At 37.3% G+C, this 142477-nt stretch overlaps 13 protein-coding genes, 3 long non-coding RNA genes and 1 pseudogene across 32 annotated transcripts; 4 read left to right on the top strand and 13 right to left on the bottom strand.

Moving 5' to 3' along the window:
• The first annotated feature begins 29295 nt into the window (after window positions 1-29295).
• On the top strand, window positions 29296-30419 carry LOC117234179 (protein lin-52 homolog). Of its 5 annotated transcripts, XM_033495159.1 has the most exons (6): window positions 29296-29437; window positions 29595-29653; window positions 29728-29805; window positions 29887-29985; window positions 30063-30222; window positions 30310-30399. In XM_033495159.1, the coding sequence occupies exons 2-5, from the start codon at window positions 29614-29616 to the stop codon at window positions 30194-30196; spliced, it is 351 nt and encodes a 116-aa protein (XP_033351050.1). In that variant the 5' UTR covers window positions 29296-29437; window positions 29595-29613; the 3' UTR covers window positions 30197-30222; window positions 30310-30399. The 5 variants fall into 5 exon arrangements, with proteins under 5 accessions (XP_033351050.1, XP_033351047.1, XP_033351049.1 ...); XM_033495156.1 differs by having other exon boundaries at window positions 29355-29437; window positions 29600-29653; window positions 29728-29985; XM_033495158.1 differs by having other exon boundaries at window positions 29433-29653; window positions 30063-30233; window positions 30310-30419.
• LOC117234175 (venom protease-like) lies at window positions 29628-31998 on the bottom strand. Its single transcript, XM_033495151.1, has 7 exons — window positions 31690-31998; window positions 31387-31595; window positions 31194-31299; window positions 30975-31135; window positions 30782-30880; window positions 30533-30705; window positions 29628-30399 (listed from the first exon to the last, which is right to left on the bottom strand). The coding sequence occupies exons 1-7, from the start codon at window positions 31959-31961 to the stop codon at window positions 30295-30297; spliced, it is 1125 nt and encodes a 374-aa protein (XP_033351042.1). The 5' UTR covers window positions 31962-31998; the 3' UTR covers window positions 29628-30294.
• A 166-nt stretch (window positions 31999-32164) lies between these two features.
• On the bottom strand, window positions 32165-34945 carry LOC117234174 (PI-PLC X domain-containing protein 1-like). Of its 4 annotated transcripts, none has more exons than XM_033495149.1 (7): window positions 34837-34945; window positions 34371-34470; window positions 34058-34306; window positions 33672-33874; window positions 33378-33585; window positions 32945-33209; window positions 32165-32845 (listed from the first exon to the last, which is right to left on the bottom strand). In XM_033495149.1, the coding sequence occupies exons 2-7, from the start codon at window positions 34465-34467 to the stop codon at window positions 32599-32601; spliced, it is 1269 nt and encodes a 422-aa protein (XP_033351040.1). In that variant the 5' UTR covers window positions 34468-34470; window positions 34837-34945; the 3' UTR covers window positions 32165-32598. The 4 variants fall into 4 exon arrangements, with proteins under 4 accessions (XP_033351040.1, XP_033351039.1, XP_033351041.1 ...); XM_033495148.1 differs by lacking the exon at window positions 34837-34945 and adding an exon at window positions 34612-34701 and having other exon boundaries at window positions 34371-34516; XM_033495150.1 differs by having other exon boundaries at window positions 32180-32845; window positions 34371-34516; window positions 34837-34944.
• A 1296-nt stretch (window positions 34946-36241) lies between these two features.
• Window positions 36242-114007, top strand: LOC117234181. Its single transcript, XR_004493484.1, has 2 exons — window positions 36242-36647; window positions 113731-114007. It is a non-coding gene; the product is annotated as an uncharacterized LOC117234181 (long non-coding RNA).
• Window positions 47500-80568, bottom strand: LOC117234172 (insulin-like peptide receptor). 9 transcript variants are annotated; one of them, XM_033495136.1, is made up of 10 exons: window positions 80341-80568; window positions 77082-77210; window positions 59222-60315; window positions 57988-58420; window positions 56672-56822; window positions 55709-55723; window positions 54709-54886; window positions 53545-53713; window positions 53429-53458; window positions 47500-52873 (listed from the first exon to the last, which is right to left on the bottom strand). In XM_033495136.1, exons 3-10 carry the CDS (start codon window positions 59488-59490, stop codon window positions 49826-49828), a joined length of 4293 nt encoding a protein of 1430 aa, XP_033351027.1. In that variant the 5' UTR covers window positions 59491-60315; window positions 77082-77210; window positions 80341-80568; the 3' UTR covers window positions 47500-49825. The 9 variants fall into 9 exon arrangements, with proteins under 9 accessions (XP_033351027.1, XP_033351031.1, XP_033351028.1 ...); XM_033495140.1 differs by having other exon boundaries at window positions 77086-77210; XM_033495137.1 differs by lacking the exon at window positions 80341-80568 and adding an exon at window positions 77845-79045.
• On the bottom strand, window positions 80672-86157 carry LOC117234173 (2-hydroxyacylsphingosine 1-beta-galactosyltransferase). Its single transcript, XM_033495146.1, has 7 exons — window positions 85936-86157; window positions 84530-84796; window positions 83992-84190; window positions 83729-83905; window positions 82884-83201; window positions 82240-82468; window positions 80672-82159 (listed from the first exon to the last, which is right to left on the bottom strand). Exons 1-7 carry the CDS (start codon window positions 86107-86109, stop codon window positions 82021-82023), a joined length of 1503 nt encoding a protein of 500 aa, XP_033351037.1. The 5' UTR covers window positions 86110-86157; the 3' UTR covers window positions 80672-82020.
• Window positions 83845-84550, top strand: LOC117234182. Its single transcript, XR_004493485.1, has 3 exons — window positions 83845-83983; window positions 84057-84247; window positions 84435-84550. It is a non-coding gene; the product is annotated as an uncharacterized LOC117234182 (long non-coding RNA).
• LOC117234176 (green-sensitive opsin-like) lies at window positions 98385-108485 on the bottom strand. 2 transcript variants are annotated; one of them, XM_033495153.1, is made up of 7 exons: window positions 108051-108485; window positions 107618-107804; window positions 105748-105842; window positions 103135-103245; window positions 101184-101443; window positions 100048-100163; window positions 98385-99273 (listed from the first exon to the last, which is right to left on the bottom strand). In XM_033495153.1, exons 2-7 carry the CDS (start codon window positions 107756-107758, stop codon window positions 99067-99069), a joined length of 930 nt encoding a protein of 309 aa, XP_033351044.1. In that variant the 5' UTR covers window positions 107759-107804; window positions 108051-108485; the 3' UTR covers window positions 98385-99066. The 2 variants fall into 2 exon arrangements, with proteins under 2 accessions (XP_033351044.1, XP_033351043.1); XM_033495152.1 differs by lacking the exon at window positions 108051-108485 and having other exon boundaries at window positions 107618-107821.
• Window positions 108823-110720, bottom strand: LOC117234178 (proteasome subunit alpha type-3). Its single transcript, XM_033495154.1, has 4 exons — window positions 110570-110720; window positions 110398-110480; window positions 109827-110218; window positions 108823-109225 (listed from the first exon to the last, which is right to left on the bottom strand). Exons 1-4 carry the CDS (start codon window positions 110588-110590, stop codon window positions 108957-108959), a joined length of 765 nt encoding a protein of 254 aa, XP_033351045.1. The 5' UTR covers window positions 110591-110720; the 3' UTR covers window positions 108823-108956.
• On the bottom strand, window positions 111550-112998 carry LOC117234180. Its single transcript, XM_033495161.1, has 4 exons — window positions 112756-112998; window positions 112236-112347; window positions 111993-112182; window positions 111550-111709 (listed from the first exon to the last, which is right to left on the bottom strand). The coding sequence occupies exons 1-4, from the start codon at window positions 112930-112932 to the stop codon at window positions 111565-111567; spliced, it is 624 nt and encodes a 207-aa protein (XP_033351052.1). The 5' UTR covers window positions 112933-112998; the 3' UTR covers window positions 111550-111564.
• A 79-nt stretch (window positions 114008-114086) lies between the features above and the next one.
• On the bottom strand, window positions 114087-120687 carry LOC117234211. Its single transcript, XM_033495198.1, has 9 exons — window positions 120359-120687; window positions 119208-119709; window positions 118065-118144; window positions 116345-116617; window positions 115673-116123; window positions 115346-115445; window positions 115125-115247; window positions 114898-115056; window positions 114087-114321 (listed from the first exon to the last, which is right to left on the bottom strand). Exons 1-9 carry the CDS (start codon window positions 120627-120629, stop codon window positions 114265-114267), a joined length of 2016 nt encoding a protein of 671 aa, XP_033351089.1. The 5' UTR covers window positions 120630-120687; the 3' UTR covers window positions 114087-114264.
• Window positions 120688-125475: 4788 nt separating this feature from the next.
• On the bottom strand, window positions 125476-127727 carry LOC117234082 (odorant receptor 13a-like). The gene is made up of 6 exons (XM_033494950.1): window positions 127412-127727; window positions 126496-126976; window positions 126170-126269; window positions 125965-126087; window positions 125703-125858; window positions 125476-125607 (listed from the first exon to the last, which is right to left on the bottom strand). The coding sequence occupies exons 1-6, from the start codon at window positions 127680-127682 to the stop codon at window positions 125554-125556; spliced, it is 1185 nt and encodes a 394-aa protein (XP_033350841.1). The 5' UTR covers window positions 127683-127727; the 3' UTR covers window positions 125476-125553.
• A 928-nt stretch (window positions 127728-128655) lies between these two features.
• On the bottom strand, window positions 128656-136076 carry LOC117234210 (odorant receptor 4-like). The gene is made up of 11 exons (XM_033495197.1): window positions 135699-136076; window positions 135008-135458; window positions 134683-134782; window positions 134458-134580; window positions 134224-134382; window positions 131019-131139; window positions 130091-130577; window positions 129623-129722; window positions 129430-129552; window positions 128807-128962; window positions 128656-128720 (listed from the first exon to the last, which is right to left on the bottom strand). The coding sequence occupies exons 1-11, from the start codon at window positions 135913-135915 to the stop codon at window positions 128661-128663; spliced, it is 2097 nt and encodes a 698-aa protein (XP_033351088.1). The 5' UTR covers window positions 135916-136076; the 3' UTR covers window positions 128656-128660.
• Window positions 131182-132729, top strand: LOC117234083. The gene is made up of 3 exons (XR_004493471.1): window positions 131182-131292; window positions 131523-131685; window positions 132549-132729. It is a non-coding gene; the product is annotated as an uncharacterized LOC117234083 (long non-coding RNA).
• Window positions 134175-134566, bottom strand: LOC117234081 (odorant receptor coreceptor-like). Its single transcript, XM_033494948.1, has 2 exons — window positions 134458-134566; window positions 134175-134382 (listed from the first exon to the last, which is right to left on the bottom strand). Exons 1-2 carry the CDS (start codon window positions 134560-134562, stop codon window positions 134203-134205), a joined length of 285 nt encoding a protein of 94 aa, XP_033350839.1. The 5' UTR covers window positions 134563-134566; the 3' UTR covers window positions 134175-134202.
• Window positions 136077-137660: 1584 nt separating the features above from the next.
• Window positions 137661-139329, bottom strand: LOC117234209 (odorant receptor 22c-like). Its single transcript, XM_033495196.1, has 6 exons — window positions 139185-139329; window positions 138515-138965; window positions 138184-138334; window positions 137999-138121; window positions 137763-137921; window positions 137661-137690 (listed from the first exon to the last, which is right to left on the bottom strand). The coding sequence occupies exons 1-6, from the start codon at window positions 139327-139329 to the stop codon at window positions 137661-137663; spliced, it is 1059 nt and encodes a 352-aa protein (XP_033351087.1).
• A 1657-nt stretch (window positions 139330-140986) lies between these two features.
• LOC117234080 lies at window positions 140987-142264 on the bottom strand (annotated as a pseudogene).
• Between the last annotated feature and the right edge of the window lie 213 nt (window positions 142265-142477).

Raw genomic sequence — 142477 nt, 5'->3', positions numbered from 1 at the left:
AGCAGTTACGCTGAAACGAGGACCATTCGTTTCAAGAAATTATCGACAAGTAATTGATATTTGTTTCATTTTTACGAAAGTTGATTTCGCACAACCATTGCTTGTTTGATCAGAGAACGTTCTTCCAAATTTTTTTATTAAAACGATGCATATTTTACGAGACTCTCGTTCAAAGAAAATTCTAGAAAAATAAAACGATTGGTTTAACAACCGTTTTAATCAACATCTTGCACGTTTAGATGATATTCCTCTACTGAAGACAAAGTTTGAAACACACCTATAAAGAATTCGATCGAACAGCCATTTCATATCCGGTGGTAAGTTTGAAACTTGTACGAAAATCACTTTCGTTTCCCCAGGACAAACTTGCACACAAAATTCGACAAATACTCACGGCAGCCACGGGGATCTTAATAATTCGCCAAACAAACTAAAGAAACCACTCGGTTAACAATACCTTGACAAACAATTCTCGCGCGAATCCACTCATTGAGACGTTCAAACACGAGATCGATCGGCAGCTAATCCCGATAGCGGCAGTTCGACGACGGAATTTTTACGTTCTATTCTCGGTGGCACGGGGCGTCGCGACGCGACGCGCCGCGTCGTTTGCCAAGCACACACCGCGATTTCATTCACTCGCCGCTCCTTTTCTCGTTCGTGCGTGTGTCTTCTTACGTGTGGCGCTTACGCCAGCAAAAAGAAAGGGGTGAAAAAGGGAGAAAGAGAGAGAGAGAGAGAGAGAGAGATGAGAAATGGGAAAGGAAGGAGAAATAGTAAGATCGTCTCGCAAGTGAGAAAGGGAGAGAAAGGAAAAGAGGCAGCACGTATGTGTAAGTGCGCTATCTTCGCCTGTGTGTGCACGATGTCAATATTATACGACAAACACACTTAAATAGGCTTAAAATACTAACATCCAGCTCGTTCCACGCCGCTCTATGAACTCCGTGCACACGGTGCGCAAGTGTGTTTAGCCATATCGTTACGTCGCGCGCGGAGATTCGAATTGTGCTGTTCCTCGCGGCTACTCGCAGGTACCTACCGAATGATTATTTTAGTTTTCCTTTCTTTCCTGTTCTCCTTTTCAACTATGGTCGATCTGTAGGAGGTTTTATTTTGTAAGATGTTGGTCGTACGAGCTGACGAGAATTGGACTGTTGTGTGTACCAACGCAATTCGTATAACTTTAAACTTGACTGGTTAGTTGATTTATCAAGTTCATTAAGCAATTAATAGCGTATTACGTAACGATTTATCGCATCAGTTCTCGCGAATTAAACGCTAATTACATGTTTTGGCACCGAGTTGAATGAAAGTAATATTCGGAAGATAGGGTTGATCGGTTATGCTTGAAAGTGGCTCACACGTTACCGGAGAGTCGGAAATGTTCCATAGAATTATAACTAACGTTTAAAAATACTATGTATAATTCATATTTGTAAAGTAAATGAATTTGTGTATATAAGGTAAATAAATTTGGCAAACGATTAGGTAAACAATCATAATCACGTATAGATTGGTACATATTTATTCACAAGTCACTGAATATTTGCTAATTACCAACAAATTGACAATTACCATTTGCAGTTTAGATTTAATTTATATATACCGTACAAGGTAAACGATTACTAGATGTTAGCCTTGTTTCATAATTATATACGGTTTTGTCTTTATTCGAAATCTTCGACGGTTTATTTAAATCCTCCGCTTATCCCTAAATCACACGCCAATTCTAACAGTCAATATCATCAAATAACTAACAGCACGAGAAATCTTAATCACAATATTTGGCGATCAATTTCCGTCTCTTCTATTTGATAACGAAATCAACGGCTAAACATTTGCGTTCAAATAAAGAAAAGGAATAAAATATCGCACGAACGATGCGTCAGATATACCTTTATAACGCTTGCTAAATAAAAAATATATCGTGCATTTGTAAAGAAGCGATTGATGACGTACCAAATATCCGTAGAATCGCCACTTCCGCTGCAAATTTTAAACGAAAAAATCCTTAATCAAAGGCAAAGGACGAGGAAGATCTCTCGAGGGAGGAGCAGCCGTACTGTTACGAACGGTAGCCTAAAAGGCTGTCAGCGACACCAGTAATCTGCTGGTAATCGTGACAAATTACGGACGAGGTTATGGTCCTTGCCTTTTGCCACGCTTCCGAATGGGGAACTAAGCGCCAGGTGGGGCGTGCCCACCCCATACTGCGAGTCGAACAATTACATAACACGATAGAACATACCACCGCCTCGACGATGTTCCTACGGTCGACACGAGAGTCCCATAATCGATTACGATAAATTATATTCTAAGACGTAACGTATTTTCTTTTTTACCTTCGGTAGAAGGTGGAAGCTTTGATGCGTACATTTTTATCTGTGTTTCGTTAAATCGCATTTTCACTGATAATTTTGTGGGACTCGGCTCATATATTTGGTTATATTTGGTTCAATAATTTTTAAATTAAGCGTCTTTTCAACGACAATAAACCATTTTTTACTGTTCGACTATTGGATGAACGAAACAGAAAATTGAGAAATTTAATTTAATTCCGGAGACCGTTTTGTTCTACGTTCAAGACGAAATCGTTGGAAATAAAGAATTTTTGAAAAATAAATATTACGTGAGTTTCGCGTAATTTCAACTTTACGTAGATACGTTTCCCGTAAATATTCAGAGATCGTTTGTATTTTATTTTGGAGTTGATAAGAAATCGATGTAAATATTTAATATATATATATATATATATGTGATCCTGTTAAATAAATGTTAAAATAGACTTAACGCGGATAATCTTGAATGTTTTAACGTGAAAAGGTAAGCAAATAGAAGATGATCAATTCCAGAAATGACAATATTGAATCTATCGAAACATCTTACATGCACGTGAAAATGTGTAACTTCTTATTTGCGAAAGTTTGTACATAAAAGAGCGTTGTTTAATCCTCGCTCATACGTAACGTTCAATTTTCGAGCAAACGTACTCGACGAATTAACAAACTGAACCAACACTTTCAACGTGTCACGAGTGGCATTAAAAATAGAGACTGTCGAACATGAGCGACATTCGTGAACCATTAATCACGCAACATACACACATATGTAAATTCGACGATGGGACACAGTTCAAACATTAAAACGTTGATTTGAATTTCAATCTACTTTTCAACCCTCTATTTCGTCGACTCGGATCTTCAAATAATTTCGCAAACTTTACGCATATACGTAACTACTTTCCGAATTAAAAAAAAAAAACAACAGTAAGTTTCTCCAAATCCACCAAATAAAATTTTAACTCGGCGTAAAAAAAGAAAAATGATTCAAATATCCAACGTAGAGTAATCTGTTACGATATCTAGTAAACAAAACTAAATTTCTATTTGGATTTTAATCCTTAAATCCTGTTCATAAAGATATAATAGAAGTACATAAACGTTCGCAACCTAGTAATGCCGAAAGGCAAACGAACTTATTAGACAACCGTATGGAAAATAGGTAACGATTACACATTGTTAAAGAGGGTAAAACACTATAGCGGTGTTACCCTCGTTCGGTTTGACGTTTCAGAAAGCAGTTATACGCGGAGATGAGAGTGATGGTTAGAAACTACCGTGTCACTCCGATGTTTAGGTAAGATATTTGGCCTCGCAAATATTTGGAGATTGTCTACAGCCTCTAACCACTGCGCACCACTCCATCGACTCTTCCATTTAATTAATGACGTATACCAACGTTCGAGGTGTTGATGCACCTTAACGGAATCGTCGCTTCAAGATTATCGTTTGCATTCTTGCCGGCGTACACACTCGCGAATACACGTACAAGCAGAGACCAATGCGCACACAAACGTACATCACGGTTTTATTAACATTACGAGATTATTTCGTTTCGTGTAAACGACCGATTGCACGTCGGATTTGCATTGTAACGTCGAACGGCAAACCGACTTTCATGATAGTTAACGAGCATGTAAATAGTAACGAAGCCTCGTGAAAGATGTAACGCGTGTATCAGGAAACATCGTAATCTTTGTGTGCTCGATAGAAAGCTTGTTGCGTATTTAGAGAATCGTATTGCGGGACTAGTGACCTCCTCGAGCGAAACAATTCAGAAGGGAATTGTGTAATTGGCAAAATTGTTAACCTTTCTCGAAGTCAATTTTGTTAACGATAGAAACATTTTCGCTAGTGTTCTGGTACAAAAAAAAAAGAAGATATAATGCATGAAAACATGGGCCAATTTAACGAAAAGAAACGCGTTTGTATATCGTTCGGTTAGTTAACAAATTGTTACAATGTTACGCGTATTCAACATCCAGCATAAAAGGCTTAATTGGAGAAATTACATTTACTTGCAAATTATAAAAAAATAAATATTACGAGAAAGTATTAGCGTAATATTTGCCTAGAGATTGGTCTAATCGGAAGAATAGAAAATTTTTTACTCTGCCTTTCTTTTTCTTTAAACGTTCCTAACGCTCTGTTTGCAAAGCATGAAGGGTTTTCATTGTGGACAATGTAGAGAGGATGCGTAAAAGCTTTTTATGGCGTTTCGTGTGAACGAAGCATGGTCATAAACCACAATCCCTCCCTAATATTACGGCTGGGTGGTCGCTGTCCTTAGAAGAAACCGCAAGTCCTTTTCAATAATGTGGTCGACCATTAACCGGTTGTTAAGGCTATTTAGTTTGCCCTTATGCGCGCTCGTTGTATGGTCGCACGCAGAAAATTATCATGCGTTGCCACAAGGGATTACCGATTTGTCGATAATCCGCTTCTAAAACTCGAATACTCGAATACATTGACAAATAAAAATTGAATTCCAAAGAATTTTAGTTTTGGAATTAAAGTTTGATGTAAAAAATGAAAAGTTTGAATTTAACGTTCAAACGCTTGAGATTCGAATCTTTGAAAAATTTGAAAAATACTCGACGAAGTGTAATGAATTTCGTTAGGAACAGTAATTCGTAACCATTTGTACGATATTTTGTAAACAATAAAATTTATTTCTCTAAAGATATCAATTCGCGTTTCAATGAGAAAAGAAAGAATCGTACATTGAATTTCGGGCAAAATTACAGATTAACGCGAATTCGAAATAGAGCTGCAACCACGAGAGTAAATATTTCAAGACGCGTAAGCAGTACAATCCGAAAATTAAATTGCATATTACTGAAATAATTAAACCGGCTGTTTATATTACACTTTAGCGCATCAAAAATTCGAAAACGTAGCGCGCAATGAAATATATTTAAATAAAAATTATACATCCGGCCGTGCGTGCGTATCGCGTTGAATCGCGGACGTCCGTTCCGATATCAATTTAACGGAATATTAAATGAGTTTTAATGTTTTCATTGGTAACTTTGTTCAGTTTTTCAACTCGTTACGCGGAAAATTATTTTTATTCGGCTCTGGCTTATTATTAATAACTCCATAATTTAATCATCATTCCCATTTGATTGAAAGTTTTCTCATAACAACACAATACAGATAACCGTATAAATAAATTTCAATTACCAGTTTTTGCCTCGTTAAATTATCAACAATTTCAATCTAAACTAACTCCTTTCCCAAAATTATTATACAAAATTTTAGCCACCGAATCTCCTTCAAAATTATAAATTAGCCTATCATTTCCATGTCGTTACATTGAATATTCTACAACCCCATCGATATTTAACTAACGTAACTCTTTAATTTTGTTGAGATTGATTGATAGAATAACGAGAGGATGAATTTGTAATAGGAAAATATATTGAAATAAATAAAGGTATAAATATAGGTATAGGTATAGTGTATAGTGTATGTTGATCCAGATCCTCATTCTTATAGTGTTACAATACAGTAGAAGAAGCTATGATAGGGAGCACGTTCGTAAATTTATGACAAAGGTTATTACCAGAAAGTTAACCGTGTAGCTCTAGCTGAAGGCTACAAGAAACAGCAATAGAAATCTATTTTTGTTTATAGGTCTTTTGTTTATAGATCTCATAACCCAAAACATAATTTATATTCAAGGGTACAATAATATGGACATTTCGGTATTTCAAATCTTTTGTTTCCTTAAATTCTATTCTCTTCGTAACAGCGGTTTCCAGGTCATGGATATACAAAAGTAAAGATGTAGAGTTTTTCTTGAAGTAATTACTTCAACAAATTTAACCAACAAAAATTTCTCAAATTTAATTAAAAGCTTCTTTAAACCTTAGAAGAAAAAACTGCACAAATTAATTCCTATAATCACCCTTTGCCTCGCTAAACTTTTCGACATAATTTCCATCCCTAACCCCAAACAAAACCGTCTTCCTAAAATACCTAATCACTCTAAGAATGAGATACAGAGCAGATCTGCTCCAAAATTCCCATTTTCCAATTTCCACCACTTAGAATGTTGCGACAGTCTCGTCGATATCCCATCTCCTAGCCTTGATCGCGAACGAATCAACTTTCCTTTCGCTCAACACCTACCATCAGCCTGTCCAACGAATAACCAAACGATCACGAATCGAAACGCTTTTTATCTCGATGAAAATGGTTCCTGGCTCATAGGAAACGAGCAGAGCCGTGGCAAACAGGGTAGAGCAAACGCGACACTTTGATCAGGCTGGCTGTAAGCGGAAGTGGCGCGTGCACTACAGGTCACGCGCTTCCGCGGCTCACCCGGTATATCTGGCTGGTTATAATGTATGGCCTAGTCAGGTTCGGCGTGGTCCAGTAGGGGGTTCGGTTGACAAATCATTAACTATGCATCGAGCCGGCCTGCAAATACTCGTTACTAGTGCTTCTCCGTACTAGCCCACCCTACGGCCTCGATCCACCGCTACCAACCCCCTGACTCGGCCACCCCCTTTGTCACCCACGCGCCCACGGCCCGTGCCTACTCTCTGCGCGTCCATCCACCCCTCTTCCTTGCCAACCCTCCTCGCGAACCGACAAACGCGGCACCATCAACGTACCTTCTGTCAATAGCCCGACCTAGCCATACCTAAATACATCGGTAATCATTATGCAGCGTTACAACATCGGCTGGATCCAGTTCCATGGCCCGCCCGACTCTTTCTCATCCGGCAGTTCACTCTTTCTTTCTTTTTTGGTGTTAGCAAGGTTCTTTTGGAAAAAGAATCTTGATGCTCTGGTATCGGGACACGTTCGTCGAATGGATTATACGGGTTAAATACATCGAAGATGCACTGTACTTAGGCTATTGGATTTGTAGCAAAGAAATGAAGAGATGGGACGAAGATGAAGAAATGAAGTCAAGATGGAAGATGTATGAGGAAGTATCGTAATGTGAGATGAATAGCAGGATTTTAAAATTTTCCATCAAACGTCCCCGAGAAGATATCTACAACATTGTAATGAAGAAGACTTAAGTATCTAACGCTAATACCAGAGAAGAGAGAGAGAGAGAGTTCGATTAAATTTAATCGATGCCTGCTTTCACTGCCAGTGAAGGTCTTTGTCCACTTATCTTCGTCCCCGGCTGTATGTCTCCGTTAACTTATAATTCCACGACTAGCGAAGCTTCTGATTAACCGACGACTCGACTGTCGAATTAATACAATGCAGCCAAAAGATGAAGGCGTTCGAAGCAACCCAAACAGCGGTCCAGGCTGAAAAATGAACGATCCAGAGGAAAATGGTCTTAGGCAAAAGAGAGAATAGGGGATGTCGTATAGCCGATGAGGTTTCAGTAGCGTGTACATGAGAATTTGTTGTCCGTCATGAGGACGCGAGCGAGTGCACGGATCGCTGTTGAAGAAGAGCCGCAACGAGGAGAAGGGAAGTTGCAGAGGAGGCAAAGCCTGAAGAAGGATGACCGGGTTAGGAGAGGGAAGGGCAGAAAGGGCAGGACACGGAGGGGATAGGAGGACGAGCAGACGGAGGTTAGGGTCGGTACCAGCATGCCGGGCGAGAGGCTAGAAGGGACGAGGGCGAGCCGCCTCGGAGGGTGAGCGAATTCGCAGCATTAAACATGGTGGACTCGCGCATTGGTTGCGCAGTAGCTGGGCGTTACGGGCCGCACCATCGACCAGCGGATTGTACGCGCTACTGTATACCAACCATCCTGCGGCATGTTCTCTTCTCCCTCTCCCTCTTCCCCTCTGCCGTCCACTGTCTCTTTCTTTCGTTCTCTTTCGCTTTCTCTTTTTCTCGAGTTTCATCTCTCCCGAGGGGTAGAATCCGCGGTTCTGGGTCTCGTTCCTGTTGTTCCTTACGATGCTTTCCAGTCGTACTTGCCGGAGTATTTTTGTTTTTAGCGTGGACGTATGGTAGCCGGGAAGAGCCGGTTGAAAATGCCTTTTGGTAAACCAGTTGTACTCATGGAGAACGAAGTACTGGATATTTTCGTGGAACTACTAAGGAGATAGTTTAGAGTAGCAGATGTATGTACTCGTATCTGGGTAGTGTGGTTTGACGAAGGATACCGGTGAAGTGTGGTCGATGGCTCGGACTTGTTGACGATTATTGAAGAGCGTGAACATAAGCGTGAACGAATATATTCGGCATGTGATCTTCGTGACGAATTTCTGTGAGGCTCGAAACTCGAGATCTTTGCTTGCGATGATAATTGAATCGTTACGTAAAACGAAGGTTTCTGAATTTTGTGCAAACGGCATAATAGACGAACGAAGGAAAGTTTCAATATTAGGGGATCAGAAGCTTTACAGAAGGACTCGTCGCGACACAATTTTCCATCCGAACAGAATATCAAATCAAACAACAGCGGATCGACTTCCATAGCTACGACCACAACGTACAAAGGGATCCAAGCTCTAGAAGTAAAATCCAAAATTTACAATAAGATTTTTGAACGGTAGAAGGGAAAAGCCAGCTCGAGGGACTCAAAAGAAGCTCGACGTTCCGGACGCGAAACGCGGGGGTGGAAGAAGCGGACTGCGTTAGAAGGGTAGATGCGCGCGAGTATAATAAAGGGTAAACACACCCCACGGCGGCACGGTAGGTCCTTTGCGATTTCGTGAGATTTTCAGTTAATTTTCTGGTTCCTCTTATGGACCACTCCATCAAGCATCCCCCTTCCCCCGAAGCTTTTCTGGGCTATCTCTCGTCCACCATTCGGATCCTCGGCCCCGGAGCCCTTCCCTTTTCGTAAGAGTTTTCAACCCTTCCAACGAGGCGGCCTGGTATAATATTCAATTACATAGCTGCAAGTAAAGTCAAACAAACCCACGGGCCTGCAAATCTCTCTCTTTCTCCCTTTCTCTCACCCCGTCGCTCCCTCTGCTCCCGCGTCTTTCCGTCTTCGTCTATCGCGCGGGACTCTGGCCTCTTCCGGGGTTGGTCGAGACTCTCCGGGGCTCCAACAGGGTGTATACACCCGCCACCCAACCATCCACTCCCCCCTTGCCCACCTCTCTCTTCGTGTATATACGTTGCGTTACTCCACGTTACTTTACCGTTCCCGCTCACTGTAGTTTGCAGAGACGCCTGGCCATGGTAACGAAGAGAGTGCAAATTCTTGTTTGGAAAAGACGACGACGCCACGACGAGGAGGACTACAGCGCCCGTTATTCACCCTCGTGGCATCAAGCCGTTCCGAGAAAGAGAATACCGCGCCGGGACAGTGAAAGCGCGTGTGCGCGTTTTATGAATTTAAGTCGACCTTAACTGCCCCGTGACGCCGAAACCACCGTTTGCGTACATCGCGACGGAGGTTGGGTCGCGTCTGGCTGAGACTCTTGAAGTTTGCAGAAAGATCGAGCGATGATCCGACCGTTTTTGAAAAAGGAAGCTGAACTTTTGCGTTGAATACTATGGAGTAGCGAGAAAGGTTTTTTTATGAAGCGAGGATTGCGACAGAAGTTTGACGATATCTAGAATTTGGAGGACAGGGGACTCGATCGTGTTTGTTGTTCTTCTGGAGTGACCAGATTGATCCTCAAGGAAGATTTTCTGAAATTTACGAAGTGACATGTTTGAAGATTAGCCTGCACCGTACCGAAAGCGATATTCGAGTATCAGTTTCTTCAAAGATACGGTCAGGTTTCACGAAGAATCTGGTACTTTCGAAATTGTACATCTTGTATTGATCATGCTATCATTCGGCGCCTATGAAGCGACTTCGCTGGCGCCATCTGTAGAGATTTTCCGGAGTGAGGGAACCTGAAGAGCCCTAATAATCGCTCAACATTTGGATTTTCCATTTTCAGACATCCATTCGAAACGCCAACTCAAAATTATCAATTCAAACACCTTCATCACGAACATACCAAACTGTCTACATAATTAATATTTAGCACCCTATCCTAACCCTTGTGCAATCTACCCACTAATAGCTTCAAACATACCAAATTACCCTTCAACGACACCTTTTCCAAAACGTTAGAGAATCATTAGGTAGCATCGTTGCACAACTTCGTTAACAAAATTACTATCATAAACACGGACACTTGGGCTGGAATTATGACTTGATGGGTCGACCTCGTTAAAATATCGGCGTAGGACAATATTACGAGGGGCCGGACGCGCAGTTTACGAGAATTATCGACGATGATGAGCGGGCAATGAGAGCAAGTCGGCCGGAAACGCGGCATAATGGGTCACGTTTGCCCGCTGGCTGAACCAACCCCTACGATTCACGCTCGCGACTACCCCTTGACGTACAACTGACGAGTCGAGCGAATTAAATATGAATAAGCGGTGCCTCCGTGCGACCAAACGATTCTCATGCCTCGCCTATTTGGTACGACGAATTACGCTGCACTTACGGGCTCGGGGGATGCGATCAAACGGGGGTTGAACGGAATACATGGAAACAACGGACGTGGCCAGTTTTGGAAACAAACTTGTTCTTGGATTTTTAGTTTTAAGGAAAGTTTGAAGCTTGTTGGTCGATCGTGAGAACGACGAGGAGTGAAAAATGTTGGATTTTTTAAAATTTTTTAAAATGTCATTGCGATGCCACATCTAGATATATCTTCGTTAACGTTACATCGAAGAGCTATGCGCTCTATGAAAATCCATGAAAGTAAAATTTAATTTGAGAAGCATGCTTCTATTAACGAGCTTAAATCTGTTATTAGACGATAGTCTTGGTTTTTCTGTGTTACTAGAAACTTCACCTAAACAAAGTGTTTTTCGAATAATTAAAACGAAAGTAAAAGACTAATGCTCAGTGAAGTCGATTATTGCGAAATATTATTTACCACTCAATCTCCCCCTAATTTATTTTATTGTAAAGGCGCTTTCACTGTAAAAATGATTTTGCTTACAAACCATCCCCAACACCTTTCAAGTGTTTCTATTCTCAACATAAAGTCCATCCCCTCGAATTCCCCGCAATTAAACCGATAAACCACTGAAACCTTCACCCTCGACCAAATCGAATCAGCGTTAATAAAGAATCAACCATCTTATCACCCTTCTGCCATCTATTACTGCAATATTCAATTACACCTTAAAAATAACGGCGAATTACGGCGGAATGGTCGATTAGCCGGTCGAAGGGGATGCGAATCGCCACGATGGCAGGACAACGAGATCCGGCAGGATAAAAGTTGCGCACCTTCTCCTTCCGTTTTCTTCCTTCAGTTTCCACTTGCTGCGAGGAACTTCGGCACGGAACGCCAGCCTTGGCCACGCTTAATTCTAGCTAATTAATAAACTTTTACCATCTTCGTGTTTGTAACCACCCTCTCTGCCCCTTGGAACCCTCTCTCAGCCAGCGTTCGAATTCATCTTCTAACCGGTTCGTCTCAAAGGGTGGCTTTACTGTTCGTTCACTCGCGGCTCTTTCCACCCCTTTCTCCTTCCATCCTCCGTTTCTCTGTCCTCCTCTGTCTCGCCCTTCTCGAGAGAGAGAGAGAGAGAGAGAGAGAGAGAAAGAGAGAGTTTAACCAGCTTCAAAGACAGCGTACAATCATCCGCCTTCCGCTAGACGAAGTTCAAAGACCGGATCTTCCGTCGTTTCCTCCTTCTCCTTCCGCTTCTCGTTCCTTATTCTCTGGCTCTTTCTTTCTTCCTCGCAGAGCTGGTTTTTTCCCCCTCGATCCGGAGTATCGCAGAATTTTCCAGGGTTTTTCAAGAGCCTCTGTTTTCTACGTTCGTCCATCCGAGAAGCGACGGGAAGGGGTTCGGAAGAGGAGTGGGGTTGTGTCGAGCCACACGGCGGAGAAATTACGAGGCAAGCCGGGAATTTAAAGTTAATTGGAGCGTCTTTGGGATCCCCGTGCGCGCGCTGCCCGTCCGGTCGTCACGATTAATTAAGCTTGAAATTAAATTCGTCAAAAAGTAATTCCGCCTCGTGGCGATACGTGAAATTAGTATCCCCCTCCTTTCCGTTTCTACTTTGTACTTTTTCCTTTAAACGATTCGGCGATTGGCACGATTTATCGTTGGATTGATCGTACTGGTGAAAGTTATACAATAGCGAGTTGTAATTAGCACGATACGTTTTTATGACTCGAAAGAGATGTACTGATATTTTTAATATAAGAAACCCAGCGGTGGGCTGACTTAAGTCACCGTGCTCCTAGCCATAAGTGTGATATGTATGTAGCAACATTTAATCGAAAATTCTTGTCCTATTTTATTATTATTATTTTTTTTCTCCTTTTTGATGGAAGAAGGTACTTGAAGGAAATTGAAAGTCTTAAGGACATCGAAATAGCTTTAGATATCGCTCGATGACAACGGGGAGCTCTCTTGAGCGCTAATGTTGACAGAAAAATATTTGCCGGTACACAGGATATCGTAGAAATAGCGATTCTCTTCGAGTAAATAGAAATCCGGGCACAATGGGCTATAAGATGGTTGCAGTTGAAACAAAAAATCCTCCACGATATCTCGATCAGGATGAAGTAACGTTAATCCGTTCCATTATATGTATACGATAGGAGAAATTATCCTGTTTCAGTGTACTAGTGCGCATCTGCCTTTTAATTCCTGTTGCAGAAATTGTTCAATTCCATTATAACGATTATATGAAAACTAAATACTTAGTTGCGCAATTGATATATCCTCAAATACGTTCACGCGTGCATAAAACAGCGTAAAATACTAGAACGACAATAATAACAAATAATAACAAACTTTTAATCAGCATCTAGGTATATTACGTATAAATAAGTTTCATTGTTCTTTAAGAAGTGGATGGAATTATTGAAATTGAAGGATATGAACGAGCATCTTTGGCTCCAACACCATCACCACCATGTTGCTCGGTACCGGGTGCAATTAACGAGACACGGTGTATTACCCAGCCCCGTAAAACCTTTATTGGAACATAATTTCGGCGTGCACACAAAGGCGACAGTTATTGGAGGGCGATACGCACGAGCGTTTCGACAGAGGATCTCGAGGATCTCCGTGATCCTCTCTTCTTTCCGGCCTGTTCTATTGCCAGGCAAACATCGCCGGTCGTCGCCTCGTCGCTAATAAACCCGACTTTCAGAGACGTGATTTACACACTGACGCGCTCACCACGAATAACGCGCCTTTATGGCGCGGCCCTAGTCGAGTTTCGGGAAACCATGGCAGCCTACGTGGATCTGACGACGAATTGATAACTCGCACGTACTCTTTGTTGCCTCATCCTTAGGAATTGTCGGCAAACATCGAATCTTATTTAAATAAATGCAAGGAAATTAGTTAATTACGATTAGTTAATTAAATTACGAAATTTAATCAGATCTAAAGATTATATCTGCTTCGGTTCATTTGATTCATTTTGTATTGCTATATCGAGAGATCAATGGTTTATACGTGTTGTTCTAAATCTAAGAACAACTACCGCTTTTGCTTATTGCTCGAATTTATCGAACGAAGTGGAGGCTACGAACACGTCGTCCATTTCGTGGGAAGGTGGAAGGATTCCATCGCGAACCTCACGCACAATCGAATAAACAGTACATTTATGGGCTGTAATTATCGGCCAGGGACATGTTTGCACGTTCGAAGAAAATTTGATGCAAATAGCGTACGGTAGAACGTAAGGTGTCGTGTAATTACGCGTCTTCCGCACGCGGCTACCTTCGATAAACGTTGGCCACTCGTTTGACCCTCTCGTTTTGTAGTGCGTCGCCACGTGACCGGAAGCAGCACGACGCGAGGAACACGAAGATCGCCCGACAACGTGTAACGACCGTTGTCCACGAATAATTAATGAACGCGTTAAAGACAAATAGGATGCGTGCAGAAATCTACCAAAAGTAATTTTCGAAAAGTAAAAGGTTTTGCTTTTGGAAATTATGAATTTTGAATACCGGAATTCGATGAAATCGAATCGTCGAAATGGAATCGTTCTATAATATCGTAAAGACAATTTTTATATAATCGATTTTATTTTTATCGTGCACAAAGATACCACCATAGATCGTGAGAAGGCGCATTCCTATCTCTACTAGTATTGGGTTGTCTGAAAAGTTTCTTTCGTTTTATGAGATCCTCGAATTACGTACAATCCATTTTGTTCTGTCGAGATAAACACCGCGACATTTCACAGACTTGGTTTCACGTTTATACAGGGTGGTTGGTAACTGGTGGTACAAGCGGAAAGGGGGTGATTCTACGCGAAAAAGGAAGTCGAAAATATAGAATAAAAATCTTTCGTTTTAGGCTTTGTTTTCGAGAAAATCGACTTTGAATTTTCGCTCGGTACGCGTGCACTTTGTCGCGTCTCGTTATAACGGATCTCACTGTCGAGATCGTTGTCTCGATGGAAAAATTAAAGAAAAATGAAAAAACATTTTTGTTCTGTATTTTCGACTTCTCTTTTCGCGTAGAATCACCCCCTTTCCGCTTGTACCACCAGTTACCAACCACCCTGTATAAAGATGCATTGTTGTGAAAAACACGTTTGCGAAAGAGAGACACATTCTGGAAAACCTAATGCAACATATAGACATCTAGCATAATAATTGACTTCTCTATCGAAGCTAAAAGACAACGAAGGAAAACCTAATCACTCAAGAAAGACTATTTGCCAACTATCCTAACATACAAGTACGTATTTCCATGCAATTCATTTGCAACAAATTTTTCAGGGAACGTGCCGAGGAAACGTCGAAGGCAGTCCGAAATTTCCCATGTATTATTCAATGTAATATCCGAGAATCGCGATAATTAGCCAGAACACTTGGACGTGAGCGGGCAAGCGATCGAGCAAGGATGTTTAAATTAAAAAAGAGAGGGGAAAGAGAGAAAGAAAGGAAATAAAAGAGGGAGCGGGCGAAAAGTAGAGAGGCACTCTGCTGGTGTCGCTTTAAATCGACACACAGATACCCTGTATCTCCTCTGTTCTCTTTCCTACATATATCTAACGAACAACTAGGTATATTTGCCAGGCATAAACGGAATGGCGCGGGGTACCATGGGGTTGCGGCCAGATATCTATGCTACGCGACTACCCTGTAATAATAGGCACTCGCTCAAATATTTCCCGGTTAAATATTTGATCTCGTTTTTATACCATTTATTAAAAGCCACAAGTGAAACGCGCGCACACGCGCCTTAACCGAAATCCGCCGCGCGCCGATACCGTTCTGTTCCGACGGCCATCGTCGTTTTATCGCGCGCCGAAACACGGCTTCCCGGCCAAAGGTGGATGATTATTGGAATTTAGATTGGACAAGAAAGTAAGCTCGCCGGAGGGTGATGGTTGGTCGGTATGCTTGGTAGTCGACAGGGGAAGTTCGAGGGAGTTGTTGGAGGAAAGTGGCTGGTGAGAATTGGATGTTCGGAAATAAGCATCGTGTTCCAGCTTTTACGAATACTCAACAATCGCTTTAATTTCTTTCCGACGATTGTTACACTTTGTTCATTAGAATTTCAATATTCGTGTTAAAATTGGAAATTTTCTGCAACTTTCCAATTTGCAGTTTTAGCAGTAAACGGTGATTTATCTGTGTTACGACTGTTACAAGAAACGAAGAATCTCAAAAAGGGCAATGTGTGTACTTGCAGAAAGAAAAACTGCAGGATATGAAAGAACCGATATCACATTAAGAACGAAAGAATTTCTTCTAATGGAGAAACAGAGCGTTGTAGGTAATATGTTAATAAATTTCTCGTCTCGTTATCGATCTATCAGATACCAGCGTTTGTAATATTAAGAAATTAGTAATTTCGTTTCGCCTACGGGATTCCATTTATTGACTCGCAATCGATTTTATAATCTATATAACCCCCACTTCAGTGTAATACACAGTCTCATTTTTTTTTCTTATTCCCAAGATTGCATTACTCTCCCATTACCCGATGTTGACTCAATTTCGTTTCTACGTCTCCCCTGTCAATATTATTCCTCGGCTACCGGCCCAATAAAATTTCGCCTAACTTCTGCAAATCTACCTTTATGCGGTGCTCTTCAAATACATTAAGTGGCGCGCCGATCGGCCGCTTGCTGCCCTTAAAGAACCCCAATAAACATTGTCGTATAGAACCTGTACGATTCGAATAACAAAATTGCCGATTACAAAAACGAGAAGGAAAAATTAATCGCAACTACTGCTTCACTGCGTTTCTATTGCCAAAAGATTGGCAAGGTCGTCCGAAACGATCGAATCGATAAACGATCATTGATATTACGAATCTTTCGATTCGCATCGAGATAGTTCCGCGATTAAAAAACAAAAGTGATAGGAGGACGAAAATAAAAGAACTGAAACTATCGTCTTTCGAGAAAGTAAGTATCGTTCCAGTAACATCGTTTGTTTCGTCAACCATTTTAAAACGTATAAAAGACGCAATTAACCGCCAAACAGGTTTTCGCTAGAGAAGAATATTAAAGAAAAATGAAAAAAGAGATAAAACTCGTCTCTTTGAGAATGCGCTATTCTAGTAGCATTAGCTATTTCGTTTCCTTATTCCAAAAATTTGAAAAGTTTGTCAATGAACTTTCAGAAAGCTTGGCAATTAAAACAGAAAAGGGATAAACAAAATAAAAAAGGAAAGAAAACCTTCCTCTTTGAAAAATGTACTCTCCTAGTACCATCACCTATGTCGAAAACCCTATCAATTTACCCTACCAACCGATTCCCACCCCTGAACTAAAGCTCCGCCAAAGTTCCCTCCACGAGGGAACGAGACGAAAAAAAGGGAAAAGTGGATAAAAAACGGACGAAAACCAAAGCGCTTTTGAAAGCACGCGAATTCGACTGTCCACTACACGATACACGTATATTCATAGCTACAAGAGGATGCACGAACCGAACGAAACCTCTGACCAACCCCCTCGCCGCGTCCCGCCATCGGTTTGCGCTTTTTTCAAAGCGGCACCGCGAGCGATTCCTCGATAAGTGACCTCGCCGTATTACCTAGATTACCATCGACGTTGAACCACCCCCGCGAGCATCAGAATGGTCAGAGTCGGTCAATATATTCGAGGAGCGAGCGGAGGGTGGCTCGCCAAGGGGCTGTACACGAGAACGATCGCGGAGAAAGCGAGACAGGGCGAACAGGAAACGGCGTAGGAGGCAAAAGGTGGAGGAAAATCGACGAAGAGGCGGCAGCGGAGGAGGAGGAGGAGGCGGCGATGGAATACGGTGGAAAGAGAGAAAGAGATGGTCGTACGATCGAGGGGGAGTGGCGCAAACATTTGCCTGCCGCCCGGTAAATTAAAAGCACACAGAGAGGAGAGAATAGAAACGGGAGGAGAGTGAATAAGTGAATGAACGAACGAGCGAGGGATCGTAGGTGGCCATCGTTTCCTCCACCGTGTTTCCTCCATCCCCTTGCCACCCCCTTTTGCATCGCTCTCGAGCAACCGAATCTCGGCCGCGATCCGCTTTGCCTCTGTGTACCCACGATCCGCAACAAACTCGAAATGCGCCGGAAAAATTGTTCGATTAGGCTCCGTTCGCTTAACAGCCGGCTGAAAGCGGCCTTTAAGCAAGCATCGCACGGTTACAGGGTGATTTCGCGAACGACGATGTGGAGGGAGGGATATTCGTTCGATTATATCGATTCCTGGAATGTTTTCATATTTTTCTGAAGGATAGGAGGCACGTTGAGGATTGTAGTGCGGATTTGATGAAGCGTTTGTGGGAGGATTGAGATTTAAGATATTTCGAAGGTTTCAGAGTTTGGAAGGGATGGAGAAATTTGTCCGTATGTTTTATAGTTCAGACGCAAGGTATAATTTTATCTGCAGTTCGAACAATTTTGGATACTTGAAAATTTGAAAACGATCGAATATTGTATTCGATCGTAATATTGCGCGTAGAGCAAAGTTTCTTGCGAAAGTTACATCTGTCCAGAAAGGAACATTGGAAAATTCTGGGATTTATAATCGGGTGGAGCGTGTAAGGGGAAATGTAATTAATTTTGTTGCACAGCAAGGTTTCTTGCAGAATTTCTGCTTATCTTTAGTTCGTAGTTCCTAATTAATTTGGTCGTTGATAAAGTGTAACGTCGAATGATATCGACTGTAAAGCCGTACTACATGAAGAAGTTTTGAAGGCGGTATTGATTTTTAAGTTGCCAATTTTGTTCGTCTTTGGTGCGTTAAAATTACATAACGTGCTGGACAGGAAAAATTACAGCGAAGGGAGCCAGGAAGCGAGCTTTTTAATTTATTAGCCCCTTGCACGTAAACGCGGTTACATTTTCGGTGGCTTGTCCAAATTAATCTACAACATTGGCCTGTCTTTCGTTGAACAAAGAGCGTAGAACACCAACTCCCTGTTAACTCGGTAACTGCTGTGCTTCTACATACACTTATGAAATATTTTTGAATAAACTGCCGGATACACGTAACCGGAAAATTTGTAATTGCAAATTCTGCACGAGTTTCTTGCAACCGAATTCGAGAACTTCGAATTTAAGTTGGAAATAAAATTGAACCTCTCGCGTGACCCATGATCGCCAAGTTAAATCAATTTCCACAAGTTCCTAACATTTCCAACTGGTCAGGAGATCGACTCATGTTAGAAAGTTTTAACATTTCTTTGCTGATAAAACTGAAATAAATTTTTGATTCGACCTGAAAACAGAATGTACGATAGAATCAATTCTTCGATAGATGCGATTAGTCCTTTGATTTGATTTAACGTCCGACTAAGATCTTTACATTATTATTATCTTATTAATTTATTATTAACTCTAGATCTATCGTGGATATTTTTGTTCAAGTCCGCGCACAAATTTTTTACTTTCTACGTTCTAGTCACATTTGCCGCTGTTTAATAAAGCGAATAAGGTTCCCCTGGATATGCAATCGGATAATGGAAAGAGATGAACACAGAGTAAAGGCGCAGCTTAAAGTTCTCCACAGAAGCCTTCATCCTTCGCCTTCGATACTCGTAGGCGAAAGAAAATGTTACATGTACCCTGCAGGATAGGTCTTCGTGGTTGCGTACCTCCTTTGAAGCCTTTCCTGAAACACCGTATAATCGGCCGAAAACTCGCGTTCCACCGATGATAAAGCCGAGGCTCGCGTGAAAATCAAGTTCTCGGTTCTTATCGCGTGTCATTGCCTTTCCTCTCTATTCCGCTTTGTCTCTCAATCGGCCTCTTTTATGATTCGTTTGGCTCCGTTCGCGACGTCCCATCTCTCTCCTCTGCTCCCTTCGTCCCCAACTCTCCAGTCCAGCCATCAAACGTTCGCTTGGATATGCATGTCGTTTGCGGCGAAGGGATGGAACGGGATGGTAGTGCGAGCCTCTCTGTGTTGACAGGTAAATATTTGTCGCGGCATACACCACCACCGTCAACCACCGTCGACCACCGTCAACCGCCACCACCACCATCTCCGCGTTCGCATCCTCCGTGCCTGCACCCCTTCTCGTTCACGTTCTTTTCTCTTCCGTTTTCTCATTCTCGCGTCAAAACGGCCTATGAACCTGTCTGTCCTTGAACAGATAGCCTAGACGAACGGTTCGTAGGAGCTGCCGGGTTCTTCGATGATTTCGAAGATGGAAGAAGTTGCGATTTGAGAAGTTGACGAACGAGGATTCGTTCGAATTCCGTTACTCTTTCGGATCAGACGTCTACGTTCGGATAGGGTTCTTCGGGATTTTATAAATTTGTCAAAATGCAAGTATCTGCCGAGAATTACGGTATTAAGAATCTTTTTTCCTGAAGCCAATCGAGAAACGAAATTTATCAAAAAAAAAAAAAAAAAAAAAATAAAAAGAACGTGAAGAAAGAGGAGGTTTCGCCGATTAAAAAGGACGTTGAACGAATAGAGAGAAACTTAAAAAGTTTGCTTTGCCAGAGCGTAATACCAAGCTCGTGTTGGAAAATGAAGAACAGGACGTGTGAGACACGCGTTAACGTACGTACAAGTTACACGTACATATATAGGAGACATTAATATGCATTTAACGATCGCAAAAGGTATCTTTAACCGGAAATTCTGAACTATTCTTAGCCAATCATAAACACTGTCGAATATTCAGTGTTTAAGCTAACAATCAGCGAACTGTTGACAAATATTTTCCTTAAACTATTGCTCCTAGAATATAAACCAACAAAGCTGGCGCGTTGCACCGCTGTTGACGAGCCATTCGACAACACGTCCACATCAAACAACGTTGTTCCTTAGTCATCTTTGTACTGGCAGCCCTAATCCGTTAGGAAACTTTGCTGCGTTCATTCAAGGGAACATTATTAGGTAATGGCAATTTAAACGAATTTCTTTTCTTATTTATTTAGCCTTTCTGCGAATATAGAACGATAAATCGATACTTTCGTTAACTTGGCGAATGTGCCAAGTGCGATATTAATAAATTTACCGATATTCGTCTTTAAAATACTTCGATATAAATGCAAGAACAAATAAAGACTAGATAGAGAAGAAGAAGTGCTATCGAAAAGAGTGCTTACGAAAAGAGACATAGATCATCTAATGCAACGAATAGAATAAAAAAATAATAAAATAGATCAAACTATGAAAAAAGATGGACTCTTTTTAAGCCAAAAGTAACTAATTATCTCTTATTCTTGACAGATCGCGCAGTTCACTCAATTTTTTAACTCATTTTTTAATACACCAATTTGCTTGAATTTTGTACGTTTCGTCCATAACGCTAGAAAGTTGTCGCTTATTTCAACACGATAATATTTCAACATGCATATACATACATTGGACAGTTTACAACAACCTTGTTAAAAAATATGTATAATATATCTTTTATACATACTGAATTTATAAAAATGGATGGCTAAAATAATCCATAAAATAAACTGAAAGCAATCTATGCACATATATTTATATTAAATATATGTATTAAATAATTAAGCGACTTATGATGCATTTAGTATTTTACCCTTTTACCGTAGTACAATAAAAATATAAAAAATTTCGCAAATATTTTCACCTTTTATTTATTCGTAAAATTTAATACTTCGATAGATTCCAAACATCAGCAGTCAGAAATAACCCCCGGGTTGCAATCAACATGTCAATCAACCATCAATGTCATAAAACATTCACCATAAAAGTCCACAGTAGGCGCAATACTGTACGTAGGAAGGTCACGGGTGAAGAACACGATAAGACACATTTCTCGTGTTTTACAGAAAAACAATTTTAAAATTCAACATATCCTCGGCCACTTCTGCGTCAACAAATACTTTTCATTTGATTTTCGGATTAAACGAAATGGGATATGCTTTTGGGATATACTTTTGTCGCCTCCTTGAGACAACGCAAACACAAGCGTCTTTCTTCGTCTGTCGTACATTAACTTTGGCAAATCGAAGTTAGGATATCGGGCAAACTAATGTTTCTTCGATATAAATAGGCCAATATTTTGTTGCATGGAACGTCCAGCTGAATCCACTAACGGTACAGAAAATATATTAGATTGTCCGAAAAGTTTCTTTCCTTTCATAAGGTGATAATAGATGAACAACGATTTTTGTTTTATATTATTTTATCGAATTATATATGATCCATCTCCTTCTATTTCTATTATCACGTTCGTGCATAATTCAATAAACTATTACAAAACAAAAAAACATCGTGCGTCTATTATTTTTTTATAAAACGAAAGAGACTTTTCGGACAACCTAGAACGATACTATTTAAAAAGCTCAAGATCGTGTTAACAGAAGCAGAAGAATATAAGGCATTAGAAAATAAAATTGCATCAATTCGAATAATCCCTTGAAATTATCGACACAGTACTTATCGACTGACTCTGTATATTTTCATATTACGTTCATTTTGCGCAATTTAATGTTTTTAAATTTCCCATAAATACGAAAAAATCTCTCGTCTATTTGCCATTTATCTTCGAAACGCTCGCATCTCTCAGTTTATCGTTATATTCCCTTTTCCAGCTATTTCACGGTAAAGTACCATTTTTCAACCATCGAATGACAGAAAAGTCAGCTGATCGATAAAAATAGACTCGTCGTAACTGTGTCACGCGACCCTCGTACAATTCGTACGTCATGACATTTCTATCGCGAAACAGCTCCAAGATCGAAGGGTTAATTAAAGAAGGCTCGTTGGAACCGCAAAGATCGGTCAACAGCCGTCATACTTGGACAAGGGGGTTGGGTACACGGGGTCCGGGACGAACGACAACCGTGAACCGTAGGCAAAAAGGAATCAGAGCGAGTGAAACGGAACGCAATCGAGTCTTTGTTGCGCTTTTACCTGGAAGCCGACTAGGCCCGCCACTGTCTGCCCGTGTTTGTCCCGCGCAAACTTTGTTTTTACAAATAGAACCACATGTTCCTCCGTTCACCCTCTACCCATTCTCTTTCGCCCCCTCCTTCACCCTTTCACTCAGCCCTCAGCTTTCCGTGTGTCTCTTTCTTTCTTTCTTTCTTCCCTCCCCCCTGCCTCCTCCTCCTCTTCCCTCTTTCCTCTGCTCGTTCCAGTCATTCTCTGTCTCTCGCGTTCGTTCTCTCTTGCATCCCCGTCTTCGCGCCGCCGCCCCTCTTGCGCACACACGCGACAGGTGGTAAAGTATAACAAAAAGGCAAGTTCATTCAAACGGTTTGCGTTGGATTCGCTTTGCACCTCGGAATTTCTTTGGAAAGCCGCACACCCCCGTCAAATATTAGCCCGCGACTGACTTTTGTGACTCATGGATTCGTGTTGATAGACCAACTCGAGCACGCTCTTTCCACTGATCTTTTCGAGGCTGTTTCAGTTGCCAGGGGATGATCGGCTGCAGCTGGATCAAACAGCGATTGTTTCGGCGGCGAAAGGGTCAGATTTGGGTAATTTAGCGGTTTCAGTGGCGCGGTGTTTCGTAGAGGTTCGCCTCTACGATCGAGCTCAGTGGTTTTCGTGTGTTGCGTGCGTGCGCGAGGTTTCGTCCAACGGCATTTTTACGACTTTCCTTTATTTGTCGACTTTTCCATTCCACCGTAATATCGTTGTTATCGATGGACCGATTTTTCAGATTTTTTCGAGTACGAAAAAGTCGAGTACATCTGAGATACGAAAAATACGTATTTTCAATTCTTCCAGCTTCTCAAAGTACGCGAATAACCGTCTTTAATAATCGACGCTGTATCGGTTCCGTTTAATAATCCATTTCTAATGGAATGAAACGAGCACAAGGCAATTGTGCATTATTTCGTCTAATTCTTTGATCTTTTCCGCCAACTCTTTTAAACCTTTCTACCAAGAAAAATTTCGAGACGCAGAAGATCGAGCTCGTGTCCCCGGCCACACGACGAGCATCGACTAGAAGACGGTAAATTAATATTTATGAGCGACGTACGCGCGTTTCTGCGTACAACTTGTTCAATGAGTGCCAATTGTCAACGGTGTTCACTTAAATTGCTCATCGAATATTCATGTCAAAGTTGCTGTTGGAATGCGACTCTGGATGACACCTAAATACGAAAAAAAAAAGAAAAAAAAAAGAAAAAATGCAGAGAAATATAAAAATCCTTGCACAGTGACGCTATTTATGAAATCAATACTCTGACACATATCGAACAGAAAATTTGTCAAATATATCGAGAAAGGGAATTCATTTCGATGATTCGAACGCTCTTTTCACGACCCCGTAAAAATTCTATCCTATCCAACAATTATTTTTACCTTTAAAATACTCAGTTTTTTCTACTTGAAATAAAATCCAGTTTCACACTGGCCACTCAACGTTACCAAATTATTACCTTTGTTTCTATTTACTTTTGATCCTCGGTGAATTCGAACGAAATCTAACGTTACGTTTTATATCGGTGCAACACTACCGAATTATTATCGTTGCCTTTAAAATACTTAGCAATTTGAAGCGAAATCCAAAGAGCATAAAAGTTCCACCACAAACATGTAATTCTATTCTATACATTCGATTATTTCTATCAAAGTGTTCGACGCTGACCACTTTCCACGGAGAAAATCGATCGAAATTGTGAAGGAACGACGCAATTCCAAGAACAGCAGCTTCTTCTTTCTCGTCTTTTTATTTTCTTTCATTCGAGACAGAGAGGTTAGTGAATTCGGCCGGGCCACGAGAGTTCCTGTACCATGTGTAGAGAAGGTAGAAGATGTATACTAATTGAAGGGCCGGTTAGAAGCAAGACAGTAGCGAGTCTCTCGATTAACACCTCTTGCGGACCACACACAGCCTCAGTTTAAAGAATTTTCAGTCCTATTTTTATTTATCGACACACGCTCGAATCTGCATGTCGCGTAATAACGACGTGACTTTCAACAGCATCGTTGTTCTTTATTATTCTCACTACCAAGATTCCAACACCGATGAGACTATCCGGACGCCAGTAGCAGAAAATAATTACAAAATTATATAATTGGCGAGAGAAAAATATTTTCATACAGATAGATCCTTCTAATCTGTCGACGAAAAACAAAATTTGAAGAATTTCCAGTCCTATTTTTATTATCGACACACTCTCGAATCTGCATGCCGCGTAATAACGACGTGACTTTCAACAGCATCGTTGTTCTTCATTATTGTCACTACCAAGATTCTAACACTGATGAGACTATCCGGACGCCAGTAGCAGAAAATAATTACAAAATTATATAATTGGCGAGAGAAAAATATTTTCATACAGATAGATACTCGTAATTTGTTGACGAAAAACAAAATTTCAAGATTGTATTAGGTTGTCCGAGAAGTGTCTTTCTTTTACAGACCCGTCTTTTGAAACCTAATCTGTCGAACGTTGTGATCTTTGTTTCGATAGAACAAAATGGATCGTACGTGATTCGATAAAATAATATAAAACGAAAAATATAGTGCATCCATTATTTCCTTATAAAACGAAAGAAACTTTTCGGGTGACCTAATAGAAATTTGTATCTAGTGGTACTACGAAGGATAGAATTACAGAATTCGACGCTAATTTCAACGAAGCTTGACCATAAGTCATCGAAGAATTAAAATTGGCGAATGAGGGATAACAGGCGGACTTAAAGAACGAGAAGAATTTTGAAAATATGTTTCAGACAGAGCCTACCGTGGTAAGAGTGCAGAAATGCTTAGCGAAAACATCAACAGCAAAAGGAGTATAGCAGGAGGGGGTGAAAGGAGGGAGGAGAAAAAAAGCGACTACTTTCGGAAGTTCATGAAAGTTCGTTTACACAACTCTTTCCCGTACTGTGATGCATTATGCTCTCGAGACGGACTGACCTGAAATCTTCGGCCTCTACTGCTCTTCACGAAGGAACAGCATCACGACTCGTCATTCCGCTGCGCTTTCTACGGATTTATCTGATATACTATGTGTCCCGGGCGTATAAAATAAACGCCCAACTACCAAATGAACTCTTTTTAGCTGAGAATTCTTTCGTTCGATTTAAATGTAAAAATACCAAGGTTCCAGTTGCTTCGTTCCTAGCCGCTTCGATTATCTTGTTTAGGTCGACGCTTGAAATGCCTGTTGATTCTTGTCAGTATTTATTGCAAGAATTCTTACAACAAAATTTCTACTTTGTAGACTTTGGTCTCAACTTTTGCAAATCTTATCCAATAACGAACATTAACATCGCTTATATGTTATTTTTGAAATTTCATAACTCTTTGTAGCGTAAGATGAATTCACAATGATCTTCATCCTTTTCGATTGAAACTAAAACTTCCATTTCGCTATGTAAATCTCTGAGTATCCAGAAATATAAACCAACGGACTAATTTGATCGATTTTGAAAGGAAGTCTAAAGAAGAAAAGCTTCGGACACTGCTACTTGGAAATTGCAGAATTACCAGAAATTCCAAGCGGCCAGAATCATCGTCAAATTCACTGCACTTGACTAATTCGATAGCTTGGAATCTAAAGAACGAAAACTTCAAATATATTGATAAGAAAACTTCAATTGCCATTTCCTTGCAAATGAATTTAAATTGCAATAAATTCCAATGTTACGTAAAACGAGCCTTCGATCAAGACAGATAAGAAGACTAAAGAAAAGTGCAATTTTCTGCGAATCTCGATCGGTCAAAATCATCATTCATCAAACTCATTATATTCAACTGTATGTTTAGGTATTCCAAAGCAAAAGAGACTCGTAACCCGGCATTCGGAAACCGAATCGTCACTGGATCCATCGAGCATGCACGATGCATATTATTCGACTGCTAGAAAAAGCTGGTTCTCATACCTGGTGTCATATTCTACCCGGTATGCTGTCCAAGCGACTACTCGTTCCGATGGAGTACTTGGTCCGCGCGCGACTCCTAAGGGTACTCGAGGCCGCGTCGAGAGAGACCTCTCTACATGGGTGGTCCATTCTCCTTACGCATGCATTATATAAGTTCAGTAAAGTTCACACTAAGGATACACGGGGCCCCTGTGTCCAGCAGCCATCCAACGGAATTCGATAATTATATCCTAAACCGTTCTCTCACGCGTCCCTTCCTAAGGTGAAGAACTTCTTAGGAAGTCTACGAACGCTAGCTGCACCTAGGCGACCTCTTCTTTTTCAAATCTTCTTTGATATTTAAAATTTGGACACGAGAAAGAGAGAGAGAGAGAGAGGGAGGTAACATTGATAACATTTCTACGTGTGATGTAATACGATATTCAATAATTGATATTCGTTCCGTGATTCGGCATTTTTGTAAAGGTTATAAATTTCAGTTTGCTGGTATTCGAGCATAGGAGTTGATAATAAAGTTGGAATCGAAATTAAGCGAATATTTTGAGCTGCGCGTTTTATGTGTAAGGGGCTGAGAGCCCTAAACATCTAAACACACTAACAACAACGTACAACAACACTAGCTTCAACCCTAATTCAACGTTAACCTAAAACACCTATAACAGCATTTAGGATTTCTATACTGCAAATTATTTTTATACAAATTATTCTTTAAAACCATAGAGAAGTACGTCAGATCCAAAAGAATGGAAGAAGTGCGATGCTGCAGCAATAACCAATGATCAATACTCTCAAAGAATTGCGTCGTCAAGAATGATGCATAATTCAATTTTCGAATATGCAAATAGCAAAGTGTAAGGGACATAAGGAATTTATCTGAAGGGCGGACAAAAGGGCAACGAGGTCGATTCATCATACAGTGTCCTACGGTGTTTCCGAACTCGTGATATAACTTACGAGATGTGGAATGCCGAGAGGTAGAGAAACGTGGCCTGTATTCTGTAGATAAGAACGGACCCTATATCTCGGTTACGTCGTCGTCTCCACCCTTCCGCATCATCAGATTCCTTCCGGTCCCAATTACGTTTCATATGGTTGCGTGGTCACGAGAGGATTATCGTCCCTTCTCAAGTAACAAGAGTATGTACCAAGAAAGATGGAATATATGTACTCTGGTACAGATCTTGAACCATTTCTGATGGAAATTTATAGTATTGATAACTTTTTTTGGATAAATTCGAGTATCTGAACTAAATAGCAGATATGGTTTTGGGTCTTATAATTTATAGCATTTGAAATACAGCGATTTCTAATAGTATTTAAATACATATCATAGAGGATTTTTTGTATATTATGTATATGTGAAACATTTTGAAATGCTATTATGGATATTATAGTTGTAAGTGTCTGAAATAACTTTCTTGTTTAAAAAGACTTTTCTATGAAGAAGTATAATTAGATGATTTGATGGAATTTGAATAGAAATTTATAATTATTAAGTCACCGATCGATAAGAATTATCTATAACACTTGTTGTTAATATAACCGTTTTCGTTGCATCTTTCTTTCGTATCATTAATTATTGTAACAATAAGTTTTATACATAAATATAAATATTTTATCGTTTCGAAACGTACGACGTACTGGATGTGATCTCTCGCGGCAAGATTAGGTACCTGTCTAGCAATCGACTTTCCTGTCGATAATAAATCCTTAAATTAAATTATCTTTTTATACATTTCACAAAAAAAAAAACATAACAATCGTTCTACTTTCAATTGATATTAATTGAAAGGGAAGTTTTAATTTTTCGTATGTTTGAAATTTATTTCGATACGTTAAAATGGCGAAATTATACAATTTCAGAACAACGAAACCTATTTCATCATTTATGTAACGATAACAACTTATAAAACAAATATTATAACAAAATAATAAAAAATATATCGAAAGAACGTCTTACTTACATTTTACAGCATCCGGCTTCGAAGTTATTCTTGACTATCACAATTTTTCACAGAGAATTTGCACTATGCACTTTTCACAAAACTACCGTTCGTACTTTCGAGAATCGAAATAGATAATTCGTTACGTACATTCGATATATCGCATTCTCGCATATGAACAAAAATATACTTTCGATATAATCGCTTATAGATGTAAAAGTGCACAGGTAGATTAAAAAAAATAGTGAGAAGGATATTATGTCACTTGCTGCGAAAACTACTTTTGCATTATGTTGTGCAACGACAGCATGGATGGTAGGTTATGTACATTATCAACAAGAAGCTGAGAGGTAATTCAAAGTATTCTTATATTGTTAGGTTATGCGTAAGCAACGTATTCTATATACAAAATTACCATCGTGTAACATGGACTCATCGTTAAACATTAACAACAAATATACTATACAATACAAAATACAAATATTTTTATTTCCTTTTTACATGTGTTGTGACGATAGATAGAGCAAAAATATGTTTCTTCAAATGTCTTTTTTAAGTCAATATTTCAAGCCATAGTTCAAATAAAAAGTTACCGAACTATTTAAAGTTAATAACGTCGATCATTCTGTTCAATCTTTATGTTATAAAGAGTTTCAACTAATTATTTTTTTTTTCTGAATTAAAAGTACAACTTAAATATATTTAATCCATGTACCATAAATGTAAATTAATTTGATTAGAGCGTTCGATCCATGTTACACGATAAAGTTGTATTTCGCGGCACGTTAGCCTTTGAAATAATATTTTATAATGTGTATTTCCATAACTTTTACAGAAGACAGCTTCGACTAGGTGTAGAACGTGATATTGAACGTCAAGAACGCAACAAATTAAGGAAAACGCAACAAGAAACGCAATCGGTGGAGCCACTATTAAAAGCGGCAAAACAGGGTCCAATTCTTCAAGCTACATAACGTGTAAATATTGTATAATATATTGTACATGTTGTATTTATTTCATAATAATTGTAACGAAAACTGTCTAATTTTCATATTTTTTGTATTAAGTACATTTCTACGTCTTTGTAAATATTTGCTTTTTCACTTTCATTTCGGATATTAAATTTGAACGAAGGTTAGGTAACACGGATCCAATGAACATAATGACTACAGAAGATCCAACGGACCAATCAGGTATATATATTTAACATACCCTTAAATAAAGTAACAATAAATTTCTTAGATATTCACATATTTTTCATTTATAGATCTAATTTGTGTAGAAGAAAGTCTTATGAGTTTAGAGAAACTAGATAGAGCATCGCCTGACCTATGGCCTGAGCAAAGTAAGTATATTCTATACAATTTTATAGCCTACTCTGGACAAGAATTACGATATATCATATATATATTAACAATTAATGAAGTTCCAGGTGTAAATGAATTCGTAGCGCAAAATTCACCTCAAACAGAACCGTCATCTTGGGCTGCTGGTCTCACACCTGATGATATAAATCAATTACATCGTAAGTTTACATCCAGAAACACAATTTCATACAGAATATCTTTTATTATGCTGAAAATATGATGATTTTTATTTTAGAACTCGGAAATTTATCAATGGGTGGTTTAATATCTGAAGTGAAAAAGTTACACGATATGGCGTATCAATTGGGATTGGAAGAGGCGAAGGAGATGACCCGTGGAAAATATTTAAACATTTTCAAGCACAAATAACAGAATTTTGTCCAAAGAAATCATATGTAAGAAAGTGGTAATACATGTTTTATTAAAATATACAATATTAAATAAGCTACTAACCTCTTAATGTACAATCAACAATTTTCTAGAATCCATCTTGTGTATTTCTGTATATTCACAAAGACTGAGGGGAAGTTGTTGGTCATGCTGCAGTCGGAACCGTACGATAAAATGCCTAACTAAAAATGATATATATATATATATATATATATATATATATATATATATATATAACTGTAGTTTTATAAATGTATTTCATTGTAAATAATCAAATGTAAAATTTCGTGAAACGTTAAATATATAAAGTTTTACCAAGAAATACGTATCGCCGTATTTAAATAAAAGGGGACTTCCATTGTATCCTGAACATGGCTCTTCATCCCCTATCGTGCACAATTCGACTGTTGATCCTTGGTTGTAATAATTCATGCATTCTTCAGTCGATACAATCCTCATTTTCAGCAATTGTTGCTTACAAGTGTTCACTTCGATAAAATTTCAATATTTTTAACTTCCTTACAAATACACTCTGTTTCATTGAGTTGTACGTAATCTTTTTACCTTTCTGGCTTGCCAGCTTACCCCATCCGACAAGAATAGGATTCATTCCTACATTTACATATCCATCTCTTGGTAAAAGACACACAGGTTGTGCCGTTACTAATTATTTAGTATTGAAACAAAGGTAAAAATCTTACTTACATTGATCGATATATTTTTCATATAAAAAATCGAAGAATCTTTTAATAATTACCAGTATATTGTATTGATTCTTTTAAACGTAACATCGCTATATTATTCGCAAAAGTATCAGATCGATAGTTGGGATGTTTTATCACGTACGATATATTAATTTTCTGTGTATTGCAATCAGGATCAGTATCAGTATTAAACTCACCAACAAGCACAGAATCCCTATTAAAACATCGAAAAATCTGTTCGAAGTTTTACCTTAAAAGATGAGAGTACTCACAATTGATAAATACTAGACTTTGCAAGTGCGCAACTGGCAGTAGTTAATATCGTGCGCTGATTCAAAATTACACCGTTACAAGGATACTTTATTTGCCCTGTGTTACCTATGACAAAATTGTGAAACATCAATTACCTATTATTAATTAATAAATGTACCGTTTGTATAAATAAATATCTCATTTCTGGCTTACTTTTAAATCCAATTCTTGCAACAAAAGGGTACATTCCCATAGAGTTAACATCACCATGAACGAAGCTCCTGCCACATTCTGGAATTAGATTCGATCTCGTAAAAGATGTACCATCCTTTTGGGTAAAAAATGAGTTCACCATATTGCTATCCACGTCGCAGCACACTTTTGGTTTTATGTTCTCGTAACCACAAATCGCTTGTCGAAATCTACGTTAATTTTTAAAATAAAAGCTTAAATCATGTCTCTTATCGATTTCGTTTATATTCCAATTTCTTATAAAGCAGCATTACACCGATTTACCTATGAATCGGCAGTAGATTGTGATTCATTAAATTCAGAATAGCGGGACAATGCTCGACAAATGTACACTTTTTATCGTTCGGACAATTAATCAAATTAATCGAATACGTTTCGCTGAAAACGTGCTGTGTCTGATCGGTAACGCTTAATGTACAGATAGAATAAAGAAGAACAATAAAAACTGACGAAAGGAACATCTTTTCTTTGATCAACCGGCGCCGTTTGAAACATATTTCAGACTGTCTTGTTTGGCAGATCCTATTTCGTAACATGCAATGCGACACAGATTTTATTACGTTCAAAGTATTATTCGTTCTTCCGGCGGAAGTCTCATTGTCATGCAGAAAACGGTGCACAAATGCTTGTGCAGAAAGTTTCTAAAGCGATGCTGTTAAACACACACACGCACACGCCTGCACACATCACCATTTTTAACATTATATAACTCGGAAAATACGATTTCTATTAGAAAATATTCTATCTGAAAACCTTATTCGAAAGTATATTTTATTACTCGGATAACATTTACAAATATGTTTATATCCTGGATGAGTATTGCTTAATTGGAATGAATTTAATATGTTCGCTACCAGCACGTACACGTGCGACGCTTAAAATTAATTTACATTTAATTACAAGTTGCCAGATAAATGAAATTCGTATAACCGACGTGCCCGATTAAAACAAAAATAAATCTCAAAGTTATTATTTATAAGAAAAATATCATTAAATATTGTAGAAAAACGCGGGAAATAAAATACGATCGGTGATGGACATTTTGTACTCCAATCCGCTATGATAGCGAACGTATTAAAGAAAAATTTTCTATGATCCTGCATAGTACGTTCCAAACAGTAACGTATTGTACGAGCTAGGATTAACGATGAATTAGACTTATACAAAGAATGGCTAATACCTACAATGTAAATGACGATTTTCATTAGACTCAATGGCAATTTCGACAATATCTGTGCTTCTTAAAAAATCCACTGCTACGATATTGGCCGAGTATTGCCAAACGGTGCTATACCAATTAGTTACATTTAAATTAACTTTGTGCGCCATATCTCGTAGACTTGTCAATCCATTGAAAAGAATATACGTAAGATCCGCGGTCATCTCTGCCATAGCCGATCGAGGTCTTGTTGCGCTATTCCTGCAACCAAATTGTTACCAAGTTTATTTTCTGTCAATATCGTTTGTAATATGTAAAATAGATCCATCGCATTTTAGTTTTATTTTCTAAGTAGTTTACCTATCACTGGTCTCAATTTTATCCAAATATCGGAACAATTGCTCGGTGCTTTGAACGTTTCCCCACTGGTGCAACACATAAGGCCACATGCTAGAGTGACTGTTCACGATTCTCATGTTTTCATAACCGATTATCAATCGTTTTCCAGAAGACCAGATCTCGTTCAACGTGGTACCCCATCCATAATTATTGGGCAAATAATAATCCCGAAATTCATCTTCCAGATACGTGGCCAATGCGTGGTGATCTGATATGTTATTGAAACCTGTGAATTTACCAGAAACAGGCGATTAGAATGAAAAATAAAATTATTCTTCGTCACGATGGATCGATGATTTAAAGTACTATAAATGGGAAATTCATGGACAGTTAAATGCAACTAGACTAAATAAGATTATCGTTTATAAAAATAGATTAAAATTAAACGCATTACCAACAGGAAATTCACGGATATCTATTATCACGATTTCTTCGGTATTGTCGAGGAACTTTTTCACTTGGTCTATGACAGTTTTTAACGAGACTGATCGATAAAATGGTCCATGATTGGTCCACCAAATCTCGTTGGTCTCGTGATAACGTCCCACTCTGATGTCTAAGTACCGTACACCGTGTATTAATTGCCCGAGGATATCTAAATCCTACGAATTTGTTACTTTATTCTGCTGACAATCACGTCGAAGATATTGCAAATTTCAATTCTCTATCTGCCGTATTACATTTATACCTGAGTCACAGCAAAGTCTGAAACGATGCTTGCTCTGTCGTCGTTCTCATTGTACGACGCGGAATCGTGAGTTCCAGGCAGAAATATCTGTTTCATTTTTAAAGGGCCCAGAATATCTTTCCTTTCTTTCATCCATGTCGGCTGAGTTCCCAGACACTTTGTATCTTTTATTTCTTTATCTGTCCACCATCTTACACTGTACCCTGAAAAAAAAAAATACCGCCAGAATTAGAGCGAGACCTTTTTCCAAGTACAAAATAATTCAGGTTAATTTATAATTATAGAAAAATATGAGAAATCAATTACAGACGAATGATAGAAATTTCTGATTAAATGGCGATCCGTTTGCGAGATTAGATTGATTAAAAAATTCTATGACCACTAACTTGTACACCTTTTCACGAAAGAAAGGTTCGAACTAGGTATGAATTCAGCTAGTACTCCGGTTTTCTCGACACCACTGAGACTATTCGGAACAACGGTGTAAATTTCACGTTGATCTCCCGAAGAGCTTTCCTCGAATAGCGAGATTTTGTCTCCGGGCTCGATATTAACGTTATTCCAGTAAATCTCTATCTCTCGAATCTTTGATCTCGAAATTATCGGCGAAACGAGTAAACCAATCCGGGATTGCCCTAAGTGATCGGAACGGTTAAGCTTTAAAGAACAGTTTCGAAGTTATAAAAGAAATATACTTACAATTTTCCCCGGATGAATTGCAAATTCTGGCAAACGATGTCTCGTTAATTATCACCGATAAGAGAACGAATAATATTCTTGTCGTATACTGCGCCATTACCTTTTTGTAATTGTAGAAAGTTGATACTACAGTGATAGCCGTAGTTCTTTGTTTCGTTTAAAAATAATTATTGAAAATTGATCGAACATGTATAAATCTTAGGAAATATTGTTGAGAAATTATTTAAAACTGTTTACTTACGACTGGATTGCAGATTTCTATGCATTTAAAAGATGCATAAAAGTGCAAAGATGCATAAAATGGACGTAATATATACAAAACTACGTTAGTATTCAGAATAGAATATATTCGTTATAATATTTAGTAAGTGAAAAATATGCTTCAGAAATATGAATTTCCACACATATCCATAATCTATTGATGATAAAAAGTGACTGTTAGTAATCTGTTTGGTGCGATACGTACCTAGAAAAATTCGATTTTAAAACTAAATTAGTAGAACGAGCGTTGCACGTGACACAAACCGTGGTCGACAGATACGAACTGATTTCTGACGAGTACGCGTCATTTAAATCTGATCAGATATTGTTGGGCCCTTTCGTTATACGAAAATTATAATTGCGACTGATTAGAAATGTAAAACTAAGCATGCGGTTTTATCTAATCTAAACGCGAAACATTCATTGACTCTTTACGTAAAATGCCAAAGTTTACGACAAAACGTTAGAATCTTACTGTGCCTTTCTACGTTTCTCTCCTAGTGTAATAAAGTCTATTTAATTTAGAGATCGTTTGAGCGAATTACCATTCGGTTAACCAGGTACGCGATAATTGGAAGTAGAATAAAGAAGAAATAGACGGACGAGCTGGAAAGGAGAGAAAAAGATGAAGAACGCGTGGTACTATGATCTTTAAACGATGCAACGTGATTTTGCAACGAATCCTTCGTTCTTTTTCAATGAATGTGTCGACTACGTCTACCGATATTTTCGATTGCATTGTCTGTATAAGAAAATTAATTAAATCTATATTGAAATAACAATGTAACTTTGTATCGTATGTTTCTTAGATATGTTATGAACTCTCTCACCTACCAGTTTAAGACCCGCTGCTTGTACAAAGACGTCAATCTTACCTTTCGTAATAATATTTTGCTCGTAGTGTTGTTTCCTAAGAGGTAATTACGTCGAGCGTAACTGCATGAGAAACGACCTTCGCTTTTAGGTCACTAAAGCGTTGTTTTAGCCCGATTCAGACGCGAGAACAATTTTAGTTGCCATTTGCTTTAGAGAATTGTTCTAAAAGGTTCTTAATATCCTGATATTAGCCTTGAAAATGTGTGAATCATAGCGTTAAATATAATATTCTCTGGTATGGAAAACGAGAAGACACAGATATTATAATCTTTCTTTATTATTCGATCGATATTGATATTCTACGAGTTTTATTATCGAAGGAAGCCGATTGAAATGTTAAACTCGTTGTAATATTTCAATATGTATGGCTATGATGAGGATAATACCTGTGATAACACAGGTGGATTAAATAATTCGGTGGTAATATTTATCTATCGTCGTTCATTTGAGTTCTCGTGTATGACCAGTTTGTATCAACCGTCGATAAATCTGCGCAAGTCGATAATATCACGGATAGAATATTTACACTGACTAATTTTAACTGGATTCTTTATTAATCTTTGTAATGTAATTCAAGCTTTATAATTATTAAAAATAATTTAATACAATACTATATTAAATTTTTTAATAATTAAGTTGATTTTTTTTTTTTAATGATATGCAATTGACTTCGTTGGAAACAATTTGAACTGCCTTCGAACGATTATCGTTGCAAACGCGGTTCGCGATCGAAGCTTGTGGTGGTGTCTTCGTCGATTCCAATTTCCAATATACCTTTTAAATTTACGTTAAATATTTCAATCGTTCCATAAATTTTGCTAGTGTTCTTCCCTTGATGCATTTGTGGTTGCATCTTGCATTAAACTCTAAAAGTAACGTGATATATTTCTACGATTCTACGAGATATCAATGCTTGTCAAATCGCGGACGAAGTCTAGTCAACGATCAAGTAAAAACGAACATTTCGCGAAAAAATTTTATGGTAACGAATACATTAAAAATATTTTTCTATTTATACCAATTATCGATAATTTCGAGGACAAAAGTACGTTGCATTTATACGTAATTTGGGTGTAACACAAGTTTATGACGTCAAGTACAGACTTCAAATTATTTACGATCAAGGTTATTCGTCAAATGGTAAGTGACTGTTTTGAAATTTCCGACATTTAAAGACAATAAAGTTGAGTAAATGGAAGAGTACTTATATGAAGTTATGAAATAGCGATAAGAATCTATTTGAATGAAATACATTAAGATATTTAATCGATTTTAATGGTTATCCTCCATGTTTGCTTGTCGAACATAGGCGGGAAATTTGAAGATCCTATTTGCCTGAATGCCACTTGTAACTTTACTTCTCATTAAATTTAGCCGTTAACGTATGACATGTAATGACACGATATATCCAAAGTTAAACAAATAAAGTAAAACTAATGATAGTTTTTATTTGAAATTATCCGTTTAACTATTAAATAATTACTTATTTGAAATTATATTCAAAATAAATTTGTACGACTTAAAACTGATATTTACCCTATTTGCTTTCCACTGTTAACTTTTCACTCTGTCTACTTAAATTTTGTACTTTTTAACATACAAAATATTTCAGAAATAGGAAACATAAGGGTGGGATTGTGAATAACGCGTAAGTTCAATTTAAGGACTTTACTCATCCTCCTTTATTACAAAACTGAGAAAAAAGAAAACTTTGCGAGAGTAACAAACTTTTGGCTTATGTGACTAGTTATAATACTCAGCGGCAATACTAAAATTAGTGCAATATAAGTATGTACATTTGTGTGATTAGGTGTGGCGGGTCCGGCAAGGGGTATTAACAGGAGATATCGAAGAAATCGAACGAGTTTCACGTTGAAACTCGAAACGAAAGTACGCAAATAAGTTAGTAAAGGGCAGATTACCGATAAAATTAGAAATTTCACGATCTTGTATGTATGTGATGCATTTTAGGGAATATCATACGAAACGTTCGGATTTCTTATACATTTCTTTTTCATTTTAAAACAATTTTATATTAGATTCTCGTATCTTGGCCACAAGAACAATAATAACCGTCTTTCGAACACATATAGCAACAAACGATATAGTGTTTGATTTTTCTGTACCAAATTAGATTCTCAGCCGATACAACTCGTGAAAAGAAGGACTTATTTTTTAAATACACATCGAGTGTCGCAAGTAATCGTGGTGCAGTGTTCTCATTAATCGTATCATAATTATTTCAGAACAATTTTATCTTCGATGTCTCTGGTTTTTTCTTCACACCACCGCCAATTTTTCCCCCGGATAGAACCTTTTTTTCTTACACAATCGTTAAAACTCGTATCTTACACAGTGTAAAAACATGTTCTTTTTACGCGTGCGCGTGCATCATCGTTTTCGCCGTAAGAAAGTTGACAACGACGTTCGCCGACTCTTTCTTTCCGCGTCGTAAAATATTCGCGCGTTACTTCTTTCACCTCACAGGCAATCAGACTTATTTCTTTCATTCATCTCAATGCTCGCACGTTCGCTACTTTTTCTTCTTTAACAGGATAAAACGACAACTTAACTTATTTCGGATTACAGGGGTACGGTTTTTCATCGTTATCGAATATTGCTAGCCCATAATTATTATTATTATTATTATTCGTTATTTCTTTCCTACAACGTTCCTCGTATCCAGTAAACTCATCGTTCAAATGATCTACGCGCGAGACAATAGTTTTGCTTGATTGATTATCGACAATGTGATTGTTACAATTTCCCTCGAAGAAAAAAAGTCAATTTCTAGTAAAATATGAAAGAGATTCTTATCGGTATGCACGGTTTATCATTTGAATTTTACGTCGAACATCTTTCTAAAACGTTATAAATCCCATCTTCTATTAAAACGAGAGGAAGATCGAAATATACGTAAAAGTTTGAGCGTCGCGACACGAGATATTTTTTTTTTTATAAATTCGGTACAATGATATTATCAAAATTAGAATAATAATTCCAATGTTATTCCCATGTATCGGAATGTGATCAGTTTCTATAATATCCATTCATCGATAATAATTAGTCGATTTGGGCGAGTTCGCAACACAGATAGCGGCGTAAAACCGTGTATAAATACTAAACTAATTCGCTATTCAATAATCTCTGTCTTGGAAGACACGGTATGGCAGGATTTTTTTGATTAGGAATAACGTTTCTTATGGAAAGGTCTGGATTTTGGTTTCTCCTCGCGTTCTCCGGCTCATCTCTTCGATATTATCCTCAGAATTTCAATGAAATCTTCGCCCATTATCCGTCAGTTCTATATAACTTTTCCTCTATCGATCGTTCGATTCTATTTTATTTTTTTCATTTGAGAAAATTGCAACACAGTTAGGCGATATCTCATGTCGTAAATATACATTTCCAACAATTCTGACGGATAATGGGTTACGCTGGAATCGCGAAACCTTTCGAAAAACCGAGGGGGAACGTTTGGGAGGATTCACCCATACGGGATAAATAATAAATTATGATTATCTATTAATTAAGGATCAAGCGCCCTCGGGGAAAGCTTTTATCGTTCACGAATAATGTTCAAATGTCATTCGACAAATTTCTGACTCAATTTCGTATAACGTGATTTTTTAAATAAATAAAATTCATTAAAACAATTTCTTTTAAATTAGATTAAAAAAAAAAAAAAAAAAAGATCGGAAACATTAGACTTATCGATTTAGTTACATTTCTCACTGTGTTCTATACAATGTGAAAATGTACGAAGCACAAAGTTACCAATGATTTAAAATCTTCCGAATGGATTTCATGAACAATATATTTATTTATATATATGAATATTCTTTTTTTAAATGCAGTTTAACACGGGCGATCTAGTCAATGTCTCGGATGACTATTGACGACAAATTGGCGGCTGACGTTGTGGCGGATATGTGACAATTCTTACGAATTAACGAAAGTGCTACGAAGTTGAAAACGGGTTGTTCAATTCGTGAGATTCTTCTGCCTGAACACGGCACACGCCTCGACGCGCACTTTCAAACCAAAAGAAAAACAAATTCCTCTTTTTCGCAGAAGACAGAAACATCCCTTGCATTCCATACGAAACTATTTTTGCAACCATCGTTGCTTTCTATTGCTTCGAGAAATGTGTGAACGAAAAATCACGCGCGATAAAATCGCAAGTAGCATGCTGCATCATAGCGATATTTTACTTTTCACGATGTCGCTCTTATTCCCTATTTAACGAGTAATAAACTCGATGATCCACTGAGCGAGCAAAATAATTCGTTGCTAGAGGAATAGCTTCTTAACTTCTATGTTTAACGATCATAAATAAAAAAGAAAACGAATATCGAATAATTAATTAGAAAAAAAAAAAAACGAACACCTGTGCTCCGATTGTACACGATCCTTAAAAGGAAAAAAAGAAGAAAAAGACGAAGAAAAGGAAATTGTGTATATAGGTATTCGTTAGATCGTTATATCTATAACGTTTTATAGTTTTTATCGTATAACGATACGATATAGTATAGTTCGGTGAATCGTTATACGCGTATACATGCTGCTTATTATCGATATTATATACTTAAGGTAACAAGGTCTGTATAAAATATAGGACTATGCACCTCGAGTTCTTTTTTCCCCTTTTTCTTTTCTGTATATCGAGAAAATTGAAGTTTCCTGTTGCTTTTGGTTACGTGTGGTAGATGAGTAGAAGAATCTTAAATATCCGAGCAGTCTGCATAAAAATACGCCGGAAATCGATCGGAAATTAACGTTAACATTTTCCTTCGATCGATTATTTCCATAAGGATAATTGAGGGATTCGATGACGGAAAAACGTGAATTTTATCAAAAAGAAATATAAACTAATGAAAAAAAGAAGTTTCAGATCGGTCTAATCAAATTGTTTATATTCAAACTATTATACGATATTTATCGGTGTAAATTTTCTTATTTATTTGTAACGTATTGGTGTTTAAACGTTTACGAAAAACGGTACATAGATAGTATAGTTTCCATAGTACCGTACATAATACTTTTCTTTTCACAGCCTCTCAATTATCCTTTTCTCTTTCTGATTTCCGAGTTCAAGCTGTATTATAATAAGTTTAGTCTTGCAGGCTATTCGCGATCCAGGAATCTTGGATTTCGAATCTTATCTCGTTAAACTTCTCTAAGTTAATTTTTACGTTGTACCTTTTTTTATTGCTCCTAGTACCTTGAGACGATAGAAATTATTTTCTATGGTTTCTTGCTTGTATATTTATATAGTTTGATCGTGCTTAGGCAGTATTCGTTTTACGTAATTTTTTTTATTAGGAATCTATTTATACGAAGATGTTTGAAAAAGAACCTAACGAAACCTGAAGAAGGCGTTGGAACGAATCTTAAAAAAAAAAATTACTTTTACGGTTAAACATAAATCGAACGTCGATCGATTGAACAATCTTGGTGATTTTACGCGTCAAACAAAACCATACGTACAATCGTTTATCTTACATTTAACATTTCAACGGATATCAAGAAAATGAGAAATTGATCAAAGCTTTTGGATTCGATCCAAACTCGCGATAGTAATAACTAACGATTATGCTCGCTCTTAATCTCGAAGAAACCAAAGAACGTTCAACGATTTATAATCTATAGATAATGTTATTCGACACTCGGAACTGAAACATAATTTCCTCTTCCGATTCCCAGATCACGCTTTTTTTTTTTCAGAAGAAGTAGCGCTTCAATTTTAGAAAAAAAAACACATCGAAAATGAAGACCGCCGGAACTATGTACAGGCGGTTGCAAAGGTTCTTACGATACTCGTAATTACCGCGAATATTTCTCTATCGAAGGCCAGTCGTTCGAACGAAGGAATATTTGAGGCGCGATATACCTATACAATTTAAAAACTAAATCTTCGGTGTCAGTCCATTGAAATTCTACTAGACGCGGCGCGCATTTTTTCTTGTGCGTACATTCGCGCACCCTATACATACTATATGAACGCTTACAACTAGTACCGTAACTAGAACTATCACAAATTCCGAAGTGGCCTGTCGTTTAATCAGTTTCGTTCGATGAACAACGGCCAAGCGCCACGTTCAGAGAAAAAGGAAAACGACCCTATAAAACCAAGTAGCAAAAAGAAAAATACTGAATCAACAAGACCGTATACGTTGCTATAGAGCGTGGAAAAGAAAAATAAGGATCCAAGACGTTAATGTTATCAATGAAATTATTTCAACGAAATATTTTACTCACCGAGAAGAATAGAACACGTCTGATCGGTATAATACTCAAAGAAGGAAAGAAACGATCTGAGAATACGAGTATATGGAACAAAGAGTACGTAAGAGGAAACAACATGGTATCGTAATTACAGATTATCGTTAATATCAGAAAAAATGATAGAAAAGCAAGGAACTTTCTTTTCTCTTTGCCAAGTAATATCTCCAAGTATAATTTCTTTCTCTAACTTCGATGCAACATTCGCGCGATCGATGAGCGAGTTAACGTTACTGTTCGTAAATATCCAATGATCGGATTTGATGGATTTATAGTACACGTATGAGTATTTTGTCAAAGTATACAATTGCCTATAAAAAAATAAACATTTCTTGCAAAGGAACAAGTCGTATCGAAGATAATTTAGCAAATTATTCATCCGAATGAATAATACGAGTGAGAAAAATCTTGGAGCTTTTCTCCTAAACACCCTGTACATTCAGGAAGCAGTGCAGTCGGTGAGATTTAAACGAAAGTCATCAGAGCAACCAGCACGACTCACGCCCGATGTTGCTTCGCCTCTTTTACGACTAATTTATCGATTTAAAGCGTCGAACGACGCCTTCTGAACCTGGTTCACCGTGGGACACTTCACGGAAATTCATCCTCACGCTAATTAACCGTCTATGATTACTCAGTATAGGCAACTAAGGTGCTGCGCACACGCTTCGTAGCGTGTGTGTGTCTACGTTTCAGTGCTGCTCGCTAAATTAGGATATTTGCCTGCGAAACGAATTAAGAGATTTCTTTTACTTGACTGATCGTTCGTCGACAGACTCGACAAGCTAGGCTTGTGCTCACCCTGTTCATAGTTACTAAATCTAGATCCAGAAAATCTATTTATGTACACGAGAACCGATACAGATGCGTATCGCAAACGTAATGCGCGATTGGACCACATTCTAACATTCTAACATTCTAACATTCGATAAATTAACGCGAGAAAACACGACATATCGGGATTGGCAACTAAGTGATTGCGGATTTTGTCATTAGATGGTATTGACAAAACCCGCAATCGCTTAGTTGCCAATCCAATATGTACATCGAAAGTTGTATAGGTCGTGTGAAAGCGATCAGTGGCACTAGGCCGCACTGTGAACCTCTATCTATCATCTTTTTTTCTTCTTTTTTTTATTTAGTCTTATTACCTTTCGCTACTTTACTTCGCACCTGATTGTTTTTGCAGTATATTTCAAAGAATGTGATCTAATATCTGATAGATAGAAAGTGGCGTGTGTACTAGATCGAAACGAAAAGGACTCGGATTAACTTATCGAGAGGTGCCAGACGATTTACGCTATTTAAATCTAACATTTCCTTAACGACGGAAAGAACGTGCCAAGAATTTGGCTAATGTGTTTTTCGTCGACGTTTGAAAGAATGAAATTTGAAGAAATTGAAGGAGGATTGTTAGATATAAATGGCATTATTAATTAATTAATTAATTACTCGTTCGTGTTCCAATAAAAATACCGTACGATTAATCGATAGAAGAATATCATAGAAATACTTTTCGTATCTTTGAATCGCATAGCAAACATTTGCGAAGTATTTATTATTATAATATAGTTTAATTTACCTTCGTTAAAGTCGCGTCCATGTAATTTTTATAAATCGTTCCACTGCCTAGAGTTTAATAGATCAAGATCGTAGATCCTTCGTTTAATGATTCAACAATTCAGTAATAGTGCTGTTAACGACTCATTAAGGAAGTTAGTTCTAGTTACGGCACTGATCACCTGCATCAACGAAAAACTCTTCCCCTCGCGCGTTTCCTGATGGAAACACGTGCTTCCACGTATCGGGAAATGCACGCGAAACGATTTCCTGCCTTCAGGCACTAGGCGGCAATAATAAATACTTTAATAAAATCGATCACCCACATAGAACGTAGTTCACTGCTCTTTTTTTTTTTTTTCTTTTTTAGTCTTTTATGCGTTGGCCCGGCATTCGATTTTCGATATTCCCTTTCCCTTTTAATTAATTTTTTAATTTTAGTTCATATACACCCTAAGGGTTCTATATTTTTCTCTTATTCATTTATTTACTTACTTTCCACAAACGTTGATTCGATACAAGTTTTTCTCTCTCTCTCTCTCTCTTCCTCTTCTAGTTATTCGAAATGTTTATTCTCTTTTATTTACACGATTTTTAAATTTCTACTTATTGCAACGTGTAAAAAATAGTCGTTTATTATTCAAACACGAGGCTCACGATAAATACACACGATTAATGCCCATTAGAATATTTTGATTTTCGAGAATATTATTATACAGTTTCCAGTCTCTCTTTCTCATTAGCATATTTTAGTGGCAAAATTTTAATTTCGTTTTTACACATTTTTTTTCTTTTTACTTCTTTAGTTTCTTCTTCGTCGCTTTTAATATCATTATACACATTGTCGATATCATGGAACACAATGAAAAAGAGAGAAAGAGAGAAAAAGACCCTTCCTGAAGAATTCAGTGGAATTAGTACGTTAACGATTAACGTTTCAAACGTAGCATCGAAAAATATGCAGTCAAATATGAGAGAAAATGGATTCGAGGATCAACAACGAGGAACAAAATATTGTTTCTACAATTTCGATCGCATTGGTCTCTTTTTTTTTTTTTTTTATCAACGTAGACAACGTTCGACAAGCTCAGAATATTCCAATTTATTTTAGAATCTTTAAATTGAAATCTTTCTGCCTTACTAGTTCTTAAAAAAACGTGAAAATTCATAGTAAATAAAAGATAAAGATCCCCCGGAGATATGAAAAAACATTTTTTTTATAATATGAAAAATATTTTTCAATATCGCATGCGATCGAAACTTCAAAATCAATTTTTTCGTTACACGTCGTCGTTCGTTCAAATTCCATTTCATTTGACTAAATATTTTAGGACACCCTAGTATATACAATGCCGCGAATTTAAACATTTATCCTCTATTATTTATTGGTCTATGATTCGTCTAATTATCGAAATTTCAAGGAATATCGAGCCAACATCGTTCCTACATCGTTCTATCCGGATACGAATCGTTATGTTAACATTATTATCACTATTTGTTACACAATAATATATACAACGTGTGCGATGGTGAACATCTCAGGACTCGATTTCAAGGATTCTTCTGTACGCGTTATTTACTGAATATTGCCTTATTAAATAAATTTGTTCATTAACAAACCCATCTTAATCCTGCTTCGCTCTCTAACTCATTCTTTCATCCAATTATATTTTTCTAATTGTCCATTATAGTTGTCGGCGGTTTTAATAACATTCGATGGTTAATCTCATCAAAGATTGGTGCAAGGAAGATTTAGTTTAATTTAAACAACTGAATCAATTCGCAACTAATTAATTCAAATGTTTCCAAATTAGAACGGTTTTCAGTAAATAACAGCGTATCGATAGAACCGTATGCACATAGGTCGAGAAAATAAAGACGGAATAGTTTAGAAATGGTTGCAACAACGGGGCAAACTCATTGTGATCGGCCATTAGGGTACATAACGTGTTCGCGATGCTTCCTAACTAATCGTAAGTAAGATTGCTTGTTTCCATTCGACTATTCTCTATTCCTTCAAGAGATTATTCACACGGTTGCACGGTTTAATCTTAAAACGAAGAAAGTTCTATGCTTTTAGAATCTCGTATATCTGTGTTGGCGAAGATATTAAACCGCGGAGATCGAATATCTCGACGATAAAACACGACTATCTCATATCGTTATTATTCCTTTAGTAACGTTTTATCCTACGTAATACCTGCCTGACTGCTAATCGTAGGGTAGTTTATGGTAAAATTAATTTACCACGCACTTTCGTTTGTCAAATATTTTCCCCGTTTAAAACCGTTTCGTCGGTTTAAAAGTCTATCTATCCTTTTTGAAGGCTACGGCGAGTGAAATTTCACTGTAGCCCGCTTTATCTTAATATCATCGTGCTGCAATACATAATACTACTGAACTAACTGCTGCGAACTATTCGTCTAACGTTGAACGATAATAATACGTTTAGTCCAGTTTGTTTGACTTGGTGAACTTTTTAGTTAAAGAAAGATGTGCTGCGGTGAACGAACGTCCGTGTATGACAACCGTTAAGGGTTAAAATAGAAAATGAAAAAGAACGAGAAGGTACATGGTATTCGCGCAGGTCAGACTTCCGACTATGTGCATCCTTATTCTCCGTTTTTCAAATCGCTATCGTTAATGTTAAAGCTAGCACGGATAAATTACGGTAAATATTTGACGAAATCGAACGACATACCGCTGAAATATTGCTAAATTAAAGGAACTTCTATGCGTGCGCTAGCAAACGATTAGAATTAGTAATAACGGGACACGAGCTACGCTCGCGAATCGAATATAAAATAAAAATAAGTTAAATATTTACATATATGTATAAACATAGAAATTATAATAATAATAATAATAGTAATAATAGTAATAATAACATATGATATATTTATAATATATATACTCTTTTATCTGCGTGTGAAGTTGATCCAGGTAAACGAAAGGTTGCAATGCATGATACGGTACGTACAAGGTGTTCAATTTTTATCGATTCACATAAATGTTTAAAAAATTATTCGCGCCACCGTAATACACTTTTATGATAAATATACGAGAGAATTTCAACGAATATCGTTATATAGTGAAAATATTCAAGAAATGAAAACTTACGATTTCTTTCGTTTGCTTTAAGCGTTATGCAATGCTGATAAAATCGTGATTACTCCGTGTTACCATTCTTAATCGATGCAACGATGTAAGTGTACATTAATACTGTGTGCGAGAACGTGTACGCTTTGTCAGAGATTTTGCATCGATCACCTATGTCTCGCGAGCGTCTACGACTTCTACAGAAAAGCAGAAAAGGAAATCAAATGACGTTCGAAAAAAAAAAAAAAAAAAAAAAAAAATACGTACGAAGTTACTACCACTTTGGCGTACTAAACAAATTTAATACTACTACAGACCATTCGAAACGATCAAACTCGACAAGAAAGAACACCCAGTACATAACCATATCATAAATTCTCTTTCACGAAATGGACTCGAATTTTAATACCTCGGGCCGACTCAATTCATGTCTCCATTCGATATAATGAAAGAGCGAGAAATCGGAAACGGAGACTGTTATCGTTCAATAACCGGAAAGAACATAATCTTTCTGGTGGACGACTTTTCGCAACGTCCGTCGATAAAAGCCTCTCTGGAACTTCTGTCTGTACCTGCGCCAATGTATTCGTGCGCCATGATACGCGTACACCTTTCTGTCCCCTTTTTCTTTCATTCCCCTTGCGAGTGTGTATGTCGATCGGTCAAAGAGTGAATATATATATATATATATATATACTGCAGCCGAAAAAATACTTATCCGAACGTGTGCCTATTATGTGTACATATATATTCATATATATATATATATATGATATATATATATATATATATGATATATATATATATATATGATATATATATATATATGATATATATATATATATATGTATGTATGTATATATATATATATATATATATATATATATCATTACAATAAAATAGAGATATACTCTTTTTTTGTCTCTTAGATTTCCTTGGCATTTACCGAAGCCGCTATACACGCTTACAACGCTTAACTATTCTTTATACGTTTAATTATATTCAGTACTTATTGCAAGAAGATTGTTGGCATGCTTATTGCAAGTGTTTTCTTTTTTTTTTTTTCTTTCTTTTCTTTTTTACCTAGAACAACGTATACGTTGCACGATGGAAACGCGGCTTAGCGCGCATGTGCCCCCGGAAGTATAACCATTATCTTCCTCCGCGAATAAAATATGTGTACACGCGCACACGGGCACGACTCGCGTAAACTATATACGTATGTCTGAACAAGGAACTCTGGTATGCATATGTGTACTATGTACGTGCGGAGGGGGATCAGTGTGTCTGTCTATGGATTCTCGAGCGCTCGACGATCGCCTAAATTACCCCCCTCCCTTCCCTTCCCTTCCCCCTCCCCTTTATTCAATCTCTATCTCTATCTCCTCTCTCTTTCTGTCGGCTTCCGGTCGACTCTGTCCTATGAACACAGTCTGGGATCGATTCGTGGACGAAATGGGGTGGCGGTGCATCGCCGTGCAGCTGCTTCTTTGCCTCTCTTTTCGATCGTTCTTTCATGATGGAACGAATCGCAGAATGAATCGGAAGTTTCTGGAAGGGAATAGGATTTAGAAAAAGATCACAGAATGGACGTAAAACTGGATATAGGGAAATGGCTCGAGCATTTTCATCAATTGACTTTATAGATCGAATAAAGGGAAAATGTAAGAGTTTCTTAAATTTTGGAAGCATTCTGTTGTCAGATTGCGAGTATAGAATTTAGCAAGTGATTAATCAATGTATACATCCGCCTAAATTTTATAAGATTTTAGTGAAAGTAAATTCGTTTGTTTAATAGAAGAGATCAGTAGCACGAGTTCGAATGGTATGTTGTTTCAAACTTTTGCAATTTCTTCAACGATTCTACTGTCAGAAAGAAAGTAAATCAATGGATTCGATATATCGCGGTGATGTAATATCTAATCAAATTATTTTACCGTTTGGCTGCACCGCCAGATTTTCTTGGTGATCCAGAGATCGTTTCGCGAATAGCATTTTTAGTCCACCGTTTTTTTTTTTTTTCATTTTTTTTTTTCGGAAAACCTGACTGACGTCGTTCGTATAAAAATGGAAACGAACTCTGCTTAATTTTGGAACCTTAGAGTATTGCAACAGTGTGAAAAAGAGGGAGTTTTTTTTTTTTTAATTCATGGTATTGCTAAGTCTTCCTCTCTTGATAGAACGTTGATATAGATATGTATAAGCATCCATAAATCTTGACACATCGAGTCCCACTTGGCAAATGGAGCACGACAACGCGATTCGATGAGCTTTGAACTTTCGATCGGTCGTCGCGTCGTTTTGAAACGGTCGACGAAGAAAGTACCTACGACGCGAATGTGTCTTCTTCCACTTTCTTCTTCGCAAAAACTGCGCGTGAATACAGTGAATTCATTGTTACTCAGCATTTCCAGTCGTTTATGCATCGAAGCATACAATCAAATTACTGTTATCTGTAGAAAAATGTTTTCCTTCGGAGTCTCTTGAGTCTCTGTTATTTCCGTCTATTTTTCTGGATCTAATAACTAACAGTCAGTAATGTTCCCTTTATAAAAATGTACACAATCAAAAATTTGATCTTGGACGAGCACCAAACTTGGCAAGTTTAGACAGGGCAGTTTCGAACAATGAGTTGATGAAAATGCAACGAGTATCAAACAACAAAGAATTCATTGTACCTGGGCTTACGAACTCTACGCAACTTCGTACCTAGCACATATAATTAGTCAGTTCTTTGAGCGGCAGGAGACTGCAAGTTAACAAAAAAAAAAAAAAAAAAAACGCGTGTCCCTAAAACATTATCTACTAATCTAGAGAGAAAAAGTAGAAGAGAAACAGAAAGAAATATCCATGTGAAAGGACGAAACGAAATATAATCCTTTCAAGGAATGAACAAAGTTCGTAGGCTTGCATGGCCGAGGAGCTAAGAGCTTTTGGTTACGCTTTCTAAGAAAAACAAAAGAAATCAAAGAAAAACATCGCGTCTGATTGGACTCTGTCTTCAAACGCTTTTGGTTAAGTTAAACATTATACATACTATTAGCGCTCGGTTAGAGCGAAGAACGTATGCACGAAAAGCTGTGAAGATATTCTTAGTCGCTCGTTGCCATTAAGGTCCTAATTGGAAATCAACGAGCACCGACAGACGAATCTTTTCAAGTGTCGTCCTGAACTTGTCAGGCTGGCAAGAGACAGAAAAAAAATCCTTGCCTATTCCCGTCTGCCGAACTCGTTGGGCCCTCGTTTACGTTTCATTGCCCTGAGTATCCTTTGTACATCGTACCTAAACGAGTTTGTGACTTGCCGGGGACTTGTCCCGGACGAATACACTTACGCCATTGAAAAATTCGCTATTATAGACTGACCGTAGAACTTCATCGATCGAGGGGTACGTCCTCCATGTTGGCTACATTACCGAAATGCTGGAAGCCATTCTTAAAAATACGTCCCCTGCTGGTGCCGGCTTTCGTCTGATCCAACAGCGTCACGTTGTCCTCGAACTCCTTTACCCACCTGGCCGTCTCGTTGCCCCAATGAAATCTGATAGGAGCTGCGTGATGATAGGGCTTCTTCATACCCGAGTTTCGGCTCTCCACACCTTCCATCGAGTGGTAGAACGATTTCTCGTAGAAATCTTGGCCAAGAAACGGCTCCAGCTCTGACACGATCTCCATGAACGTGGGACGGTCGTTTGGTCGCCACTTGAAACACTTCTCCATGATCTTCTGGATATTTTCGGGACAATTACGTGGAATATTTAGAGTCCCTTTGTGCAACACATGGCTGAGCACTTCCTCGTTAGAGAAACCTTGGTAAGGAATCTCTGCGAGAGTTAAAATCTCATAAAGAACCACACCGAACGACCAGACGTCAGAATCTGACGTAAACACACCGTCTGACAGATTCTCCGGTGCCATCCATCTGATCGGAAGAAGGCCTTTCCTACCGATTTTGTAGTAGTCCGTTTCATAAACGTCTCTGGCCATGCCAAAGTCACCGATTTTGCACACCAAGTTCTTCGACACCATGCAATTCCGCGCAGCTAAGTCTCGATGAACGTACTTCTTCGATTCCAAATAAGCCATGCCATCGGCTATCTCAGCCGCCATCCTCATAATTCTGCAGGCATCCGGCACGAGATGGGTGTCGCGAATCCGACGCAGATAGGTCTTCAGATCTCCATTCTCCATTAGTTCCATGATAACGAACGGGGGGTTCTCGATGGATACCACGCCGATGAGCTTAATTATGTGAAAAGTCGAGAAGTTCTTCATTACCGAGGCTTCGTTCAGGAACTCGTTCTTCTCCCTCTGACTAGCCGTCTTCGAAATCGTTTTGATGGCCACTGGCGTAGTTTTGTCGTACACTCCTCTATACACCATACCAAAATTGCCCAAACCAAGTTCCTCCAAGATCTCCACGCTTTCCCTGGGTACCTCCCACTCGTCGATCACGTACTTTGTTTCTATGTAATCAGGGTTTACGCTGGCGATCAGTCTTTCCTGTTTCTTCCTCTTCTGATGATGCCTCAAAACGACAAGTAAAATGACGAATACCATAGACAGAACACCAAACGTGAACAACGCTATTAACGTGATGGGTGTGGTGTTGCTCAGACCTATGGAAAAATACACCACGTTCGAGAAGTTACCATCACCGGCCAACGACGTGGACTTCATCCGTAAACTGTATTTTCCAGGACTCAGGTTCTTGATCAAGTAACTGTTGATGGTATCTTTTCGTCCAGTTCGTGGGATGCACTCGGTGCTCTTCTTCGCGTCTTTCACGTCCAAATTGGTGTATTCGATGGTGTATGAAACGGTGAGGGCGTTAGGATCTTTCACCAGGTCCCAAAAAACCTCAACGATGGTGTTGTTAGTCACCTGCACCTTCACGTTCTTCACGTCATCCGCACGATTCCGCTTCCTCGTTCGGGTGTTCGTGTACTGAATCGATGAGCACATATTCGACTCGTTGACTTTGACGCCGCACGCGGCTATACTGATGATGTAGCGCGAGTAATGGCGCAGATTCTTGATCACGAACGAATTGTTTCGACCGCTAACGTTGTACGTGACCGCGTGCTTGTCTAACACGTTCCCCGTGGACTTGAATGCATCGAATCTACTGGATTCTTCCGGTCGAGGGGTGGACAGATTGTTCGCCAGCTCGTAGAACTGATTGTCCACAGTGTTGTAGGAGTTGTACACGCAGTAGTCCTTCCAGCCGGGCGATATGTAACTGATAGTCGTGTTCTCGTGGCAGAAAATCTCGAACTTCTTCGACGTGACGATATTCCTGTTCGTGCTCTTCGAGCAACACGAAACCCGATTTACCACTGGCGTCTTCACGGTTACGTCCGGCACCACTTCCTCAGATTCCAGTTCACTGTCTAGCGTATCGTTACAGTAATCCCTGGACGAGATTAGATTCTCGTCTTCGTAGATCATGACGCTAGAGACCATGTAGTATCCTATTGGCCCATTAGGGAACAGTGGCGGTTCCCACTTGACTAGAATCTCAGTCTCGCTCAAGGCAGTGGATACTGCGTTCATCGGAGGTGATGGAATGGTGCTCTTCGTCCTGAAGAAGATGATTCTCGACTGACCCACTGGTCCCACGAACTTGGTGGTCCTGGCGTTGAACGTCTTTACGTATACCGCGTACATAGTGTAGGGCTTCAGATTGCTGATATGCTTCGAAACCGTTGTGTTCCATTTAGGAATATCTACGTCGACTATCTGCCAGGTGTTGTTCCACCCGCAAGCGTTCATCTCGTACGTGATGTTCTGATTTTCCGTCTCAATATAATTCAACAGGTAACTGAGCAACTGCTGCCCTTCCGGTGGCTTGTAACTATCCCACATCAAATCCGCGTAATCGGGTCCCAGATTTTTAACCGTGATATTTATATTCACTATATCGCAAGCCACTTTCTCGCCATTCGATTGCGGCTGTATTTCCAGGTCGGTGTAGTTCGTGATGTTCACCATTTGACTGAACTGTATGATTTTGGACAAGCAGAGCTTTGGATTGTAATGGAAGAAGAGTCGGCCATTTTCGATTCTGATTTCTTGCCCTGGTGGGAACAGGCTGGACAGATTGGGATTGTCCAAGACGGATAGACTGGCGTTGTTAATGTCCAGTTTCTCACCCTTGATAACCTTGAGCTTTTTGAAGAAATTCAACGAGGTAATGGGGAACGAATGAGTGATCTTGACGTACTCGGTAATTTCTTCGACTCGACCGAATGCGTCGCTTAGTTCGTTCATTATGTTCGGATTTCCATTTCGAATTTGGAACTCCAGCGCGCCTTTCACTACGGTTATACCACGGAAGCTCTGGGCGTCGGAGATGTGGCGGATCAGAGCGCCGTGGCCGACCTTCCGGCAGCTGTTCACGCAAGCGCGACACGTGGTCATCTGTAATTAGAACCAAGTGTTATGAATGGTATGTGTTGCCAGAAATACATCGATACCATTTGTAGAAGACACTTGCTATAGGAATCTAACTGATTTCTTATTTTAATTACTATTAACTTAAGTTAACAACGATCTACGAGCTGACCGAAACTCACAAAGACCTATTGACATTTCCTTTGTAAATTAAAATCTGCCTCTATTTCCGCACTGTAGCTGTTCAGAGAACGATTGACTTACAATAAATAAAAAAAAAAAAAAAAAAAAAAAAAGACACACTCGAACAATCTCATAAGCCACATCTTCGATCAGACGGTAGAACGTTATCACACCGTAGTTTGTTGGTATCTCTATCATCTTTGGCCAGCCCACAATTGTCAATTACCATCACCCTTGATCTCTTCAAGTAGAACAAGAGATCTCATCGTTTTATAATTCTATCGGCGATTTAGTATTTTAACACCCGCGCGCGTTCCACAATAACGAACGTTCTCTCTTCTCATCGTGCGTTGAATTAAATATGAAGCGAATGTTCAACGCGACCGGTCTATACCTTACCTTCCCGTTTTCCTTCCTTGATCTCGCAATCTGATCGCAATGTTGGTACACAATAATTAATCGTATGGTGGGATCGAAGTAAAGGACGAGAACACAAAGGAGAATATTTTACGTACATTGTTCTCGTCGAGTGCATCCTCGTAACCATCAGGGCAATGAGTCACGCAGGATCCATTGAATGGTCTCCAAGCCTGACCATCTTCCAGGACATAATATACTCGTCTTAGACGATTCATTCGTACACACTCATCCTTCGTGACGCAGCGTCTCGAGAGATAGGAGTATCTGTGGAACAGATCGTGTCGCGTTTATCCGGCTGCTATAGCTTGCTGGAAACAGTTAGCAGCTCAAGGTCACTCCGATACAATCCCCCCACTATACGTGTTCATAACGTTCATGAAAGAATAGAAAGCATGACCGGCGACTTCCGCTCTCCTTTCCAAAGGAAGGACGCTTCAGAGTTTCAAGAGAAACTTTTTCCATAACTATGGAAATACGCAGCACCTTTGCAGTGGAAAAGACTTTTTCCAGCTATTCCAACACCTATCCATAAGTGTTACGTTGTTCCTGCACGATATCCGATAACTCATACAAATTGTCGGAGAAATAATTCAATCAGCTGGAATTTTGTGCATTCTGTAAATTAGTTTCACAGGAATTTTGCGAGATTTACTATCGATCAGAGAAAAGTAAGATATACGCGAGGATGTAATCAGCAGAACCCCTCGAAGTTCGAAAGGGCAAATCATACAAGGTATCGCTAAATAATAAATATAAGACTTTTGCGAGAAATCGACGATTAAAAAGAAGTGAAAATAAAGAAGATTTAAGAAAAGACAAAAAAACGAGAGTAACTTTCAGATATAGTTATTTTAAATAGTTGATTAACATTACACAAGAGAGGTCGTAGTAATATATTTATAAAAATAAAATAAATGATATTACCGGTTACCGAACGAAGAATTTATCTTCTGAAAATCAATTGAATTAATTTTGGAAAGAATTTCTGTATAAATAAAAAAATCAATACAGCTTCCGCAGCATTATTTAAATCGCTCGGCCAATTTTCCACGAATATTTAACGTTACATTTACGAATAAAATTAACGGATACACAATTACGGATTACAAGAGAACAAATTTATGCTATGCGAAATGAACGATAAAAATATTTTTAAAAGAACGAATTTATGCTATGTGAAATTAACGATAAAAATATTTTTAAACAGATAGTATATAAAGGAAGGAGGAAGAAAAGTAAGCTTGCAGAATATAACTCACAGATCACTAGGGCAGGTTTCCACGCATTTCCCCTCGTGCCGATAATGCTTGCATACGTAACATTCGCTTTCCGTTGGACCGTGACACTCGCCCAGACACTGATCGTGACAATCCAGCCTCTCTGTTCTCTGACAATGCTGCGAAGTCCAGCAGTAACCCCCGGGACAGTGGGAACATCCTGTAGCGGTGAAAAGTCGATTAAAACTATGGCTGCGTGGTAATTTTGCTCGTACCTGAACTAATGTATCTTTAACATGCGAGCACGACGTTGGGAGGATCGTATACTGGTAATGTCGCCTTGTAGAAGCTCTTAAACATACTTGAAGTCTCGTCACGAGTTCAATTGCTACAGTACGTGCGTTAGGTACATACACGATTCTCCCTTGGGCAAATGTATTGCTTCAATTTGTGACGATTAAAGAAAAAGCATTCACAACAATCGTACGATCGTGATTTCTTAAATATTTTCTATAAAAACTAAATCGTGTAAACTGCTTTGTTCATTTTCTAAGTAATTCTTCTTTTCGTTTTGTTTTTCTCGTTTTAAAGTAAATCATTCGTCAAATAGATCGAACCAAATTATTGGAGAATAAAAACTGAATTTGTTTATATTCCGAAGTAACATAGCGAAGTTTATATTTAGTTCTTTCTATGTTCTTACAGAAACCATAATTTTATAAACATTCCAAACGTAATCTTAACCAAAAAAAAAAAAAAATTTCCACAAAATTTTTCCGCCTGTTTTTCATATTTTTAAGTAATCCAATTGAAAACTTTTAACTTACGGTTCAAATCCACAAGAAAAACATTTCGTCAAAGCCCTCGCACATATCTAATTACACGTAAGACTTTTTCGTATCTATGTAGTGGATTTTCCACACTTTTTCTTTACACATACGCATCTAAAATAATGGTCAATGACTTAGTACTACTCCTCCCTATTCTTATACCTCTCATGCTTATATACTATGTTATATGTAGATTGGATTTAATATTCTACCAAACCGTTCTTCGCCTGCAACAGAAATGAAAAAAAAAAGAAAGAACGAACAGCCAATTAGTGCAAAAGCAGTGGAATTTTATACTTTAACGAGTTATATACACGGTTATAGAGTATTTTGAATCTGGGCGTAATCCTACGAAGACTTTAATTCAAAGAAAATCTTTTAATTATGAAACCGACCAAACAAAGAAAAGGAAGTTCATTAAGATCACAAAGAATAGAAAGAATAAAAATGAGAGATCGGTAGATTGCCTTTCCAAAGCAAAAAGCACACCAAGCACAAAAAGCAAAGATCTCTGTGTCAGCATTAATCGCTTAATCACATGCATAAAAAAAGCATACAGATTTGTAATTTCAATAAAATCGTATTAAAGAAAAAAAAAAAGAACAAAATTTGATCGTAACAGTATGCTTTATATACGATATGTTGTAAATCAACGAGCTTAAAAATAAGAACATCGGCGTTCAATCTTGCGATTCTTTAAATAATATCTCGTTCTGGCAGTCGAAATCAAGGCTCACGATGAAACCGATATTATAGAAAATAATCAACATTTTGACTTATCGAATGAAAATTAGTCGATTCTGCAAAAATAATTCCACATCTTCGTAATCGGTTGGCAACTAAATGATTGCGGATTTTGTCATTAGGTGGTATTGGCAAAATCCGCAATCACTTAATTGCCAATCCAATAATTAGATACACTACCGCATTGTAATTACGTACCGATTATACGGATATTTTGTTAAAAAAAAAAAGTCAATGTATTAAACAAAAATTAAATATATTAGAACATTCTTCCATTTTTCCGAAATAAAACAAAACGCGAACGCGAATTATTTTTATCATAAGCCCTTTAATTATTAACACAGCATGTTCGTAACATGATATTCTACTCAAAGAGATTTTCATCAATTGAAAGGATAATAATATTAATCGACTAATAAGTCGATAACTACCAGGGCAAGAGGCTTCCTCCCCATTGTCCTTGATAACATTCTCCCCAGCAGAAACGATGAGGTCCCAGTCGAGGGTGGTGTAACACAACGCCGGATTCTTCTCGATCCGAACGCTGCCCCGTGAGATCTCGGTAAGTTTCTTCAAACCGATCTGCAAGAAAGAATTCCGCCACAAGGCGTCGATTTAGCCCCGATAAAGCTAACTGCTAGCCAGAGGTCGAACGACTGGTTAATTCGATTGACTAATTAACGTCACTTGACCCGCCGAGTCAACTAGCTACGTCCAGAAAGCAAATTGGAGAGAAGCCTCTCTGTCAGGAACGTGGGAAATGATCCGAGCACGTCCATCTACTCGTGTTTTTCGTATTGATCCTCTAACCGGTTCCACTATAACATAATTACTAATTTTCTTCGCTGATTATGATACACTACCGATATGTATTGCTTTGAAGTACATAATAAGTAAAAAAAAAATAATAATAATTTACGTTTGTAAAGTGGTTTGTATTTGCAAACTGGTTCGCATTTCAAATTCTTTACTTTACTCGATTGACAAGACATATCTTGGTCTATTTAATGGAAATTTTCTTTCTGTAAAGAACGGGCAGTGGTTCGTAACGCCGAGGTGATTAGAAATAAATTGCAGAATAAAGAAAATAAGTTAGCACATGATTAAGTTGCCAAGGTTTTAAGGATACACTGCCATAGTGTCTGCAAAAAAAAAAATGTCATTTCAAGAGAAGAAACAATCTTTAAAACAAAACTTTAAAATAATTAAACTATTATACGATTCTCGAGGCTAAAGTTATTTTACATTTACATATATTCATATTATAAATACATAGTGAAGTTGATTCCATCTCTAACATAGATACATAGTTTATGTTGAAATGAAACTAAAATTTAAACTAGCAGGCTAAAATTAAATTCAACTAAATACTAATCGAATATCTTTTTTAATTATATATCTGTTGCTTTCGAACAAGAACACCGATCGAATAAAAAACAGAGAATACAGAACGAACTGCGGAAAAATGATATTTCTCTGTGCAAATATTTGCCAGCGGTGTGAATATTGATTTATTTTCAGAAACAACACGCGAATTATTAGCACCATCTCTTTTTTCCAGAGTCAACCAACTTTCTCTCCCTCTCTCTCTCTTTCTCTCTTTCGTTCTCTCTTTCACCAATACGGCTGGACAATATTTGCTTCGCAAACAGAGCTATTATTCGATCGTCGCTCGTTTACTTTTTCACACCGCGGAAGTAAAAACTTCGCAGCGCAGAATTATAAATCGTACCTACGTAATGCTTACCTCCTGTAGATTCTGCATCTCGTACACCATGAACGCGTAATCAGTCAGCAAGATGTTGCCTCTGATCACCTCGAGATTTGGGAACAGATTGCTGAGAGTCTTCAATCCATTCACGCGATAGAGAAGCAGGTAGCCAGTGATCTCCCGAAGTTTGGGAAAAGTGATCGGTTGAAAGTCCGTCTCGGAGTTATTCTCGATGAGGACGATCTGCAGAAAGCCCTCTATCACGCGACAATCCTTCATAATGCCGAAACCAGACGCGCTGTTCCGTATATCGATGCTCTGGCAAATTCCATCGCCAATCGTCACGTTTTTGTTTGTGACCCTTCGTCGACCCTTCTCGTGAACCACGTCGATTGGTTTTGCGTTCGATTTAGGGAGGTTCGGTAGTTGGCCCGGTTGCTGGGTCAATTTTGCGTTGGCTTCCGTCGACCTGTCGTCATTAGGCAACGAATTTAGCCGAGATCGCTGGAGAGTATCGTAAAATGTACGGCGAGGTGCGATTTGTTCGAATCAGGATTGAAGGTTCTGTGTTTGGGTTAGTCGAAGAAGGTCCAAGTTCTCTTTTCCTTCCATGTACGTGCAATACTTTAAATTTTGTTTCTTTATATATGGGAAGAAATTCTTCTTCTTAGGAAATTGTATTGCTGCTTTGGACAAATAACGATACGTCTTAGAGAATAGTAATTTTTTAAAAAGACAAGGGGGATTAATTTGAATCAATTATGCTTGATTAGGTGTTTTAAAACACTGCGTTTTCAGATAGGCGATAGAAGAAATTAATTACGGTATAAATTACAGACATAGATTAGACGCAACAGACACAGATTAATGTTAACGTAAATTACAGACAAATAGGATTGGGATTTGGGATACGGGAGATTATTCAGCGCAAAAAAGTGCGCAGAAAACGTGCAAAAAGTTTTGTTCTGGGATTCTTCGTTGGCACGCAAATCGGCTCTGAAATTATGGTACCTACGCCTCCTGCACGCAGCTCTCCATACATTTCAATTCCGATTTCTCCGCAAACGAGCAACCCTACGAGAAAGCTCTTTTCACGTTTTCTTCTCAATTTTTTGCAAAGAATTATTATTACGCTTTACATAACTCAGGTATCCAAAAACAATTCCCTTCAACCAAAGGTGGGTTAAGGACCCACTAGTAATGGCGTGATCGATTAACAACGAAAAATCCTTGATCAAACAAGCAATCAGCTCTTTTCAAGAGTATATACCTGGAAGCATCGATGGCCCTGTTGCTTCTGTAGGAAACGATCCGCTCGTAAAACGGATCGTCAGAATCGTCCAGGTTCCTCTCGCGACGTCCGTGCCTAGGGATAGCCTTCTCGGTGTTTGTATATGCGTAATTCGCTTCGTATCTGCTCCTGATCTCGTCGTTGTCATCGTCGAGGCGTGTCCTGTACTGAACACTATTTGGTTGGCAGCAGGACAGCAGCGTTGTGGTGGAAAGGAGCACGACCACCAGTAACCACCTCATCTTCATCTTCCTGTCTCAGGCAAGACTGTACTATCGAGAAGACGATCGTCAAATCTTCCCAAATTACCCCACCCTTTAACGTGTTTCGCCTCCCCACCTCTACCAGATCGATCGATCGTCGAACAAAGGCCCTCTCTGTGTGTCAAGCGATTCTAAACAGTTTGATCTCAGCCGATGGACCTCGAACAAGATCGAACAACAGACAACACGGTTTCGCTTCTCCTCTTCCAGATCCAAGGAACTCGAACGATCGTTTGCCTCGAGCAGAATCGCTAGTTGCTCTCTCGTTAGACCTTTTTTCCACCTCTGCTCGTTCTCGGACGAATCGTTAGGATCGCGCGAAACTTGCAAATATCATTCTACCAAGAATCGTGACTCAGGCTTCCAGCTATGCAATATATTATAGTTCCGTGACGATTTCGACTTTCTACCTTGTGCAAATGATTAACAAGCACGATGAACTGCGGTCACAGCTGGTTTAATGACTGCTCAACGACCTGGTTTGCGGATCTTCCGGCTTCATGCTCCGTTCCTGGCCGATAGTAAATCGCGATCCTCGATCCACGGTTTTATAGATCGATCTTAGGGCTCTTCTTGCAAGTTCCGATTAGAAAAGCGAATTTTTGAGAAAAAAGATCGACTCGATGCAGACAGCTAGGACTCGGATATAGTCGATCGAATGGTTTAGTTTCTTCTTGTTCTTTTCCCTTTGTTGTTTTCGAAGCCTTTCTCCAGAACCAGTGTGCAAATCCTGGACAAAGCGATGCTCAAAGAAGCTTCTTATTGAAGATGAAGAATTTTCCGCCCCTCATAGCTGTACCAGTGCGACGCCTGCAAGCAATCGAACGGCACAATTGTGACTAGTCGGATTCATGTCCGATTCAGGCAATTCCTGATGATTATTCCTAAACGTTGTTTAGCGGATTGTCGCAGTAGTCGTCGGCAGAAACTAACGAGACTAACCGACCACATAACCCTTTAAGAAGTTTCACACAACTTTTACCCGTAGCACTGTGACGTGTTTACGCATCGTTAGAAAGGTTTCTCTAGATTCAGAATTTGGGGTTTCTTACATTTCCTTATTATCGTATGGCCCGGTTTTGCATTTTAATATTCGTATCATAAAGTTTACTAGAACTTTGAAAAAACTTAAAAATTGAACCTCTCAAATTTCTCCAAGTTAATCGTTATTCTTACTAAAATAAGTGTCAAACATTTGCCTGGACCAAAGACCGCATAATGTGGCAAAGACGTTGATAAACGTTTTAGGATTTCGCTAAATTTTGTATAAGCTTAAAACGTGAACAAGTTGGTTCGCTTACGGGGCATTAAATTGTATTATAGAACGCGGTACCTGCAGTAACAGTCATGGAGCGCGATGATTAAAATCGCACGAGAAAATCGCGTGTCATCGGCAAATTTGCGAACGCCAAGATCGTACACATTTGGCGCTTTGGTTACGGAAATGTAAATCATTAAATTTGGAAATAATTAAGGAGAGTAGATAAAATGACCGGTGATCATGACGCGTCTCACACCGGTGCACTTAATCTAACAAAGTTGCAGAAAAAGGTGGCGAACACCTGGACAAGGCACAGCTGTTTTAATAAACAGCTTTCACGGGTTACCGGCGAAAAAAGGAACGGAAAGGGAAGAAAGAGAAAAAGAAAGAGAAAAATGACTTGCATATTCATGACGCTGCTTATAACCGTGCGAATGCCGTTTTGTCACGCGAGTTGTAGGATTCACGAAATTTTAACTCGATAAGCGGTGAAAGCATCTCGTAATCTTCGCCGTCCACTTTCTGTTCTTTCGTACTTTTTAGCCACAACCTCCACCCTCGATAAGACGCCCGAAAGATCTCACGATCCGCGCACGCTGTTATATCCATAAACGTATCGCATAACGTTCTTTATAAAGTTACGCGCATAAATCACGGACGGTGTTCGACTTAACAGCAGAGCTGCCCTGCAAAAATTGCAACCACATGGGTGTACCGATTCACTCACAAGCTGAGTGACTCACGAGCTAACAGACACATTGATGAAGGAACTTTTGAACTTGACTTCCGAACGAAATGGAAGAAAAATATGTAAAAAAGAACAAAAAAAAAAAAGGATAAAAAGAAAGGAGTAAAAAAATAAAGAATTTCGTGAAACCAGACTAGTTTCGTCGGGGTTTCGTGGAATTCTCAGCTCACCGGTGAAGAAAAGATAAAAAACATAAGATTGGAATGGCCAAACGCGTTTTTACTCGCGGGATCGCTAACCTCCAGAGAACTCTCTGTATCATCAGAAATTGTGCGGAAAGAAATCGCTTCGCGCAATATATCGAACGTAATGTTACAGATGTGGACTTTGACACCTTCCTACTCGCATAAATTTACCGACAACTTCAAAGCTGTTGTAAGCGGCGCTTTTTGGTGAAAAGATTTCAAGTTGCTCAAGATTACGTAAAAGGCCGACTTGCGCGTGATAATAACGTGGTAGCTAACTGGATGATGAATACCGAACATTAACTTTTTGCCTGCACTTAGCATTTTTGTTACTCCAGTATCTTGTATGCAAATATTTCCAAAGGAGGAGATTTTTTCCTATATGCAACATAGTTCGTGTGGTTTGCGCAGTAATTGCACGGTTCATTTTTATTTACGTGACGAGTATAATTATGCTCCACTGTCAGGTCTGGGAACAAGTTTTCTGCGGTGAAACCAAGGATCCGCTTCTATATTCATCAGATATCCACTCCTTTCCAGCTCAGAAATTGGAATTTATATCTTGTCAAGTTTGTACGAGGAATGGTCGACACGTTGATGCCTCATTTTGAAGTTTCCATTTCTCCTTTTACTTTTCTTTTTTTTTTTTTTCTATTTTTTTATTTTTACACTCTTCCTTTTGTGGACAGATGAAGATGAGAGGTTGGTTATCGCGAAGAGAAATTGATCGTTTTAATATGGTTATTAGGAATATTCAGGTTGCTTCGAATGGTAATTAGCCTGGTACTTTGACGTAACTAACGATGAGTATCCAAGTTGTTGTAATTTAACGAACAAATTGGAATATGGGTGAAATCTTGTTTGATAAGGTTCAGAAATTTGTAAAGTGTCATTTCACTGAATTAAGCTAGACTTAATGGACAGTAGAATTATTGGATAATCTGCTATCGAGTCACGCTGATTAGATTATTCTGTTTCCTATCATTTCCTAGAAACAAGCAGAGAAAATTACAAGAGGTTTCATAAAGAGGAGAATTCAAAGACATCTCCCTTTCGTCATTGCGGGTAATCGTAAGAAAAATTCTTGAAATGTCATTGAATGAAAATTTGAGAAACAAAAGAAAAAAGAAATCAAACGATCTCGTAATTATCGTATTATCTCGTAATTAACGTATTCGTTGGAAAACAGAAGCCCGTTTTTGTTAAATAAGAAACGTTGGAGAAGTCGTTTCTTTTATGCAATATTCTTTCCAACAAGATTTGAAAACAACGCGATGGCATTTGCTTCACAACAATTTTAAATGCCATTCATGCAGATAAAAAAAAGTAACAAACAGGAAAGAAAATAGCTTGATAGTAGCTTCGACCGGCAAATTTCATGGTAGCGTAATTACACGGAGGAAAAGGAAGTCTCAAAGGAAGTAGTACAGTAACTGAAAATTTACTACAGATAAAACGACGATAAAAATACTTGAACCCGATCGCAAGAAGAAACAGAGTTCGTTATCGAATTATTCTCATGGTACTTAATTTATCCACTTCATTCTCTTTGTTGAAACCCAATAATTCATCGTATCGGGGAACTTCGATAAACTCGAGACGATTAATTGAGAGGATTGGCTGATATTCATTTTGAAACAAATTGCGATAATTGCAAGTGTTAATTATATATATATATATATAACTATATATATTGCTGACTATATCGACCGACTTTTCAACTCTGGAGTTGTGTTAAATTTGTTTGACCTCGTTTATGCAAATATCTAAGCAAAACATTTATTCGCTTAGGAAAATTTTACAAATACGTAGGAACACGTAATATGCAAATACATAACTATTCGGTAAAGTAATTATAAATTATAAATTATACTAAGAAAAATTATAGATTGTTAACTCTTGTTCCAGATATTAGGGAGGTTTTGTTTCAACCGCTAAAATATTCCACGATTATTATCCTTGTTTGGATATCGTTTTCTGGAAAATATCTCTAATCCTTTGTTTTTTTAACGACTTTCTAATTCTCTTAAAAATGTGTCGCTTGTCACAAAGTGGAAAACGCGATATTCAAATTATTTCTCTTTTCGACGAGCCTAGATAAAACAGCAAAAATACGGTGATTTTACGAAAGTAAAAACGAAACTAAAGTGAACGACCTTATCAAACGGTAATGGAAACATTCAGGTGGCTTTTAGTTCGACTAAAAATGTTCATCTTCGAGTAAATCGTATACATATTGGTTTCTCTCGTGAATACAACGTAATTTAGTATGCAATTTAGGTTGCACCTCTTTAACTTCCTCCTTGGCTCCTTCTTCTTCCTTTTCATATTAAGAAGTAATGCCGAAGTAAACAGATTTGTTTTGATCTTGCTAAGAGTACTTGACATTTTCGAGTATTTGATTTGCCCTGATATCAAGCCATTCCAAATTTCCGAGATAATACACGCACTTGAAAAACAGTTCATAAGAAATTCCACCAAGTGAATGGTCCATACGTTTCTCGTGCTCGTAATTAAATCTTACGAAAAACTCGGGTGGTCATGAAGGAGCCCGAAATCGTACGAACTGGCATCATTCCGCCCATTCATAAGTTGACGCGGCCCTGATAACGAGCTGATAAACAGCGGATTGGCTCGTGTCTGAGCCCTCGTTTCTTATCAGCCACTCTGCCAAGGAATTCGTGACGATACGTGATCTAGACGACATGAATAATTCGTAACGCAGAGAAGTACGTCGGTCGAATTTCGTTAGAGAAATATGTCCACTCAAAATAGATCCCTTTAAAATCTATTATAAACAATAAGAGATAGATCTTTGAAACAGGGATACACGATCGACGTAAAACGACGTAAAATTCACGTTGTTTCGTCAGCTTTCAACAGGGAATGGCGAAATAAGTTTTACTATAAAGTACATAGAGAAAAACCAGGCTACATGTATTTCAGTTTGTATGAACTTTACAGAGCATTTGCATAGCATAGTATCGAGAGTGTTGGATAATCTATTTACGAACGACCCTCAAATTATTTCGAGCAACTCGCGTATATCAGAAATAAATCATAGTATCTATTCTGTTCACATTTGAACCGATCCAAAACAAACAGGCTGAAACCATTTTGAATCATCGACAAGATGTGATAAAAGAAGAATGATCACACGTTTAAAATTAAGCCCAAGATATACCACAGTAGAGGAAAGCATATTCTCTTTTCTTCTTTTTCTAACTGTACAATGTCCTAACTGTTCTAAGTCCAAACGTTAACTGTTTGCGAGTATAGCTGACTGAATACCAGTGGTAAAGTTTGAAAGCGATCTGAGAATACATTTACGAGTCACGATGGACGACCAACTGCTCAAATAATTTTCTGATTTTCCCAAAGTATACGTTTCTGCAATAAATATTTTCCATCTTCTATACGAATTTCCGGATTTCAGTTTCAAACTTTGCCAACGTGATCGCGCCAATTGTATCATATCGTCGTGTATCATAAAAAATCTTTCGCGTGACACGCGCAGTATATTTACAAAAACCGTCCGTAAGTGTTGGAATAAATGGAAGTGGCGGTGAACGCGTTAATGTAATATTCGCCATCAAGAATTGGGAAAAACAAATTTACAGCGACGAATTCGCGTAAAACTTGGCCGACGAATTTCAAGTTCGCGAGAAATGCTACAAACTCGAAAGGAATTCGACTGTGTATACGGTCGCGCGTCCTCGAAATGACAAGATTCGACTTTCATCGACGTTCGACGACAAGTTGCAAAATTAATTAACGCATCGAGGTAGCTTGGCACGCTCGCGTTTGGTTCTTAGCACGAAAAGTATGCCAGCCGCAGCCCAGGGCCGGCATAGTTGCGCGGCTATGTTATTTCGCCATAGCGACAGACGCACGTGCACGAATTTTCAGTCGAACGACTCATCGCGCTATTTATTAGCAACTTTTACACCTCTCGATCTAAGGAACTTGCATCTTTCATATACTCGTCACGCGTTAAAGTCGTGCTACTTACGACGAAATTTCGGCAGTGAAGTTTCGCTTGTTGCGATCTTTTCTTCATACGAGTGTAATAGATATCGTGAAACATCGTACACAGTCCAATACAGATTTCAACAGTTCAAACTTGGTCTCTTATGACCTTCGCCCGACACGAATCTTGATGTTCTATTGTGTTAGATCGACCAAGAAATTTTATCGTCAGCTTTTCTGTGTATATTTACGAGTAGATCGTGTACGTTCAGACGTTCGTACAATTTCATATTTTTATTTACAAACGCAACTGAAGTAGGATCCGAGTAAAAATTTGTTTCATCTAGTAAACACGATAAGAAGTATGTGCTTCGCTCTGGATATTTAAATTTCTCGTATACAGGGTGGTTGGTAATTGGTGGTACAAGCGGAAAGGGGGTGATTCTACGCGAAAAAAGAAGTCGAAAATATAGAATAAAAATTTTTCGTTCGAGGCTTTGTTTTCGAGAAAATCGGCTTTGAATTTTCGCTCGGTACGCGCGCACTTTATCGCGTCTCGTTATAACGGAGCTCACTGTAGATCGTTGTCTCGATGGAAAAATTAAAAAAAAAAAAAAATTGTTATTCTATATTTTCGACTTCTTTTTTCGCGTAGAATCACCCTCTTTCCGTTTGTACCACCAGTATAACCAACCACCCTGTATAAGCAATAAATACATAAACGTACGCTATCTATTTATTTCTGTGCTTAGTATATGACAGTCCATAATATGTACTTTGCTGAACAAATTATTTGTTGAAAATTCGATCGATCGATCGTTCCACGACGAAACGCACCAGAAATCTGGCATTTTGTTGAAGTTAAAAAAAAAAAAAAAATATACGATAAAAGTAGTTCTCTCAGCCTTTTTTAAATATAAATTGGCAATTTCTTCGGGTCTTTATAAATTTCCCCGATAGGAAAAATATTCGACGCTGAGAATCAAGTCGTAGAGTAGTGGTTGGAAGGATATTTTAATAAGAACAATGAGAAATTTAACGAAAAGGACGCTATATCGAAGACTAATTAGTAGAAATTCCAGTGCGAATAATTGGTTCCCATCCTTTCGAAGAACAAAAACGACAGAACCTTTCGACGTACCTGATAGAATTTTAAATTCTTTCGTTCTATGTACCAATCGTGATGTACGACCGACTAGATACGATCGAGTGAGAATTAGTTAAAGGTTGATGTGATCGTGAACCTTCGATGATGTTAACGATGTTTCGTTCGCGATCTCACGTTTTCCTCGTGGTTGCTACTCGATAGGATATCCGAGATTCAGAAACGAATCACGTAATTCCAAGGATATACACATACATATTAATTTCTTCCTGCAGACCATGAACGAAGATTAAACGATTAAACTCGAACCCTCTGTGTGCTTAATTTTCCAGATTTTAACTAATAACTAACAACGTTTCGGTGTACTTAGTTTGAAATATTGTTCGTGGTACGGTTAATTAATTTGAAATGCTACGGTATACCTTGGTACAAATTCCCTACAAATGGTTCGTAGTTTGGTAAAAAATGTCCCAAGTTCTTGTTTGCAGGGTGCAGTCTCGCGTGTGAAATTATAACATAAACGGTCTTGTGCCATTTCTTTTCGCATTTGACCATCGTTTAGCTTTCCATTGCACTTTGGTTTTCGTTTGGTTAAGACTTGTATATAGTCTCCAAGAGCGTTCGACTTTTGTTTAATTGGAATTTTTATTTAATTTCCAAGCCATCGAAAATTCGCCAAACCCTTGGATTTTAACTTTACCAGCGCACGATCGAGTCACGCGAAAAACAAATTCGTCCGCTAATGTTATATTCCGACATTAAAACGAAAATATAAAACCAAAATTTCTTTCTAAGTGAAAGAAAATTAAATTGATCAGTTTAGCTTCCTAGTAACTCGATTTTAACTTCGTCGAAACCTGTGTCACTCGTATTAGCCACAATTTCACTCAATTATGTAGGAAGGAAAAGAAGACCAAAGCAAATTTACCCCAAGACAGCTCATCTCGCGAATCCCATGAGTCACGATAAACCCTTCTATCACGAACAATTTTATCAACCCTGAAACGAAAGAAAAAGAAGGAAAAGCGGAGAAAAATACTCCCTTTAGAGGCGACTTGTTCCGTAGCACGTAACGAACACTAGCCTCGCTATAACGCACATTGTTTTCACTCGCAACCCATTTCCGGTCTCTCTGTTCGCCTCATGCTGACGCAACAAACGATAACAGAGAACAAGAAACAGAAAAAAAAAAAAAAAGAAATATAGATACGTTACCGCCTACAAATATGTAAAATACTCTTGAAACGAACCTGTTTATCATTATTTTATTTATTATAAAACATGTTCCTCTCTCGAGTGATACAGCTGTACATACAACTGATTTCAACTTAGATCTATTTATAAACAAATGAACAGCAAAGGCACGTTCTTCTATCACAACTTTCAGAATATATCAAAAATATCAATCTTTTGGTCTAATTATACACCAAATGTCTAAATATGAATGGTAGCTGCAGATGCGCGTGTTTACGAGCTGATGCTTTTTTTATCATCTTTACGCAAAACCGACCACTTTTCATTGTCTTGAATGAACGTGAGCGAGCGAGACCCGACGAAATAATAAGAAAGACAGAAACGAAGCGGTAGAGCAAAATCGTTTGAAAGAACGTCAACAAGCTGACTCACGAACGAGGCGTTATGTTAACCGGACCATAATTAGATGGACATGACGTTGTAACCTCGTGCCGAAATTTTCCAGCTCGAGAATTCGTCCGGAACATTCTGCAAGCTTATTTTGCTGTTAAGTCGCGGTCCTCGTTCTCGTTACACGCTAATTAATTTCATTTATAAATTACGCGTGATTACGTATAAATGGACATTTGGAAGTACTTGCAATTCTTTTGAAAGAATTTCGAATTGTTCTGTAAGAGATATAAGTATGGTGATATTAGATATAACTCGATGCTGCAACGACAGGAAAATATAATGACGCAATAGCGCCACGGAATTGATTTACATTCCCGAGGAATGATATCTTAACCAGTTAGCTGTTTTTGACGAGTATATTCGTCATGAAGAGATGGCAATATTTCGCGTTACGACGTTCCCTGTCGGCAATAAAATTAAAAAATAAAACAGTCGTTTCATTATAATTTAATTCTGTGTAATAACAGCCACGTATACTCTGTATTTGACGAGTATATTCGTCGCAGTTTACTTTTTCCGACAAGTTTTAGGCACACGCTTTTCAAAGAGGTCGCAACAGCTAACTGTTTGAATATTTGAATTTTATTATCGAGCCAAAATAAAGACCGACGTAACAAAATATTCTTAACGTTGACATATTCTTTATTTTTAATCGAAACAAACCGGAACAAAGTATAATTAACATTTTCGTTGCATTATCAGAAATTCGTTAACTAAAATTGAAATTTCAACTAAATGAAAAATATTCGAAATAAATCCACATCGGTGATCGACAAATTATATCTGCAAATTATTATATTTTATATTTCCTCCGATAATAATATCATAACGATAACGATGACAAACACGATAATAATCATTCGGATCGGTAAATCACAAAAGCCGTACATACCAAGCCTGAAATATTCGCCAATTAATCGAATGGACAAGATACGGATTGATTAAGCAACGATGTTGACCGTATCATCGCGAACGAGCGTAATATCGATACAATTAAAATTCTCCAATGAAATTGCGAAGAACGTTCGACTGTTGATAATTAACGTGCAAATGGTGTTTTACGAGCAGAAAACGAAAAAAGAGAGAAATAACCCTTGGTGTAACAGGCAACGAAATCAGCGATGCAAAATGCTCGACTGGTAAAGATACAATTAGATTAGTCGTAATTACAGCTTGTAACAAGACGATACGCACGGTATTTTACAACCGCAAGACTGTGTGAAATTACGTATTTGTACATTAAGGATGGACTGCGAGGCTCGTTAACGTCTTAATGATAACGATCATGAAAACCATACGTATGCTTGCTAATACCTTATTACGTTATTAGTCCTCGAGTATCGGTGTTCAAATTATTGCGAAATACTTTATGCCGTTTTTTAAACTCGCACTTTAACTTCCTCGGTGGTTTCATTTGGACTTATTATAAAACTATCATTTCTACGGACTGTCTGTTGACAGTAATTAAACGACGATACGTATTGATATCGAAAAACATCGGTCGAGTCGAGCACCATTAATATTTTTCAACGCATTAATATATCAACATCAGAGTCGCCAACATTTACACGCCAGTATCAACTTTCCGACACTACTCCTACGCGGTATCTTCTTTTTCCATTTCCTCTAACGTGTTTTCTCGAAAGCAAAAATAAATCACGGGAGGTCATCTCGATTATCAATTTCATGGAAAGAAAAATCACAAGCAACCAATAATAATGCCTACGAGAATTATTCGCGGGAAGGAAATTCTTTCGAGTTTATCCCGAAACGAGGGCACGGTCGGTTTAGCGAGATGCGAAACCAAGACGAGTGCAACCGAGAGATAATAGCGAATTATTTCTAGAAACGCAAATTATATTCACGCGCGTAAACAACGTTCACCGTTGCGGCAAACGAGACGATGACGATAGAGAAATCTCATTTACGTGATTACGGGTCGGATCATCGGGCAAACGAGATTATACGAAGGCAAACGGGAATGACAGGACGAGAAATTGCATCACTGCGTCGTTAGTTTGGTCCTTCGAGCCATGTGACTTATTCCTCGTTTCCTGCAAGGTTCCATGCGAAGGGCGCACGAAAATTAAGGAGGAACGACGCAGAAAACGGGCGATATTCGGTCTTCGAGTAACACGCGACGATCGATCAACTAAAATGGCGCACGTTTGACCCCCTCCAATCGTGGCAGCTTCGTTTAATATACTGTTCGAAATGACGCTAGCGTATCACGTGACTTGGGAGAATGATTCAAACGTCAGTTTTAATACAGCGACGTGCTTTCGCCGCAAGGTAATATACAGGATATGACAGTACGTAAAATGGTAAATTATGAAAAAGAGGGAGGGACGTTTACGATCGATTTTCATGCTCGCTCGTAAAAGTCAAACACTTCTCTATGGATCTTTTACATTCCACCGTAATCCCGAGTCTACGCATCGGCGCGGAGCTTCTGATGATAAATGTTTCCTGGCTTATACGTAGACACAAGTTCGTTCATCGGGAACAGCGTAAAAAGACCATAGCGTCTGATCGCGACGAAAAAAACACGCGGAAGAAGAGACGCATCGACGGGGAAATGCTTTCATCGAAGTTAGTCGACCATTAAATTACTATTCTCGTGCTTAACATCTGTCGCCACCAATTTGATCGACTTTCACCGCTTCTATCTGCGCCAATTTTCGATATTCAAATAATACCAGATTCTACGGTCTATGAACATCTACGAAAACAAAACGAAACAAAATTGCGACACGCCGAGGAACAACGAAAAACAAGATTAACCTTGCCGAGCTTCTGAAAAATCATATTTTCTTCCTAGTCAAGATACGACGCGATAGGAATTCTATCCGTTTACTGGGTCGACAACTGATCGTGGATTTTGTCATTACCATCTAATGACAAAATCCTCAATCGCTTGGTTGTCAACCAAGCAGGTCGGAAGAAGAGCGACAGAATAAAATAAAACCAAATAAGAATCTTCTTCCTATTGTTTAAGTATAGAATGAAAATTCTCACAATAGAAATTTCCACCAAAGCGGAGAAGCTCGCTAGAAAGATAGTAGAAACGAGGAAATTTTTACATCGAGGAAATCAAAGACAGATAAAAAGGCAGTTAAACGCTTAGTTGGAGAATGTGTATGCTTCCGAACACTGCTAAATCATCTCATGAAGATCTAAAAGTTCTATACGATATTTCCTAAATTTGTCTCATCTTCCTTCCGAATCTGTATCAATTTTCCACCGAGTCCCTCGAGTTTCCCTTCGCATCGACGATGTCTGAAGCCAGATAGACGAGCAACAGGCGATATTCAAAAGTGTACAGACACATTTCTGTAGAAAAGATTTCGAGTAAGGCCCGATGTAGATAAACGATGTCATGTAGTCGCGGCTTTGTACGTACAAGTGAAGCTGTGAGACTTGGCAGCTTTAGCACGTAACATATAATGTACGAAATACGTATCGGATTGCAACAGTAGATCGTACAATACGAGTCGAGACGTAGCAAAATCGCGTAATATTTGTTTACAGCGACGACTAAACCGAGGACTTTTATGCAAATGCATATGTATTTTAGTTATGCAAATAATTTCAAATGTTAGTTACTATCTCGGTAGATTAGACAAAGAGAATAGTACAAACATAAATTTTTATTTCGTCGCATTCTCCGGTTATTTTCTTAACAAAGTGCTACAAATTGCCAGATTGGCGCAACTATTTCAAGATAACGCAACAAAGCGTTGGAATCTCCTCTTAGTGTGCAATGGTAAGCGCGTGTTAATTTCTATTTCTGTGATTTGAGAATTCCATCGTTCATTCTCTCCGCAACAGCTTCACTTGCGAATGTTCTTCTTTTTCGATTCCATTACAACCACCGATATATTTCACGACGTACCGTATGCGCATTCTGCGATTAGAAATACACACAAATCCGACGAATCGCACATTGAAGACAGGTCGCGTGCATCGAGTAACGGCGATTAATACGAAATCGGAACGGGGTGCAGCATCGCATCTCTCGTCTGCGCTGCATCGGTTCTAATCCGCACGATGTATCTACATAACCGGACTATCGATTTGAATGATCATCAGGATCAGACTCCGTACAATAAGGGGCCAGTTAACCGCTCGTGTATCAGGGGTTAATGGCCTCCGGAAATTGCTATTATTCGCCATAGAATCAAACCGTTGCAACGCAAAATTATACCGTTGGACATTTATACTTAGCCTTGCGGTTTATTTTCGGTTCAATTTGTATCCTCCTAACTTTAAAAAATATATCACGAGTTTCCGTTATCGGCGAAAGATGGAAATATAAAAAGTCGAGGATCGCAACGAGTTTAAATTAACGAAAAGATCTACTTTGCATATTTTATTTCATGGGATCGCGTGATTCGATAGACGATCTATTTTCAGTGGGTTGCGGAATCGATCGAAGGCGTGGAAACAAGAACATATAAACACCGTGAGAAAACGCTTCCAGGAAGCTTCGGCAACGACCCACGCATTGCTTTTGCGTCGTCCCAAATTACGTGTGTCAAGAGATCACGGCCTCTTTTGACCTCTCCCATCCTTTTCGGTTTATACTACTTGCTCACCGACAGACGAACGCTTCGAGGACATTTCCAGCCGTTTACGAGGAAATAGATGCCTCTTTGGCTTATATGGCCACGTGTGTCCTTTTCGGCCGATTGGACGTAGTCACGATATACAGGCTGATTCATTGGAATTTTGGGATCTATGGTGTACGGATAAGCGTGAAGCTCGATTACGCAGAATTTAAATAATATTCCAAAATCGTACGATATATTCCATAAACGATCATCGAATTTCGGTTTGACAGCAAAGGCTAACACGTATAATTGGTCATAATTCATTACGTTCCTCTTGTGACTCTTACAAACAGCTTTTACAATCAAATTATTTTCGACGCGTTTTCACGTCGATCATGTAACGATAAATATTTTCCACGTTGTCGCTCTGTATATCGATATTATAAAAATTTGTTTAAACTTCAAATGAAAATTTTATATAAAAAGGATCCATCCATGCGACTGTGTAAAAATTAAACGATAATCTGGAGAAGACGTACGCTTGCTAACGCTAACAGATATAAAACATGTTAAAATTGATGATACTGTGATACCATAAATTTGAAGAAAAAAAAAGTCCATAAGAACAAAGTTGCAAAGAAGTTCCATCACTCAAAATCTTCCAGTGACCTTAATTTCTCCACCTGTATCAATTCGTCACGAAATTCCAAACTGCTCTCCCGATTACTTCTGACCTACGTACAGTTATTTGTCCTTAATTCGGTGTATATTGGGAGACACAGGAGAAGCTGACATATCGTCTTAATGATTTCATCGATTTCAGTCGTTGTTACACGACAAATAGATACGCGCGTTTTGTGCGACAAGAATTACTTGTTACATTGAAACTGAGTTCCCTGCGGCGAGCATACGAAGCGCGATACCGCGCTAATTGATCTATATTTTCGTCGTCCTTGACCGTCACATTTTCCTTTTCCATGGAAACCTCGATCTCCTTAAACGGCTGTATTACAGCCACGACCTTCACGCGAGGAAATTTCCACTTTTCGTAACAACCAGCGAATGGATATTTCCACTTCGTAACTTTCATTTTCGTGCCGGTCAGTTCGTTGCTAGTAGTGGTCGCTGTGATAGCGCAAATACCGCGCGTATTACACGCCGGGATGAAAATCGCGAAAACGTGGAAGCACGGCTATTTAACTTTCGATTGTATCGGACGTTCAGTTTTCTGTCAAAACGCAAGTTCTAGCCAACCTTAACCCATCGAGGCTGGAACTTACGTTGACGCAGCATTTCATTTCATTCTCTCTTGATCGATTCACGTTATTCAATTCTGTTGAATTCGTTCGATTTATGCGATGCTGAAAAACAGTCGCAAGAATTCGCCGAATATTACTTTCGTTACTACTTACTCGAAGCGTTAAATACAAAAATGCATATCATTACGATGAACTAGCTCTTTCCTTTTCCAAATAAATAAGACAAGTAAATAAAGTTTCAACCAGATGCTGCGTTATCTACGCCTAAGTTGTATAATAGTACTCGATAAACGTAGTAACGTAATAGAAACATCGAGAGAAAATAGAATGCTTATTCTACGATTTTCATTCATGAAAGAAAAAAAAATCGATTAAGATTAATGGAAACCGAAGAAATTGCATCACGGTGGTCGCGATAACACGTTATCGCTGCAAGGTATACGTCATGTGTGTCACAACCGTTGCGTCAAACTCGTTGAATCGGTTCGCGTTACGTAGGTAAATGCTTGGTGCGCGTCTCATTAAAAATTAGCCGTACACGTTCATTGTCTTTGCTCGTAGTCCGATCGTTTCGTCGACCGAGTCGTTTTATATTAAAACCGTTGGAAAAGCGTCCCTCCCCAAACGCACCGGACCGCGATACCAGGGAGATGATCTCGACCTTATTAAACGGCGCAGACCTTTTTTAAACTATAAATCGTCGGCGTTTCCGTTCTACGATCCCGACGGTGATTTCTCGCGATCGTTATCGTGTTTAGTAACGTTCTCGACGTACATGTGTCCGCGTTTCTTTTCCATCGGTAGCGACACGTTGTCGTTATTTTTAGAACAGAAGCTGATTACGGAAGAGTCGAGATAATGGGGATGATCGGTCGTAACGATGCGAGCTGTCGTTTCGTGTTCATAGTCGAGAATACAATAACTTTCGTCGTTTCGTTAACTGGTCACGTATTTTATCCTGTCGGTTATCGAGGATGGTGTACCTTTAATAAAATCTTCTTATCTCTCTTTTCCATCGAGCGTAAATGAAATACGGCTATCTGATACGTTTCTTTACTCTGCATACGTAAAAGTGGTTACACGCTAGCTAGATGGTTATTTCTATGGGAAAATTTATGCGAGAGAAAATTTAACCGAACGAGAGACGTGACAATAATTTTCCTCAGATCAACCACCCTTCCGTCGCCTAGCTTACGTAACCATTTTGTTATATCTGATGGTCAATATTTCTCTCGTTTCCCGGTCTCCGTCACAGCTCCCTGCATTCGCGTGACGACGGACCAGCCATGTTTATTTCACACCCGAACGAAATTCTGACAGTCGGGTAAGGATGGATAGAACGATCTACGATAAAAATTTTGTTTACGAGGGAACACGCTCTTTCTCTCTCTCTCTCTCTCTCTCTCTCTCTGTCTCTCTGTTGAAGGTTATAATTTCAAGATAATCACAATAACACAAAACATGGTTGCGTCACGGCTTTTTCTCGTCGAGTTACGATCCTCTTTAAATCGTGTCTTCATTCTGATACGCGGTTACGTGACTTTCGATTCTTTACGTATGCGATACAACCTACTATAAATAATTTAACGTGATTTAAGCTCGCGCACGTAAATTGACAGTTTTTTCTTATTATAGCAATCGGTTAAATTAAACGGCCACTAAACGTAATTTATCGCAGAATCGTTAAATTTAACGTTTCCGTGCGTTCTGTATCTTTCGTTTAAAATTTAACGATCATCGATATCAGTATGCACGCTCGTCCGCAATAACTTCGTTGCATAATCGATCAATTAATTGAATTTTGTTTACTAGCGCCGCAAAAACCGTTTCGTTGGCTAGCCAATTAATTGTTCGCAGCATGTTTACGCGTAATTAGCATTTTCCACGATTTACGAACGAACGTACTTCGAAACCGACTCGAAACGACCATTGCAGTTCCTCGCTCGAGCGCGTTTTTATTTACTTCCGTTTAATCGCTTCCGATTAATCGAATGTCGTGCAACGTGTTTTCTACGCGCACGTGGTGCAGAAGACAGCGTGTGCGCGCGCGAGCTTCTTCCACGCGTGCAAAAAACACGTCGGCACGGAGAAGCAGAGAAAAAAAAAAAAACATTGTTCACGCGATACCCTGAGCGCGGAACAAGTGTCGCAAAGTCGAAGTTGAACGCTGTTTCGCGAGCACGTGACAGATATGTATATCTCGTGCTGAGCCAAACAATGGTTCACGAGTTGAAAAAAAAAAGGACATCCAGAATGGTTTTCAATTTTAACCCAAGTTCTATCGTAACGAAACGGCTAATTATTAAGTCTTTTCACAGCGGCACGGCTTTGGCACAGTATACATACGACTGCTTATGTCGTATACTGATTTTTTACAAGATATTCAAATTTTACCAATATATGTAACCACGATCAGAATTCTAACGAAATGTGAAATCACGAAACTTCAAGAAGTTTTACACAGCACGCGTAATATTAATAAATGTACGAGTAATCGAAACAGTTTCGTGACTCACTGTAGACTGTACTTATATAGTAATCAATATTTCCAGTAAATGCATTTATCCCCTAATATTGACACTATCTTCGTAGCAAACAAACTATTCTAATCCTCATGCTTAATCGCCACACCATTATCGAAGCACCTTTTATCGAAAAAATCATGCGTCTAGACGCCGGCGAACAAATAACATTCTCTTCGACATACTTTGGCCGACACGCAATTCGAACGGCTATGGGACACGATCGCTTGTTGCGCGTTATTATCGCAGAAACCGTTCAAATTGTCGGCTAAGGAACGTGCCGAAACTTTTTACGCGCCAATACTTACGCGTGTCATAGATACATACATACATTCCTGGCCGCGAAGTGGATCCGTGTCGTTCGTCCTCGATGATGACACGTCGATAACACAATCACTACCGAAGCACCACTGCCGTGTGTCCCACATTACTCGGCATGCCGATAGTCCGAAATCACTGCGTAAATAACGAAAATAGATATGAAGTAAAAAGGCCAAGTAGAACGATTTTTGCACGTACATAGACGTGTAGATGTACGCATGCAGTTGCTCACGGCGGTCTGTTTACACGCTTCAAGTTTCCAGTGTATGTGTACGTATGATATTATCAATAGAAACCAAAAGGCAACACTATCAGTTATACATCAGTGCAAAGTGAAAAGGTAAATTTGCTCGGCATATTAAGGTGTTTGGAGGAAGACTTAGGAGAGACTTTTAGAACGAAATTTTATCAGAAATTACGAAACGTTTAACGTTTTGATTTGATCAGTTCTACGAAGGTTCTTAGCGACGTCTATGTGGAGGACTTCTACGTACGTGTATTATATATATTATATGGACATTTGCATGTATGAATTTTTTTATATGCGTGTCAAACTTGTTTCGACTTCGAGGAGAACTTTTGGTGTTTCGAGAAAATCTTTCGCGTAAAAGTGAAACAGATCACGCGTGCCAACAACGACAAGAGATAAGATGTTTTATTTCGTATAGGAAACTTAAGACTAAGGACTAAGACAAAACTTTTTCCATCAGAGACTTTTCCCTTTGATTCTCTGTGACGTTTAACGAGAACAGAAGACGGTTAAGTATACTTGTTCTACGATTTCACATAGCTGTGGAAATATGTTCAAAGAAAATGAACCGCAAAACAATTGCTGAGAGCCAATGTCTTTGTTCGTTTTAAAAAACGTTTCCGGCTCGAGGAGTACACGTAGACATTTGTGATTAATTGTACAAGTATAGGGGTATATACGTAGGTACAAGTGCACGTGGAAAAGGAGCTGGATCGATGTGTACGGTAACGCGACCGATTACAAAACACACGACCACAGACTAATTCTCTTTTTCTGCGTCGTCGCCTAGCCGGAACTTTTTCAAGGCTTCGCCCGTAGAAGATTTCACAAGAGACACGAGTTTGCTCTATACACCACGAAATTCCATCTTTTTTCTTCCAACACTTCGCTCCACGGACTATTTAGGACAAAGACTGCGTGCGTGAGTTGATGCGTACGTGCGCGCGCGTGCTCACTCCTTCGACTGACGCGCGATGATTCGTAGCCGTTTCTAATGCGTAGTTAGCTTCGCGGACTCCGGTAAAATAAAATAAAACATAAAACATAAAGAGAAAGAAGAAACACAAAGAACCACTCCCCGAAGGTTAAAGCGCCGAGACGCCACCACCGCAAGTAGCCTCTGCTCTCGACGATCTACGCACCGCTTGTTTACTTTATCCCACCTTCGAACAGGTTGTTGATACGCGATGGAATCATATTTACGTACCAGAAGAATTCATAATTCACGGCACTGAACTTCGTTAAACAGTTCGATCTAGTCTGCTTCTTTTGTGTTTACTAGCACAATTGGAATATCGTTTCTTATGCGACTATAAAGATTTAAATAGTACAACGGAAGTACGAATTCACATGGATGATGAACAGACATCACCAAACGAACAAGTACACCAAACACCGTTCAAGGCGACCATGTTATCGTCACTGGCGCGCCTCGGGTTGCTTTTTTAAACATGATACCGTTAACTCCCCGCGGTACTCACGCGCGACGCGTTCGACACACGCGTACACACTACACGCGACGAAACAAAACGCGGCTCGGCACGTCCGATTGCTGTAAGAACCGCGTAATTCACATGCGACGCTAAGAAAACTCGGCGCGACGGTAGGGGAATGTCATAAAAGTGGGGGTAGGGAGAAAGGGTGGTCACGAGTGGACACGACTGCGAAATTCTGCTCTCGTGTATTCGGAAATCCTTCGATCGTTGATGATTTCCTTCGCACCACAGGATATACGTCTATGCACGCACGATCGCTTAACTCGAGACGGAGACAAACAGAGAATATGTAAAAACACGTGCCACAAAAGGCAGGCAGACACAGACAGAGTAGCACGACTGACGGACGAAAGGAAAAACCGGTCGGGAGGAAACTATAATTGCGACGCACGACGTGAGACCGTTTTCTTTCCCGTCGCCATTATCGAATGATAAGAAAAAGAAGGGTTGTTCCGACAAAGTGGGAGGGGGGTGCGACAAGGAAGGAAGCATGGAAAGCATGGTCTTCCTCTAGACTAGATAAAGAGAAAGGTATACTATATTGGAGAGGAGAGAGAGGAGAGAGGAGAAAGAGAGAGAGAGAGAGAGAGAGGCGGCTGCTACTGCCCGCGTCCCGTATTGCGTAGTAAGCGCTTGAATGGATTACGTCACGCGCCAGAGGCAAGCGCAAGAGGGTAAAAGCGTCCCAACAGACACACAACACACACGATGATGCCCATACTGCATAGAGCATTCGTTTGTTGCATCGGTTGTTGCGCGTATTCAGTATGCGTCATTTTGCATGGAGGACTTCGGCCCCGACCTCGACCGTTTGTTTTCCGGTGACCAACAGGCCCCAGAAGCCGCGAGTGAGAAACCAGATATCCAGCTACCCACCTACCGCCACCATGTGAACACTCTACATGCTCGTATGCGCAGCATCGTTTACCGTTCGCGCATATTCGTCTAACAGGATGCCGTTTTCCACCGTTTCTCGTGCACCTTCGCCAAGTGCCGAGGAACGATCGATCGTCAAGATACGACACGAGGGATTCATCCATTTAACGAGAAGAACTTTCATTTACGGGGCTATGAAACAACGTTCGTCGATCACGGCGAAACTCCCGCTCGCTCCCCACGTGTTTTCGCTGAACGAACAACAGTCAACTCTCTGCCTCGACTCTCTTCTTCGTGTCTTTATTCTATCTTTGCCTCGCCTGTTTCTCTCTCTCTTTCTCTCTCTGTCTCTTTCTCTGCCTCTCTCTCTCTTTTCTCTCCCGTCTCTGTTCTCTCTTCTTTCGCGACATCGTCTCAAGTGCCCTCTTTTGTTTCTCGCCTCCTCTCATAGACTGTTACCTCCTCACTTTTCTCAAGCATGCACGTTTAATATATTTTTCGTCTCACGAACAAATTGTCGAGTCACGCTACAAACTGGCACCACGTTCCACGTGGTTAGACGTGTCCTTTCAAAACACCACGATCCTCACTACCATCTCGCACATACACACACGTTACGTTGTATCCCATATTTGGCATTTACCTTTTGGCTCTACTCGCGTGCCCCGGAATTTGCACTCTGGCCCGCCACTCTCGTATCGTCTCCGCACACACGGACCGATTCGCGATTGACGACGAGAGAACACTCGGTTAGAGGCAGCCCTCAGAAACGTAATAACAAAACGTACACCAACATTCTGACGAACGAATCAGCTGGTACTGATCCAATCGTGATCGAGCGCCGACTTCGCCACGGGTCACGGACGTAGAAGCGTCGTGAAAACACGAGTACTCTGCTCGTGTCGCGGCGGGAATCCGACTCGTGCGCCGCCGTTCGTAAAGACTCCTTAACTAACGTCAGTACCATACTTCGCCACTAGCCACGTGCATGCCCCCTTCCCCGTCTTGCTATCTTGCTTCCATCAATATCCGTAGACGTTTATATATTCACAAACATTTGGGACGTAAGGCCTGACACAGCGTGTGTACGATATGACGTCGTTGCGATTTATCATCAGTGACGCTACGCAATTCGATATCTTTATATTTTTAAGAATGAGATCTCGCACTCATGTGCATTACATCGTTTATGTATAAACCTACAGAATCGAATAGCATGTAGGTGTATCTGCACCCTGTCTGAAGTGTTTAAAAGTGCGACGTAGGTTTCAACCATTTCCTGAACTGTCGTTCCCGATGAGAAACGATACTTGTCTGAATGATTGGAAGCGCTGTCAGAACACCCAATAATGGAGGCCAGACGCGATAAGTTACGACGAGTAGTTACGACGGGTAAAGCATACAGGAATTCTTCCATGTAGAGGGAAAAATGGGAATGTGTTCAGCCAGTTTACATATGTAGCAGCGTATGTATCGGTAGAAACTTGTTTTCAAGAATATTTATTATTGAGTCTTTGTTTCGAAGCAACGAATACTGTTTTTTTATTTATCCCGTTGAAGGTTGCATAAGAGTAGATATCTACGTAAAAAAGACTTCTTATCGTTGAGTCTTTGTTTTGAAGCGAGTACTATTTTTTATTTACCTTGTTGAAGGTTGCATAAGCAAAAACATCTTGCCAGAAGTGATTTATATCAATGTTCATGATATATATCTGGTTTCTCTTATTTACATCGGAGAGTGGTTATGCAAGCAATATACATATAACATGTCAGAATAGCTTTTGATTCGAATGTTTGTAAACAAGTTCGCTTTTATTCAATTGCCGAACAACCGGATGTTTATAGTTTTATGAATTGCATATAGTCTCGAAAAGATTGTTTCAATATATTTTCGCGCTTCTAGTTTAAACCATAGACTTTGCAAATTGCAATGTGCAAATTGCATGTGCAATGTAAACTACATTGCATCATTCCGTGAGATTTCAAAGATACATTCGGTCCGCTACATCAATAGTAGTTAACGTAGAAACCTGTTATACGTCGATATTATCATTTTCTGAATAATCACTAATTTTTACTTTTAATTATTTCTTCTTTCATCTAAACAGAGCTTATTTTACTATATTACATATTAATTCAAGCACAGTAAAGAGGATAGAAATGTTTAGATTTTTAAGAAAATATTTTAAATCTAGTCGTAAGATATTTATATAGGCAATATAAAAAATCGCTAAAATATCCATAAACGGTATTAAAAGGTACTAAACATATTAAATAAATACATGATAATTTCACAGAAAACGAAATTGACACTATTCACAGTCTAGTCGATTTTCTTCCTGACAATTTGTTTGGAAATAGTTCTCCAACACAATTTCTTCAGTCCGTATACCGATAGTAATAACGCTATCGCGTAAAACATTGCCACATCGATGGAATAATAGTGAATAACATTCATATATCTAAAACAAATTAATTCCATTGAACAATTTCTTAGGGATTAAGACCTAAAAGAGAAATTCTTAGAAAGGCTTCGACGTACCTTGTAGAACTTTTTAAATGCTCAGCTCCTTTGTACTTGGCAACGTGTTCTACCCACCAAGTAGCCAGTTTTCTGGGGTTAATTGGCAACTCCCGTAGCAACGAGCTTCTCTTCCTCGCTGCCATTCGGTACGAATTGTTGTGTATGGCAGCCACCTTGAGAATCCCATCACGAAAACTTCCGATGGATATCCCAGCCAAGTCCATCACCAGAACGTAACCCAGTTTTTCTGTAATGCAAAAGGATTGAAAATATTCCTTCAAAGATCGTACGCCTAGTGGAAGTTCTTCCAATTCATCCAATTCCTTCAGTTTTATATATTTCTAAAGTTATTATTAATTTATTTCATTTATCGATATTCATGGTCTTTGCCAAGGTTCCACGACTTAATGGAAAACAATTCTCTGTGATAGAATTAGACACGCGCTTACGATAATTGTATAATGTAAGAAATATCGTAGAAAATGTTAAAAAATTCAAATATATTAAACAGAGATCAAAGATGCCAGAGTATATTCTTCGTTCGTCTAAAGAAACACAAGCATAGACAGATAGTCACATTTGTTACGTGCTCTTTGATCGATATTCCAAGTGCAAAGAGTTAACGAAACAATAAGATAAAAGGCGAAGCGTCGATATTTTACCAGCTTGTGCCGCGTTTCCATCGTGATCGCAGAAAACAGGCAAAACGAGGGTCGGGGCGGCGTGATAAGCAGCCTCGTGCAAAGACAAAAGTCCTCCGTGTGAGACGAACGCTTGTAGCTTCGGATGGCCTAACAGCTCTTGCTGAGGCCACCATGCCGCCGTTCTGACGTTCGACGGCAGATCTTTGATCTTCATAGCTTCCCATTTCCACACGACGTTGTACGGAAGCGTGGCGAAGGCTGCCACGAAAATTTGACGAAGTGCCTCTGGCATTCCTGATGCTCGAACCGACGAACCCATAGATACGAATATGAAACCTACGGCCATGTTTCACGGTTATCGTGACGAACTACTTTCAGTCTTTCGACTTGGCCTGAAAATGATCCATTGTACGATAAGCTGGTACAAAAACGTAATGGATCGTTATGACAGAAAGACAGATTAGACATTTTTGACGTATCAAGGCTACTTTAACATTAAAGCTAGCAGGTCCATTGAAATGACCGATATGTGAATTTTTATAATAATTTCGAACGATTCTTCGTAAAATAACAATTGGTTCTCCGTATCTTCCTTTTCTATCTCTTTGGCACAAGTTGTGTATTTTAATCTGGTCGGTGGTTCTAGCGTTACATTCCTACGGCAATTCGATCTTCGCTACAGCGAGCATGTAAATTCTACATCGCGCGAGTTTGCATCTTTCCCATGCTACGAGAGAAATGTTCAATATCCTTTGACGCAGCTCCATCATCTCCACTTTCTCCGACCAATCGACAAACCTTGGCCCAACAAGCGAGCGTAATTTCCCGTTAACGACGCGAGTTGACTTAGGATATCGACTCACCGCGTTGCAAGAAGCTCTCCAAGTCGGGACTAAGCTTTGTCGCCGGCTTGCAATGCAGACACGCGACGTTCACCACGTTCGCTAAATACGGCACCGACTCCGCCACGCTGTAATGACTGTTCTGCAACGTCAGAGGAATCTCCGTGGTCAGATCTCGCACGTCTGGTAACTGGTTCCCTGAAGCAGCGAAGATGAAACGAGATTGTTCGAGAAAAAGCAGATCGTCGTCGATGAAACCGATCGCGGATAAAAGATGTACGTACCTAGGTACTTTCTCAGAACCGGTTGAAGGTACCCGCTGACCATAATCCAGTGCATTATTCTCAAGGTGACGAGACAGGCTACGTTTAGAACCCTTTGAAAGAAGTTCATGTCCTGGGTCAGGGATTTGCCAAAGTAAGGCGTGACGGACCATGGCGATGGGTTCCCTTGGCGACTTATGGATCCGCTGTATAGTGCCACCTATATCGACATTTTTCTTCAGTTGTTTCGCTACGAGTAATCGAGACATTGAGAAAGGTGCGGTGAACCAGTTTTCTCGAAACTCCTTTATCTACTTTGCTGTTATTTATTTGCTTTAAAATATTCTTTCAAATGTCTACTCCTGCACCCATTATTACGCTCTTATTCAAAATTAATTTATCCAAAATTATTCAAAATTTTAATCCAGACTAAAGATCATGTACATAATGAAATACTTTTTTAGGTCTCGGCCATTACAGACTTGTTATTCGCGAACGCTATTGGCAAATATGTTTGCTAGCGAATGGCCTGTCTTTACAGCGTATTTAAAATAGTTACGGTATTCAGCATGATAGTGGGCACATCCTCGCCATGAAGAACTCCTAGAAGGCACTCGGGGAAGGCTCCGTCGACGACCGCGACGTCCCATCGCGTCTGAGAATTGCCTTCGGGTCTTCGCAGCCAAGATACGGAGATTTCGTCGCGAAGAAGCGCCTCGCATGCCTCCCAGGCATATCGCATTGCGTCCCACGGAGAGATAGGCATTTCATCTCGGAATCTTGCGCCAACCAAGTCCCATTCGGACGTGTAATTCCCGACATAAGCCTATCGATAATAAAACACAGTCTAAATGCCAGCTTCCTCGTAAAGCAATCCTACTATCGCGTTTTTCTTTAATAAATTTCTTCCACTGTGTATCCACTCGATGGAAACGTGTTATTTCGAATAACCACGGAACGCGAGCATTTTAGCGAGACAAAACTAGAATATGGAGAAGTTAAAGCTTAATACGTGCGCAATTCGTGTAAAGTTATTAACGTTACCGATATGCGAAGCGACGAATTTAGACGCAGTTAGGTTTCCGAGTTTTCTTTACCGAATCCTTCAGTAGATTAATCAGATTATTTGGAATTAAAATAGGCTTGTAAAATTCAAGTTTAAGAGATTCGTACAAAACGATCGGGTCAAAAGCCAAGCGTTTGCTTCGAACATAATTACGTAACTTGACATTTTTGCGAGTAATTGAAGAACCTCGACTTCGCTTGAAGTTTGTACGTTTCGTGTGAAGCAAAACGCGGACTCAAGCAATTTGAAACCATTTTATCAGTGCGCATCTGAGTCAGCTGACTCGATTAATTTGAACGAAGCTCGATTGTCTTATTCCATTTGACAAATACGTTTTAATTCGTATTATTTTGTATTGTTGCTTTTCTTGAACCTTTTATACGTCGTTCTCGATAATAATCTTCTCTATTTCAATTATCAAAATACCAGTATCAAATTATTTGTTTTATTTCCACCCAGTGGAACGAACAGGATTCATTGAAACCAAGAGGTTCTGCGTGTACATGGCCTACAACCATCGAATTCCCCAAGCTTCTCGACCCGGGTTTCTATAATTTACCAGCAGCTGTTTGCTCACGCTACAAACTCCAGTCAATTCGTATACCGTCCCTTTTGTACGCCCTTGTGCTACTTCCGGCACTCCCGTAATTAAATAATCCAACGAACTGATACTATAGGTGAAATTGCGTCTAGACGGAATAATACGCGCTCGAAAATGTCTTCCGTTATTCTCTAAGAGCTACTTCTAATCAGCTTATCTTTCATAATTAGATAGCAGGAAAACACCGAATTCAAGAATTCTCAATTTCTGTCACTTGTCGATCTTCGTATCGTAATTTTTCTTTTTTTTTTTTTTTTTTTTGTGAAATAGCTTATTCGTAAAAATTGGAAACGAATACCTCGAAGATAGGCGGAACGAACTCTTGCAATCCGCTGTTCGCAGCTGGTCCCGGAAACGCGCTCAACAGGGTCACGTTGTGTCCACGTGCCTTCAAACTGCTACCCAGTGCCACAAATGGCACGGTGTGCGACTTCGTGCCACCCATAGTGGCCAGCAGGATATTGTAACCCATCGTGCAATTACAGACTAACAAGATAACGAAGAAAATAATCGTTGGAGCCATCGAATTGCTCATCTTTAAGTTTTCACCGTTTATTTTTTTCTTTTCGCGTTTCAGCTGTTTTGGTCGTCCACAACACCTCAACCAGCGTGTCCTGCGTCTATCCGATCAAGTTTACACTGGAGGAAGAAGCTTTTGACATCGGATACTATATCATCGTCGAAGCAGCACCCTTAAACGTTGCAATTTTCTTCCGTGAACATTCCTCGTTCGCGCCGTTAGTATTCTTCGATGTTCCTTGTTCTACGTTGATTCCTATTTTCCACTCGATGTTGCTTTATCCTTTATTCGAACAGAAAGTTTCTCACTTGCGATCTTAACATTCAAGTATCTTCTTCGTATGCCTTGTACTCTTCGATCTAATTCCTCAAGTTCTCCAAAGTTTTGCCTAAGCTCCTTATATGAAAGCTGCTCGTTCGTATCTTAACATTCCAACGTCCTCTGTTTCGCGTTACTTCAGCTGTACGTCTCTATCTCCTCTTTCGTGTAGTTTGATAAATTCCTGCAAGTTCTGCCTGAGCTTCTATGACAGTTTCTCACTTGTAACCTCGACGTTCCAACGTTCTCTACTTTATATTACTGCCCATGTATATTCCTATCTTTTCCTCCACTGAATTTCTCAAATTCTTCCAACTCCTGTTTCCAAGTAGCGTACTACGATGTTGCTCGTGTGGCACTGTCTGTCTGCTTTTCGTCGGTGGAACCGCGCCTAAATACGTTGGCCCGTCAAAGCCCGAAGGATTGGGAAAACAACTCCATTATCATTGTAATGATAGGTCGACGAGAGAAAAAAGAAACTGCCATCGATCGTACGATGGACGATAGTCCTGAGAGAGACGAGTAGACGGGAGAGGAGACGGCTTTTCTTCGGACAAACCCGTCCATGAAACCTCGAGACTGCTATTTCCTCGTCATTTTTACACGAAGTCGCCGAGCATGACCGATCACGTTCGTTTCCGTGATTCTTTATTCCGGCTTAAAGGTCTGCAACTGAAACACAGAAAACCACAAAATGATTTGTTTGTTCGTGTAGCACGGCTACACGGAAGTTCTTCTTAGTTCAAATGTTCTGTCTACCGTTTTAAATGCGAAGGACATTCAAGTTTTATCATTTTCTTTGTGTCATCTTTGCCTTTCTACATCAATCGGTGTACGATACTCGATGTATTTCGCAATGGCCTGTACAATTACAATTTCACTATTTAAAAGTAAAGAAACACGTCTTCAAACGGAACATTTTTACGTTCGTTTTGTCTTTCATCGAGCGACGCGTTGCTGTAACGCTTTATAAATTAATCGATACTTCAACCGAACTATTGAAACGTGATAAAACCATAGGAATAAATCCACTGTATAACGTTAAGCCTAAATATTTATTATTTAAAGAAAGGGAAACTACCTATCCTCGTTTCTGATATGCAAAATTTCTGCCAAAGGAAACATTCGAAACTCGTCGCTTGTCCCGGCAATTTTCTTTCTTACGCGACAGTGGTTCGATCGACAAACGACACTGTTTCAAGTACGGTACGCGAAACTCGGAGTAAAGATCATCCAATTCATCAGCCGATCATCTTTAATCAATTCTCGTTCGTTCGCGAGAACACGTAAATTTAACCTTCAACGATATTCAAACGACGCCTGAAACTTTCACTAAATAATGCAAGTTTCAAGTGCAGCGCTCGTTCCAGACCGACAATACGATCTCTCGAGATTGAAATCCTGATCTTGACTCTCCTTCCCTCCTGTTCCTTTCTCTGGCTCTTCCTTTGACGATTCTCTTTCCTTCGCGAAAAACGGATAGGTCGATATCCGTACGTGATACGGCACGTTTAACGGGATTAGACGAGACGTTAAATCCTTTTCGTGAATCTCAAATGGACGAGTAACCTTTCCAACCAACGAGATGTACGTTTTAGGGAGTTTCAGGGATCGAAAGTTCAATCGTACAGACACGAGGAACGCAGATTTGTCGACGAATCGAACATTTGTATGGATTACAGCGATACGGGAAATTATCGGAACATTTGTCGGAGAAAATTTTTGTTTTATTATTTAATTTGTACTTTACAATTTGCCCGGTTGGACATTTGGTAAATGTAGAAAATTTGTACGAATATATTATCTGTGTTAATAGGAAATCGAACGGTGTCCAAATACTTTTGCGTTTTTCTGATTAATTAGCAACATTCGTCTCGACTAATAATTAGATACGCGTAACTCTTGATTTCGATGGATTTTTCGTTAAAAGGATCGATACTGTGGACCCTAACGATAAGTGGTCCTTTTTTTTCAAATTTCTACGATCTTTGGAAGATCGTTCCATTTCTATTTTTTTTTCTATGACTCTATATGTAACTAATCTACGTTTCTATGGCTCTTGCAAATAGTTTCGACAAATTCTTCCCTTGTTAGACTAAATCGTAATTTCCAATAGATACAAAGTGCCAAATACAAAATCGACTCGTTGAAAGTCTAGTTTAGTTATCATATTTCACAGGAGACTTATTTTCGAACGTATACAGAGGAAATTAAGAAGCAAAGATTCTTCGAGGATCAAAGTCTCGTTCTTTTCACTAGCAAATTTTAACGTTTAAGTCTTCACGAGTCGACGGACGTATGACAAACATATTTATGATGTTATTTTACAAATGTTTGCCACAGCTCGACAGTGTATCTGGTCGTCGACGAAGCTCCTCGATCGAGTCGTCGAAAATCGTGGGACGCGATCCGTAACACTTTTCCTTACCTCGTGGCGCTGGTCCTCGATTTCTTTCTTGCGATTTACGCGCAGCCAGCGTTTCCTTCCTTTCTCGTGCGCTCGTTCCTCCGCGTTTTCCTTACCATTTCTACGAAAGAAGTTTCTTCTGCCAAATTGAAATCGTTCTTTTTAATCAACGTTTCATCGATTCAGTTTCACCATGCAACTTTTCCATTAATTCCATTCGGATATCCTCGCTCACGATTCTTCTCGCTAGAACCCGATACCTACGCCTTTTAATGTCACTTTTCAGCGAAGGTTCCTTATCCTTTGACGTGTCGATTCGATCGGAAATTTATTTCGTGGAAGATTCATTCGGTCATATTTCTGATTAAATATCGATGCAATGAAAACGAGATAAACACCTTTTAGTTTGCGTTAGGTTAAAAACTCTCGATGTTTCGTACGTAAATACGTAGGTCGATCTTGTCGTTCGCGATGTTCGTATTGTACGAACTCGGCTGAATTTCGATTCAGCGAAAACGAAGTTGGCAGATTTTTCAACGTCGCTCTATAGCGAAGATTCTTATTGTTTAGCGAGTCGATCGAATCACATTCACTGCTTTCGTATTTCGAAAATTTATCTCGCTTTTATCTTCCGTTAAATTTCGATTTAGCGAAAACGAGGTTAATAGGCCCAGGTGCAGGGGCTCGAGCGAAAAAAATCGGTCGATCGATTTTCGCAGACCTTGAGACTCGACGCGTTTCGACGCACGAAGCTTGGATATCACCGAGCGTGAAAGTTTGACTGGCCAGCGGTAGCTTTAATGATCAGCTGTGCTCGAGAGAGAGAGTTTTCCCTCCCACCAGCACTTGCTTCTTCTTGCTTTTCGATGGTCCCCGTTCACAAAGATGTCCCGCGAACCAGCAACAATGAGATACACAAACCAATCGTGAGTTACCTCGACACCTTTGTTATACTATGCTGTCGATGCAAAAGTGGGAGGTTCGATTAGAATTTTGTTTCTGTTGCTGTGATGGCTGGTTGATCCATTGGTAGTGGGAAAATGATTTGGGGCTGCTCGTTACAAGTCAGAACCGTGGTATTGCTAACTTTTTGGATTGAAAAGATCGGAGGAGGATCGGAGATTGATGGACTTTTGATGGATTGACGGAATGACAAACCATTTCGCATTATTCGTACGAGGTGGATGAAATGGTATTGGAAATTCTTTAAATTGAGATATCGCAGGATAGAAGGTTTTTTAATCAGTGGAAAGTAGAGAATATAAGAGTTTGATTTACCACGCTGTTAGGATTATCAATTCGTGAAAAGTGAAATAAAAGTGAAAGATTGCTTCGCATCTTGATATACTATTGGAATATTCGAGCATTGTCTTATTCGTCGACATAGTAGGCGTATAATACTGAGTCATTTTCTTATATTAAGTTAGAAAAATTTACCAAATGTCCAGCTGGACAAATTGTAAAGTACAAATTAAACAATTCAAAAAAAGAAATTTTTTTATGTTCAATTTTCAAGGTAAAAAATAAAATAGCCAAACTCGAAGATGGTATCCCGCTGGGGGTAGCCATCCACATGTTATTTAGCAATTAAGTTAGAAACATTTACCAAATGCCCAGCTGGACAAATTGTAAAGTACAAATTAAACAATTCAAAAAAAGACATTTTTTTATGTTCAATTTTCAAGGTAAAAAATAAAATAGCCAAACTCGAAGATGGTATCCCGCTGGGGGTAGCCATCCACATGTTATTTAGCAATTAAGTTAGAAACATTTACCAAATGTCCATCTGGACAAATTGTAAAGTACAAATTAAATAATAAAAGGAAGAAAAATTTGTCTAGGTATAGCTCGTGTACCAGCTGGTCCCCAGTATAATTTTCTCATCAACCGAAGAACACTGTATTCTTTTTTATAATCTTCAATAGAATAACGACAAGTTTATTATAAATTAGTAAAGACAACGTATAAGCGCATAGGAGTTCTTCTCATTGATCTTCTCATTTCGTTTATTTATAATTTACATTTAATATCAGAGAATAAAGAATATCGATAATAAACACGATAAAAGAACAATTTACTGAAAGATTATCCGAGCTCGTTTAGGAGCGTCTTCGTTAATCGTTATTACCATCATTAAATAGTAACGTAATATCCGTTACATTTTACAACGACGATTCGCTCTGCTATCCTAATTGGATATTCTTTATAAAATTCTACCCCTTCGGCGAAACAGTTTCTTTTAATTCCAATATACTTTCTATACTTTCGAACAGTTTTTCATATCGTTTCCAGATCTTGTTACACTTTAGAGTATCAAACGTTTGTTAAATGTCAAGAACGTTCATCTTTGATCGTCGTTTTAATATCATTTATCGTACATTATTATTCGATATCTCGCTAAACACGAGAAACAAAATGCGTTTATCAAAATTACGATTCCATTTAAAATGTACAATTTAGAAAACTTTGTCTCTGCATCGTTCTTTTCACGATGCGATATTTTATTTCATCTTACCTCTGATCGATTATTTAACATTTTATTCCATTAATAATCGACGATGGAACGTGCTATTTGTACGACAAACGGAAGCAATTTATCAATTGTAAATATCTCGAAGAATAACACGTTTACGCTCTAAGATTAAGTCGATGGCAAACAGAACCGCATCTCTCTGATCATCCACGCTTCTAGATATTATTGATGTACGAATATCGCAGGTATTTCCGACGTTTATAATTGGCTTCTGTCATCACGAACATTATTTTTTCGTCGCTGTGGAACCACCGTCGAAACAAAATCGCTGCAAGCTTTCTTCGATAGTTGCTCGTAGAAGTTGCTTTACAATTTAAACGACAGAGCACGATGATTAATTTAACGGCTGGCCGTTTTGAGACCAGAAATTCTCTTCGAAGATGAACGAGTAGTATCAACGAAGTGGACGATACTTACAAGTGAAAGTTGAAGATTTGACGAGTAAATCTTAAAATGTGATTGTGCAATAGAATAACGGCAATCTTTTACCACGATGACTGGACGAATTAATATGATGATTTGTGTGAGACCGATGAGAATGTATTAAGCAAATAACGGGTCTGTGAGAAAGGAATGTTCGATAGTCTACCCGTTACAAGTGTCAAACTGTGTCACACGGTGTAATTTGTAATTTGTATTAGGCTGTCCGAAAAGTGTCTTTACAACTTACACGTTTTTTACAACGACGCATCTTTGTACGAACATGAAACCTAATCTGTCGGACGTTCTGATTTTTGATTTCGATAGAAGAAAATGGATCGTACGTAACTCGATAAAATAATATAAAACGAAAAATATTGTTCATTTATTATTTCCTTGTAAAACCAAAAAAATTTTTCGGACGGTCTAATAATTTGCTTCAGGCAGATCTGACTCTTTAAAGGCAAAGGTAAAGAAACAAATATCCGTGGATTGCGAATTTTAAAGCTAAAATAAAATTCTACTGCCGTCTTCTACGATTTCCAACAGTTCTTACTTTCCAATTCTTTTTCGATGTCAACCGATAAACCGAAATCAAACCTCTGAGATTTATAACTTTTAAAGCCCAACAATAAGAAAAGAAAATTGTTTCTAGCACCGAAGAACGCTGTATTCCTTTTATAATCTCTAACGCAATAACCACAAGTATAAATTAATAAAGTATAAAAAGTATAAATTAGCAGAGACAACGTATAATTGCAAAACGAAACGTGTAACGCTGAAGTGGAAAAGAAAAATTGCTAGAGTTTTTCCAAGTTGCATAATCATGTTTTTAAACCGATACAAATACGTGGAATATGATCGTGGTCGGTAAGATCACGATTGATAAGAAACTAGATCCACGTTGACTTGTTGCGTTCGTTTGTGTAATTGGAATTTGTACAAGAAATGTTCCGCTATACGAATAATCGCGAATAATAATATCATACGCTTGTACGAACGAATTTATCGATAGGAGGATAAACCAGGACACCCAGAAACTTGGACGCTCGTTTCGAGTGTCGAAGGACTCGAGTTTCTCTTTTATAATTTTCTTTTCTTCGAGACCAGGTCGAATTATTTTTACCTGTGCCAGACGGTCAAAATAATTGCAACGCTCACATATCATCGGAAGTAAACCGTCAAGTACTGGCGATTCAAATATTTTTATTTACTTTCCATTTACCTTAACTCGTATTTTTAACGATTTCTATCGCCTTTCGAGGCATTGTAAAATACTTGGTCCCGTTTTGGAGAACGTATTAGATATAAAGCAGAAACGAAGTAAGTGATTTCGAATATCTAATTTATCTATTTTAATCTAATCTAATCTAATCGCAGTTTCGACCGATCATCAGGCTTTTTATCAACGTCGCAGCAACAGCAATATAGGAAATCGCAGATATTAATTCGACGTGGTAAAAGTTTGATTAAATTCGATTCAAGAAATAAGAGCGTAGGAAACTGCTGGTGCATATCATTTTGAAATAATTCCACCTCTCGATACTTTTACCACGTTCAATTCAAGCGACAGAGACATAGGAACCCAGAGCGAGATATCGTTTTCAAATAAAATTCAATTTAAACGACGAGAACGTAGCAATAGCATCGTCAAATGTGACGAATGTATTTTCATATTAAGCTATTCTTTTCTAGTCGCAAAGTAACGTTAGAACAAACAAACGTGTAATCGCTACGAGTTCGCCTGCGATCTTCTTACATTTACGTACATTTTCCGATTTTTATATCGAAAACAACGATTAAGAATGTTAAATGAGCGAGACCTAGAAATCTCCGATCAAAAATTATGAAACGTAGAAATTTTTATGCGCGACAAAAAAGAAACTATTTTATAGAACGTATCAAGCACGAGATAGCGTTTCGCGAATCGTGGCGAAATAAAGAATTAGGACAAATTTCACTGGTTCGGTACCGTTACTCGTTCGCGACCGATTTGCTATCGGAACAGTTCGCTGCACTGTGGCCCGTCCCATATCGAAACCACCGCGTATTACACGTACCGTGCATATCGATTTCTTTCTCGATCGATGCGTGTCTCAAGTAGAGAAACATCTTCGTGCTATTAAATCGCACGTACATAAAAATGCGCGCCATAAAGTGTGCGCATAAATTTCAAGGATTCGATGAGGAAAAATTCCTTAAAAGTCACGCTCGCTAACGACCTTGTTTTTCTTTTTCATTCTTACTCCACGTTATTCCTCCGAAGAAGATGAAAATCAACTTTTCGACTCTTTTAATGGTCTACGTTCTCATTTACCTTTATATAAGCAAAAGTTTTATTGGGACCACTTCTCGAACAGAAGCGTAGGGCTGCGCCACGTTTCTTCAACGAGACTTGCTTTTTTAAGCCGTTACGAGTTGCCGCAAGTTGAAAGCACGCGCTCCATGTTTTTATTACCTGGGAATTCTCAACACTTGATAAATCTTACAGGCAAAACTGGTTTACCTGCTCTCGGAGAATATAGATCGTTGTAACATAAATCTCAGCAGAGTATTATAGACGAGCTAATCGACTAATTAAACGATAAATGTCATATCTTCGAAGAGACGTGATATAGATTAATCAAACAATCGTAGAAACCAGATCGTTCTCTTTATCGTAATCGTCAATCCAATATTTCTGACTTCAGTCTGCAAACTCACTACGCGTAATCTGTCGTTTCTTCAAACGTGCAACCTAACAGCATAAGAGAATAACGTGAAACGACGTACTGTATAACGTGTTTGTGTATTGGTCGCGTAATATATACGGAAAATCCATGAAACTTTGGATTCTCTGTATATTCCAGACCGATAACAATCCACGTTGCTTCGTAACAATTCAACCAACCGAATCGACCCACCAAAAACACGAAATATTTCTTATTTCTTGCTCTCGTGATGAAATAACTAACAAGACGGTCGTATATCGAATCGAATCGAATTGGCCACAATTTACCATTAGATTTCTAGCGATCGATCAAGTCGCAGTACGATCTTTTCCGTGGTCCACTCGATAAGTTCCTTTCACAGCCATTTATATCGGTAAATTACACTTGCTCTGAAATCGCCTTTCATTTGTCAAGTTTATGGCCTTGTTCAACGAAAGAATAGAAACTCGCGTCTCTTAACGTGGATCCTATTTTCAACAGCTCAGATTTCAGAAGCTACGTCAGATTCGCCGTTCTTCTGCCTCTTTTCTTCCCTCCTAATTGCTTCTCCATCGATTTGGTTAACTCGTTCCACGTAAGATTTAAATGTCAGGAAATGAAAGTATCCCTGTCGAAAAAATTCGTTCTTCTTCTTTCGTTCAAGAGAGATTCTGGCTCGTTGACAACGAAGATATTTTCTGCCGGTCGTTCTTCGTGTTTTACGACCGTCTCGTCGAAACGGCGAATTGTATCTGTTCTTTCGGTTAATTGCTTCCATTGAAGACGATTTGTTATGAAATAGTCAAGTACTTTTCTATAAATCGTTTGACGGAACAGGAGAGGATTTAATACAAAATGCGTAGAAGATTCGTTAAAACGGCGGTGATATATTTTAATGGGGAATATGGAATATTTGTTATCCACAGTTTGATGCTTTTGTTCGGGAAAATTATTTCTCTTTTATTTCATCCACTCGCTTCTTTTTCCATAAAGTTACTTAGTCGCGCTTCTAAACAACGTGGATTAATTTTTTCTTAACAAAACGAAACGATTATCGGATTGAACATAGAAACTTATCAATTCCTCTCATCAACTACCTCTTTCCATTCGACTCTTCTCGCATGTTTTCGCGTTTAACTGTAACTTTTATCTTTGCTTCCACTCTCGAAAAATTCGCTTCCGTAAAGGATCGACACTCCTGTTCGAAGTAGGTTTCTCGTCGAAAACGAGTCTCTATGTTAAAAAAAAAAAAAAGGCTGCTTGCCTCGACTAACGTTTATATCGCAAACGCTCCTTTCGAAGCCGTCATTTTTTAATTCTTTCTGGCTTCATCCGCATTCGGATCTGGTTCCAATCGTTACGCCATACAATGCGGTATGCGGTGGATAAGAATCGAAATAATCGTCCGATTTCGATCTTATTGTACGATGATATCATCAGTCTGTAAGTAAGCGATATGATCGTGAACAGTAATTCTCCCCAAAAAATCGACGGAAGTTAATAAAAGTCGTTTCTACCTCAAAATCTAATGCGATTACCTGTGTATCTGATCTGCGAACGTGCGAACGAATGTGACCAGCGAATTCTGATTTTTGTCCCCAATTCTCATTCCAATGCCGCACTGTGTACTGGCCCGATGCGATCGTTCTTTAACTCGCAACGCGCTTTCCTACAAAAATATCTAGTTTCTACGCCTTCGATCCGTGAAAGAATACTAAAAATATATTTCACAAAATAGTTACAGTCAGCTGTTTCTTATTATACAAAGGATTTGTTAATTTTCGATGGCAAATCGAGGGAAACTTTATACGTTAAAGATACGATAAATAAAAGCTACTTTGTAAGATAGGAATTTCATTCGTAGAAAATTCAACACAGGGTAGGATTATTCGAATCAGCTAAAAATTTAGCATCGAACGTTGCACAGTACGATCGGATTTGTACGTTACGAGAAGAAAATTAAGAGAAGATCAACCACGAAAAAATATCGTTTCTCTTATCGAAAGATGAAATGCAATAAACAATAGAGAAAAATAACAATTTGTAAACTTCCGTGTAAAATCGTTCTGCACGATAAAGCTTCCGGAACAAATAGTTCCTCGTTCGTTAATCCCACGATTCCTATTCTTCTCTTTCTCAAACGACGAGCACGTGTATCAGTTGCCAAGATTTTCTTTGGCCATCGATGAAGTATTACGGTCACGTGCTAAGGATGTGGCAATAAAAAAAACCAAGATCCAATGTCCCATTTCGCCGTGGCTTTTGCTTTTATTCGAAACCTGTCTCACGGCTGGCGTGCAACTCGTCGTCTCGAACGAATCTTCGTAGTCGCGAGACTGTGGCCAATTATCGTTGCGTAATACCGATCGTTCTTGTGAAAACGTTCACAGACAGATTACGCACGGTATCCATTCATTCCTTTTCGCTCTTCGCTCGAGTCGTTACACGCTCGATTAATGGAAATCCTAATCCTGTTTTCGCTATCTTGCCATAGTCACGATACGATCAACCGATACGACGATTATCTATCGTAGTCTCAGTCGTAGAATATAGAAACGCGCGTTTTCAGAAAATTTCAGGGAAAAATTCTCTTCTTCGATCATCTGCAGTGTCTTCATAAACTGTACTCTACGTAGGTGTAGAGTGGCGCGCAAAAATACGCGAACGCTCACTGCAGAAAACTTTTATGTAGAAAACATTTTACGTTGTAGAAAACATTTTGGAACGTTGTACTTTCGTTGTATTAATAATATTTCAAATCAATCTGGAAACGCGTACAGAAGCCACGAGATATTTACCGCAAATATATATTTAGCGAAAGATTAGTATACAGCATAGATAGTCATCTTGGGCGTATAATAAGTGTGAAAGACGATCCTACCGAATATCGAGGCTTATTCGGCTGTTTTATAATTTCTAAAAGATACACGTGTACTTGCATTAAACATCTTGTGTACTTTCCGTGTACGTTTTTACATTTGTTTCAAAATTTAATTCAATATAATCAGCATATCCGTATCTCACGATGCCAGTGAAATTTCAAAATGTTTTACGTGACACGCGATATTAAAAAACGTTTACGAACGTTCGATTACTTTCGCGAACCACTGTATGTTCTTTTGCCATGATTATAATTTAATTGAATTTAATTTAATATAATTACAATTGAAGAAAAATAACGACGATATGGAAGAGCGTGCAGATATAATTGCGATTCGAATTTCTGATTGAATTTGAAATTACATATCTGGATGGGTCAATCGCATCGTACGCGGTTGCTTCAGAAAAGGTTTGATTAGCGACGTTGAATTTTCCTCGCGATTTCACTTTCGCTATCTTGCCATAATCGCACGTGTTACGAATCGTAATACAGATACTTCGCAAAGCCATCCATAATGATTCCATCGCGACTGGAACTCGTAAGAGGAATTAGAAAGAATAACAGCGCAACTATTACTATTCTACGAGCGTAGAATCTCTTTCAATGGAGAACAGAGAGAGATATGATTGCTTATTGGTTATTTTTATTTCTAAATTATAACAACGCGTCTGCTTTACGATCCTTACGATACTTAATGGATAACGTAATTGCGTCATTGCTCCAAGCTTTGCTTTTTTCCTCCCACTTGCTTTTAATTTACGACCAATTGTCATTTTATGGACTTAAAATATGTCGCGTGCAATATAGATTACAAATGAAGTTTAATCGAGATTCTTATTGTTTCTCTCGGTGACATTACGATCATCCGTCTTCTCGTTTATCGCGTGATTAACAAGTCGAATATCTTGAAACGTGGCTTGCTTGAAAATTGTTCATTGTGAGATTTGGCGAATCGCAAGGCGAATTACTTAGCTTCACTCAAATATCCTTCTAACTCAAATAATTCTATCTTACTCTACTCAAAACTTCGGTGTTTCTTTCATTCGGTATTTTAGCAATTTACCTGCGCCAAAATACATTCAAACTACCTGCTACGAATGATTTCGGCAAAGAATGTCACGCTGCGTGAAACCAAACCGTAATGAAATTCAATTTTTCTTATTCGCACGTTTCATTACACGAACGATCTTCGAGAGACACACTGCGACGTTCATCGGTGAAACCAAGCGGCCAAAAAAGTTCACGCATCAATTAACACATGGCAACGCGTGAGAGCCACGAAGACTGTAAAAAGCAAACGAAAATACCGGAAAACGAAAGAAAAGAACGCGTATCGTTTGCTTTTCACCGCGATCTTCGAAACTTCCACCAGGTGTTAAGATCTTCGCATCGAAACGAAAGAACGTTTAGCGTATCCCGGCAAAATTCAACGCTGTTCTCACGACTAATTCGATCGCAGAAACAAAAGATCCGCTCACGTACGTGAATCCGTAATCGGATAAGCAAATCCAGCGGACGAAAAGAAGCGAAAGCAAACAACAAAGAGGCAAGAAGGAAGAACCACGTTGTTAAGACGACTTATATTCGATGGTTCCACGATTCATCCAACATCTACATAGCTGCAGACATTTATGGCGTTGTTCGATAGAGATAATGGTCCTCAGTTCCTTTGCTCTTGTCTGTTCAACAGCGTCAACGCGGTGTTTTGACTGTCCGGTAACGAGGATCTCGCGATTCGTACGTCGAAGATCTTCTTTAGAGAGCGGGGAAATTGGCTGTTTAAACCTGCGTAGATTATAGGGTTGTAGCAAATGGAGGATTTGGCCAATAACGCCGGAAGCACAGCTACCGATGCCGATGGCTTCGCCTAGAAAATTAATCGAAGATTTTGTTAGAATAATCTGTTGCTCTCGCTCAACGATTTCTATTAGCTGCATAATAAGTTTTGTCGGTTGTATTGTATCGTCTACCAATAGCGTTGTGATTTCTAAATAAATTATAATGGACGTGATTATATTAAAAAACGGAAGATTCTTAAGTAAAGAAATTATTATGTTTATAAGATTGAAAGTTCAAACGACAAGTTTGAACTTTCTCGTCGATGGCGATGTTCAGTATTAGGTTCGGAGACCAGTTTGAAACACAAAGTATCATCGAATACATACGAAACGAGTGACGATATTTAACGGGCATCGTTATGGCGTTGTGTCTGTTAATGGCACCTGCTGGTAATACGAAATTATAACGAAATACTTTCACCCCACATGTATAGATATGCAAATCGTTCACGGTGTACGAACAAAGGAAGGTGTATCTCGTATCGCGTGCAACGATACAGCTTTCTCAATTTCAGCCGATCTTACGAATTAATATGAAACTGGTCTTGATGGTGAAGAACCTCGTAACGCGAGTTTTCGTGTTATCTCAGTTCTATCAACGAAAATTTGAATTTTACATCGCGCGTTAAACGAAACTTTGCAAGAACAAAATTAGAAATTGTTCGTCTGATAACACTAAGAAAAGATGTATTCAAGAAGACCGATGTAAGTAATAAGAGGAAGTTGTAAAATTTTCTGCGTGAAATTATGGAACTGTGACCACTTTAAAAGATTATATTCTTGGATATGAATTTACAACTTACGTCGAAATATTGCGCGGCGATCGCAAGAGCAGCGTAAGGCGACCAGGCGAGCAGGAAGGCAGTTATCATTAGTGCAACCATTTTCGTGATCTTCGCCTCGCGTCTTCCGCTTGCGCCTGTGAAACAAATTATTTTCGCGTTGCTAACGTGAGCAACGGAAGTATGGCTCTTTCACAAATACAAAAGGCAAACTATAGAAGAACTCTGTTCGTATTAATTCCGTTTATGTATTTGAAATTTTATTATCTAGCGCTCAATTAAATAGCCTTCCGTCGATCGAGCTCATTTATTTGAACGAAAAATTAAAAAACAACACCCCACTGACCTGACTAAAGAAATAAAATAGACAAACTCGAAGATGGTACTCCCTGGGGGCAGCCATCCACATGTTATTTAGCAATTAAGTTAGAAACATTTGCCAAATGTCCATCTGGACAAATTGTAAAGTACAAATTAAATAATAAAAAAAGTAAATTTTCTTATGTTCAATTTTCAAGATAAGAAATAAAATAGTCAAACTCAACTCAAAGATGGTATCCCGCTGAGGGTAGCCATCCACATGTTATTTAGCAAATAAGTTAGAAACATTTACCAAATGGCCATCTGGACAAATTGTAAAGTACAAATTAAATGATAAAAAAAAAGAAATTTCTTATGTTCAATTTTCAAGGTAAAAAATAAAACAGTCAAACTCAACTCAAAGATGGTATCCAGCTGGGGGTAGCCATCCACATGTTATTTAGCAATTAAGTTAGAAACATTTGCCAAATGTCCATCTGGACAAATTGTAAAGTACAAATTAGATAATAAAAAAAGTAAATTTTCTTATGTTCAATTTTCAAGATAAGAAATAAAATAGTCAAACTCAACTCAAAGATGGTATCCCGCTGAGGGTAGTCATCCACATGTTACTTAGCAAATAAGTTAGAAACATTTACCAAATGGCCATCTGGACAAATTGTAAAGTACAAATTAAATAAAAAAGAAATACTGCGAGGAATTCCTATTGTACGAATCGTTTATCTGCCGACAAGTTTACATAGACGAAGCTTTACCGTAGTTTTGAGGAGATTTCGATCAGACTCGATCAGATTTTGCAAGTTATTAGAAAAGATTACGATCAGAAACTAACTTACCTGCTCTCTTTCGCACTTTTCTCAAGGTCGCTATAATTGCCACGTAACTACTACTGATCACCAAAACGGGGATGATCAGACCAAACACGAAGAGGAATCCTATGTAGCTGTCGCTTTTGGTAAGAGGGTCGTGGACTTCCCAGGACACGCTGCAAGACACGTTTCCTGCCTCTGGGCCGTAACTACCCCAGCCAAATAGTGGTGGCAGAGAGAGGCAGAGTGCATAGATCCAGACAAAGATTCCAAGTGTTATCGCATGCCTGTAGAAAACAGACGATTCGTACAGACAGTGCGTGAAGTAAAATTATAAGGCAGCTTATCGTCGGCGTGCATAATATTGGGTTGGCAACCAAGTGATTGCGGATTTCGTCATTAAATGGTATTGACAAAATCTGCAATTATATTTAGTATATTATTCAGTATAGTATTTATTTATAATATTTGATATATTTAGTATAGTAGGTAATTGCATAGGCAATACAGAGTATCTCGAGAATTAGCCTCTTTCTTGGTTTTTAAATAACTTGGCAGAGAAATAAAAAATTCATTTATGTAGAATAATGTATTTATTATGTAGAATATATATAATTATTATTAATTATATAATTATTATGTAGAATAAACACGTTGCACATTTCGAAAGAATCGCATCGAAAATTTGCAACGGAACGTTTCTTCAAGAATAGATAAGGATGTTACTGGAACATTTCGTACAACTTTCGTTGCAATCGATTAAAGTTTCAATATCAATGGGAACAAAGTTGGAAGTAAAAATCTCCTTTTTCTAAGAAACACGTGTCACGTCCGAACGTGTTCAGTTTAATTCGGTTTTTGGTTGGCCGACGATTGTCGGCAAAAATTTTCGCGTTAGAGGATTACTTCGTTTACGGTGTTCAACGAAGTAATCGTGGCTCGCGGCCAGGAAAATTTATTTTCTCCTTTATCATCGTAGCGTAAGCACTTAAGAACATTTCTCTACGCGTTTTCTTTTTCATCGTCGAAACACCATTCTGTCTTAACGTAAGAGTGAAAAGCTGCACCTTAAGAAGCGTCTAAAGAACGGAGACCGACATTGTTAATCCAAAATTGATTAGAAGATCGGTAAAATATCGTTGAAGTGATTCACGCGGATTTTTAATCTTGAACTTATCCTCTAGAATCTAGAACGACGTTCATAATTACACAGGCGACTCTCGCGGGTTATTAAAGAATGCTACTACCTTACAGGCTCGATCCACGACGTGAAACATCTTTGCTTCGAACGTTTTCGTATTCGTCGAACAGTCGACGGCGCAAAATGTTACAAATTGTTAGAAAAGGCTTCTCCGAATTTCTGTAGAGAGACAAGAATTTTCGTAAGATTTTCTCAGCTTGCGATACAAATTTTTTCCACTATAAAGTTCAAAGACTGCGATTGAAAGTTGTTTGACGGGTCTCTGTTGAGACATCAGAAATTCTGATCTATGAAGCTAGCTGTTCAGTGTTATGCTTTTTATCTTCTGAATATTTATAAATTAGTAATTATTTCTCGCCGCGAACGTTCATTTACATAAAAGCATAAACATGGAGCTGTATTTACATAAACGCTCGATTCATAAGATTGATCTGAAAAGCTATAACTTGTAATTGTAAGCGGAACGAACGATCAAATCGCCTTCGCGTTATTCGATTCGACATGCGACGTATCTCGACGTGTAATTAGACAGAGCAAAGAAAAGCATCGTGTATTATGCAGGATCGAGTGTTACGATCCACTTCTTCTCTACATTGTTCACGTGCACGTGTGTCGCGACGAGTTGAGGTTTTCGGAGCGGAACGTCCGTCGTGTTGCTCCGCGATTCGACTGACAAAGTCAAGGCCATTTTTCTTCACCTTGACCAAATATATACACAGTTCTTTCGAAACATCTTTGCCTGCCAAATAAAGTAAAAGTAAATGGAATCATTCTCACCTTATGGACAGAGCTTTCATCGGTCTGGCTACCAGTAACCACCTTTCAACAGCCATTACTGTCAGGTTCCCGATACTGGCGAACCCCAGAGTGGACATGAACCAAGCGTAGCTTTGAAAAACAAAAAAAAGAAAAACGTTGTTTCAATGGAATTGTAACAAACCAAAGATTTTTGGTTAATATTAATCATTCTAGGCAGAAGAAATTGGGCGAGAGATTAACGAAATTTCTGAAAATTGTTAGATTTGACTTCGACCTGGGATCTTTGGCATATTTTATTCTATAAGTATCATGGGAACTTGAAATTTTTATAAATTAATATTAGTCGCGTTATCACAATCAGAATAATATATTGTTGCAATAAACCATTAGTAAGATCAATGAAACTTTAAAGTTACAATTCTATCAGATACAAAAGTATCATCAAAAAGCAGTAAGATATAAGAATAATTATTGTAACCAGTTTTATTTTAAACTATAATTTTTCTATGAACTTCTTATGAACTTATATTTGACCGAAGGCTATATCTTTAAACTTTTATTTATAAAATATGCCAGTATAGTTTTGGAGAGAGGAACTGGGGCATCCTGTACGACGACGTCAATTTTCGATTGCAATCGTGTCGATTTACATTTCTCAACTTTTCACTAGAAATATCCGTTTATTCCCAATTCTCTCTCGGACTTAGACGTAACATTGTTTGCTTTTATCATTTGCGGTGTCCACGAAGAATTCTTCGAAGGTTTGTTGAACGTTTAAACGATGGCAAACCACGAAACTCCACTTTGCGGTAGGTACACCGTGCGCCAGATACTTTCTCTTAATTTCGTCGTCTCGACACCATATTTAATGACCTGAAAGAGACACAGGATTTTACGAGACCGTGACAGAGCGAACGTTTCATCTCGTTATAACGAAACTCGTCCATTCTACGAATCCTAAAGAATTATTAGTTCCAGGGATAATTATACGTTCCGTTAACGAGGAAATTCGTCAAATTTTGTGACAAAATGAAGGCAAAAATAATTCATAAAAGATACTCGGCTCGCTTTTACGTTCCTTTATTAACCACTTTCAAGTCTCGACGATTTGAGCTCGAAAATACTTCATTTTATCTTATATCCCACATTTATACTGATGATAAGTATACATGTATTAAGATATTTATATATATAAAATTGATTATATTGCAATAGTAATAGCTATATTCAAAGATATAAAAATATAGAAAAATAACGCTAAAAACAGTCGCTGAATTAAAGGAATTACAGAATTAACGGGAGGAAGCGAAAATGAAATAACCAGCAACTGAAAAGACGGGCCAGTCGATAAGTACTTACTTGGAAGAAGATAAAAGTTAACCAAATGAAATAGGCGATAATTTTTTTAAACAGAAAAGAACTTGAATAAAGTTTTGCAGAATTATCTTACGATAATTACGTTTAACGAACCGCATCTTCATTGGCGCACGCTCCTGAATAATTACATTCGTGCCGATAATGAGCATTAACGTATTAAATAAATGGATTTTCTGTTCGTGCTATTGAAATTCTACGAGCGAAACGTGCATGACAGGGAATGTCACAACATTCACACATTGCGTTTGTGCTTGGAAGTTTCATCTGGAACATAAGTATCATAGTAACATAAATAGTACTTCCTACTTCGTTTTCCTTGGTTATTCTAATTCTTCTGAACGATTATTCTGTATTTTGTATAAAAAAAAAAGTGCTGTATCATAGAGAATCAGCGAACAAAACTTTCAAATAAACGTAGAGAAATATTTGAATGAAATAAGTTAAGAAGATGAAAGCGAGTTATTCATTTGTGAAATCTTCATAATTAAATACCAGCATTGGCTGGAATTTTAACGTTGTAAAGTAATCACGTTCCCAATGGAGACGAAATAGAAGAGAGCAGAGAAGGGCCGGTTTCGTTGGCCGTGTTTCGGCTGTTCTATTTCCAGAAAAACCTTCCCCTTTCAATGGTAGCTTTTGTAGCTTACGTATGTTGCTTTACAAGCTCGTTAAAAAAAATGACACAATTCGCTCTGTACGTACATGCCTACCACTACTGACGCAGTAGCGTTAGATCTGTCACGACGAAGAATTCAATTTTTCCTTTCACCAAGGATCACGGAGTGTCGTTGCCATTCCACATAACAAGAAATTTTACCGTATTCCGTAAATAGCCGATATTGATGGTATAAACTAATTATAGCGTAAGTCGAGACAGCGTAAACTAATCGCAATGCTGTAATGCGAATGCTTTATCAGACATTTTCACGTTTGTCTTTAATTTTCAACTGTAAGCCGTGGGGAAAACAATTCTGCTCAGCCATTAATTTTCAGTAAAAGTTGCCCGAGTTTCTTTCCGTTCGTTGGAGTCAGCCGCTTTAAACGGCAGCAAGAAGATTACATTTATCCGAGATTCAATTATTCTCTACCGCGAGAAACCACGATGTGCATCGCGATTACAACGAAAGCGAGTAAGAAAAGGGAATAATAGAAAGATTACATTCGTTCAGGATGAAAGGGAATATCGTCTCGTATGTAGTTGATATGCCTCGGAGAAGTTTCATGCGATTACGTTTAATAAACGATAAATTATACCAGAGGCACATTTTGTAGCCCCAGTACCATCCGCCTGTGATAGCAGAAACCATCGCAACAGGATTTCCAAACGCAGCCACCAGGAAATCGCCAACCTGAAGTAAAAATTGTCCTTAAATTATTCACGTTGAGTCTTTACTCAAACGGAAAGGAACAGACGTGTAAAACAATTATCGCATAAAACGAAATAAAAGAAAAAACAAAACGATCAGAGAACTTTCGCAATTTTTCAATTTCCATTCAACGCTCGTATTCAATTCCACAATGGGAATATTTTCGGTGATATTCGATGAAAACACGGTGCTACGAGGGTGCCATTAGAGAATTGATTGACACAAACGACGCGGAAAAATACCGTTCTGTTGCGGTAGATTCCAACTTTAGTGAAGTTCGCAACTTTATAAATATTCACACTCTTCTATATTTTTTTCGATCGTTTCGTATCTCCAGTTCGCCGAATAATTGTATCATAAAAAAAAAATCGAAGATAAAGGTGTGATAACACGAAAGCCTGCCGTGAAAGCTCCACGAATTTTATCGACTTAGTACTCTAAGGTCGATTCTGCTTTCTAGAAGAATTTCTTCTAGTCGCTTTCGTTGCTAGAGTACGCGCAACTCCATCTTCTTCAACTATAATTCCTCGAATTTCAGAGCTTTCATCCTCTTCTCTAGCCTCATCCCCGGGAAAGGAATCATGATTGTATGGAACGTTCTTACAAAATTCAGCAGAGATATAAATCTATGATGCGTTGATAATTCTGTAATAAAATTAATTGAAAGGATAACATTCTTCGACGTTACGATTGAAAATGAAAGAGCTGAAAGCATCAATTATACGGTGGAAAATTAATGCACGCGAAGCTTCGATTAAATTAATGGAGTAAATCGATGTGGCGAGAATCGATTTTAATATTTTTAATAAAAATCTGAACTACGTAAATACTGGTTTCCAAATTGCTCGTCATGGTTTCGGTTAAAATTCTCCCGCGATTGTAATCTAAAACAATAGAAAATAAATTTATTCCACAGATTTTCCGATTAGAATTTTCAATCAACTGAATCTTCACTTACCAATTAGTCAGAAGATAGAATTTCATAAAAGTAATCAAATTTACGACAATTCCAATAACTGGATAATAACTTGATTGGTTTTTAAATTATAAAAATCCAATCAAGTTATAGGTATATCTAGTTTCCCATGAAAAAGAAAAGCAAACGATTCATTTGCATAATATCGAATGACACAGTTTCTATGTGAGTAACGTAGAGTGTAACTAATACGTCTACTTAGCACCGTGCTAAAGAGTTGCATGGAGGCGCGATATACAGACGTATAAATTATTCGCATCCACGAACCTTAACATCTCCTATGCGAATTATACGACTGAGAAGATTTCACATAAATACCTTTAACGATATTATCCTCTCTCGTTTAAACAAAAAACAAATAAAATTTTACGAGTAAACTTTACAAATTACGAATTATTTGATTATTCTATATAAGATTATAAAATTGTAAAGCAGATGTGTATAATCTACAATTTATAACTTGTAAATTTGGTAATATTACCAGTAAATTATTATGCAAGAGGATACAGGTTTTGAAGAATTAAAAAAATTGATTTATATTGACCTCTATTTTAACACAATACAATTTTGGAAAAAATAGTAGATATCTGTCGACTGTAATTATGAAGAAATAATTTCTAAATATCGAATCAATTAATATTCTTACTCATTCCAAAATGAATTTACTAAACTAAGATCTTTCAACATCTATAAATCATCGCTCGCAAACTTCAAAAACCAGTATGAAAAACGTTATAAAATCAGCTAATATCGTATCAAGAACTATTATTTGATATCTTACGACAAGATTAACCAGGATCACGTTGACGGGTGTCCACAGTATCTGCGCGTCCTTGACGATCACGATCGCCACCAGAAGATTCATGGTGAAACCAAAAAATCCGATAAATCCCAATGCGATCGCTGCAGCGACGTACACCATTGGACTGACTTGATCATCGGCATCGTAAACGACATTGTCCACGGTGCTACGGTTCAAGGACATTCTTCTTGTATTTTTCTGCCTTTACACTTCCACACTTTTCCGCCCTTTTTTTTTTTTTTTTTTTACCACCGACACGAAAAAGGGGAGAAAGCAAACGAAAAAGCACCACGTGGCGATTGAACGCGTTAATCGTCGGACAGATTACGTTCCTCTTTTCGAAGTCGCGCAAGAAGCGGACTACATGCATCAACCAAAAGCAGTTTATGACTAAGTTTCAAACTGTACGTACCCTTATATAAAGCCCGGATGAAACTACCCTTTCCTCTGACTGCACGTACTCTCTATCAGTCGCTGTTACCGGCTAAAACCAACCCTCTTGCCGGCAGGTAGAAACAGCATGCGCGAAACTACAGCAGCAACCCCCGTTCAACCCCTCGCGGTTACCAGTTTCATTCCATTAGGATGAAATCAACGATCACATGGTCATATTGTTTTCAACCTCCGGTCACTTGGTGCACTTAATTGCATTGGGTAAGGGTATTCTCTCTTGAGGATAGATGTATCATGATGGAAACTAGGTGATGAAAGAGCTGGAGATCTGGTTGGAAGTACAATCCTGAGAACTGATGCTGGAATCGAGTTTGTTTGGATTCTGTGTTATATTCTGATTAGACAGAGAGTTCAAATTGGAATTATGTATAAAGGAAATTTCTTACAAATTGCTAAGGATTATTTTTTTAAGCAAACTTGATTTTGTTGTATTGTATCCTTTGCATGTAGAGTACAAAGAATCCTTTTTCGGCGAGGAAAAAAATTTGCAAATCCAATTAACGGCAAGGAAAACCGTACTCGTTATTTGTGGATTATTGCGGATGACAGGCCCCCGATTGTTTACAGAATTTACATTTAACGAATGGATGTGTGATGCAGGATTTTTCTCGAGCAGATTAAAAAGTTATGTCACACTGTGGTAAATTGATAAAAGAAATCCATAACATTCGTTTGTAACACATCGAGAGATTATGAAACTAAATGATGCTTTATATTAAAAAGAGAGAATATGCAATTTTATAAACAACAGACAGTATTCTTTATTTGACTATATCAAGATGACAATAAATTTGTTGCAGTAATTTGTAGGTATTTAAATTATAACTTACAATAGAAAAAGTATCTTTAAGATTATCGAGTCAATTTACATGTCTTCCGTGTCACTGTCTGAATCTTCCGCCATTGCTTGTTTCGCTTTTGCCTCAGCATCAGCTTTTACGTCCGCCGGAATACGCTCGTGCCTTCCATTCGTGTGTTTACCAACCCAGCTCATTTCAAGCTCAAACTGCTTGTCTTTTAATTCATCGTGAACAAGATAAATTATACGTGCTGCTTCTTTTACTAATTCATTGCAAGTCATTTCAGATAGCTTCAATTTTTCAATTTCCGTCTTTGCAGACTGTTTTGCCTTGCCTACAGGATGATGTATTTAAATATAATGGTTGTGCTGTTGGTATGTATTAATATATGTGATATGTCCGTTTTAAATATATACATCTGATTATTTCTATAAATATCAGAAATTCGAAAAATATTTCAGATGATAGTTGTTTGATTTCATGGGGAAAACTTAATAAGATATATCGATTCTTTTTTTACTTTCTTATTTTTCAGAGATTTCAATAACATAACTTTTTAACATTAACAATTTCTTATACACCATTCGATACATACTTTAATTCTCTATAAAAAAGTATTAAGGTACCTTGATTAAAAAATGATTAGTTCGAGATATATTTTAACTTTACTTTCGTAAAACTTATCGTATGAAAGGCAAGGAAAATATAAACATAAAAACGTTGCGTTGTCTTCCCTTGCCTTTCATACAATAAATTTTACAAGATTAAAGTCAAAATATCTTTCAAATTAATTACTTCTGACCAAAGTATTTTAACATTTTTTTGTAAAAAATTAAAAATTGTATCCGATGTTTATAGATGTTTATAGAAGATGTTTATAGAAATAATCATATGTATATATTTAAAATGGACATATCTCATATATTAATACATACCAACAGCACAACCGTAGTACCCATATGAAACTCCAGAAGGATCTATCATATACATAGCTGGGCCATCGTGTTCATATGCACCAAGTATTACAGAACAGCCGTATGGCCTGACTGCCGAATACAAAGTATACGCATGCATGTACATAGAAACTCTTTCGTTTAAGTATTTCAGAGGAATACCAATTCCATATTGGGATTTGTAGCTAGACGCTTCGGATCTAGCGATCTCTACGATCTGTCTGGCATCGGATATCAAACCAGAAACTGCCATACCAAGATGTTTGTCTATATTGAATATTCTTTTATTTGTGCCAACCTCATAAAGCTTGGAAGTAACTATCTTTTCCACAGCAAATACAATGCCATCTTTTCCTCTTAATCCTATAACTGTTCTATAATCAAAGCAATATAATTTTCAAATAAATATTTTAAACTATAACAAAAGTTTATAAATTATTGAAAATTCTCTGTCACTGCAGTATCTTTAAAGTCTTGTGAACGGTGTAGATAACCAAATCCGCAAAAGATATTTTTAGGATAAATTGACAAATAAAACTATTTGAACACTCACCCTCCATTTTCGACGGCTTTTTGTGCATATTCCACTTGAAACACACGTCCGTCAGGTGAAAATTGAGAAGCAGACAAATCATACTGAAAATCAGAAGGAGGTTATATTTTATAATTGTTCATAACTAATGGATTATCACAGTTTCTTTTAAATTAATACACTATATATTTACCCCTGTGCCTATGGAACTCATTTTTTAGTCAATCGTTATAAGTACTGTAATACTATTACAGGCAAAAATTGTTTATATGCTCAAACGGCGTGAATAGGCGAAAATCAAAACTTGATCGTCAATGCTGTATGCCTCATCATGATAGGTTAGTTGTCAAACTGCAGAACTGACGTCTGGCGGCGAATACGAAAGCTTTTAGTTTTTAAACGACTGTGATACTAATGCATTATTTCTTCGTCGTAAAATTGAAATAAAATAAGAAAAATTAGGTAAATCAACGTTTAACATTTTACTTAAGTATCTCGTTATGTTTAAGATAATGCATATTTTATCAGATACTACTGTTTTTACGTTTTTTCAATAAAAATTAAATCATTTCTAGGAAAGGAATGCTAGAAAACATCAAGATGGCGCATATGAATACGAATTTGAAACTGAGAAGTAAGATTCTTGATAGTTTTGGAGGAAGAAGCAGGTAACTAAATATGTAATATGTTAAAATTATGCAGATATACTGCGTGTATATTGTTAGTAATTTTTCAAGCTTTATGGTACATGAATCATAAAATTCTAGATATATCTATATATCGTTTGGCTGTCGGTTCCGCCGATGGGCCGTCCGACGCCGTACTGGTCTCTAATAAAATAAAATTTTTCAGCACAATCTGGATATTTCAAGTTCAATTCTTCGTGCACTTAAGTACTTCGGTTTTTACACTGTCAGAAATTAATTATATAAAGCCTAACAATCATTGTAATCTACGACGTTACTAGAAAAATGATCAATTTGTTTAAAAAAGGATAATTGATAGAGGTTAGTTTTTTCAATTGACACTAATTATCAAATTGACAAGTAACAAAAAAGAGCTCTATGGACAAATGTAATAATGGTAAAAAATTAAAGGAGTCATTTAGAAGCGTATAATTTATTTTTGGAAGCATCCAACAAATACTATAGGTTCTTCCAGAGCATCAACTATTAATTCAGCATGTTTTCATTTCCCCTCTTCTTTCAAAAAATTCTTAATATTCTCTTTCTTGCAAGTATATTGAGGCGGACAATTATCTGCAACACCATGTTCGATGGCTTTTCGGAATTCCGTCACTATTTGCTGATACTTCCCTTCAATCGACGAACCTCTGAAAAGTAGATACAGCTATTTTTAAAAATTATAAGCTGCGAATATTTATGCACATTTATGCCTTTATGAACACAAAGAAACGGGACCTGAGTAGAGATTTATTTCATGTACTAAATATTATGTATAAAAATACTTTACTTTGTATATTTTATACATTTTTGAATATTATATGCATTTTATTTATCCTTTGTATCTTTTTTCCATAAAGGCATGAAAATTCATAATCTAGCGCTAGACGAACTAAAAGATATATTTAGAAAAATTTATTATAAATTACGTACTGGGGTAGCAATTTTATCGTTTGGATGATCATTTCTGCAGCTCCTAGATATTCTTTCGCGACGTGAGGTTCTTCACAAGCTGCTCTATACAGACAGGTATCTCCCATTAAGTATCCTAATGCCAACGTAACTTCAGCTTCAGATACCACATTTTCTAGAAATATATTATTATTTTCAATATTTGGTATGTCTAAATATAAGAAAACATTGTTCAATTTTGATAATTGTTTCGATAAAATACACCTTCTTCTAAGTCGCGTCCTTTGTAACCATGATGGCCTAGATATCCTGCTCCAAACACGACTGCTTTCAATACCAAAAGTAATAACAAATTTGATAAATTCAGATTCAATACCTGTAAGAATTGTATCGTTAAAAATTAATACCTCATCTATTCTTAATTCGTTTATTTTATAATTTCTGACAAAATTACTTCAGTATGTTCGGTTTTGTAATAATTTCTGTTATCATTATTATGCTACTGTATAAGATATTTCTCACCAAAAATGTTGAAACTATGTAGACGAATATTTCACGAATTAAAATTAAATAATTTCGCATAGTGCAACACGAGGTATATGTGTTTGCTTCTGAAGCAGAGGCGAAATCAAAGATTCCAGTTGCCTTTACTTTCTTAAATTGAATATAAATGTATTTGACCTAAGCTAAGGTGCTAGAAACACCTTGTATACGATATTAAATATGTACATAATAAATATAATTCACTATTATATTTATAATATATTATTATATGATGACATACCTGACTACTAGTCGAGGATCTTTGTACAAGCTCCTTCGCTATTTCCATCAACATAGAAACTCCATGCTTCTTATTATTTGGTTCCTTAAGAAGCTCTTTATTGCCTTCCATGTTTCTAGCAATAACCCCATAACTCACTAATCCCATGATAATCAAAATCTTCGCATTTAACATCATTTTCTGTCGACTTAATTTAATTTCTCACCATATACACAACAGACTGGACCTTTTGGTCAAACTAAAAGTATCTCACGAAACAAATCAAGTATTAATTATAATCGAAATTATTCATCGTACAAAGAAAAAATTATTGTAAGTTCTCGTGTAAGAGAAAAGTCGTGTACTTCGCGACATGAGAAGAACTAAAGTAACGTCGCAGACGATGGGAGCGGTGATTTTTATAAGGTGACGTTTTCTGTTGCCAGCAAACCGTACAGCTCGTTTATTTTTTATCTGCGCGCATCAAAGAAAACTATGGCCAATCTCTCTTTGTTTTCACCCATTGTGATGGTGTTCCATACACAATTGTTAATAACGTTTATTAGCCACGCACCACGCGAACTTTCATTCGTCAACGTTGACGGAAATAAACGGTGAAAACTCTTGCAAATCACTTCTACAAGTTTTCTTCTATGTATTCTTAATCGTTATTCTATACGAATAAACAATTTTTACTGATTAACAGATTTCGGATTTTCATGAATTTATGGAAATTTTGGAAATGAAAAATTGCACAAAATGCACGTGATACAGTACAGTATTCTCTATAATATCCAGAAAGTAAAACAATTTTTTATCCAAGTTCTATTTTCTTAAATGATATTCATGGAAATATGAATTTGCTAAAAAATTCGCGGGCTATTGATTCAGAGTTTTCTTGATGATTCATTATATTATATTTTAGCATAATTGTATTATTTATATTATTTTCATATTATAGTATAATAGCAGTAACACCATTGCTTTTGATCGTAGCTACTCGTGATGGTATACCAACTGTCGTCCATTCGCAATGTGTCCAAGTTTCCACCTCAAAAAGAGCGCATAATCGATGAGAAATAGGGAAAATGACAGTGGACAATGATGATACCTAACACGAGCAACACTTGTAACAAAAGTATCAGCTGCGGTTACGGATCGTAGACTGGTTAAATATTCATCAATAGCGTGTCTGCGGATCGTCTGTAAGTAGTCAACTAGAAATAAGTTTAAAGCTGCTCAAGTATTATGCACCCAAAGCAAAAAGAAAAAAGAAAAAATGTCGATGTGGAGAAAAATGAACGCAAGAAGAAAGAAAAATGTTTCGTCAGAAATATTCGTGGTCTCGAGGAATCTTGTTAATAATTAATAATTCGATTACTCTTTACGCTGTCAAATTTTTCATCTCGTCTTTTTACTTCTTGTTGCTTTGGGGCATAATTTATCATTTAGAGGAATATATTAAGATTTTCTTCTCGTAATACTTCTTTTATCAAGTTAATGGACAGTTGTAAAATTTGCAGAAGTATATTATTTATTTTTCATTGCGTGTAGAACGGAAACATATCCCATCGAGGTTTTTAAGACCTAAACACAAGAAAAAGAAATTGCTCTGTATATGTTTATGTAAATGTGAAATGTCACATATGTATATTGTTCTTTTTTATATTATTATTCGTTTTCACAGCCCAGACGAAGGGTCTGGATTACGTATTTTTCTAACTTCTACACATTCTCGCATTTCTTTTAGAATATTGTTCTATCTAAAGACTTTCACCAGTTTACATTCCTATCTTAAACATATACATACATCTTATCTTATATTTGAACTAAATCTTAAATGTATAGGGCGTTTACGGATTTATTAGCCAGTGTTTTTCTTGTAAATTGCATATATTAGAAAAAAGTGGTCGAGGAAAAAATTTTATAGTTTTCTATGACCAGTGTAATAGCATATATATATATATTTTTAATATTTTCAGTATTTTTCAAGAAACGAGAGTGAACTACAGTTTTTGAAGCAGAATGCTGTACGTTTTTTTATCTCATACGAAAGCGCATGACACGACGAATTTATCGAATGCACATTTCAATTCTGCTAATGACACGCTTGCGTTATAACACATTTTAGAGTAAATTGTATTATGACTCGTTCACGCTTACCTGAGAGAATAGCACTAAAGTAAAGGAACAAAATTTGCCTGCTGTAATTTTTAAAGGCGAAGCCCTGGCACGACACATGATAATTATAAGCCATCTTGCATTCTTGGGAGGTAAATTGTACCATTCGGCATTGTACACCGTGTCGGCAATTTCTGTACTCTGAAAAAAATTGCAAATTTTAATTACCGAAAACATCGATTAATTAATTTTTCTTTCGTAAAAGGTACCTCGGAAGTTAGTTTTTCGCCCATGTAACAATATAGGAACAAATGCAACATCACATAAACTACGTATATCAGCAGAAACGAAAGTTGCAAAATCATGTATTCCATCTCTTGCTCTCCAAATGACTATAAATTAAATGATGTCAAAGATGGTGTATTTATTTTAGAAAATTTGTTGATACTTTAGTGCGATATACATTTGGAAAGGTATGTTTTCTTCGTACCATAATGACTTGGTAAGATTGAGAGCATATCTGAATGGTGCAACTCAGCATTTGAAGGAGGAGCATCATGTTGAAAGAATTCTCTATCTTGTTGGCGAATCTTAAATATGCATACGACATGATTAATAATTGTCAGATGGCAAAATTATGCATTTAATGGTTAAAACAAAGAAAGTAAAAGATGGACTTAGAAAGATTTTAAATTCTCGAATTTCAATTTCGTTAATTAATATCTCATAATTCTTCTTATTATAATTTATACTCATCACTGTGCTCCTTCCATCTTTTTTACCATCTTCAAAAAGAACAAATTTTTTGAATACGAACCTACTAATATATTCATGCTTCTGAATAATTTTCTGCAACTTCATTTCCAGATCTTTCTTATCGTACGAATGAATCTTCCGTAAATCGTCTCTCAAATTCGAAAGCTGTCCGCAGACATGGAAAATCAACAGAACGACAAAAGTATCTACTGCTGTGTACGTAGTGGCCGCATAAAAAGTAGCCATGAATTGACCGATCATTGTCAATTCGTAATTTGGACTGATGGTAATGTTATAGGGGAAATAGCCACGATAGAACAGCATGTTGTCACTGTATCTCATACTAAACAACCGTGCAGGCACAAAAGCGAGAAGGACAATGTTGGCCATCAACGTGCTTCTTATTGTAGTCTTTCTAGTGATCCTCCGGATGTTCACCATTGTTTCTCGTTCGGCTTTGTCCGTCGTTGTGTTCCAGTCATTAGCCATGCACTTTACCAAAAACTTTAATGCTTGTAGTAAGAGAAAATGGCAGATAGAGTACGTTTTGAGAGTCCGTTTTGTTTGACAATTGAAATATGATTAAAGAATATTGTAGAATATAACGTAGATAGGTAATAGAATATAATGAAGTAGAATAATAGAATAAGATTTATATAGTTTATATTTGGCAGTATTTTTACTGAAAAGAAACATGATAAATCCTTACTTGTTAATTTTCTGAAATGCTTACGTTTGCCTTTGATCCAAACAGCCATAGCCTTCATAAGTGAAATCGTGGTAGTAATATTAGTCGAAAGATTCTCGATCACCAAGTTAGAGTTACCCGCGATTAACAAAAGATTAATAGTTTGCGGGGCACATGCGAAGCACACCATCATGATAAACGGTAACAGAATGTGATAACTGGAAGGCCGGTTCCATTTCCTTTCTTCCGGCCAGATACCCATAAACTTTAGCATGTGATAGTTCCAACCATACACATAGTTTAAATCTATGTTTCCATCTATTATAAATAGGTGCTTAATAAATAATTCTGCATGTCAATAATATATATATATATATATACATAACATTTTTTTTCTAACTTTAGTATTCTTCAAAAATATAGTCTCTATTTTTTTGGTATTTTAAATCTAAATCATTGTTTACTAAAAAACTGTTTTCGACCTCAAAATTTAACATACAATATTTCTTTTTCTGTTTGCGGTGTATGTATATTACTTAAAAATATAATTTCCTTCGTTTTTACTCCTTTTGTATTATTTTCACTTACATAATCATTTATTTTTAACAATTAAGATGACAAAAGAAAATTTTCTACAACTACTGCTACATTTTACAAATATTTTTTATCTAATATGTAACATTACCTTGTTGGTTATCCATAGAGGCCCTTTTTCCCATAACTGAATCACCTGTTCTTACGTTGGGGAGCTATTCCGTCGTTCTTCTTAGCGCATGTCCCCTTCATGCAGTCAGAATGCGCATTATGATATCAATTATTCGTGAATATGCAGTACAGTGTCATTCTGAACTTTATGTCGAGGTAAGTTGAATCTATCATTACAGTTTGGCTGTTGCAAGTATGTATTCATTTGTAATTATTCATAACTTCTTCCACGACACGAGAAAATAAAAAAGAAGCAAGTGATGCCTGCGTTTTTGCAACTCTCTCAGTATATACTACGTTCCTTTCATTGATGCGTGTCAAAATTCACAAGTAAAAGAAATTGGATCACATCGAGCAAATAATCTATGAATAATTACAATTATTACTAGAAGGTAACGTTGTCAAAGAAATTTGTTTAGTCGATGAATATAATGCCCAGGAATTCTATAAAATATAAAACATACAGTTTGTAAAATTATGTTTATGAAATAGATTGAATTAAATTTGTACCGGTTACATTTATGTAGCATGTTTATTATATTATATTTGCAGGATTAATATATAAAAATAAAATATAACGTAATTAAAAATTTCATTTCTCTTCTATGCAAATTTTTTAAATGTGTAGTTATATAGTAATGCCAATACCTTCAATATAGTACGTAGTCCAGTAACGAACTTTCCTCTGTCATATTATTCACTTAGGGTTTAGGTAGTTCCAGAGGTCTATGTAAGGGCAGTCTTTCCCTGTACGCTGCAGTGATACAACGTATAGATAGCTCTCCGGGACATATCGCTTGCTTTTTATTTGTACCTAGTGGTTTTCTATGTTATGCTATACAAGTGCAAATTTTTTTTATATTAGTGACAGAAATATCATTGTTTTTTTATAATATTATGTATATATAATATAGGATGCATTTTTTTTATTTCATATTTTTTTCTTGCAGTAAGTTAAAACGGTGAAGTGAAAATGACAAGGAAATAACGAAAAGCAGAAGACGTGCTATTTCAACGAAATGTGAGTTTTATGAATATTTCAATGTTTTGATCGTTTTACCAAAAGATTCTTCGAATGTTTGTGCAATTACTTCGGATAAAAGCATTGTTATGGGACTATATGAATCGCAACATGAACCGCTGAACGAATATCAAAATATTTATTCAACATGTAGCGTAATTTTATAAAACGTTCGGTTTACAGTGTTTTTTTATTTTTTCTCTCATATACAAGAACCAATATATTTCAACCATACGATTATGTTACTCTTCTCCGAACAGTCAATCCTTCATGGCTAACAATACTGAAAGATATCCGGCAGACGTTTTTAGAACCTAACAAAATATCATTGTCAACTCTTCTGATCTATGTCTAACTGTATGTAAAAATCCACTAGAAAATAATTTAGATGCATGATCGTTTGACTCACAGCATTAAAGAGTTCGAGGGAGAAGGGACTGAATTTTCCAGCTGTTATTTGAAACGATACTTTCGCGCGACATATTACGATAATTAGTGAAATCGCGTTCTTCGGTGGTAAATCGTACCAATCGCACTCGTATGCTGATTGCCCAACACCGGTACTCTGAAAGTAAATGTTGTATTAGGGCGTGTGGAGCGTTACTTTTCCAAGAAAGAAATTGAACTTTCGTTCTTTAACAAAATTTTCCATTTATATATAAATAACTCACTTCCCCTAGAAGCATTTCTCCTATATAACAATAAATAAAGAGATGCAGCATAGTATAAATTACGTGTATGATGAAAAATATCATTCCAACTATTCGTATGTCCGCTTGCTCCTGATCTACGGACTAAAATGGAAAGGAATGTACATTATATAGCAATTTCTTATCTCGTTGGAAAAATATCAATGTAATTTTAACTTCAGCATACAGTTATCATACGATATCCAGTCAGACAAAACATCGCTGTGCAGATTACAGTCTGAACAAGTAATGTGAGATTGAAGCAATCTTCCACGATCACGGCAAACCTTGGATCACAAATGCTTCTTTAAATCCTAATTTAATTAAATTATCGTTGGGCATTTTTCATTTTTCTAAATTTATTAACATCTTCTTTTCTTTAAGTAACGCTTAATTTATTTTTCTTTTCTTTTTTTTAAATAATTGGTGAGGGAAATAAATCTTCTTTTAAGACCTATTTTAATAAACATTTTAATAAACATTTTTAGTTCACTAATAGATCGTTTGTACCAACCTAGATAACAGATTGTGCCTGTTCACAATGAATCCCAGTCGTTCATGGAACCTTGCGTAATTATTATCCTTCTTCGTCGCGTTAGCTAGATCCTCGAGTGCCATTCTAAGAACAGTTAATTGACCGCACAAATGTAACACAGGAACCGCAAGGAACGTGTCGAAGCAAGAATATGATATCCCGGCTAACATCGTGCCAATAAATTGTCCCAGCCATGTGAGTTCGAAATTTGGACTCTTGCTGGTGTTGTAAGGAAACGTAGCTGGATGAAGGAGTCCTCCTAGATCGGTTTCTGACGCACTTTGCATATTACTCCACATTTGTAGCGATATAAAAGCGAAAAGCATGAGATACGTTAGAGTGGAACAGACTATGGATATCATTCGACTAATTTGCGCGTTCTTTAACATCGTTTGACGATCTTGATTTGCGATTGGCTCGGTCCAGTCGTCGAACATTTGGCTGAGTAATAGCGTCAGGGCTAAGGAGATATTAATTGTTATATGTATATTATATTTGTGGATATCGTCACATATTTTAGAAAAATATTAATGGGTAATTGGGTGCAGCATCAGTAATTAGATCTTTCTGTTTCTAGTTAAATTAGCTCACGTACAAACGTAAACATAAACACAAACGTAAACATAAACGTAAACGTAAACATAAACACAAACGTAAACATAAACATAAACATAAACACAAACGTAAACATAAACATAAACATAAACACAAACGTAAACATAAACACAAACGTAAACATAAACACAAACGTAAACATAAACACAAACGTAAACATAAACGTAAACACAAACGTAAACGTAAACACAAACGTAAACATAAACGTAAACACAAACGTAAACGTAAACACAAACGTAAACGTAAACACAAACGTAAACACAAACAGAAACGTAAACACAAACAGAAACGTAAACATAAACACAAACGTAAACATAAACACAAACGTAAACACAAACACAAACGTAAACACAAACACAAACGTAAACACAAACAGAAACGTAAACATAAACGTAAACGTAAACGTAACCGTAAACGTAACCGTAAACGTAAACGTAAACGTAAACGTAAACGTAAACATAAATATAGATATAAATATATATAGATATAAATACCTTTCTTATAATATCGTAGAACGATCTGCTTAATCAATGCAAAGGCGATCGGTATATTAATCGATAGGTTTTCGATTATTTCGTTGAAATTAGTCGATTTCAATACCAGATTTGCTGTTTGTGGTGCACAGATGAAAGTAAACGTCACAATAGTCGTAAACCAGAATATTATACTCGAAAGTAATCGTGATCCTCTTGATACTTTTCTCGGTTCCGGCCACACACCGAGTAACGTCAAGTTGAAACGATTCCATCCCATTGCAAAGTCCATTTTTCCTTTCGAACGATACCTCGCGTAATTTTGAGAACGTACTAATTATGAATATATTGTAATTATCAGCAATTGTAATTTTAAACGATCGTTACATCGTAGCTTGAACGCATTGAGAACAGAACATTGTTTGGAATTTTTACAATTTTATTTGTATGTATAGAATTATAGGAGGGCTGTTATTAAATTTAGAATTTGGTACTTGGAATTATGGAATACTATGATTCGTTTGAAGAAATACCGAATTTTTATCTTCCACTACTGTGGAAATCGTGTTACTTGAATTATATTTTCGACAGTTTATAATTCTTTAAACGAATCTTTTAAAAAATGTCAATGAGTGGCGAATTTCAAAGTTGAAATTTTTCCATCGGTTGAAAGGATTAAATTCCGACTGAATCGACGCGATGTCTCTGTTCTAGTTGTCTCCTCAGCGGGGATATTTCGATAACTGGTCCTGCAGATTACGCGCAGGCCTTTCGTGCCGCTCATTATACATTCACAATCGTGACGTTGAAACCTTTCTGTTGGAACTTTTAATAGGCGCAGTCTGAAAGTTTGCGAAGCGAAACAAACCTTGCAATTTCGAACTCTTTCGGTTAGCCGACGATAAGATCGAGGGCTGACGAACCGAAATATAAAAATTGTATTTTCCATAGTCTGTCTTCTTTGTGAAACTTTGTCTTCGATAATTATGTTATCTTTCAGCCAGCAAAAGAAACTTTACCACGAATCCAGCTGAACTCCAAGCTCGAAACTTTTGCTTATATCGCAGATTTTCTTTTTGTAATGTAGAGAATATTCACTTTCTCGGTTAGTCTTGTGTTGTAACGTTTAATACGCTCAAGTTTTACATACGGTACCATGATATGTCGTAACTATGATAACATTTCGTTCAAATAATTATAGATGAACAATCGTACAGATCAGGGTACGTATTCTAAAGATGAGTTTGCAACTTGACTACGGACAAACAAGTCTAATCGTTATTTGCAACTGTTAATGGCACCGAAAGGTATCCCATCGCTGTTTTCAGAATCTAAAACAAGATTTAAGTGATTTTACTAATGAAAGTGAATTATGTACTTCGATAGCCGTGGTTTATGAGTCGATATTTGTACATACGGTACTGAACAGTTCCATAGAGAAGATACCAAATTTGCCTGCAGTCAAACAAAGTGGACGAGTGGACCTGTTCATGATGAATAATAGAAGATATTTGGTTTCAGAAGGTGAGACGTTGTATCAATTCGATTCGTACGCGCAATTGCTCATTTCTCTACTCTGAGACCATCCAAAGTAACTTTTCTACTTCCTTCATGAGCCTCTGCTTTATTGGTTTGTTCGTCAAGCGTCGATGAATTAAAAATAATTATAATTATCTTGACGTTTGTGAGATTTTCGTTCAAAGCTATTTCTGTGTGTTTTTTTTTTAATATAAATTAAAAATCAAGATACGTGCGTGTGTCTATTATCTCTTCAAAAAGATGATTGGGAGATGATTATGTATCTATTCTATGATTATTGAAAGTATTGTGTTCACATTTATCATTTTTATTTTATTTGGATAATAATAATTTTGGATTAATAATAAATTAGTAATAAGCGATGATATAAAAATTTAATCTATTACGGTTCGGACTTCCTGGTTTATAACGCGATTCAGATAATTGTTGATTTTTGAGACACTAGTCAGACATTAAAACTTGATGCACGATCTCTAATTTACAAAATGTTTCTTAGCATCGTCTTTTTTTCTTAAGGAGGGCGGAAATGACAGGTTATGCATATTATGCATAATATGAATTATGGGGAACTGTAGAATGCTAATGTCAACCTACTAAAAAACCTCCCTTTATATTCTCCATAAATGCTTTCCACTCTGCTCCGACACTACTAGCGTACTACTAGTCTGACCTGAAGACACAGAAAATCATGTCCCCCTATCACACGCGTGACTGTCACTGACTTACATCGACGCACAAATTTATAAACCAAGCATAAGGGATGCGAATGACGCGAAGATCCTTCCCCTAACTTGTGTACTCACCTGACTGCTGTCACTTCAGACCACATACTTTCTGTAAACCTTTGCTGATACGTGTGTTGATAGTTTGGTATAAAGTGGCTACAGCAAAAGCATTTATGCTTCGTGTGGGATCATCAACTCGTTGGCGTAGGATCCAGGAAAAATTGTACCAGGCTTCACTAAACTACACATACGTACATTGTTTTCCCAGCAAGCCGGGAAGTACATGCTCATTTTTTATCTGTACTCGTCAAAGCAAACGGTGACCAAATTTCCTTTGTTCTCAACAATTTTGATGGGAAAAATGTCGATCTGCGAAAAGAGGGAAAAATGATATCTTTAAAGTTTCCTGAGAAGCACTCGTGTTCTCGAAGAATCTCTTTAATAATTAATAATTTTATTACTTTTCACAGTGTCTAATTTTTTTATCTCGTCATTTTAATTTTCAGTGCTTTGAGATATAACTCATCATTTGGAGAAGTATACTGAAATATTCTTTTTGCAACGCTTCTTTTATCAAGCTGACGGACGGTTGTAAAATTCACAGATATATCGGATCGTCTATTATTTATTTTTCATTGGGTATAGGACAGAAACATACCCCATCGAGGTTTTTATGACCTGAATACAAAAAAAATGTTATTCTGTATATGTTTATGTAAATGTGAGATATTATACATGTATATACATATTTTTGATTATTATTCATCTTCACACTCCGGATAAATGATTTGCATTACATATTTTTCTAATTTCTGCTCATTCCGAAACTTGTTTGAGAATATTGTCACATATAAAGGCTTACACACATCTACTTATTTTATACCTAAGCTAAATCTTAAACATATAGGGTGTTCACGAATTTATTAGCCAGCTTTTTTCTTGGTATTTTCCAAATGGTGTGTATTACAAAAAAATAATCAGGAAAAAGTTTTGTGTTGGACGATGAGACGTGTTGTTGGTTAAAGCAATAAGGAAACGAGTTAATTCGATTAACTCTATTTACAGATATTTTAAAGTGTAGAATACAAAGTTAATCGCAAGTGTTGCTCGCTTGATGATATTCGTTATAAGATTACGCGATACTGCGGTACTGATACTAATTGTTATGCTGATTAGCTAGACTGGTTCGTTGTATTTATTCGCTCGACTGACTGACTCGATACTGATATTGATTCGTGCGATTGACAGACTGACTGACTCGATAATGATATTGATTTCCGCGACTGACTGTGTCTGGAGGACATGGTCGTCAATTTATACTGGTCGAGGGGATACCGAAAGGTTTGAACTTGTCGCCAGTTGCATATATATATAACATTTCTTTTCTAACCCTAATATTCTTCAAAAATATAGTCTCCATTTTTTTGGTATTTTAAATCTAAATCATTGTTAACTAAAAAATAGTTTTCGACCTCAAAATTTAATATACAATATTTCTTTTTCTGTTTGCGGTGTATGTATATTACTTAAAAATATGATTTCCCTCGTTTTTGCTCTTTTTGTATTATTTTCACATACATAACCATTTATTTTTAACAATTAAGATAACAAAAGAAAATTTTCTACAACTACTGCTACATTTTACAAATATTTTTTATCTAATATGTAACATTACCTTGTTGGTTATCCATAGAGGCTCCTTTTTCCAAAACTGAATCACCTGTTCTTACGTTGGGGAGCCATTCCGTCGTTTTTCTCAGCGCATGACCCCTTCATGCAGTTAGAATGCGCATTATGATATCAATTATTCGTGAATATGTAGTACAGTATCATTCACAACTTTATGTCGAGGTAAGTTGAATCTATCATTACAGTTTGGCTGTTGCAAGTATGTATTCATTTGTAATTATTCATAACTTCTTCCACGATACGAGAAAATAAAAAAGAAGCAAGTGATGCCAGCGTTTTTGCAACTCTCTCTGTCAAAATTCACAAGTAAAAGAAATTGGATCACATCGAGCAAATAATCTATGAATAAATACAATTATTACTAGAAGGTAACGTTGCCAAAAAAATTTGTTTAGTCGATGAATATAATGCCCAAGAATTCTATAAAATATAAAATGTATAGTTTGTAAAATTATGTTTATGAAATAGATTGAATTAAATTTGTACCGATTACATTTATGTGGCATGTTTATTATATTATATTTGTAGGATTAGTATATAAAAATGAAATATAACGTAATTAAAAATTTCAATTCTATTCTATGCGAATTTTTTAAATGTGTAGTTATATATAATGCCAATACTTTCAATATAGTACGTAGTCCAGTATCAAACTTTCTTCTGTCATATTCTTCACTTAGGGTTTAGGTAGTTCCAGAGGTCTATGTAAGGGCAGTCTTTCCCTGTACGCTGCAGTGATACAACGTATAGATAGCTCTCCGGGACATATCGCTTGCTTTTTATTTGTATCTAGTGGTTTTCTATGTTATGTTATACAAGTGCAAATTTTTTTTATATTAGTGACAGAAATATCATTGTTTTCTTATAATATTATGTATATATAATATAGGATGCATTTTTTTATTTCATATTTTTTTCTTGCAGGAAGTTAAAACGGTGAAGTGGAAACGACGAGGAAAAAACCAAAAGCAAAATCTTTGGAAGACGTGCTATTTCAACGAAATGTGAGTTTTATGAATATTTCAATGTTTTGATCGTTTTACCAAAAGTTTCTTCGAATGTTTGTGCAATTACTTCGGATAAAAGCATTGTTATGGGACTATATGAATCGCAACATGAACCTCTGAACGGATATCAAAATATTTATACGATATGTAACGTGATTTTATAAAATGCTCGGTGTACTGTGTTTTTTATTGTTTCTTCCATATACAAGAACCAATATATTTCAACCATACGATTACGTTACTTTTCTTCGAACAATCAATCCTTCATGGCTAACAATACTGAAAGGTATCCAGCAGACGTTTTTAGAACCTAACAAAATACCACTGTCAACTCTTCAGATCCATGTCTAAATGTGTGTAAAAATCCATTAGAAAATAATTTAGAATCATGATCGTTTGACTCACAGCATTAAAGAGTTCGAGCGAGAAAGGACTGAATTTTCCAGCTGTTATTTGAAACGATACTTTCGCGCGACATATTACGATAATTAGTGAAATCGCGTTCTTCGGTGGTAAGTCGTACCAATCGCACTCGTATGCTGCTTGCCCAACACCGGTACTCTGAAAGTAAATGTTGTATTAGGGCGTGTGGAGCGTTACTTTTGCAAGAAAGAAATTGAACTTTCGTTCTTTAATAAAATTTTCCATTTATATATAAATAACTCACTTCCCCTAGAAGCATTTCTCCTATATAACAATAAATAAAAAGATGCAGCATAGTATAAATTACGTGTATGATGAAAAATATCATTCCAACTATTGGTACGTCCGCTTGCTCCTGATCTACGGACTAAAATGGAACGGAATGTACATTATATAGCAATTTCTTATCTCGTTGGAAAAATATCAATGTAATATTAACTTCAGCATACAGTTATCATACGATATCCAGTCAGACAAAACATCGCTGTGCAGATTACAGTCTGAATAAGTAACGTGAGATTGAAGCAATCTTCCACGATCACGGCAAACCTTGGATCACAAATGCTTCTTTAAATCCTAATTTAATTAAATTATTGTTTTGCATTTTTCATTTTCCAAATTTATTAACAGTTTCTTTTCTTTAAGTAACACTTAATTTATTTTTCCTTCTTCTTTTTTTAATAATTGGCGGGAGAAATAAATCTTCTTTTAAGACCCATTTTAATAAACATTTTAATAAACATTTTTAGTTCACTAATAGATCGTTTATACCAACCTAGATAACAGATTGTGCCTGTTCACAATGAATCCCAGTCGTTCATGGAATCTTGCGTAATTATTATCCTTCTTCGTCGTGTTAGCTAGATCCTCGAGTGCCATTCTAAGAACAGTTAATTGACCGCACAAGTGCAACACAAGAACCGCAAGGAACGTGTCGAAGCAAGAATAGCATATCGCGGTTAGCACCGTGCCCATAAACTGTCCCAGCCATGTAATCTCGAAATTTGGACTTTTGCGTGTGTCGTAAGGGAACGTGGCTGGATGAAGGAGTCCTCCTAGATCGGCTTCTGACGCACTTTGCATATTACTCCAAATTTGTAGCGATATAAAAGCGAAAAGCATGAGATATGTTAAAGTGGAACAGACTATGGATATCATTCGACTAATTTTCGCGTTCTTTAACATCGTTTGACGATCTTGATTTGCGATTGGCTCGTTCCAGTCGTCGAACATTTGGCTGAGTAATAGCGTCAGGGCTAAAGAGATATTAATTGTTATATGTATATTATATTTGTGGATATCGTTACATATTTTAGACAAATATTGACGTGTAGTTGGGTGAAGCATCAGTAATTAGATCTTTGTGTTTCTAGTTAAATTAGCTCACGTATGGCCTAACGTATTGATACTAAAAGGGACAAAATTAAATAAGCTTGATTCAGAACCTTGAAAGATTAATTAACTATGAATATTTATGCATTTATGAGAAGTTTTGTAAAAATCTATAGAATGCACATTCATACTGCTACATAAAATATTCCTTAAAATATTACAAGGGTGAAATAAGTCTGCGTTTAGATTTTATTTCTTTGATTAGGTAGATTTGGAAAAATAAATATGTAAGTAAATATATATAAATATACATATAAATATATATAAATATAAATAGAAATATATATAGGTATAATTACCTTTCTTATAATACCGTAGAACGATCTGCTTAACCAATGCAAAGGCGATCGGTATATTAATCGACAAATTTTCGATTACTTCGTCCAAATTAGTCGATTTCAATACCAGATTTGCTGTTTGTGGTGCACAGATGAAAGTAAACGTCACAATAGTCGTAAACCAGAATATTATACTCGAAAGTAATCGTGATCCTCTTGATACTTTTCTCGGTTCCGGCCACACACCGAGTAACGTCAAGTTGAAACGATTCCATCCCATTGCAAAGTCCATTTTTCCTTTCGAACGATACCTCGCGTAATTTTGAGAACGTACTAATTATGAATATATTGTGATTATCAGCAATTGTAATTTTAAACGATCGTTACATCGTAGCTTGAACGCATTGAGAACAGAACATTGTTTGGAATATTTACAATTTTATTTGTATCTATAGAACTATAGGAGGGCTGTTATCAAATTTAGAATTTGGTACTTGGAGTTATTGAATACTATGATTCGTTTGAAGAAATAACGAATTTTTATCTTCCACTACTGTGGAAATCGTGTTACTTGAATTATATTTTCGACAGTTTATAATTCTTGAAACGAATCTTTTAGAAAATGTCAATGAGTGGCGAATTTCAAAGTTGAAATTTTTCCATCGGTAGAAAGGATTAAATTCCGACTGAATCGACGCGATGTCTCTGTTCTAGTTGTCTCCTCAGCGGGGATATTTCGATAACTGGTCCTGCAGATTACGCGCAGGCCTTTCGTGCCGCTCATTACGCATTCACAATCGTGATGTTGAAACCTTTCTCATGGAACTTTTAATAGGCGCAATCTGGAAGTTTGGGAAGCGAAACAAACCTTGCAATTTCGAACTCTTTCGGTTAGGCAACGATAAGATCGAGGGCTGACGAACCGAAACATAGAAATTGTATTTTCGATGGTCTGTCTCGTCTGTGAAACTTTGTCTTCGATAATTATCTTATCTATCAACCAGCAAAGGAAAGTTTACCTCTAATCGAGCTGAACTCGAAGCTCGAAACTTTTACTTATATCGCGGATTTTCTTTTTGTGATGTAGAGAATATTCACTTTCTCGGTTAGTCTTGTGTTGTAACGTTTAATACGCTCAAGTTTTACATACGGTACCGTGATATGTCGTAACTGTGATAACATTTCGTTCAAATAATTGTAGATGAACAATCGTACAGATCAGGGTACGTATTCTAAGGATGAGATAAAGAAGAGATAAAGATAAACAAGTCTAATCGTTATTTGCAACTGTTAGTAACACCGAAAGGTATCCCATCGCTGTTTTCAGTATCTAAAACAAGATTTAAGTGATTTTACTGATGAAAGTGAATTATGTACTTCGATAGCCGTGGTTTATGAGTCGATATTTGTACATACGGTACTGAACAGTTCCATAGAGAAGATACCAAATTTGCCTGCAGTCAAACAAAGTGGACGAGTGGACCGGTTCATGATGAATAGAAGACACTTGGTTTGAGAAGGTGAGACGTTGTACCAATTCGATTCGTACGCGCTATTGCTCATTTCTCTACTCTGAAACCGTCCAAAGTAACTTTTCTACTTCCTTCATGAGCCTCTGCTTCATTCGTTTGTTCGTCGAGCATCGATGAATTAAAAAGAATTATAATTATCTTGACGTTTGTGAGATTTTCGTTCAAAGCTATTTCTGTGTACTTTTTTATCTATTATCTCTTCAAACAGATGATTGTAAGATTATTATGTATCTATTCTATGATTATTGAAAGTATTGTGTTCACATTTATCATTTTTATTTTATTTGGACAATAATAAATTAGTAACAAGCGATGCTATAAAAATGTATTCTATTACGGTTCGGATTTCATGGTTTATAACACGATTCAGATAATTGTTGATTTTTGAGAGACGAGTCAGATATTAAAACTCTATGCACGATTTCCAATTTACAAGGAGCATGAGATCGGATCTATCAGAACTCAGTTATGAATATGTTGATTACAGTGGCATGAAGGATTACTTACTTGAATGAGAAGCATCTCGCCTATGTAACAATAAAGATACACGTGTACAAGGATGAAGCAGACGAAGAGGACAAAGAAAACCAGTTGAAAGTTGAAGATTCCATTTTCGTTTTTAATCAATACCTGGTTAATTTGCGTTATTACTGTGATCTTATAACCACCGAGTACAAAGAATATAGTAAACGTAACTTACGTTGAAGAACAAGAAACCTTGAAAGCATATTTCGATGGTACACAGTAACATCTGTAGCAACAATAGCGGACTAAAGCATTTTTCGATCGTCTGTGCAAGCCTTTAATAAAAATGTTTACCGAGATTAGTGTTTCAGGTTGGAATGTTAGAAAATGAAATATTATAATATTGAAATACTAGGATAGGATAATTTTAAGCATTGGAATATTAACAAATGATAGCCTTGGATACACGTTAAGTATTGAAATATGGTAATATCAAAATACATCATGGTATTGAAGAAGAATTGAGATTATCATAGTATAAAGGAAAACTCAAATTTCCTAGTATTGTTCTTAAGAACAAAATAATGCACATTTAATACGTTAAGGAATATCCTTAGAATATGTTATAAGGATCGTTTTAGAAATCTATTATATAATAATCTAATATGTAAAAAGCTAGTAAATATCGAGATATGCTATTCACCAGTTCAGATGCTCGTGCTTGGTAATAATCCAAACCAACTCCTTTTGAAACTCATCTATGCTTCTATTTCCTTCCTCGCCGTCCATCAATCTTGTTAATTTCTTCCTTAAAATTTCAAATTGTCCACATATATGCAGGACTAACATAGCGATAAAAGTGTCGACAGTGGTATAGCAAATAGTAGCTGAATATCCCGCAATTACTTGAGCAAAATTGGTCATTAACAATATCGGTACTGGTCGAATGTTATAGGGAAAATATCCAGGATACAAGCTCAAATGATCCTGGTTTTCATGTAATCTATCAGAAAGATAGACGCTAATAGATCGAAGGCTTAAATATGCAGTGACCATTGTGAGAGTTAATATTGAACACCAGACGGAAATAAAGTTCGCAGGTTTAGCCATCTTCAGCATCGCTGTCTTTTCTTCTTCCGTCTTCGCACTGCGCCAGTCATCGTAGAAAGACTTCATGATAGGTTTGAAAGCTTGAAATATAATCCAATTAATTTGTTAAATGGCCTATTAACTCGTATCACTTCAATGTGTAAACAACAAGATTTTTGCAAGATAACACCACTAAAGGACAACTTACCGAGTTTTTAGATATAAGTAACATAAGTAACGCAATAAGTACACAAGTAACATAATATCAAAAAAAATATAAAGTAATATAATCGCTAATAACCAAGCAGTTGATGTGATTTAAATACCAAAAACAAAAAGAAATCTGTACAAAAACGTAAAAGATTCCAGTGTAGTTATTTCTCTTAAATTCAAAGTTTATTCTTTGTCCATATTGAGGGGACTGGTAATATTTCCAGAACAAAATCGCTGTTCTGCGAGGAATGTGATCTAATAAATCTAATAGAATTTAAGCGCGCAACATTGTAATTGTTTAGTAGATCGCTTGTCCTCTTTATACGTACAGTCTTTGTAGTACCAAGCAAAGATCAGCTTTATCATAGCGTTTATACCAGGAATATTAGCTGTTGACAGGTTTTCTGTCACCAACTCAAGATTCCCCCATATGAAAAATAGGTTCGCACTCTGCGGTCCAGTTCCAAATATAGTTATTATGGACAAATAAATTAGAGCCTTGAAATGTGACAATCGTTCGTCAGTTCTTCCCGGTTCCGGCCAGATGCCAATTAGTTCCATATTCCAACGATTCCATCCAATGGCTGTCTTCAATCCTCAAAAGTAAACGAGTTCGTGGAAAATCTTACGCTTATTGAATACTACGAGATATTAAAGTTAGTTTAGAATGATCATATTTCTTATAATAAAAATTAAGTGATAGCAAAAATTCATGTTGTATATCTTTTATAAATATAAAGGGTGATTCTATTAACTGAGATATGCTGCAACTTTTTAAAGCGAAATTCGAATGTTACTGTACAATTTATTTTTCATTGTATTTTTCTTTTTAGGTATCCCATGACATATCCGAAGATTAAGTAAAATTCACGAAAATAATTAAAAATGGTACCTGCATCGAAGTCCATTAGAAGTACACACACGCCAGCTGCACGATCAAATGACTGCCGCGAATTTCTCGTTCTTTACACGAAAGAAAAATGCCTGCTCCTCTTGGTACGTGAGAAACCACCTCATGTGAAAATGTTACAACTTCCAAGTAGTACGAGCAAACTTCGAAGTTTCGCGTCTACGTAGATAGACAAATTTTTTTAATCGTCTTCGCCTGCTAACAAACTGTCTTTAACTTAACTACTTACTGGATACTTTCTGTCTTCATCGTTGAATAATTGATTGCCTTTATTGAGAAACTTTTACCATGGAACATGCTACGTTTTTATTCGCATTTATGTGTTAAATTCGATGCGAAACTCCTTCACATTTGTAAACGGAGGCTTGTTCGCAGTACATGAACACAGGTAACGTAGGACATTTTTAACTAACTTTAATCTACTTCAATCAATTTCAATTTCAATTATTACTGCGGTTCTTGTATTTTTCGTGCCTCGATGTTGTTTTCGTTTCAACCAAGAAATTGAGTTACAATGTTTTAAGAAAATCTTTAGCATGTAAGTGAAAAGAGAACACATACATATCAACATTATATGGAAACAAATTGTATCAGGAATATATGAGACAAAGCGAGGTTCATTTAATAATAAAAATAAGAAAGCACCTTCTTAATTAAAAGGATAAGGTAGAAAATTGTCAAAAAATGGAAAAATGTGTAGTTATGTATGAATTATTTTATATAATACCATTAAATTGCACACAAACATTATTACTTTTTGCATACAGCACAGTAATATACTACTTAGACAATTATTTACAATCGATAAAATAGGAGGATAAACGATTCCGCCAGAAATATTGCAAATTTCGATCACTAAACTAAACCTACCATTAATCTACTACCTATATCACCATGAATTCGTTCACATTGCAGTCGAATAAAAATTTTCACTTTTTGTTAATTGTAGGTAAATGTCAAAGACGTCGGTAAAACCAAAAAACGAACAGATCTCGAATGACTCGAATCGAACTATACGGCGAATGCTATCACCGGCCGCAAAATTGACGATTTCCCAGCTCCGATTTTTTCCAAGGCTAAAGACGAGGGGCAAGTACACGGTTAGCCGAACCTAGAGGAGGAATCCAAACGGTAAGTTTTTTTTTTTAGAAGAAAGTATTTCTTAGCTTCGTCTTTTTTTCGAAGGAGAGCAGAAATACCATGCTATGCATATTATGCATAATATGAATTATGTGGAACTGCTAAATGCTAATTTCAACCCACTAAAAAAAAACTGCCCTTACACTCTCCATAAATGCTGCTTTGACACTATTAGCGTACTACTGGTCTGACCTGAAGACACAGAAAATCATATCCCCGTATCACATGCGTGACTGTCATTGGTTTGTATCGACGCACGAATTTATAAACCAAGCATAGGGGATGCGAATGACGCGAAGAACCTTCCCCTAACTTGTGTACTCACCTGACGGCTGTCACAGCAAACCACATACTTTCTGTAAACCTTTGCTGATATGTGTGTTGATAGTTTGGTATAAAATGGGTATAGCAAAAGCATTTATACATTACAAGTATACATATATCTAATAGGATCATCAACTCGTTGGCGTAGGATCCAGGAAGAATTGTACCGAGCTTCACTAAACTACACACACGTACATTGTTTTGCCAGCAAACTCGGAAGTCTGCTCATTTTTTATCTGTACGCGTCAAAGCAAACGGTGACCAACTTTTCTTTGTTCTCAACAATTGTGATGGGAAAAATGTCGATCTGCGAAAAGAGGGAAAGATGATATCTTTAAGGTTTCCTGAGAAGCACTCGTGGTCTCGAGGAATCTCTTTAATAATTAATAATTTTATTACTTTACACAGTATTTAATTTTTTGTTTCGCCATTTTAATTCTCATTACTTTGAGATATAATTTATCATTTAGAGAAATATACTAAAATATTCTTTTTGTAACGCTTCTTTTATCAAGCTGATGGACGGTTGTAAAATTCACAGATCGGATCGTCTATTATTTATTTTTCATTGCGTATAGGACAGAAACATACCCCATCGAGGTTTTTATGACCTGAATACAAAAAAATGTTGTTCTGTATATGTTTATGTAAATGTGAGGTATTATATATGAATATACATATTTTTGATTATTATTCATCTTCACACTCCGGATAAATGATTTGCATTACATATTTTTCTAATCTCTGCTCATTCCGAAACGTGTTTAAGAATACTGTTACATCTAAAGGCTTACACACATCTACTTATTTTATATCTAAGCTAAATCTTAAACAAATAGGGTGTTCACGAATTTATTAGCCAGCTTTTTTCTTGGTATTTTCCAAATGGCATTTATTAGAAAAAAATTATCAGGAAAAAGTTTTACGGTTTCCTATGACCAATATAATAGCGTATATTATTTTTTTTATACTTGCAGTATTCTTCTAGAAACGATAGTGACATGCACCTATTTAAGCCCATAGTCTCCACAAATCGCTTCATATGACATAAAAAGACATGCAGCAGTCTATTTAAAGGACCGAAAATGATCTTCATTTCCGAAAAAAATAGTGCACAAAAATACTACCTGTAAATTGTATTATAACTCGTTTACACTTACCTGACAGTAAAGCGCAAAAGTAAAGGAACAAAATCTGCCTGCTGTAATTTGTAAGGGTGAAGACGTGGCACGGCACATAATAATTACAAGCCATCTTGCATTCTTGGGAGGTAAATTGTACCATTTTGTACTGTAGGCTATGTTAGCTATTTCTGTACTCTGAAAAAACTGAAAATTTGAATAATTTCTCATTACTAGAAACGGCAATATTCATTTTTCTTTTCTAAAAAATACCTCGGCTGCTAGTTTTTCTCCCATGTAACAATATAGGAACAGTTGCAACATCACGTAAAATACGTATATCAATAAGAACGAAATTTGAAAAATCATGTCTTCCATTGTATTCTCTCCTAACGACTGCACATTAATTTATGAGAAAAATGATATATTATTTTGTAATACTTTTTGAAATTTTTTTATATTATATGCACTTGAAAAAAGATATGTTTTTCATCGTACCATCATAACTTGGTAAAACTGAGAACATATCTGAATGGTGCAACTCAGCATTTGAAACAGAAGCATCATGTTAAAGGAATTCTCTATCCTTCCCGCGAACCTTAGTTGTACACATGACAAGATTAATAGTTAGCAAATGACAGCAACATTATGAGTTTAAAGGTTCAGACGAAGAAAATAAAAGACGAATATACAATGGTTTTACATTGATGAACTCAAACATCGAAAATTAACATTCCATGCATACGCTTACTCTAATTTATTCTCTTCGCTGTATATATTCCCTAGTATCTTCAACAAAATAACAAATTTCCTTAATACGAACCTATTTATATATTCATGCTTTTCGACAATCTTCTGCATCTTCATTTCTATATTTTTCTTATCGTACGAATCAATCTTCTCTAAATCTTGCCTCAAAATCGAAAGTTGTCCGCAGACGTGAAAAATCAGTAGGACAACGAGAGTATCTACAGTTGTGTACGTATTCGCTGCATAAATGGCAGCCACGTATTGACCGATCATCGTCAATTCGAAATTTGGACTGATGCTAGTGTTGTACGGGTAATAGCCACGAAGGAATAATGCAATGTCGTTGTTTTTCATGCTAGACAATCGTGCAGGCACAAAAGCGAGAATTACGATGTTAACCATCAATGTGCTTCCTATTGTAATCTTTCTAGTGATCCTCGCGGTGTTCACCATTGTTTCTCGTTCGATATTATTCGTCACTGCGTCCCAGTCATTGGCCATGTATCTCAGTAGAGACTTTAACGCTTGGAAGAGGAGAAAATGGTAGATAGAATACGTCTTAATGGATCTTTCTTATGTAATAATTAGAATAAGATTAAAGAATATTTTAAAATATAGCGTAAATAGATAAGAGAATATGACAAAATAGAACAGTACAATGAGATTTATAAGCTGCATATTGGGCAGTATTTTTAATTAAAAAAAGAAGACAAATCCATATTTGTTGTTTAATTTGTTGTTGTGTAATTTTCTGAAATGCTTACGTATGCCGTTGATCCAAACAGTCAGAGTCTTCATGAGGGAAACCATGACGGTAATATTAGTCGATAGATTCTCGATCACCAAATCAGAGTCACCGGCGATCATAGGAAGGTTAATTGTTTGTGGAGCACATGCGAAGCACAGCATTATGATACACGGTAATAGAACGAGGTAACTGGAAGATCGGTTCCATTTCCTCTCTTCCGGCCAGATACCCATAAACTTCAGCAGGTTGTAATTCCAAGCGTACACATTGTTTAAATCTACATCTCTATCTATAAATAGGTACTTAAAAAATAATTCACAGTCGCAAGATTAAATATGTCATATTTCTCTTCCACTATCCATAGTAATATCTAAAATTATAGTCTCCAGTTTTAGTTATTTTGTATTATTTCCAATTATTCACTTCTTATTTTCAACGATTAAAGTGATAAAAGAGAAATTTCTGCTAATCTCGCTGGTTTTTACCAATATTTATTAGGTAATATGTGAAATTACCTCGTTGGATATCCATAGAGGCCTGTTTTCCCATAACTGAACCACCTGCTCTCACGTTCAAAAGCTACTCCGACGGTTTCCTCAGCGCGCGTCCCCTTCATGCGCATTATGATATCAATTATTCGTGAATGCGTAGTTCAGCGTCGCTCTCAACTTTATGTCTCAGTAAGTTGGATCTGTCATTACAGTTTGACTGTTACAAGTATGTATTTATCTGTAATTATTCACAACCTCCTCCACGATACGAGGAAATAAAAGAGAAGCAGGTGATGCCTGCGCTTTTGCAGCTTTCTTACACTACCGACCACTCTAAGCTTTTTTGTTATATCTTGGGCTAGAATCAGCAATAATCAGAATTTAAAAAATATGTTTGTAATACAAATGGACTTAATAAAAGGAGTGATATTAATTTTGTGAAACTCAGTATGTAGAATTGACAACATTTTTTTATTTCATTTCAGTTGCCAACAGATTGAACTTGATAAAAAGAATTTGATGTGTACTGGTCGACTACTGATTTGTTGGATGCTGGACGAGAAACATGTGGAAACCTTTTAGATTGTAATGTATATAACATACAAAGAAAATTGAAAAGTTGGGGCAGGTAATTACAATTAATAGATTAGATATAGTATACATAATAAAAAAATAGTAAAAATCATTGACTTACCTGACAAATAAAATATCAGCACGTCAAAATGTACACGTTTAAAATGTCAGAACAGCGAAAGCTGTGGAACAAACAATATGATTCCGAAATATGTTGCACAGGATCGTTATATTCATTTTTTCATTCAAGTAAAATTGCTAATACCTGGTGAAAAAAGGTAGAACTAATTTTGGTCGCTATTGTACGACGGTCAGTACCGTACGACTCTCCCCTACATACATTTACTTATTTTTCGGCTTCGCAGCCCGAAAAGAGGGACTTGGATTACATATTTTTCAAACTCTCATTCAATCCTATACTTCTTCTGGAGTATCGTCGCATCTAAAGACTTGCACATATATTATCACACATATAAAGAAATTACATACGCCATTATGTTGCTTACAAATAACAGTAACACTTGTTCCTTATTCATTTTATCCTCATACTTAACGTTTACGATAAGAACGCTGTCTAGAAATACCGTGAACACCGTGTACATATTTTTTCATCTCTTAATCTATATACCATATCGCATATCTATTTTTTAGTTTAGTTCTCTATATTCTCTATACTCGTACGCTTTTTTCTTCTACTATATCCATCTCTCTTAATACGCTAGAATGTAACCTGTAGCATTTAAATTGCGAGATATTTTTGTGTTTTTTACACAGGATGTGTTTCAGAATTTGGTACCTAAATTGTATCGATACATTCTGAGCCTGTAGTCAGTGCTGCTAGAATTAATCAGCAATTGAACAGCAATCATCTAATACTCGTCATAATTTTTGTTGTGTCAACAATTGACAATGCGTTATAAATTGGCCACTGTAGCTCTCAGATACTTCGCAATTTATCACAGAATTGTTAAGAAAGTTTGTGTTCGTAAATCGTATTAGGACTCGTTCACACTTACCTGAGTATATAGCGCTAGAGTAAACCAATAAAACCTGCCTGCTGTAATTTGTAACGGTGAAGATCTGGCACGGCACATAATAATTACAAGCCATCTTGCATTCTTGGGAGGTAAATTGTACCATTCGGCGTAGTACGCCGTGTTAGCTATTTCCGTACTCTGAAAAAATTGCGAATTTTAATAATTTCTCATCACCGAAAACGTCAATTAACTAATTTGCCTTTTATAAAAAGTACCTCGGCTGCTAGTTTTTCTCCCATGTAACAATATAGGAACAATTGCAACATCACGTAAACTACGTATAACAACAGAAACGTAATTTGGAAAATCATGTATTCCATTGCTTCCTCTTCAAATGACTATAAATTAAATTATATCAAAGCTGATGTATTTATTTTAGAAAATTCCTTGATATTTTTACCTTCGTACCATAATGATTTGATAAGACTGAGAGCATATTTGAATAGTGCAACCCAGCATTTGAAGCAGAAGCATCATGTTGAAAGAATTCTCTATCGTTGTCGCGAACCTTAGATGTACGTACGACATGATTAATATTTGCTAAACGGCGGCTAAATCATGCAATTACATGTTAAAACAAAGAAAATAAAAGATAAACGTACAGAAATTTTAAATCGATGAATTTTGATTTAAGATATTAATATTTCATGAATACGCTTATTATAATTTATTCTCCTTACTGTGTAGCTTTCTTACCATCTTCAATAGAACAATATCTTTAGAATACGAACCTGTTAATATATTCATGCTTCTGAATAATTTTCCGCAATTTCGTTTCTACATCTTCCTTATCGTACGAATGAATCTTCTGTAAATCGTCTCTCAAATTCGAAAGCTGTCCACAGACATGAAAAATCAACAGGACGACAAAAGTATCTATAGCTGTGTAGGTATTTGCAGCATAAACAGTAGCGACGAATTGACCGATCATCGTCAATTCGAAATTTGGACTGATGCTAGTGTTGTAGGGGAAATAACCACGAAAGAACAGTGCGCTGTCGTTGTATCTCATGTTAGATAGTCGTGCAGGTAGAAAAGCGAGAACTACGATGTTAACCATCAACGTGCTTCTCATTGTAGTCTTTCTGGTGATTATCGCAATGTTCACCATTGTTTCTCGTTCGGTTTCGTTCATCACTGTGTCCCAATCGTTGACCATGCACTTTATCAGAGGTCTTAATGCTTGCAAGAGAAGAAAATGCCAGATAGAGTACGTCTTGAATGCTCGTTTTGTGAAGCAATTAGAATAAGACTAAAGAATATCTTAAAATATAATATAAATATGTAACAGAATATGATAGAATAAAGCAATAGAATAAAATTTACAAAGTAGATAATTGATAGTGTTTTTAGTTAAATTAACACGATAAATGTATTTTTGTTAATTTTTTAAATACTCACATTTGCCTTTGAACCAAATAACTATTGTCTTCATAAGCGAAAGCGTGATGGTAATGTTAGTCGATAGATTCTCGATCACCAGATCAGAGTCACTCGCGATCATCGGAAGGTTAATTGTTTGTGGAGCACATACGAAGCACAGCATCATGATACACGGTAAAAGAACGAGGTAACTGTAAGCTCGGTACCATTTCCTCTCTTCCGGCCAGATACCCATAAATCTCAGCATGTAATAGTTCCAACCGTATATATACTTTACGTCTATATCACTATCTGTCATGAATGGGTACTTAAAGATATTTCAGAACTCTGAGATTAAATATACCTACAATTTTTCTTATTCACTATCTATAATATTATTTTAGAATATAATCTTCATTTTTCTCGTATTTTGAATCTAAATTATTATCATCCAAAGAATAGTTCTGGGTCGTCAAATTTAATATACTGTATTTCTTTTTTTCTTTATGATATATTACTTAAAAATATAAATTTCCTTTTTCTTTTTTTCCCTTTTGCATATTATTCTCATTTACCTATTTATTTATTTCGAATAATTAGGATATTTTGTAAATTAATTTGATAAAACAAAAATATCTGCAGGCACTGCAATATTTTTCGAATATGTTTAATTAAATTTGAAAAATTGTAAAGTTACCTCGTTGGATATCCATAGAGGCATTTTTTCCCATAACTGAACTACCTGTTCTCACGTTCGAAAGCTACTACGACGTTTTCCTCAGCGCGCGCCTCCTTCATGCGCGTTATGATATCAATTATTCGTGAATGCGTAGTTCAGCGCCGTTCTCAACTTTGTCTCTAAGTAAGTTGGATCTATCATTACAGTTTGGCTGTTACAAGTGCTCATCCGCAATTATTCACAACCTCTTCGACAGTACGAGGGAATAAACAGGCAACGCATTGCGTTTTTACAATATTGTTAACTCGACACTATATTCCTTTCATGGATACGATTCAAAGTTTACAAGCAAAAGAATTTTTTTAATTGTATTGAGCAAATATATCACCAGTAATAAACACCTATTATTGAAAGAAAACGTTTTCGAAGAAATCTGTTTAAATGATAAATACAATATCCAGTAATTTTATAAAATAAAAAATATGTAATTCATAAAATTAAGATTTTCAACTAATAGAATTATATTTATATAGTTTACACTTAAGGGTTAGATTTAATGTATCACTAGAATTAACTTAGAAAATTCAGATCTGTCAAATTTCTCATTTATACATTAAGACTTCAGGTAGTTTCACAGATCTGTATAAGAGCAGTCTTTCCCTGTTGATTGCAGTGATAAAACGTATAGATAGTTCTACGCTACATATTTATTTATATCTATCTTGTGCTCTTTTATATTGTGTTGTAAAAGTGCAAATGCGTATTGTATTCGTGATAGTAATATCATCATTTTCTTGCAATCTTAAAATGTGAAATGCATTTTTCTATTCCATACTTTTTTTTCAGCAAGTTCTCTTCAGGAACTTTTCGTTTTAGGAAGAAATCTTTGGGAGAGATACTATTTCTATAAAGTGTGAGTTTTATTAACATCTCAATTTTTTTATGGTTTTATCAAGTTCTTCGAATGTACAATTTCTTCGTACTAAATCTCTATTCCTTCGGTTAAAAGTATCTTTATCAAATTATATGAATCTTGATACAGAACTCTGAATAGATATCAAAATATTTATTCCGTAAGGAGTGTGATTTTATAAAATACGCAGTGTGCTGTGTTTCCTATTATCCTAAACGAGAACAAACATTTGTCAACCATACGATTATGTTACTTTTCATCTATCAGTCGATATTTCATAGCTAACCATATGGCAAGATATCAAATAAAAGTTTTTAGAACTTGACAAGATATTATTCCGAACTCTTCAGATGCACATTTAAATGTTTGTAAAAGTCAGTGAAAAAATAATTTAGTTCCATGATCGTTTGATTCACAGTATCAAAGAGTTCGAGGGAGAAGGAACTGAACTTTCCAGCTGTTATTTGAAACGATACTTTCGCTCGACACATCACGATAATTAATGAAATGACGTCCTTCGGTGGTAAATACCAGTTGCAATCGTACGCTGATTGTCCAATACCAGCACTCTGAAAGCAAATCTTCTATTAGAGTATTGGAAGCGTAATTTGGAAGAAAGAAATGAAACTTTTAACCTTTGGACAAATTTTCTATTTATACATAAATAACTCACTTGTCCACGAAGCATTTCACCCATATGGTCATAAGTGCGAAGATGTAGCACAGTATAAATTACGTGTATGGTGAAAAATATCATTCCAACTATTGGCACGTCCACTTGCACCTGATTTACGGTCTAAAACGGAAAAGAAACTGCATTACGTACCAATTTCTTTCCTCGTCGAACAAATGTCAATGTAATATTAACTTTAGCATACGGTTGTCATACGGCATCCAGTCAGAAAATACAACGACGTGCAGATTATAACCCGAACGAGTATCGTGAAATTGAAACGATCTTCCACGATCACGGCAAACCTTGGAACAAACGCTTCCTTAAATTTGTTTACTAGTTATATCCTAAACGATTTTTCGATCTGATAAATCGACTAACATTTCCTATTTTCTTTTTTTTTTTTTTGAAATAATCTCCTTTCACTAATTGGATTGCGAAAGAAATATCTTTCTAATATTCATTTCTTAATTCGCGCAAACATTTTTAGCGTACTGGTAAATCGCTTCTACCAACCTAGGCAACTGATTGTCCTGGTTCACAATGAATCCCAGTCGTTCATAGAAGCTTGCGTAATTATTCTGCTTTGTCACGTTAGTTGGATCCTCGAGAGCCATCCTAAGAACAGTTAATTGACCGCACAAGTATAACACGAGAACCGCAAGGAACGTGTCGAAACAAGAATAGCATATCGCGCTTAGCACCGAGCCCATGAATTGTCCCGGCCATGCGATCTCAACATTTTGACTCTTGCTGACGTTGTAAGGGAACGTGGCTGGATGAAGTGCACCTAGATCAGCTTCTGACTCGCTTTGTGTATTACTCTGCAAGCGGGGAAAAAGAAAGGGTAGCATTCACGGGTGAAAAACGAAAGAGATGAATGAACGGATACGCATTACGATCACTTATGATCGACAAGCGGATGTTCGGACGCTCCACTGTCTCCTTCGCTGTTCAAAATCGCTATGGTAGCCGCGTACTGAGGAGCCACCGCTTACGCGAAAATTCGCACGTGCCAATTTCAAACATCCACTCTCATACTTGATCGTCCTGACAATATATTAGAC

The sequence above is a fragment of the Bombus vosnesenskii genome, unplaced genomic scaffold (assembly GCF_011952255.1).
Source record: "Bombus vosnesenskii isolate JDL3184/JDL3185 unplaced genomic scaffold, Bvos_JDL3184-5_v1.1 scf7180000013302, whole genome shotgun sequence".
Classification (NCBI taxonomy): domain Eukaryota; kingdom Metazoa; phylum Arthropoda; class Insecta; order Hymenoptera; family Apidae; genus Bombus; species Bombus vosnesenskii.
The sequence above is the reverse complement of the archived record's forward strand: the minus strand, read 5'-3'. Positions and strand labels throughout refer to the sequence as shown.

Excerpts from the sequence above, each read along its gene's own strand:
- LOC117234180 (XM_033495161.1), bottom strand. The coding sequence starts at position 112,932 with ATGATGTTAAATGCGAAGATTTTGATTATCATGGGATTAGTGAGTTAT. Across the intron at positions 112,348-112,755 it reads GATCCTCGACTAGTAGTCAG|GTATTGAATCTGAATTTATC; the intron begins GTATGTCATCAT and ends CAATTCTTACAG. Across the intron at positions 111,710-111,992 it reads ACGATAAAATTGCTACCCCA|AGGTTCGTCGATTGAAGGGA; the intron begins GTACGTAATTTA and ends TCTACTTTTCAG.
- LOC117234179 (XM_033495155.1), top strand. The coding sequence starts at position 29,614 with ATGAACATAATGACTACAGAAGATCCAACGGACCAATCAG. Across the intron at positions 29,654-29,727 it reads AGATCCAACGGACCAATCAG|ATCTAATTTGTGTAGAAGAA; the intron begins GTATATATATTT and ends TTTCATTTATAG. Across the intron at positions 29,986-30,062 it reads TGATATAAATCAATTACATC|AACTCGGAAATTTATCAATG; the intron begins GTAAGTTTACAT and ends TTTTTATTTTAG.
- LOC117234211 (XM_033495198.1), bottom strand. The coding sequence starts at position 120,629 with ATGGACTTTGCAATGGGATGGAATCGTTTCAACTTGACGTTACTCGGT. Across the intron at positions 118,145-119,207 it reads TTGGTACAAACGATCTATTA|CGGTTCATGTTGCGATTCAT; the intron begins GTGAACTAAAAA and ends ATATTCGTTCAG. Across the intron at positions 115,057-115,124 it reads GCGAAAAACTAACTTCCGAG|AGTACAGAAATTGCCGACAC; the intron begins GTACCTTTTACG and ends AATTTTTTTCAG.
- LOC117234178 (XM_033495154.1), bottom strand. The coding sequence starts at position 110,590 with ATGAGTTCCATAGGCACAGGG. Across the intron at positions 110,219-110,397 it reads AAAGCCGTCGAAAATGGAGG|AACAGTTATAGGATTAAGAG; the intron begins GTGAGTGTTCAA and ends CTTTGATTATAG. Across the intron at positions 109,226-109,826 it reads GTACTACGGTTGTGCTGTTG|GCAAGGCAAAACAGTCTGCA; the intron begins GTATGTATTAAT and ends ATCATCCTGTAG.
- LOC117234175 (XM_033495151.1), bottom strand. The coding sequence starts at position 31,961 with ATGTTACGAAATAGGATCTGCCAAACAAGACAGTCTGAAATATGTTTC. Across the intron at positions 30,881-30,974 it reads AGAATCAATACAATATACTG|TAACGGCACAACCTGTGTGT; the intron begins GTAATTATTAAA and ends CTAAATAATTAG. Across the intron at positions 30,400-30,532 it reads ACGGCGATACGTATTTCTTG|TTAGGCATTTTATCGTACGG; the intron begins GTAAAACTTTAT and ends TATCATTTTTAG.
- LOC117234174 (XM_033495147.1), bottom strand. The coding sequence starts at position 34,636 with ATGCATAGAAATCTGCAATCCAGTC. Across the intron at positions 34,497-34,611 it reads TAGAAATCTGCAATCCAGTC|TATCAACTTTCTACAATTAC; the intron begins GTAAGTAAACAG and ends CTATCACTGTAG. Across the intron at positions 33,875-34,057 it reads TTTCGTGAAAAGGTGTACAA|GGTACAGTGTAAGATGGTGG; the intron begins GTTAGTGGTCAT and ends TTTTTTTTTCAG.
- LOC117234176 (XM_033495152.1), bottom strand. The coding sequence starts at position 107,821 with ATGTCCTTGAACCGTAGCACCGTGGACAATGTCGTTTACGATGCCGAT. Across the intron at positions 101,444-103,134 it reads ATGAAAGCTCTGTCCATAAG|GCATGCGATAACACTTGGAA; the intron begins GTGAGAATGATT and ends TGTTTTCTACAG. Across the intron at positions 99,274-100,047 it reads TCGCCGCGCAATATTTCGAC|GCGAAGCCATCGGCATCGGT; the intron begins GTAAGTTGTAAA and ends TTAATTTTCTAG.
- LOC117234210 (XM_033495197.1), bottom strand. The coding sequence starts at position 135,915 with ATGGGTATCTGGCCGGAAGAGAGGAAATGGAACCGATCTTCCAGTTAC. Across the intron at positions 134,581-134,682 it reads AGTTTTACCAAGTTATGATG|TCGTTAGGAGAGAATACAAT; the intron begins GTACGATGAAAA and ends ATTAATGTGCAG. Across the intron at positions 129,553-129,622 it reads AAGGTTTCTTGTTCTTCAAC|GTATTGATTAAAAACGAAAA; the intron begins GTAAGTTACGTT and ends CAAATTAACCAG.
- LOC117234082 (XM_033494950.1), bottom strand. The coding sequence starts at position 127,682 with ATGGACTTTGCAATGGGATGGAATCGTTTCAACTTGACGTTACTCGGT. Across the intron at positions 126,977-127,411 it reads TCTACGGTATTATAAGAAAG|CCCTGACGCTATTACTCAGC; the intron begins GTAATTATACCT and ends ATATCTCTTTAG. Across the intron at positions 125,608-125,702 it reads CGCTCGAACTCTTTAATGCT|GTTCTAAAAACGTCTGCTGG; the intron begins GTGAGTCAAACG and ends GTATTTTGTTAG.
- LOC117234173 (XM_033495146.1), bottom strand. The coding sequence starts at position 86,109 with ATGGGTTACAATATCCTGCTGGCCACTATGGGTGGCACGAAGTCGCAC. Across the intron at positions 84,797-85,935 it reads TCGTTCCGCCTATCTTCGAG|GCTTATGTCGGGAATTACAC; the intron begins GTATTCGTTTCC and ends TATTATCGATAG. Across the intron at positions 82,160-82,239 it reads CATTTAAAAAGTTCTACAAG|ATATATGAATGTTATTCACT; the intron begins GTACGTCGAAGC and ends AATTTGTTTTAG.
- LOC117234209 (XM_033495196.1), bottom strand. The coding sequence starts at position 139,329 with ATGCTGTGCTTCGTATGTGCTCCACAAACAATTAACCTTCCGATGATC. Across the intron at positions 138,335-138,514 it reads AAGCATGAATATATTAACAG|CCGCCGTTTAGCAAATATTA; the intron begins GTTCGTATTCTA and ends TGCATGATTTAG. Across the intron at positions 138,122-138,183 it reads CAAATCATTATGGTACGAAG|TCATTTGAAGAGGAAGCAAT; the intron begins GTAAAAATATCA and ends TTTAATTTATAG.
- LOC117234172 (XM_033495136.1), bottom strand. The coding sequence starts at position 59,490 with ATGAAGATGAGGTGGTTACTGGTGGTCGTGCTCCTTTCCACCACAACG. Across the intron at positions 58,421-59,221 it reads AGGGCCATCGATGCTTCCAG|GTCGACGGAAGCCAACGCAA; the intron begins GTATATACTCTT and ends TAATGACGACAG. Across the intron at positions 52,874-53,428 it reads CAAGGAAGGAAAACGGGAAG|ATGACCACGTGTCGCGCTTG; the intron begins GTAAGGTATAGA and ends TTCTAATTACAG.
- LOC117234081 (XM_033494948.1), bottom strand. The coding sequence starts at position 134,562 with ATGGAAGACATGATTTTTCAAATTTCGTTCTTATTGATATACGTATTT. Across the intron at positions 134,383-134,457 it reads GAGAAAAACTAGCAGCCGAG|AGTACAGAAATAGCTAACAT; the intron begins GTATTTTTTAGA and ends CAGTTTTTTCAG.